Source organism: Dendrobates tinctorius, unplaced genomic scaffold (genome assembly GCF_039654945.1).
Source record: "Dendrobates tinctorius isolate UK_male_01 unplaced genomic scaffold, ASM3965494v1 ptg000116l, whole genome shotgun sequence".
In the NCBI taxonomy this organism is placed as follows: Eukaryota; Metazoa; Chordata; class Amphibia; order Anura; family Dendrobatidae; genus Dendrobates; species Dendrobates tinctorius.
The window spans coordinates 37,140,518-37,284,696 of NW_027361784.1; the positions used below are offsets into that span (position 1 = coordinate 37,140,518).

The 144,179-nt window shown below is 46.2% G+C and overlaps 1 long non-coding RNA gene across 1 annotated transcript; it reads left to right on the forward strand.

Moving 5' to 3' along the window:
- Positions 1-30,716: 30,716 nt before the first annotated feature.
- On the forward strand, positions 30,717-109,522 carry LOC141101337 (uncharacterized). Its single transcript, XR_012234941.1, has 2 exons — positions 30,717-30,825; positions 104,217-109,522. It is a non-coding gene; the product is annotated as an uncharacterized lncRNA (long non-coding RNA).
- The last annotated feature ends 34,657 nt before the right edge of the window (positions 109,523-144,179 follow it).

Here is a 144,179-nt window from a genome sequence, read left to right on the forward strand (position 1 = left end):
CCGCCGTGCAGTAGGTGTAAACACTGCTGCTAAGTAGTGACAGACGAGCAATAAGGCAGAAATGCGCACGCGGGTTGCACGTCACCCAAGAGTCAGCAGAGGTAAACACAAAAGGCTAAGCCTGTTATTGTCACAGGCCTCAGGTAAATGCACACACGGTATCTGGTCACATGATTAGGACCCAAGACAGATGAGCTGTGTCCGTCTAGACCTACTGTGCGTGCGGCGTCGCTACTGCGGACGCCAAAGAGGGCTGCAACTGCAGCGCGGTGTAGGACACTGCTGCTAGTCGACAAAGCAAGGAAGCAGGCGCTATGTTGGATGCTAGCGCTGTGGATGATGCTGTAGTGGCTTGAGGCTTGCCACGCGCTGGTGCTGACTCTAATACTAAGTCCCTGTACACATTCGTAATATCAGAGGGAGGGGATCTTAATGAGTCATTTGCAGGTTCATACATCCATCATCATTCACACAGTAGTAACTAGAGACTATACTAGCACATGGCGGAACGGCCATGCACGCTTTTTATAGCCGGGAACTTCCGGAAGCTTCCAGATCTCAACGATGGACCAATGAGATCTGAAGCAGGACCTGGGCACATGACTCCCGATCTCCAATGGGAGATCGTCTCGTGGGCATGCCCAGTAGGAGGATAGAGAGACAGTCTCTGGAGAGATTTGCTGCAGAGCAATCTCCTCTGCTGTAGATAAACAGTAGGAGACCGCAGAATGTGAGGCTCTGGATTCCTGCAGAGCAGATGCAGAAACCCGACGCCTAACATTACCCCCCCTCCTAAGGCCCACTCCCCCCTGAGCCTTCCAATCCACCACCTTGTGCCCATCAGAGGCGTAGGCTTCAGACTCGTCCGAAGGCAAGTCTGATGTCCCAGCAGGTGACACAGATAACCGGGACATGTGGAAGGCACCAGAGGCGGCAAGATCGCCAGGGTTAAGACGGAACACATGGGAGACAACGGGAGTGGCAAAACCGCCTGGAGCAGAAGTTGAAGTGGAACGCCGCGGTGTGTCGGCGGACGTCTCCACTCTCTGTTTAAGGAGGCTATTCCGAGCACAAGAGGTGCATGCCTGAATATATTTTTTATGTCCCGAGCCCTGTGCGGCTACCAGTAAGACCCTGCCAGGAGTTTTGTGGTCTGCATGTAGCCACAGTGACCACCCGCCCTGGACGCGTGTGCCCAAGTGAGAATCTTCGGCCGAAGGCGAGGGGGGACAAAGGTCTTGCCTGGTGGCACAGAGTTTGGCCATTGCGGGGCCCCATTATCCTGGGGAACAGAGTGTTGACAGTGGTAACCGCAAGTGGAGCTTAGCCCCGGACGCGCCTCGAGACTGGCGCGCGACACCTACATGGGATCTGGGAGTGAACACTCTGGCTCGGGTGATTCCAGAGGTTCAAAGAGGTTGGGAGCCGGAGTAACCTTCTGTCTGGATTGAGCATGCTCAAGTCCGCGCTCCAAAAAACGAAGATCAATGCGGGTGGAAATGGCAATCAGCTCCACCAGACTTGCAGGAACCTCTCTGGTAGATAGAGCATCCTTAACATGCTCAGCTAAACCTCTCCAAAACACAGGGATGAGGGCTTTATCAGACCACTCCAGCTCGGAAGCCAGTGTCCGAAAACGAACAGCATACTGGTTGACCAAGAGGGATCCCTGAGTTAATGCAAGGAGCTGAAGAGAGGTGTCGTGCGTGACCTGTGGTCCCAGGAAGACCTGCTTGATAGATGTTAAGAACTGAGCAGCGGTCCGAACCTCTGGGTCACCACGCTCCCATAGTGGCGTGGCCCACTCCAATGCCCTGCCCGACAGAAGGGAAACAATAAACCCCACCTTAGCACCTTCCGTAGGGAATCGCGCAGCCAGTAACTCCAGCTGGATAGCGCACTGGCTCATGAAACCCCTGCAGGAGGCACCATCGCCAGAAAATTTATCGGGCAACGGGAGGCGGGAAACTGTCGGCTCAGGGGAGGACGTGAACATACATGAAACTGCCTCTGCGATTGCCTGTACAGCAGCTTCAATAGACTTCGCAGCTGAGATAGCACTCTCAAGAGTAGCCAACCGGCTCTCTAGCTGGCGAATGTACTGTAGGAGTTGCTGCTGATCTGCCATTACTAGCCAGACCCTGGCGCTAGTATAATTTTAGGAACGGGGGAATGCACTAAATAAAGATAAATAATAAAGTGCGTTCGCCGCTCGGGGTCCACCATGTAGTAGGTGTAAACACTGCTGCTAAGTAGTAACAGACGAGCAATAAGGCGGAAATGCGCATGCGGGTTGCACGTCACCCAAGTGCGCTAAGCAATCTGTTTGCTCACAGAGATGTCAGCAGAGGTAAACACAAAAGGCTGAGCTTGTTAGTGTCACAGGTCTCAGGTAAATGTACACACGGTATCTGGTCACAGGAGCAGGACTCAAGACAGAGGAGCTGCGTCCATCTAGACCTACCGTGCATGCGGCGTCGCTACTGCGGACGCCAAAGAGGTCTGCAACTGCAGCGCGGCATAGGACACTGCCACTAGTCGACAAAGCAAGGAAGCAGGCGCTATGTCGGACGCTAGCACTGTGAATGATGCTGTAGTGGCTTGAGGCTTGCCATGTGCTGGCGCTGACTCTAATACTAAGTACCTGTACACATTCGTAATATCAGAGGGAGGGGATCTTAATGAGTCATTCGCAGGTTCATACATCCATCATCTTTCACACAGTAGCAACTAGAGACTATACTAGCACATGGTGGAACGGCCATGCACGCTTTTTATAGCTGGAACCTTCCAGAAGCTTCCAGATCTCAACGATGGACCAATGAGATCTGGAGCAGGACATGGGCACATGACTCCCGATCTCCAATGGGAGATTGTCTCGTGAGCATGCCCAGTAGGAGGATAGAGAGACTTAGTTTCTGGAGAGATTTGCTGTAGAGCAATCTCCTCTGCTGTAGATAAACAGTAGTAGACCGCAGTATGTGAGGCTCTGGATTCCTGCAGAGCAGATGCAGAAACCCGACGCCTAACAGATATAGGGGATGAAAGAAAGATCTGAAATAAATATAAACCCAAAACACCGAGTGTGCTGCTTGGGAATTACGGTAGAACACCACATGGAAATGGCAATATTGGGTGTATGTTGATTAGTAGAGGGAAGGAACACAAGGGCCTTGATTCATCAAAATGTTTATGTCACAATTCTGGCATAAAACACTTTGAAAGTCTAAAAAATTTAGCACAATGTAGAGTTACTCAAAAATGTTGGGACTTTTGTCATTTTTATAGCAGTTTAGTTCAGCTCCTCCAAATTTGGCACAGCTGGGGAGAGACGGGGGTGAGACTGGGCTTGAAAAACTCCAGCCTTGATGAGTTCAGTTTTGGAAAGTTCCAGTTTTAGATAACGGGACAGGACACGTTGTTAGAGACAACGGACAGACAACTGAAGGGGGGGCAGGGCCGGTTGCTGTGCGCCGGAAGTGAGTTCTCTTCACGCTGAAACCCCTCTTCTAAACAGGAGTCTGATTGTGTGTGTTGTGCTGTAGGATGCATTCTGTACTCGCTGGTCATTTGGGAGTCCTTGTTTCCTTCCCGTCCTTGGGACCGGATTCAGTTGCACACGTAACAGGAGACCTTGGGTTCAGTTCAACAGGTTTGGCTATACTGTACAGTTCTGGTACATTCTGGCTACAGCATGCAATATGAGACATAGTCCCCAGTTGATGTTCCCTTTGCCATGTATGCTATCAGTTCTTGCCTCCATTCTGCCCGACTTGCCTCAACAGCTTCTGTTGGTTCCAGGATCATCCTATCTGGTGTTGCAGCATCCCTGAGGACCACCATATTTCCCTTTTGCTGTGACCCAAATGGCCTATTCCACCAAGGGAAGAAAGAGTCATGGATTCTGATGCCTCTGCTGAGTCTTATTCTCTGGACCGATTAGGAGTCTGAGCGAAACTTCAGATGTATCCTCACTGACAGGACACTTTGCCGCTTCTTCACCCTCTGAACTTGAACCAGTAGGTCCTCACACTGTCAGAGACTTCCTACTCTCTCACTCTGCTCCTCCCTCTTCAACTAGGAAGTGATTCCCCTTTTTATCAAACCTAACCCCTCCCAATATGTGGGTTATTCCCAAATGTTAACTACACCTTACCCAAACTGCTTCAAGTACATCGCTATACCTTGTAATGGTTCCCCTATGGACAGAACTCCCCAAACCCTGGGGACAGCCCTGAGGTAAAACCTCTAGGGAAAACCAAGACACAAACTGGCCATAAGGATAAAATGCAAATTCTGTAATAAAACGTTCAACTATAAAATATTCATATTATAACATTTAGCTTTTTCTTAATGAATAAGTATCAGAAGCGGTCTCACGGGAGCGCTGACAGTGGCCACACGGGTTTTGGATAGGAGAAGTGCCAAGTCCAAGGAAGGCAGCACCAGCCGCAAGCCCTCGTTGAGGGATAGTGAATAGGATGCAAGAAAACCGCGGTCAGAGGAGCGCCAAGGACGAGGAAGAGTATCTTTTGAACCATTTTATTCCACAACGTGTTTCGACAGCAGAACGCCATCTTCATCAGGCAGGGACATCCTGATGAAGATGGCGTTCTGCTGTCGAAACACGTTATGGAATAAAGAAAAGATACTCTTCCTCGGCGCTCCTCTGACCGCAGTTTTCTTGCATCCTATTTAGCTTTTTCTTGACTCAGCGTCTTCTACCGCCACAATCACTGGTATTTTGTGGTAATGAGTTGGTGATGTCAGGAGAAGTTTTGTATAATTGGGTGTTAGTCAGGTATGAGAAGCATTTTTTTAGGTGATTGTTTTCTCACATTTGGGGCTCATTCATATTTTGCGTCCATTTAGTGTTTTTTTCCCCCCCACGTCCATAACTTTTTGGAATCCATGGCTAAACAGCAGGGTTTTGTTTCTCGTTTAGGAAACATTTACTGTAAAACCATAAGACATAGCGTGATGTGTGAATACATTTCCACTGAGCAAGTGTTGTATACGGCACCTCGTGTTGTGCCGTCAGCCTTAGGTGAGGTACATCTTATATTCAGCGCAAGGAAGCAGCAGATTTTGATCAGTTGTGGAGTTTCTTTGGCAGAGCACTCATCGGTACTGCATGAATAGGCTCGAGGGAAATTAAAGAGTGAAGCAGTGTGAACCTGAGACGCCGCTCTCATGTAACACACAAAATAAATCTGGTGCAAGAAGAGAGAGAAACAAAATGTAATTTAAGCAGAAGGGAAGGAGAGGAGTCAGTGAGAAGCCTCATCTCCTAACATGACTCAGACCTGAATTTCACAGAATTCTCGTAAATGGAAACTTTAGCCACGAACAGATAGTTGTACAATTCTGAGATGTTAAGGAAATATTCACTTTTGGGAATCTCCTGAAAATACATACAAGATACAGTTTGTCAGAGAGAAAAATTAAAATCCATAAAGATATCTCCAGAGAAGGTAGATGAGCTTACACTTTAACCCTTTAGCGTCGGAGCCAATTTGCAACTTAATGCCCGGGCCAATTTTTTACAATTCTGACCACTGTCCCTTTATGAGGTCATTACTGTGGGACGCTTCCATGGACCCGGGTGATTCTGACATTATTTTCTCGTGACATATTGTACTTTATATTAGTGGTAACATTTATTCGATATAACTTGCGTTTATTTATGAAAAAAATGGAAATTTGGAAAATATAGCAATTCTCAAACTTTTAATTTTTGTGCTTTTTTCGGTTTTGCGTTTTTATTTCTCCCTCCCCTTCTTCCCGGAGCCATAACTGTTATATTTTTCCGTCGATATGGCCATGTGAGGGCTTGTTCTTTGCGGGACGAGTTGTACTTTTGAACGACACCATTGATTTTACCGTATCGTGTACTAGAAAAAAAGGAAAAAAAATTGCAATTCTACCATTATTTTGTGGCTTTTTTATTTTTATTTTACTTTTTTTATTTCTCATGTTCGCTATATGATTAAAATGAGCTGGCAATCCCATTCCCCAGGTCAGTGTGAGTTTGCAGATACCAAACATGTAGAAGTTCTTTTTTTATTTAAGTGGTGAAAAAAAAGATCCAAAATTTGTATGAAAAAACATTTTTGCATTTGTCGCCATTTCCCGAGACCCGCAGCGTCTCCATTTTTCGTGATCTTGGGTCGGGTGAGGGCTTATGTTTTGCGCCCTGAGCTGATGTTTTTATCAATACCATTTTAGGGTAGATCTGATCTTTTGATCGCCTCTTATTGCATTTTATTGCAATACTAGCTGAAGAGCCCGGCGCTGCCCGGGCATAGTAACTAACTGTGGTTAGTATTAGCAAATTATAATTATCCTCCATCCCATAGTCCCGTGCCCATATACCCATCATACATATCCACCATCCCATAGTCCCATGCCCATATACCCATCACACATCCTCCATCCAATAGTCCCATGGCCATATACCCATCATACATATCTGCCATCCTATAGTCCCATGCCCATATACCCGTCATACATATCCTCCATCCCATAGTCCAGTGCCCATATACCCATCACACATCCTCCATCCCATGGTCAACCATTGTGACATCATAATGAGCGGCGGGGCTTGCAACCTATGATGACATTAGCGTCGCCATGGCAACCATTATGACATCATAATGAGGGGCGGGGCTTGATACACACACACACACACACACACACTTTTTCCCCATTATATAGATGGGGCAAAATTGTTTGGTGAATTGAAACACGTGGGGTTAAAATTTCGCCTCGCAACATAGCCTAGGACGCTCTCGGGGTCCAGACGTGTGACTGTGCCAAATTTTGTGGCTGTAGCTGCGACGGTGCGGATGCCAATCCCGGACATACACACATATATACACACACACACACATTTGAGCTTTATATATTAGATAGCAGCAGCCAAAAAAACGTAATTTTGGTGTTTCGATTTTATTTCTCGTTATGCCGTTTACAGATCAGAATAATTTATTATATATTTTATTAGATCGGGAGATTCTGAACGCAGCGATACCAAATATGTGCATTTTGCATTTCTTGCAATTGTTTTCTTTATAATGGGGCAAAAGGGGGAGTGATTTCAACTTGATTTTTTTTTTTTAACTTTTTACTGTGTTTAATAGTTTGCTTAGGAGACTTGAAGCTGTGATCCTCCAAACACCTGTGCTACACATAGCAGGTCATCAGCATTGCTGTGTATAGCGAAAATCACGATCTCCTAACACGCCGGAGTTCACAGGAGGATCATGGTAACAAGCACGGGAGTCTTCTGCAGACCCACGGCTTTCAAAACAAACGACCAGCGCCCCTTGTGACACACTTCCCGTCAGTGCGTGTTACATGCTGCTGTCAGTGATTCACAGCGGGATTGAACTGGATTACAGCCTTAGGTGGATCTGGGATCCACTCGCGGCTGTTGGAGGCATTTGGTGGCTGATTAAATAGGCCATCAAGTGCGGGGAAAGATGCTGGTTAAGTGTTGGAGCCAGCATCAAAGGCAGGGACATGACCAATGACGTAAATATACGTCATCCATTAGAATAGGACTCCACATTGAACATATTATTTATAGATGGGGGACAGAGAACCTAAATATTACTTCGGAAGTGAAAGAGAGCTAACACTTCAACCATTGAAGTAGGAGCCTCCTGTAGTGACCAGGTAATTACACTCTGGGAAAAAGACACAAAGCCTGAGATCCGTATATTCAAGAGGCAGAGAAGTAAAAGATCTAACACTTTCAGAGGTAAATCTTGTACTCTTCAAATTAAAACTGGACACTCTGTCTCTTGAGTTCAGATATGTACATTGGGGTTTGCATCGATACGATATTTATAGGAGATATATTTACTGTAGCGAACAGAACGTTTTCACTTCCCCAAATTAATATTGGCCCATTGAATGTTGCTATCCATGCCATGTTTCATCCCTATAATAACATACAACTGCAATAGGAAACCTGATGACAATATCTACCTCCTGGGACCTCCAGAGCAAAGATATCCTGTAAGTTGGGGATCTAAAAAAAATCTGAAGGACCTAGCACATTCCAAAACCAGCCCTATATACGCTCATCAAGGGAAGGTATGAGGGCGTAACTTTGATCTAATAAAGAGCAGAATTTAGGTTTGTCTCTTGTCACTTCTGAAAGGTACAGCTTGCTGTGTTTTTTTTCTGTCCATTTTCCTAATGGGTACCTCCCTTAGTTAAGCTCTGAACCATTTCCGTGTCATTGAGTTTAGTCATTTTGGTTCATTATTCCTTTTTATGCTATGTATTTGTAAATACTGTAATATTTTATTCCCAATTTGTATCATCTTTGTATATTTTTTACAAACACTGCCTACCTTTGTGGATTAATTATATAAAATGTAATAGCTCCGATCCTCTTGCTCTGTAAACCGCACCCTTGAAGCCATATGATGCCTGTAATAGGTGTTCAATTGGTCTGCATAAACAATTGGTGTTGAGTGGTGACAGCTAGTAGATCATTTGATAATGTGGAGTTGTCAGTGACCTACCTAGGTGTGTGTGTATATATATATATATATATATTCCATGCATTAACTTGTAATCAAAGTTGCATATATTATACGCTCAATGTGAGTTCCTCAATAACCAGCCTGGAAATGGAAGCAGCTGCAGCCTCATTCATCATTCATCAGTCAATTACGTAATTGTACTGAGGATTTGAAACAGCGGACTTACGTCTCCCTCACAAACTGGTATCAGAGGTGAGAACTGTATACATACATACCCTTCCTGTGTATATAATTTAGTATATCCTGTATCATACTCCAGAGCTGCGCTCACTATTCTGCTGGTGCAGTCACTGTGTACATACATTACATTACTGATCCTGAGTTACATCCTTTATTATACTCCAGAGCTGCACTCACTATTCTGCTGGTGCAGTCACTGTGCACATACATTACATTACTGATCCTGAGTTACATCCTGTATTATACTCCAGAGCTGCACTCACTATTCTGCTGGTGCAGTCACTGTGCACATACATTACATTACTGATCCTGAGTTACATCCTGTATTATACTACAGAGCTGCAGTCACTATTCTGCTGGTGCAGTCACTGTGTACATACATTACATTACTGATCCTGAGTTACATCCTGTATTATACTCCAGAGCTGCACTCACTATTCTGCTGGTGCAGTCACTGTGTACATACATTACTGATCCTGAGTTACATCCTGTTTTATACTTCAGAGCTGCTCCCACTATACCGCAGGTGCAGTTGTAAGGAGATGGCTGGGACCCTCATTTGCCTCCCCTCTCTCCAATACGTTGTGTGGTACCTGGGTGGTTTGCCTGTAATGTTTTATGTCATCTAAATACTAATGTGCAATGTTTAAAGTGATATGTCTCTTGAATTCATATGCTGTGTTTGTATTGTCATAATATGTTCTCTTAATGTATAACCTGTGTTGTGTTTTTAGGATAGGAATAGAAAGAGCTAATAAAAGGGCCGGTCCAGCCAGTGGGTAAGGAGCAGGAAGTTCCTGCTTCTAGTCAGAGCCCGGGCAAGATTGCCTGAGGCAGGACGTGTGTCCCCATCTGGGACAAGAAGGACCCCCCAACTGGGGAATAAAGGCTGCCGCAGACTGCTGCCGCCATCTGCCGGGAAGTGTAGATGACCCTGGGACCATGGGACCATCATCAGAAAGATTTACTGACTGGCCTCAAGCAGATACAGGGACAGAACAGGAAACCCTATGCATGAGGTTCTTTATTTTTTCAGATGGTAAAGCTACCAACTCTTCTTGGCAAAAAAACTCCAGTTCCTGTAAATTCCTGGGCTGTCTAGTATGAACTATGAGCTAGAGATCGCCCCAGAGTGGCTCAATGATATTGAGGTCAGGAGACTGAGATGGCCACTCCAGAACCTTCACTTAGTTCTGCTGTAACCAATGACAGGTCGACTTGGCCTTATGTTTTGGATCGTTGTCATGTTGGAACGTCCAAGTACATCCCATGCGCAGCTTCTGGGCTGATGATTGCAATTTTGCCTCTAGTATTTACTGATAACGTGCTGCATTTGTCTTTCCTTCAACTTTGACCCAGTTTCCCGTGCCTTTGTAACTCACACATCCACAAAACATCAGCAACCCACCTCTGTGCTTCACAGTAGGAATGGTGGTCCTTTCATCATAGGCCTTGTTGATCTCTTGCTAAATGTAACGTTTATGGTTGTTGCCAAAAAGTTGTTGTTTTCTCATCACTCCGAATTACCTTGTTCCAGAAGTTTTGAGGATTGTCTCTGTGCTGTTTTGCGTATTGTAGGTGAGATACTTTGTGCCATTTGCGCAGTAATGGCTTTCTTTAGGCGACTCAACCATGCAGCCCATTTTTATTCAAGTGCCTCCTTATTGTTCATCTTGAAACAGCCACACCGCTAGTTTTCAGAAAGTCCAATATTTCAGCTGATGTTTTTTGTGGGTTTTTCTTTGCATCCCGAACTATTTTCCTGGCATTTGTCACAGGTCACACTTGAGGTTGTTACATTTAGTAGCCATTCAAACCCATTTGTGTCAACTTCTGTTCATATTATCAGGCCAAAATCACCAGGGTATGTAAACTTTTGATCAGGGTCATTTGGATGTTTTGGGTTGTCATTATGATATTAAAAGAGAAAACACAGTAGTCTGACATTAAATGGCGTCACCCAACCACTAACCATGAGTGGAGAAAAAGTTTTGGTGTTATCATTCATATTCTCTGAAAAATGACCAAGAAAGCAAAAATTCTACCAGGGTATGTAAACATTTGAGAACAACTGTATACTGTATACTAATGTGTAAAGTAATATGTCCCTGTATTGAATTCATGTGCTGTGTTTGTATTGTCATAATATGTTCTCTTAATGTATAACCTGTGTTGTGTTGTTAGGGTAGGGATAGAAAGAGTTAATAAAAGGGGCCTGTCCAGCCAGTGGTTAAGGAGCAGGAAGTAGGATTGCCCGAGGCAGGGCGTGTGTCCCCGTCTGGGACAGGAAGGACCCCCTGCCTGGGGAATAAAGGCTGCCGCAGACTGCTGCCACCATCTGTTGGCAGTGTAGATGGACCCCTCGACCGTCATCAGAAAGACTCATACTGATTGGCCTCAAGCAGATACAGGGACAGAACAGGAAACCCTATTTTATGTACAGTAAAGTTTTCTCTGTTGGATCAGACCTGTGCCTAATGTGTTTTGTTCCTGGATCCTCAGCCTCAGTGGCTGCAGCGAGTGTGGAAGAGAAGGTAACTGACTGTGCTGTGGGACTGCGACCACATCTGTCTTTTTCATGTACAAGGGGCTGGAGTGCGTCTGGACTGTTGCTTTTAAGAGACACTGTCATGGCTACCACTCTGTGCCACCTTGTTAAACAGTCACTGTGTACATACATTATACAGTATTACTGATCCTGTACTGATCCTGAGTTACATCCTGTATTATACTCCAGAGCTGCACTCACTGTTCTGCTGGTGCAGTTGTGGAAACTGCAGGAACTTGATGTCATGATCCAGTGTTGGATCTGGCGGTATTAAAAGCACAAAGTGAACTTTTTTTACTTTGGTTAAGTTCAAAGGTGTTTTGACTGTCCCCGGTGGTGGTTAGTGGTATTGCACCTTAGGTTAGGTTGCACTTAATTGGTTCAGGTGTGGGGCTCTATAAATGGGTCTCAGGGTGTTCACTCACTTTGGTGATATTCCTTGCTGAGTTGTTGGAGAGCCTGGTGGAAGGATGGAGCTGGATAGGAGTCCTGCGCAGTCAGCCAGAGAGAACGAGTGCCAGCTAATGGTGTCTGCAGGAAGGACTGGCATGGCCTGGTGGAGTCGCAGTTTATGGTGTCGGCGGGAAGTGCGGGCATGGCTTAGAGGAGTGACGACTTGGAAGAGAGTTGCACTCAGCATGTTCGACTTGGTTGCTGAGAACTGGACTCGAGCATGCTTGGATTCTTGGCAGAGGCTGGACTCATCTTGGGACTCTGTGTACTGGACTGCTGCAAGTGGTGATGGACTCTGCTCCCAGGCTGCACGATGGTGACGGATCCAGTTATGGTGATGGATCAGGGTGGAGGAGAAGATGCACACAGGTGGTGGGCTCTGTTGCTAGGAGCGTACGCAACAGAGCAAAGCTAAGTGGTGTCCCCCTGTATTGTCTCTTTCCTCATGTGTGTTGTTAGTGCAGTGGTGGGATTAGTCTCCGCACTGACCTATTCCCTAGTGAGGGTTTAGGCGCAGGGCGAGCCAGGGTTTTAAGGTTCGCGTGCGGCGACAGGCACGGAGCCTGTATAGGGAATGTTAGGAGTGCAGGGACACTGGCTCAGGGGAGCTTAGGAGGTCTCCATGTCCCCATTCCCTATCGCAGGGCCCACCATTGTTAAAGTTTCCCAGGTTCCCCCCTTATTATTTAAATTCGCCGTACTGGAGGCGGTGTTTCCAGAAATGCATGTTAACGTGTAATTCCTAAATTCGCCAGGTGGAGGCGGCGTATCCACCTGCACGTTCTATTATTTAAATTCGCCCCACTGGAGGCGGTGTATCCAGGGTCACGTGTGTTATGGGTTCGCCTTGCGGCATCATCTGCGTCCTGACACACGTGACCATGACATTTGAGATGTCATCACGGACAGGAGACAGATCAAGAGTTAACAGGATTTTATTGACAACAGATACACTCCACGCAGGGAGTAGCAGGGCAGGGAGAGGTATAGTAGGACAAAGAACGGGAAAGGGAGTTTGGAATGGGATAGGACAGGGATGAATAATAGTTCAGAAGAAAAAGGAGAAAACTTATCAGTCTGTAGTCCTCTTGTTTGTGGCGCCTTGGTGCTCCATCGGTGGCAACGGTAACAGCGGCACGTGAAGTCCAGGAGGTGTATGAAGAGGACCAGGCTCCAATCCATGGGGCAGGACAGCAGTCTCTGAAGGGAGCAGGAAGCTCTCATCCACAGAAACTTCACACGCTATGCTTTTCCAGAAGATGTTACCATCGAAGTGAGGCCTCACTCCGCGATGTATTGGGTACTCGGCTAAAGGGCTCTGGCCTAGTCACTTGCGGCTTAGAGTGGAGCGAGAGCGTCACGGTATCTGGTCTGGTTTGAGAGTCACCTCCCGGCATGGAGGATAGCGAGGAACAGTCTGTCAGTCGATCACTTGCGGCGGACCTGTATGCAGTTGTACCATCACATTGGCCTGCGCTCATGTCATCTTCTGCCTTTACAATTGGCACTGTGCCCGACTGCCTAGTTCGGTTTCCCGCCTGCTCTCTGTCTCTTTTCCCTTTTTAACCTTCCCCACCTACCTCAGTCACATGTAAGGGACGGTCCTTCTCAGGAAGTCTTCCCCTATGCAACGTGGGTGACAGTTCTGGCAGTTCCCAAACTGGAATGATAGAGATACCCCTGATCTTGTTCTTCCTCTTACATTCTCCCGCTCTTTTAACTCGCCATTCCACGGGCGAGAGTTCTCTTAGCTCACACTGACACTCTTCCAGTCCCTGAACTATTTGCCGCCAAACAAACTGATCTTGACTGTATCGGTTCCGGGGTGCACCTGCTGTAGATCGCTCAGAACACCGTAGAGTAGAAGGAGTAGTAGAGTCCATAGGGGTAGCTGAAACAGGTAGTGGAGGGCGCATTTTCTTCAACTGTGCCATCGACATCGGATTCTTCATCGTCGTATTCAACCGGAACTGATGGAACTAGACCTGGAGCACCCGGTATTTCCTGTACTTGGTCGGGATATCTGGACAAGCAGGGGCGCAACATGTTTCAATTAACTATGCGAGTGGGAGCATCTTCTTTTCCTTTCGGCTGAATCTCATAAACAGGCCCATTAGCGTCGACGCTATGCTTCACCTGATACGGGTTCTTCTCCCACCGGGACTCCAGCTTATCTCGAGGGCACCTTTCCTGCACTAGGACATGGTCCCCAGCTTGGAGAGTTGTCCCGCGCAGAGGAGCGGGCCCGGGATGTTCCAATTCTTGAAACTTTGTCCGTACAAGATAATGCACAAGATAATACAAAGTCTGCAGCCGATGTCGATGTTCTCGAACCCAAGTTGACACCCCCTTCTGTGGGTAGTCCTCCTCGGGCTCTAGCTCCAGCTCAGTGGTTTCTTTTCCTGGTCGACCAAACAGGAGGGTATAAGGCGTGTAACCTGTGGTGCTGTGAATACAATTGTTATACACCCATACCAACTCGGCCATGTATTCAGGCCACCGAGCCTACCTATCTTCTTCCAAGGTCCTCAGCATTTGAATCAGAGTATGGTTGAACCGCTCGCAGGCCCCGTTCCCCTGGGGGTGATAAGGTGTCGTTCTTGACCTCTCAATCTGATACAACCGGTGAATCCATCACTTTTCCCATAAAGCAGGCACCTTAATCTGAATGTATGCGCTTCGTGCACCCGTAACCTGAATTAAATTCTTACAGATGGCATATGCTGCGGACTCAGCTGTCCGGTCTCACGTTGGGGTCACAACAGCAAACTTTGTGAAGTGGTCTATCATCACTAAGCAATGCTCATAACCCTGATGCGCTGGGCCAATGGTCAGATAATCTATTATCAGAAGCTCCAGGGGAGAAGACATCCTTATGGCCTGTATGGGGGCCCTTTGTTCAGGGGACTTGGCCAACTCGCAGTTCCGACATAGTTGACAGATTTCCTCCATTATGGTTTTTAGCTGGGGATGGTGAATTAGTCGTTACAACCACTGGAAGATTTTTTCCGGTCCGAAGTGAGCCCCCCTTTCATAGGTCTCTGTAGCCACCTGGGACAGCAACGCTACAGGGATCACCATTTGCCAGGTGACGCCCAGTTCCCGTGGTAGTAGAGCTTTTTGGTACAGTACTTCATGCAACTGCAGTCTCTCCCACTGCCGCAGTATCTGCAGAGTACCAGGGGACAGAGCATCTCTTTCCTGCTGGCTGGGCAGTTGTTTGGATGACACCCACCGTCTTAGTTGAGACAGTTCTTTGTCTACCGGCTGTATCCTGACCCACTCAATGCGGGGTTGCCCCAGTAGACACACACGGGACGCCTTCTGTACTTGCTCCAGCATGGCTGCCACCATCCTGGCAGAGTCTCGGAATCTAGGTACCTCTTCAGCCTCCAGTTCCTCGTCACGATTTGACCCTGACACCCCGTAGTTCACTCGAGACAAAGCATTGGCATGGGTATTCTCGGCTCCTCTCTTATAGCTGATCTTATAGCGAAACTTCACCATCCAAGCTGCCCAGCGTTGTCCCAGTGCTCCAAGTTTCGCTCTTTCCAAATGCACCAACGGATTTATATCCATGCATACGTGAACCTCAGAACCGGACAGATATTCTGCAAATTTCTCTGTCATAGCCCACACCAACGCCAACATCTCCAGCTTGGAAGAACTGTAGTTATCAGTGTCCTTTTCTGAGTCATGAAGAGATCTACTGGCGTAAGCATTTACTCGCTCTTCTCCATTCTGAATCTGAGACAGCACTGCTCCAAGTCCATGCAAACTTCCATCCGTACGTAGAATGAACGGCTGCATAAAGTCGGCATAGGCCAACATTGGTGCCTCCGTCAAGGCCAATTTCAGGGCTTGAAATGCTTCTTGTCGCTCATCCCATTGTACAATTCTGTTTTGGGCACTAGACGGTACCCCTTTCAACAGCTCCAGCAGCGGGTTTACGATGTGGGTAAAGTTCTTTACAAAACGTCGCAAATATCCCGTGAGTCCCAGGAAAGCCAGCACATCTTGCACAGTTTTCAGAGTGGACCAATCTTGCACTGCAGCAATCTTTTCATGAGATGGTCTCACTCCTTCTGTTGAAACATGTCCCAGGTACTCAATTTGGGTACGAAACAGATGACACTTCTGCAACTTCACTTTCAGTCCATGCTGATGAAGAAGACTCATCGCCTGCTCCAGCCTCCAGAGATGTTTTTCATACGAGGGAGCAAAGACAATAATGTTGTCCAAATACAGTAGATGAGGGTGGCCTCGAAGTTCAAATCCTCCAAACACCTTTCCATGAGTAGCTGAAACGTACCTGGGGCGTTGGCTAGGCCGAATGGCATCTGATCAAATTCGAATAACTGCATGGGGAATATGAAGGCGGTTTTGCTCGGACATCGGCACTTGCCAGTAGCCACTGGCAAGGTCCAACTTATTTAGCATTTCCCAGGGTGGACAGGGACTCCTCAATCCTTGGTAGCGGATAAGAGTCCCGAACCGTACAGGCGTTGAGTTTGCGGTAGTCTACACAAAAACGTAACATCCCATCCTTCTTCCACACCAGCACAATGGGAGAAGCCCAGGGGCTTTGACAAATTATCTCCTTCTGTAACATTTGGACCAGCATGCCTTTCACCTCCTGGTACATTTGGGGAGAGATTTGACGGTAACTTTCCCTTATGGGCGCAGCACTACCAGTCGGGATCTCGTGTGTGATTGCTGACGTGCACCCAAAATCATCCTCGTGTCTTGCAAACACCTCCTGATATCTTCCCAACAACACCTCCACCTGCTGTACCTGCTGTGGTGTAAGATCAGTCAGCTCAGCCCTCATCTGTTCTAGTATACGGCGTCCTTCCTTCAAATGTTGAGGGTCAGGCGACATAGCAATGTCCACAGTCGCCATCCAGGGATCTCCCTGTTTGACAGTCAGTTGCACGACCTAAGGTGTTACCAACTTTTCTGGCATACCGAGAATGTGGGCCACCTCACTTCTGGGGGGTATTGTGACATAATTTTCCCCCAAGTTCACACAGGGCACAAGAACTGTTCCATCACACACTGACGCTAACGCCCGTGCCACAAGTATGCCCGGCGGTAACTGGTCAGCATTCCAGGGGAGTACAGGCTCTGATGGGTAGGGAAAGCATTGTTTGACCTGGCGGTAAGACCCTATTGATTGCAGTTGGGGCAATTACCTCTTGGGCATGGGCTGCTGGAAGACCCTCCGCTGGGGTGCATGGGTACTCCATTGCTTGAGGAACCGGTCTGGGGATCCATTTATTGAAGACTTCCAAACTCTTTCAACACATTCATGCCCAGTGTCACAGTGTGTTCATTAATTGCCTCTCCAGCTGTCAGCCCCACTCCTTTTCATACTAGGTCCCTCCCACAGACCACTATATTCATCCCAACCACCCCTGCGACTGGGATGGGCAATTGATTGGCGGCTGTGTGCTTGATCACCGACCCCATTCAGGCTGCATTACTTCAGTAAAGTGCTGGTGAAAGTACACTTCGGGCATTGTGATCACCTGTGAGCCCGTATCGACCACACAGCGTACAACTCGGCTGTTCATCTCTGCCCAAATGAGGGGACACATGGAAACGAGATTTACGGGAGTTCTAGTACTCCTTCTTAACGGTACAGGTTCTGAGCGGCGGCCCCCAGACTCGGAGCCCCTTAGTTTAACGTGCAGCGTTTGAGAGGCCTACCCCGTTGGGTACACCACCGGGCTACATGTCCTACTTCTCCACAGTTTTTAACACGTGGGGGGTCCCTCTCTGCGGGACATTCTCGTCTCACTGCGGGGTGCAGGCTCACGTTGATTTACAGGTTGGCTGGTGGCTACCACGGGTACTTTCTTTGAATCACCTAACTCTTCACGTATCCGCTGTATCTCCTTCCACAATTCTTCCACCCATTGGGGTGCAGTAACCGTGTTGACGAGTGCCTCCCCACTCCAGACCTTCCCCACCGGAACTGTCACCCGCTGCTCTTGATCGCTTGTGCGTGCTTCACTCCCTACCTCAGAGAAAGTCATGCTGGGTTTTACTCTCAAGCGCTCCCGTAGAGCGCAGCTCATAGGCCCGTCACTAATTGGTCTCGCAGCACTACGTCAATAGAAACTATGCCTACGCTGTCTTTGCGAGCAGTGGCAGTATGAAGTTCATGCACATTCAAAAACTGGGTCACCGTGTCCCCCTCTCTTTGAACCTGGCCAAACAGTCGCATGCGCAGTTCCCCTACGTCTGTGGGGTCCCCATTCGTCTCTTCTAGTATAAACAACACTTTTTCCAGGTTGACTCTCGAAGCATAGCAGAATCCCTGGCCTGGTCTAAGAGTCACCTCCCGGCACGGAGGATAGCGGGGAACAGGCTGTCAGTCGACCACTTGCTGCTGACCTGTACGCAGTTGTACATTCATGTCGGCCTGCGCTCACGTGGTCTTCTGCCTTTACAGCTGTCACTGTGCCCGACTGCCTGCTTCGGTTTCCCGCTTGTGCTCTGTCTCTTTTCCCGCGCGCAGCCCCGCCTACCTCAGTCACATGTAAGGGACGGTCCTCTCAGGAAATTTTACCCCCTGCAAAATAGGTGACACTCCCGGCAGTTCCGGAACCAGAATGACAGAGGTACCCCGATCTTGTTCTTCCTCTTACACAGTCACTGTGTACATAAATTACATTACTGATCCTGTACTGATCCTGAGTTACACCCTGTATTATACCCCAGAGCTGCACTCACTATTCTGCTGGTGAAGTCACTGTGTACATACATTGGTTGATACCTTTTAAAAGGTATCAACCACTGAGGACTCTCAATTCTGAATATTTTTCTATCTACTGGCCAACACGGTACAAAGATATACATCTTTCCTGTGTACATACATTACATTACTGATCTTGTACTGATCCTGAGTTACACCCTGTATTATACTCCAGAGCTGCAATCACTATTCTGCTGGTGCAGTCACTGTGTACATACGTTACAATACTGATCCCGAGTTACATCCTGTATTATACTCCAGAGCTGCAATCACTATTCTGCTGGTGCAGTCACTGTGTACACACATTACAATACTGATCCTGAGTTACATCCTGTATTATACTCCAGATCTGCACTCACTATTCTGCTGGTGCAGTCACTGTGTACATACATTACATTACTGATCCTGAGTTACATCCTGTATTATACTCCAGAGCTGCAATCACTATTCTGCTGGTGCAGTCACTGTGTACATACGTTACAATACCGATCCTGAGTTACATCCTGTATTATACTCCAGAGCTGCAATCACTATTCTGCTGGTGCAGTCACTGTGTACATACATTACATTACTGATCCTGAGTTACATCCTGTATTATACTCCAGAGCTGCAATCACTATTCTGCTGGTGCACTCACTGTGTACATACATTACATTACTGATCCTGAGTTACATCCTGTATTATACTCCAGAGCTGCACTCACTATTCTGCTGGTGCAGTCACTGTGTACATACATTACATTACTGATCCTGAGTTACATCCTGTATTATACTCCAGAGCTGCACTCACTATTCTGCTGGTGCAGTCACTGTGTACATACATTACATTACTGATCCTGAGTTACATCCTGTATTATACTCCAGAGCTGCACTCACTATTCTGCTGGTGCAGTCACTGTGTACATACATTACATTACTGATCCTGAGTTACATCCTGTATTATACTACAGAGCTGCACTCACTATTCTGCTGGTGCAGTCACTGTGTACATACATTACATTACTGATCCTGAGTTACATCCTGTATTATACTCCAGAGCTGCACTCACTATTTAACTTAATGGCAAATGGTTGAGATTAGAAGGAAATGAACATTTGTTTTCTTTGCAAACATTTAGAACATTATTTGTGTCCGGATCTGGATGGAAATTCTGGAGACTGACAAATATATCAGGTAATTGTTTCCTTCTTCATTAGCTTCTCCTTTATTCCCAGGTTTAGCGTCCTTCTAATTGAGCCCTAGACAGATACGTACAGTCAGATTTATCCAAATTATGGGCTGATTGGTTCCAAGAAACATTTTTTTACATTCTTCTGCCTTACAGCTAATGGCGTGCAGGGAATATCTAGTAGCGCAATCACTTTGCTGGAATTGCCGGTGATCAATCACCTGTTTTGAAAACCCTGGATTGTTCTCAGGATTGTGGAAAATAGATAAACAGAGCAGTGTGTAATGTAAGATCTGTACAGCGGGCGGTGTCAGCCTCCGGATAAATAATTGCACCCATTACTAGACTGAGCAATGATCCCTAAATTGTGTGAGATGAAACCATCTCTTATCCTGCTTCATTTGGACAACAAGAAATCAAACCAATTCTCCCGTGCTTAAAGGGATTGAACTATTATGTAACTTTCTTTATATTAGTTTATTTGCTTTGCTGTTTTTATTTTGATAAATATTCCAGGTTAAGAAAAAAATTGTGTATTTTTGCGTTCACTTATTTAATGCAGAATTATGTATCTCCGTGGTTACAGACTACAGATAAAACTTGTGTAGTCTGATCCTCCCTTTCCTGGTGGTACTTAAAGTGGATGTCCAAGCTTGACACAAAATTCTGCAGTGACTCCGCTTGGCTTGCACGCTGTCATGTTTCATCGGCGTTGTGGGTGGTCACATGACCACAAGTATTTGATTTGCACGCTTCTGAACACATTATCACAAGACATGCTCAACTCAAGTGAATAGAGAGTGGCCGTGCACGTCTAGTCGACACGTGACCGCATGTACAGTATGTAAATCGCATATTTACGGTCGTGTGACTGGCGGCTCACACTGGCAATACTAGTGAATCTTGATAGCATGCATACCACACACTGTCAGGATTCAAATACATATGTATAAAGCGACTGCTGACTTTCATAAGAAGACTGGACAACAACTTCCACCTACGAGACAATGTACAGTAGGTGGAAGAGGAAGGGGAGGAGCAATCCTACACTGTTTTTGTTTTTTTTTGTTTTGGGGGGGTTGTTCTTTGTTTTTGTATTTTTTTATGGAACTGATTTAAATCAATATAGAATTAATAAAACAAAAAGTAACAATCTAGAACCAGGAGGCGTAGGTCCAAGTGGAGGAAAAGGTGGACATGGCGATGTAGGTGGAAGAGTTAAGGGAGAAGTAATCTAGTACTTTATTTTGTTTTTTTTTTGTGTTTTTCTTGTTTTTGTTGCATTTTTTAGGGAGCTCACTTAAAAGAATATAGTAGGCGGTTGCCATCATTGTTTTTTTTTTATTTGGGGAGGCACCCAAATTAAACAAATGTTAGATAGAGTTGAACACTGGCTGGGTGCAGCTGTTATAGTTGCCTGGGTAATTTTAATGAATGTGAGCTTCTCCACGCTGGCAGTGGACAGGCGGACTGTAGCGGACAGGGAATGGACAATGTCCGAGAGTGGACCCTCTGGGTCACGGATCTGGAGCCCCTGGGTCGAGCGCCAGGTGATGACCGACCCCTATACAGGGATCGTTAGGGGCAAAACTGCAGAGGACAGAACCACGACAGCTGGTACCAGGAGGGATGGCTCAGGGACACGGAGCAACAGCGTGACCAAGAACACTGGAAAGAGGTGTAGAGAACCCGAGCAGGGTTGTAGGATGAGGAGACGGCAGGCAGCCGCTACTAGTAGGGACACAGGAGGAGGCACCGGAGCAGAGGGAGTGCACACTAGGAGGACACAGATGGAAGTACAGGGACGGGTTACATACGAGACCTAGGGAGCGGGAAGAGGGAGAGACAAGGAGAAGGCGAGACAGAACGGAGACCAGCAGGGAGACGGGAAGAGGACCTAAACTAGATCCCTGTAAAGACAGAGGGGGCCAGAACAGAGCGTAAGGTAACACACTATCCTCAGGCGTCCTCTCTACAGAGAGAACGCCTGAAATATCATAGGACCCGGAAGTGGGCGGTACGCACCGCCCTCAGCGCCGCCCACCGCCGACAGAAGAGAGAGCACTGGAGCGCGCCCGCGACCTAAGGAGGGGGCGCAGGGACGTCGGAGGACAGAGAGCTGGGTGAGAGATCGCGCTGTGGCGAGGGTGCCGGTGGGAGGTGGTAACAGCTGGCGCCGCCGGAGCGGAGGCGAGGCCGGGCACGGCCGAGAGCGTTACATGGACGCGCTTGATTGTGATCACACCTCCTGCCATGTCAAACACCCATTCCCACAGTACACTTGCACCAGGGCAGGCCAGCACAGAGGGCAAGCTCAAGCCATGTGTCCTATTTGGAGAGCCAGAAGTTAGATGGAGTAGACCCATCATTGAGTACGTGGAGACGTGTGGACACATACTTTTCCACCGTGTTGTTGTAACACTGCCTTTTGCTAATACGTAGAGTATCAGATGGTGGAGCCTGAAGTTTTGGCATGCTGCTGAGTACATTTGTCCATATTTCGGCAATGATAACACTGCCTTCCCAGGTAGTAGTGGAGCCCCAGCTGTGTTGGTGACTTCTTCCTCTGCCTTGTTCTTCCCATTAGCATCCTCTGTCATGTGGGAAAGCAGTCAGTAGTAGAGTTGAGCGACTTTTGGTTTTTTAGGGTCGCGTTTCGTTTCGTGAAACCCGACTTTTCCAAAAGTCGGGTCGAGCAAGATCGTCCGATTATAGGGAAAAGTCGGGGTCGTCCCGAAACACGAAACCCAATGTAAGTCAATGGGGAATAAAAGTCGGCAGTGAGAGGAGGACAGGAAACACACCTACAGTGCCCATTTGAATGCCAAAAGCATCAATTCTTCTTACTTAAGCTTGTCAACCTTAATTAACTTCATAATACAAGTTACGCACTGAAAAATGGGGGTTATTTGGCTAAAGTTGTGGGGGGGGGAGGGCTGGCTGCAGGTTTTCATGTGCCATGGGCGAAAGAGCGCCCCTTTAACACATACCACAACTCATCATGCTCCGATACGGCAGATAAATAGCGGTATAGTACAATGAAAAATACCTCACTTTTTACATCTCATGACGAGGCCCATCTATTTCTCCATACAGAATCATTGGTCCCATATAATGTTTGAAACAGTATATGATGAGCTCCACATAATGCTACAGTATATGTTGGTCCCCATGGATGAAGCTCCACTGTCTTATGGGCCCAAATAATGCTCCAAACATAATGGGCCCCATTTCTAATGCTCTAGTGTATAATGGGCCCTGTAAATGCTGCTCCAGTGTCTGATGTCCACCTTTGGAATGTTCCAGTGTATGGTGGGCCCCATCTATCATTCTCCAGAGTATAGTGCTCCCCAAAAATTGCTGTCCCAACATTGAAAACAATCAAATAAGTCTCCTCGCTAGGGAATCCCTGTACTTGTCTGGACAGGTGCTGTAGCTTGCTTGACAGCTCGCCAGCCGTTCTCACGCCCAGTATGGATTGCACGTGATTGCACAAAGGTTAGAAAGGGTACCGTATCCCTGGATAACATGTATGGATAGCGTACACATTCAAAATATATGTCTCAGGAGGCAGGCTCAGACGGTGTTAGGCCCAGTATGGATTGCACGTGATTGCACAAAGGTTAGAAAGGGTACCGTATCCCTGGATAACATGTATGGATAGCGTACACATTCAAAATATATGTCTATACAGCATGAGGCAGGCTCAGACGGTGTTAGGCCCAGTATGGATTGCACGTGATTGCACAAAGGTTAGAAAGGGTACCGTATCCCTGGATAACATGTATGGATAGCGTACACATTCAAAATATATGTCTCAGGAGGCAGGCTCAGACGGTGTTAGGCCCAGTATGGATTGCACGTGATTGCAGAAAGGTTAGAAAGGGTATCGTATCCCTGGATAACATGTATGGATAGCGTACACATTCAAAATATATGTCTATACAGCATGAGGCAGGCTCAGATGGTGTTAGGCCCAGTATGGATTGCACGTGATTGCACAAAGGTTAGAAAGGGTACCGTATCCCTGGATAACATGTATGGATAGCGTACACATTCAAAATATATGTCTCAGGAGGCAGGCTCAGACGGTGTTAGGCCCAGTATGGATTGCACGTGATTGCACAAAGGTTAGAAAGGGTACCGTATCCCTGGATAACATGTATGGATAGCGTACACATTCAAAATATATGTCTCAGGAGGCAGGCTCAGACGGTGTTAGGCCCAGTATGGATTGCACGTGATTGCACAAAGGTTAGAAAGGGTACCGTATCCCTGGATAACATGTATGGATAGCGTACACATTCAAAATATATGTCTATACAGCATGAGGCAGGCTCAGACGGTGTTAGGCCCAGTATGGATTGCACGTGATTGCACAAAGGTTAGAAAGGGTACCGTATCCCTGGATAACATGTATGGATAGCGTACACATTCAAAATATATGTCTCAGGAGGCAGGCTCAGACGGTGTTAGGCCCAGTATGGATTGCACGTGATTGCAGAAAGGTTAGAAAGGGTATCGTATCCCTGGATAACATGTATGGATAGCGTACACATTCAAAATATATGTCTATACAGCATGAGGCAGGCTCAGATGGTGTTAGGCCCAGTATGGATTGCACGTGATTGCACAAAGGTTAGAAAGGGTACCGTATCCCTGGATAACATGTATGGATAGCGTACACATTCAAAATATATGTCTCAGGAGGCAGGCTCAGACGGTGTTAGGCCCAGTATGGATTGCACGTGATTGCACGAAGGTTAGAAAGGGTACCGTATCCCTGGATAACATGTATGGATAGCGTACACATTCAAAATATATGTCTCAGGAGGCAGGCTCAGACGGTGTTAGGCCCAGCATGGATTGCACGTGATTGCACAAAGGTTAGAAAGGGTACCGTATCCCTGGATAACATGTATGGATAGCGTACACATTCAAAATATATGTCTATACAGCATGAGGCAGGCTCAGATGGTGTTAGGCCCAGTATGGATTGCACGTGATTGCACAAAGGTTAGAAAGGGTACCGTATCCCTGGATAACATGTATGGATAGCGTACACATTCAAAATGTATGTCTCAGGAGGCAGGCTCAGACGGTGTTAGGCCCAGTATGGATTGCACGTGATTGCACAAAGGTTAGAAAGGGTACCGTATCCCTGGATAACATGTATGGATAGCGTACACATTCAAAATATATGTCTCAGGAGGCAGGCTCAGACGGTGTTAGGCCCAGTATGGATTTGACGGCCCAGATTACACAGCGGAGGAGCAGGGAGAGGTAAAGATTGCAAATGCTGGGGCCCTGCCCAAGCAAGGGGGGCCCACTCGTGGGCGTCGGTACTGGCACTGGGCCCCTCATAGTACAGCGGTGTGTCTGACGGCGGGTGTGCACCACCACCGTCAGAGACACTTGATTGCACTATGAGGGACCCTGTGCCAGTGCCCGCGCCCAAGAGTCGGCCTACCCACCTGTCCAGGGCAATGGCACTCGCACGGTGTCGTGCGCTAGGTGTTGACCCCAGCCATGGGGGGGGAGGCAGCACAGTTAGGGAGTTTTAGAAAGTGGCATATGTTGATGTTGGACCTTCAGCTGATGCAAAAGGCGAAATAAGTGAAGTACCAGGAAGAGGTGGACCAAAGCAAGCCATTTTTCTGTCACCCTATGTGTCATCAGGGGAAGGTGGGACAAAATCCTTGGAAACCCATGCGTGGTTCATTTTAATGAAGGTTAGATCATCCACATTTTGGGTTGACAGACGGGTCCTTTTTTCTGTCAGGATTGATCCAGCTGCACTGAAGACTCTTTCCGATAGCACACTTGCAGCTGGGCAAGCGAGCTCCTGTAAGGCATATTGGGCCAATTCAGGCCAGGTGTCCAGTTTAGCGGCCCAATAGTCAAAGGGGAATGACCTGTGTGGGAGAACATTGATATGGGAGGAAAAGTAGTTTGTAACCATAGTTGACAACTGCTGTCTCCTGTCACTTTCCATCAATGCAGTATTACCAGTTGTGTGAGCGGTATTTGAAAAATCAGTCCACAACATTGTCATGAAACCCCTGTCTCCAACGCCACTTCTGCTGTGTGCACCACGAACACCTCTGCCAAGCTGCCCCCGGCCCATACGGCTCGTGTGAGAACCATCACCGCTGCTGTGTGCTGGGAATGCCTCAAGCAACCGATTTACCAGAGTTGCTTGTTTATTAGCCAATATTAGGTCAAGGTTCTCCTGTGGCATGATGTTTTGTAATTTGCCTTTATAGCGTGGATCCAGGATGCTGGCCAACCAGTAGTCGTCATCGTTCATCATTTTGGCAATGCGGGGGTCCCTTTTTAGGATCCGCAAGGCATAATCTGACATGTGGGCCAATGTTCCCGGTGTCAATGATGCACTGCGAGTGCTGGGTGGAGGAGCACTTTCTGGCAAATCCACATCCCTCCAGTCACGCACAAACCCTGTACCAGACCTTGCCACGCCAACATTTTCACTTGCCCCACGAGATGCATCCTCCTCCCCTAAGTAATCATCCCCATCATCCTCCTCCTCTTCTTCCTCCACCTCGTCCAGGAGAGGTCCCTGAGCAGACAATGGCTGAATGTCATCAAGGATTCCCTCCTCCTCTTCCTCCTCATCAACATTGGCTGCAGACGCCTGCTCCTTAAGGTGCGTCAAAATTTGCATGAGCAGACGCATAAGTGGGATGCTCATGCTTAGGATGGCGTCGTCTGCGCTTACCAGCCGTGTGCATTCCTCAAAACACTGAAGGACTTTACAAAGGTCTTTCAGCTTCGACCACTGCACACCTGTCAACTCCATGTCTGCTCTCAAAGTGCCTGGCCGTGTATCCTCCCACAAATGCATTATGGCCTGCCTCTGCTCGCACAGCCGCTCCACCATGTGCAGGGTGGAGTTCCACCTTGTTGCAATGTCGATAATGAGACGGTGGTTGGGAAGGTGGAGCAATCGCTGCAGCTTCTGCATACGAACGGAGTGTACAGGCGACCGGCGGATGTGCGCGCACAGTCTTCGCACCTTCTGGAGCAGGGCTGTTAACTCCGGATAATTTTTGAGGAAGCACTGCACCACCAGGTTCAAGGTGTGAGCCAAGCAAGGTATGTGGCTGCGTTTTGAAAGGGCTATGGCTGCCACAAAATTACGGCCGTTATCACTAACTACCTTGCCTGCCTCAAGATGTACACTGCCCAGCCATGACTCAGTTTGTCGCTTCAAGTACTCGGCCAGCACCTCGGCGGTGTGTCTGTCGCCCAAACACATCATCTGCAACACAGCCTGCTGACACTTTCCACTAGCTGCTCGATAGGGGGACACATCGTGTGCAACAGTGGCAACTGCAGATGGAGTGCTCGTACGACTGCGCTCTGTGGACGAGCTTTCGCTTCTGGAGGAGGAGGAGGAGGAGGAGGAGGGTCGAACGCCTACAGCCAACTGTTTCCTATACCGTGGGCTAGGCAGCACTGTCCCACCACCGCTGTCCCCTGTGGACCCTGCATCCACCACATTAACCCAGTGCGCAGTGATGGACATGTAACGGCCCTGGCCATGCCGACTGGACCATGCATCAGTTGTGAGGTGCACCTTTCCGCTCACTGACTGCTTGAGTGCATGGACAATGCGGTCTTTCACATGATGGTGGAGGGCTGGGATGGCTTTGCGAGAGAAGAAGTGGCGACTGGGTAGGTCATAGCGTGGTACTGCATAGGCCATGAGTTCGCGGAAAGCTGTGCTTTCCACCAACCGAAAGGGCATCATCTCAAACGAGATTAGTTTGGCAATGTGGGCGTTCAAACCCAGTGTACGCGGATGAGAGACTGAGTACTTTCTTGACCTACTCATAGTGTCTGGGAGGGTGAGCTGGACTTGAGAGCTGCATATGGTGGAAGTAGCGGTGGACAGGGCGGACTGAGAGAGGGTTGATGATGGTGATGGAGTTGGTGTTCTTTCTGATGGCCTAGAATCAGTCTTTCGTTGATATAACAGTGGGATTCCCTGACTGCTGTGGTCTTGCAACGACACCGAAACATTTGCTGCTGTGCTAACTGGTGGGCTTACAGTGGGGGAAACAATGTAGCGTTGCTGACTACCTTCGTTGTGATCAGTTGCACATGTGGCACTTGAGGTTTGGTGTTGTGTCCACGCTTGCAAGTGCATGCTGGTTAAATGTCTAAGCATGCAACTGGTATTCAAATTTTTCAGATTTTTCCCTCGGCTAAAGGTCTTTGCGCACTTCTTACAGATAACCTTGGCCTGATCATGAGGATTTTGTTCAAAAAAGTGCCACACTGCACTCTTCCTACTTTGGCAGACATTTTGCGGCCTAGCACGCTGTGATCTTTTGACCCTCTGGACAAGCTGTCCAGCAACTCTTTTGATGTTTGGAACCTGTCTTTGGAGTGCTCCGGGCCTGCCAGATAACAGCTGTTGCGATGTCGATGTCTGCTGTGGATGCTCCTCATCTGAGCTATTGGAAGCAGCACCCTCTTCCCCCAATGGATGCCAATCTGGGTCAACAACTGGGTCATCCATCACCTCCTCTTCTATGTCATGTGCACCTTCCTCTGTGTCACCGTGTATGGTGGTATAGTGTGCGGGAAGGGGCACCTGAGTCTCATCAGGGTCAGAATCTGGCTCTGTACACTGCGAGGACAATGTAGTGCTCTGAGTGAATGTACCAGCAGAATCATCCATCAGCGGCTGTGCATCAGTGCACTCCATGTCAGATTCATCTTGGCCTGGGTAATTCACCATTTCACTTGATAATCCAGGCATGGTATGTGAAAACAGCTCCATGGAGTAATCAGTAGTATGGCCTGCGTCATCCTTCAATCTTGGTTGGGGTGAAGGACACAAGGTGTGGTTCATGAACATGAGCCTCCAATGACAACTCAGTGCTTTTACTTTTTACAACTGAAGAAGAGGAGGCGATAGAGCTGGAGGCTGAGTCAGCAATGTAAGACAAAACTTTTTCCTGATGCTCTGGCTTTAAAAGCGGTTTGCCAACTCCTAGAAAACTAAGCATTCGAGGCCTTATGTAGCCAGACGATGACGCAGGGTCAGCACCTCCTGCATTCGGTCCTATTTTGCTCTTGCCACTACCATCAGATCCACCACCAACACCATCATTACCAGCTGCCAACCCCCGCCCAATTCCACGGCCTCTTCCACCAGCCTTCCTCATTTTTGGTAGAAATGTAGACAAAATCCAACAAACTATATAGTAATGTAAAACAAGGTACAAGGTGTCTATAGGACAGGGGAGATTTAGAATTTCTGCACACACTTGTGGACAGTGGACACTTTTGGATTGTGTGAGGCCCACTGATATCTGAGCGCTATGTGACAGGCTCGATGGCACAGCTGCCTGTGACAAAAGTGACGAGAGGATAATGGAGATTTTGAATCTCTGCGCACACTTTTGGACACTGGACACTTGTGGATTGTGTGAGGCCCACTGATATCTGAGCGCTATGTGACAGGCTCGATGGCACAGCTGCCTGTGACAAAAGTGACGAGAGGATAATGGAGATTTTGAATCTCTGCGCACACTTTTGGACACTGGACACTTGTGGATTGTGTGAGGCCCACTGATATCTGAGCGCTATGTGACAGGCTCGATGGCACAGCTGTGACAAAAGTGACTAGAGGATAAGGGAGATTGGATTGCTTTTAAAAAAGCAGTTTGCGGAGCAGTGGGTAAACAGCAATGCCAGCGTGTCAGGAAGCCTTAAAAGGCAGCCCAACAACCAACACCACTGATACACCACTATATAGCCTCCCCTTGCACTGCACACACAGTGACTTGTGTGTTGTGCAGGCCAAATCGCTAGCAGCAGAAGCAGTTTTTTTGTCTTTTTCCCTGCCTAACGCTCTCCCTACAGAATCAGCAGCAACCTCTCCCTATACTAAGATCGGCAGAAGATGGCGGTCGGCGTGCACGCCCTTTTATACCCCCTGTGACGCCCACCAAAGCAAGCCAATCACTTGCATGCCCTTCTGAAAGATGGTGGTGACCCGTGCCTAGGTCATCACGTTGCCCACAGTGTCCGTGGATCCTGATTGGCTGAAAAAGAGCGCAAAACAAACTTTTGAAACTCGACTTTGGCGCGTAAGTCGCCGACCTCGTGGCCGACCTCATCCTAGGGTCGGGTTTCGTTTCATGAAACCCGACTTTGCCAAAAGTCGGAGACTTTTGAATTTTTTCGACCCGTTTCGCTCAACTCTAGTCAGTAGTTTTTCTACCAGGGTTCACTTGTATTCACGCATTTTGCAATCCCACTCCTGTGATGGAACTAATAATGGTACGTTGTCCTTGTAGCAAGAATCCAGCAGGGTGGCCACCCAGTAATCTGCACTGGTAACAATACGTGCAACCCGTCTCTCACAGTCAGTGTGTGCATAGGCTGGGGAACTACAGCGTGGGTTTGGGCTATCATGTCGCTCCAAGGAGAGTGAGTCAACCTTCTCCTGCTGTGCATTCTGTCTTCCCGCCAAGTCTCCCGCTTTCCCGCGCACCGTCCCTTTTATCCCTGACATGCCCCCTACTCCTGAGTGCAAAGGCCTGTCCAGGTCAGAAAGCTTTCCTCCCAGCAACAATGGTGATAGCCTTGATAGTTACGGAACTGATGCGAGACAGGTACCGCCGGCCCGGTCCATCTTCTTACAAGTGGACTAATGCCCCACCACTTGTTAGGTTGGAGGATGAGTATTTGGGAGGGCTAGTGCCACTGGTGTAGCTACCGGGGTAGCAGCCGAAGCGGTTGCTTTGGGGCCCGGCCCATATAGGGGCCCGGGGCCCCGGCTCCGATCGGCGCTACCCGGTAGTGCAATTGGGGGCCCGCGACGGCCACTACGGTGTGGCAGCTGTGCTGTGCTGACACAGTAGTACCTCTGCTTCATCATTATCCACCCAACCTGCCTGCTGGGCCCCCCGTGCACCATGGTCCAGCGCTGCCCCCTGATGTGATCTCACACGTTGTTCTGCTCCACTTCCTGGTTCCTGAGCAGAGCGGTGTGCACGTGGGATGCAGGGAAGACGGTGGAGGCTGGAAGGCGGCTGCTCTGTGCCTGTATTAATCTCTATGGAATCTGCTTTGAGTTCCTGCCTTTCATCTTCCCCTTCATCAGGATCTGAGTGAGTCCAGACATGGAGCATCTGTAACTGTATAGGGCAGTCCCAGTCCCAGTGATGTACCCCAGTGTCTGCCCGTGATGTGTATATACCCCAGTGTCTACCCGTGATGTGTATATACCCTGGTGTCTGCCTCAGTGATGTGTATATACTCCAGTGTCTTCCCGTGATGTGTATATACCCCAGTGTCTTCCCGTGATGTGTATATACCCCAGTGTCTGCCCGTGATGTGTATATACCCTGGTGTCTGCCTCAGTGATGTGTATATACCCCGGTGTCTTCCCATGATGTGTATATACCCCAGTGTCTTCCCGTGATGTGTATATACCCCAGTGTCTGCCCGTGATGTGTATATACCCCAGTGTCTGCCCGTGATGTGTATATACCCCAGTGTCTGCCCGTGATGTGTATATACCCCAGTGTCTTCCCATGATGTGTATATACCCCAGTGTCTGCCCGTGATGTGTATATACCCCAGTGTCTTCCCGTGATGTGTATATACCCCAGTGTCTGCCCGTGATATGTATATATACCCCAGTGTCTGCCCGTGATGTGTATATACCCTGGTGTCTGCCTCAGTGATGTGTATATACTCCAGTGTCTGCCCGTGATATGTATATATACCCCAGTGTCTGCCCGTGATGTGTATATATACCCCAGTGTCTGCCCGTGATGTGTATATACCCCAGTGTCTGCCTCAGTGATGTGTATATACTCCAGTGTCTGCCCCAGTGATGTGTATATACCCCAGTGTCTTCCCGTGATGTGTATATACCCCAGTGTCTGCCCGTGATATGTATATATACCCCAGTGTCTGCCCGTGATGTGTATATATACCCCAGTGTCTGCCCGTGATGTGTATATACCCTGGTGTCTGCCTCAGTGATGTGTATATACTCCAGTGTCTGCCCCAGTGATGTGTATATACCCCAGTGTCTGCCCGTGATGTGTATATACCCCAGTGTCTGCCCGTGATGTGTATATACCCTGGTGTCTGCCTCAGTGATGTGTATATACCCCGGTGTCTGCCCCAGTGATGTGTATATACCCCAGTGTCTGCCCGTGATGTGTATATACCCTGGTGTCTGCCTCAGTGATGTGTATATACCCCAGTGTCTGCCCCAGTGATGTGTATATACCCCAGTGTCTGCCCGTGATGTGTATATATACCCCAGTGTCTGCCCGTGATGTGTATATATACCCCAGTGTCTGCCCGTGATGTGTATATACCCCGGTGTCTGCCCCAAGGATGTGTATATACCCCGGTGTCTGCCCCAAGGATGTGTATATACCCTAGTGTCTGCCCCAGTGATGTGTATATACCCTAGTGTCTGCCCGTGATGTGTATATATACCCCAGTGTCTGCCCGTGATGTGTATATATACCCCAGTGTCTGCCCGTGATGTGTATATACCCCAGTGTCTGCCCGTGATGTGTATATACCCCGGTGTCTGCCCCAGTGATGTGTATATACCCTAGTGTCTGCCCCAGTGATGTGTATATACCCTAGTGTCTGCCCCAGTGATTTGTATATACTCCAGTGTCTGCCCCAGTGATGTGTATATACCCTGGTGTCTGCCTCAGTGATGTATATACCCCAGTGTCTGCCCCAGTGATTTTGGGAGAGTTTGCTGATGTCACTTGTCATGTCCTAGTTGGTGGGGGGGGTGAGTGATGTAATGGCACAGGAAAGGTGTGTGTGTATGTATGTATATATATATATATTTTTTTCAAGGAATATATCAAATTGGATGTAAGTGTTTTACTTTTTCTTTTACTCAAATGAGAAAAAAATCAAAGACTAGCTATAAAATCAATTGTTTGACCTATAACATGCATGCCTGGAGTTAAGAGCACCTGTTGATTTTTTATTTTATTTTATTTTTTTTGGGGGGTGGGGCCCCATTCAGACTTTTGCTATGGGGCCCCATGATTTCTAGGTAAGCCCCTGGCTAGTGCACATGGTCAATGGACAACTGCAGCACATCTCATAGCATAACGAAAAACAGTTGCCTACTGCAGCACCTTTCTGCTGTGTGCAGGCCGGCAAGGACGGCAGGAGTGACAATTGTTGGGAAGATGATGCAGGGGATGATGAGGTCCTAGACCTCACATGGAGTAAAGGCTGTCCTAGTAGCGTGTGCAGTTCAGAGGAAGAGGAGGTAGTCACTTTGCCCCAGCAGCACTGCATAAAAGGGTGCAGGGTGCAAAGGCGCAACCCATAGAATGTATGCTGGCTGATACTGCCCACCAAGAAGCTGAAATGAGCATACCAAAGCCAGCGCTCAAAAGAGCTCCCTGGTGTGGCATTTCTTCAGGCAATGTGCTGAAGACAAGTGACAGGTGATTTTCATGTTGTGCCATCAGAGTCTGAAGTGAGACATAAATGTTCTGAATCTGAGCACCACTTGCATGATCAGGCATCTGAATTCCAAGCATCAGCTGCAGTGTAGTACACACGTTAAAAACCATGACAGATCTGAGCCTCCTCCTGCTCCCTCTTCTACTGCAGTCTCGGCCTCTTCCTTCCACTCATGAGCAACAGGGCCACCCGCCTCCCCGCAGAGCAAGGATGAGTCCGCTCACCTCTGTCACTGAGAATCCGTCCCGCACTGTTCCGCTGACTGCCTCGGGCGTGCGGCCTAAGTCTGATCAGGTGAATCATAAGAGCCGGATAGGTTCACCCCCGCCTCAGCTGCTGCACTTTATTTTAGATTATTTGTAGATTATTTTATTAGAAGACTGGAGGGTAATAAGAATGTCAGATATTAAAAGTGGAATGTAGATGCTTCACCCTTAGGCTATAGATTATTTTATTACAAGTCAGGAAGATAATAAGAATGTCAGATATTAAAAGTGGAACGGGATTGGGAGTTTGTGTGGTAACCTGCATAACCTAAAAAAAAAAAAAAAATATTCTAGCATGGGATTTGAACCCAGAAAAAGCTGTACTTTAGAGACGGCAGCCAACAGCATTACCATTGTACAACAAGCTCAAGCGATACCAAGCACTAGTTTTTTTGGAAATGAAATCTGCTTTTCAAACTCTCATTGCGTTGAAAAATCATTTGGATTTTCATTTTGACATACGATATGTGACTTTCTTCACTTATCAAAGTGAAACATCTCTGGAGTTTGTGTGCATAAGTTAAAAAATGCAAATTGCCTCTTCAGAGAGAAAGAGGACTTTTACTCTACAGCGCCACCTATTGGTAGTAGCGATCCTACAAGTCACAATCAACCCTTTAACGAGTCTTGTAATATGACTTAGGATAAAAGCCAAATCAGAATCTCAATTTGCAGACACGGTGTTTCAAGCTATTGGCTCTCATCAGTGCAAAGTATGAGATCTGATTTGGCTAGGTGAGAGGCTCTGGACTGAGGTCTAAGGGGTAAGGTTTCTCCTTGTGGAGAGTGACATACCAGCTCTGGCTTGTCAAGGTAAGGAGGCTTATTCGCAGTTCAATGCTCCTCTGGGAAATTTTATATGCAGTCATATTACAAGACTCGTTAAAGGGTTGATTGTGACTTGTAGGATCGCTACTACCAATAGGTGGCGCTGTAGAGTAAAAGTCCTCTTTCTCTCTGAAGAGGCAATTTGCATATAAAATTTCCCAGAGGAGCATTGCACGGCGAATAAGCCTCCTTACCTTGACAAGTCAGAGCTGGTATGTCACTCTCCACAAGGAGAAACCTTACCCCTTAGACCTCAGTCCAGAGCCTCTCACCTAGCCAAATCAGATCTCATACTTTGCACTGACGAGAGCCAATAGCTCGAAACACCGTGTCTGCAAATTGAGATTCTGATTTGGCTTTTATCCTAAGTCATATTACAAGACTCGTTAAAGGGTTGATTGTGACTTGTAGGATCGCTACTACCAATAGGTGGCGCTGTAGAGTAAAAGTCCTCTTTCTCTCTGAAGAGGCAATTTGCATATAAAATTTCCCAGAGGAGCATTGGGCGAATAAGCCTCCTTACCTTGACAAGCCAGAGCTGGTATGTCACTCTCCACAAGGAGAAACCTTACCCCTTAGACCTAAGTTAAAAAAAACACACTTTACTTTCAACTGGGTTTGAACTCACATTTGCTATTCCATAAGCCAAGCATTTAACCACTCAACTAGAAGTGAACACATATCTTTTCTTTGTTTATGAGATGATCCATTCAAGTAATGTATTAAGAGTATCAGAAAAACCTTTTGAATTTGATGTTTGAATGTTTCATGTATCAGAATCATGTATCAGACTCAAGTATCAGAGTCAGGTATCAGACAATGTATTTTTGATGTTTGACTTTGATATATGATCATGTCCTAAAATGGACACTGTATGCTGCAAGTATTATACACATGGACACTGACATCTCCGGTACCAGAGATATCAATATGTGTGAAAGGAGTCTTATAGCGGGTTTTTATGTTTGGCAGCCATCAAACACTAAAAGATGTTTTTTATTGCAAAAAATAGTTTTTGCATCACCACATTTTGAGACCTATAATTTTTCCATATTTTGGCCCACAGAGTCATGTGAAATATTGTTTTTTGCGGGAAGAGTTGATATTTTTAATGGTACCATTTTCAAGCTCATAACATGTTTTTATCACTTTTTATTCTGATTTTTGGGAGGCAGAATGAACAAAAATCAGCAATTCATCAATTTTTTTTTTTTTTTTTATACCATTCCGCGTGTGGTAAAATTTATAAAGCAGTTTTATTCTTCGGGTTTGTACGATTAAAATGATGCCGCAATCTATATAATTTTTTATGTTTTGGCGCTTTTATACAATGAAAACTATTTTATATAAATAAATAATTATTTTTTCTTCGCTTTATTCTGAAAGCTATAACTTTTTTATTTTTCCGGTAATGGAGTGATATGGGGGCTTGTTTTTGGGGGACAAGATGATGTTTTCAGCGGTACCATGTTTATTTATATCCGTCTTTTTGATCGCGTGTTATTCCACTTTTTGTTCAGTGGTATAATGATAAAGCATTGTTTTTTGCCTTGTTTTTAATTTTTTTCATGGTGTTCACTAAAGGGGTTATCTAGTGGGATGATTGTTTAGATTTTTTTTCCATTCAAATATTTATTTAGTGATAGAATAAATATAGATTTTTTTATTATTATTATTTTTTTAATATTTTTACAATTTATTTAAAATGTCTTTTTACTTTATTATAACTTTTACACTTTGTCCCACAATGGGATAATCATTTTTTGCAGGCTGATCGCTACAATAGCATGCAGATGAAGCAGCATCTGCATGCTATAGAAGCTGTCATTGCTGCACGTACTGCACACTGACCTGAGAGACTTTCTGATCATGCACTGCGCATGACAGGAAGTTTCTTAGCTCTGGTAACCCGGATGTCGTCATGACAACTTTACATGGCAGCGATCTTTACATGGCAGTGATCCAAAGGCAGAGGGCCTGTCAGCCCTCTGCCTATTCTTGGAATGCTGCGATCGTATTCGATCGCAGCATTTCGGGGGTTAAAGTGATGGGAACGGTCACCCGGCCAGCTGACACCCGGCCGTGATTGGCCGCACACCACCTGTCTGCGCGGCTGATCGGTGAGACATACTATTCCGTCTATGGTCAAATTGGCCCAGGGCACATGGACCGAATAGTACGTCTGATGTCAGAAAGGGGTTAAAGGGACCGCCCGCATCAACCTAAGGTAATCCCAACCTATAGCTGGGTGACACCTTCTATTTAAGACTTCTTCAATATGGAGGTGCCTGAGCTTCGTTGTTAGTTTGCCTTGCATGCTTGCTAGTTGTCAGGTTCCCCAGGTCCGCCTGTGTGCTTGTCTACCCTGTATCCTTCTGCTCTTACCTGTCTGTGCCAGTCTGCTTTTACCTGTCTTTGCTCTTCTGTCCATCAGCCCACACCTGCCAGTGCTTTTCTGTTCCTCAGCCAGTCCTATCTGCACCCATGGTTCCAGAGTCTCCACAGTGCCTGCCTTCATTTTTCATCCCTCCTTTGGGCCTTAGCAGCTTACCCGCTGTAAAGGGTCAGCTGCCAGATTCTGTAGGTCAGCCATGGAGTAGCACGCGGTGCCACCTCTTTGTATCTCCTTGGGTCGCAGTTTTCGCCTACTGCCACTTGTCCGAGTAGGGATTTGGTAGGCCACCTAGTTTCGTCTCTTTCAGGCTTTCAGAGGGATACGAAACAGTAATTCCACCACCTTGCCTGTTACAGTCTCCATCTGGTGGATTGGCTTTAGTGGAAGAGATGTTGGTCCCCGCTATACTAATTCTAGTTTATTGCAATTGATGACACTTTGTTGGTGTCTGCCACTAATTTTTGTAAATGTGTAGACTCCTGGTTAGGTTTCCTTCATGTGTGTTGCTTGTAGCAGTAGTTATCTGAGACCGACAGGCTTCCACCCCCCTTGGAGTGAACTACCCGTGTTACTATCCTTAAATTTTTCTGACAATGGTAGTCTACGAAACTGACATTTGTGCCACCTGAGTGTGGCTCAGCATGAAATCAGGTAGAGGTTTTGCATGTGGCATCAGGGCTTCCAGCAAAAGGGCCTTACACCGATCTGTCACCCACCTCGTCTTACCAAGGCGTCAACTGAAAGCTGTAAATGCTGTCCCAGACCCTGATACCTCATGCCTGGCTGATTGCTGCAGTGCCATGCTAAAATCTGTACTGTGGGTGAATCGAGACCACATTTCCGGTGTCTGTCCCTCATTTGATGTGTTTTAGCAGTATTTGGGGCCGTTATAAGTGTGGCACCCCTGAGGAATCAGTTGCCACAGAGGTACTGCACCTCCTCCTGAGGTGTGGTACCCCACCATCCAGGTGAGTTGGAGTCTCCTAACCACGCTCCAACACTCGCATCCCACACAACATGGTAGCTCAGCAAAGCCACATTGCGGCTCCCTGCTTGGAGTGTAGCAGAGCACCTTTGGTGGCTCCCTGCTTGGAACACGAAACGTGCTGGGAGGCGGGTGGAGTTTAGAATACATAAAGAGCGGGAGGGTTTAGGTTTTCAGTCAGTCAGTCAGTCAGTCGGAGAGAGCCACTCAGAGAGGAGTGAGGATCCCTGGAAGAGGTATGGAGGAAGGAGTGCCGCAGCTGCCTCAGTGATCTGAGCCAGCTGGCACAGGAAAGAAAAGAAGGAGAAAGACATTGGACTGAAACCTGATCTTCTATGAGAGAGAGGGATTAGTACGGAACGAAGGAGTAAAAGGGAACAGAAAGGACGTGGGTTAGAGGAGAACCCTGCCTAGAAGTTCTAAGCGCAAGGCCGGGGCCCGGTCCCCGAGGTTGTATGGATACTGAAGGTCCTGCAGCAGACACCGGTGGAGTAGTGGGCTGTAAATGCACTACTCCCATCTAAGACTTGGGGTACAACAGCAATGTGAATAGTGAGCCGGGACTCAGGAGAGAGGAGTCCCCGAAGCAGGCTACAGCTATCTGCCGTACAAGTAGAGTTCTTGGGAACATCTGTCAGGAGGAACTCCAGTGTAACTCAGTACTAGGAGTACTTCACACTTAAAAGGCGCTATAAGAGGAAACGTTCAGAAAGGCACATGTTGGTGGAGTGTTGGAAGGGAGCATTCCATCTGATCTGGAGGTTGAGTCCCTGACCCGGAGGACACAGCACGGAGGCAAGCATCTGTTTGTGCTACAGACTGTGAGTAAAGCTTTGGAACTGCAAGCCCTGGTGTCCTCCAATTATTCCTGCGCCAACACACTCTGTACCACCACATCTGGGTATCAGCTTCTACACCACCTGCACCTCTCCTCTGCCCCTACATCTACACTGCCCTGGGGCTACAGCTCCACCTGTGGGGAGCTTCACCATCTTGGCTGCAACACACCACCAGCCCCAGAGGATCTGCATGCAGCATCGTCCCAACATCGCACTTGCCGAACACCACAGGTGGCATCACAAACTATTCCATTAACTACAAACCACCATTCAACACCCCTGATTACTTGGGCGCCCAGGGCCATGGACCGGGACACCGCTGCTGTGACACATCCCGCTGACACCGGCCCGGTACCGAGTACCCTACGGCCCTGGGAGGGTGACCCATAAGGTGTTGTGCATGCATTTGTTTTTGCCTCCCATTGACGTGAATGGCGTTGTTATGTTCGGCGAATATTCAACAAATTAATTGGCAAATATTGCAAATTCGGGGGAACGGAGTCCGAACCGAACATTGAAATATTCGCTCATCTCTAGTTAGCTGCTCTACTCACACAGACAGGGGTGCAGAGTATTAAAAATTGGTTAGGCACACTACTTGACAAGAAACTGGTGCAGAGTATTAAAGATTGGTTACGCTTACTAGTCACACAGACTCGGGTGCAGAGCAGAAAAAAAATTTGTTACAAACACCACTCGCACAGGCACAGGTGCAGAGTAGAAAAATTGAAAGCGCACACTACTCGCACAGACACAGTTGCAGAGAAAAAAAAATTGCATGCGCACACTACTCTCACACACACATGCAGAGTAGAAAAAATTGTTTAGGCACACTATTCACACAGACAAGCATGCAATGTACACACAGAGTCTTTTTGGCAAACTGGGAACACCCAAATCCTAATACTGTCCCTCACTTCAGCTGTGTCTTGTCCACACACTAAACAGAGCAGAATAGTGGTGGCACGTATCTGGCATTTACACAATTTTTTAATAACTGTCAAAGTTGGCCCGTGACTTTGCTCAAGTTTTTTTATTTTTGCCCTGTGTGTATTTGAGTTTTACATCCATGCTCTAAAAGAACATTAAACACAGAAAATGGACAAAAAATTAAAAATATCCAGGCAATTTCTCCTTGCCTTTTCTCCTTTTCTTTTCTCCTATTTTGTCACACATTACAGCTGAAGCTGATAAATATATGTATACATTTTCTCTGTGTGTCTCATGAGACCAGACATGTCCCCCTCTTCCTCCTCTTCACTAGCTTTAAGGCAACCGGCTGTAGCAGGAGCCTCTCCCCTTCACCCTGTCTGGAGAAGGACAAAGATAGGCTCCCCCTCCTTGACTTGGGGCTTTAAGCAACTACCAGCTAAAAATGTAACTGATAAGATTAGCCCAGATTCTCTGCAGGATTTCTTCAAGATTGACTTAAAAAAATAGGATTTTGGCTCAGTTTGGGCTTGGTTAAACCTTTTGAATACTTTTATAGTACAGAGAGGGAAACATGTACTTCCTTATGGCATTGGGATGACTGACCCCTGCACTTCCAGTTTAAAATGTTACAGTTTCATCATTCACTGTAGCCTAGGGACGCTGTGAGTGACAGTCAGCTGCCCCATAGGACAGGAGTGTGTTGGACTGTCAATATTGTGAGTGACAGCCCAGTCATCCCATCAGATACATGGCATGCTGGACTCTCAGTATTTTGATTGACAGCCCTGCTGCTCATTCTGCCTAGCCTCTGGGAATTCCTCTAGGTCCTCACATTGGTGATTATTTTCTAGCTATTTAACTGGCTAGCTATTAGCAAACATTGTCAGCTGTAGATTTGCTCTGTTAGGTGTGTGCTTTGCTCTGTGTCTGGTTCCCTGATCTTGTTGCTGGAACCTGTATTTGTCATGAATGTTTGTGCTTGTTTTCCCTTTTGTCCTTGACACTCTCTGACCTCAGGTACCTGACCCCTGACTTGGCCTCTGACTATCAATTTGTCTTATCCCCTTATCTTGATGTACCCTCTTGGCATTGGGCCTCAAACTGTTACTTAACCGCACCTTTGTATTGTCCCCCAGTACTATGAGCTCTACTGGTATCTCACCTCCTGACTAACCTGTCTCACAGCTTGTCCTTGAGTAGTGCCTCACATATAAGCGCTAGATACTACATTGCTTCTTTGAAGCAGTGCCTGATGCTCCTATTATTTACCATGTTATTTCCAGTTACTACCTTCCTCTGCACCCCACTCTCTGTATTGTTCCTTGCCCGCTATATACATGCAAAAGACGGTTTTGCGATCCCCGAGTGTTGGAAATTGACAGTGCAATATGCAGACGTTACACATTGATCTATTGAAATATTCCTTTTACTCTCTAGCACCAACAGAGCTTCAGAATTCATAAACTTTGCATCCAGATTCTGGATGCCAAAAGTACTTAAATCACCATTAAAAGATATGAAATAAATACATCAAATCTATTTCTGTGAACGCCAAGCCGCTAAGAAGCACAATAAAGTCACATTGTAAACCTTCATAATACCGCACAATGCCTACATTCAGCTTGGGTACGGGGTTGTATAAAATAAATTCAGCAAGTACAATGGCAATTAAGTGCTATTGACTGATAAGAGAACACAGGATAATAGGGATCTATAGGAGGCAGCATATGACGAATGTCCAGTTATTTGCTTTAAGTACCATAGCAGTGACTTTTCATTTTCCTTTTTACTTGCATCTTCAATGTTTGTTACTTTTTAAATATTCTTTTATTAGGAAAGTAATATAATCAGTGACTCCAGCTTAACTGCATTGCTTATCGAAGTCCACGGTAGTCTGAAATCTACCCATGTATATGTCCAAATAAAAGCCAACACATCCACTTTGCAAGGGCAGAGTAATGACTACAGCCTATATTCCTGAAGGAATCTGAAAATGACAACCATTTATCATAGGCTCATCTTCGTAGTTTGACCATAGGGGCATGTGAAACTAAGGTGTGTCCTGTAATTAGCATCTCAGGTGTCTACAAACTAGTAATTAGTCAGTTTAATTAATTTACTATTAATTACTTTTATTGATTCATTTACTATTAATTTAAGTTACTATTTAAAAGGGTTAAAAGTAGTCATTGTGCTGTTTGTTTTTTCTTGCAGTCTGTGATTGGGTACTACGTTAATATGGCTGGACCACACAGGAAGACTCTGTACCTCATCCTATACTATCTAGGATGGTGGTCTGCAGCAGGGATTTTACAAGTACCATCAAAGAAGAGATCCCAATAGTGATAAAAAAAAACATTTTATTCAAAAATTCTAAAATAGCAAAAGCATAATGCTGTTATAGAGGACGACAGAAAAACACTCAAAAAATCGTGTGGAGATACAACGTATGAAATCCAACGAGACTGAAACATGTATGGAACAGTCACATTATAATGCATAAAACATGTCAAAACTGATATCCAGTGATATAATTGCACACTTCTAAATCTATGCTGTCAAAAAACCAAATGCAATGTCTGAAATGAGCATAATCAAATTGTATCCCTCCCCCAAATGGGGTGAAACAGAATCCATACTGCGAACTAATGGCATATGAACTATTAAGCCGTGTGAAATGACACGGACACTTTGTAAAGGCCAAACATCATAATCATAAATATGTCAATATACTCAGAACCAGGTTTAACTGAATGTAATTACCTGTATGCAATGTGAGTCTAGTCCAGCGCCCCCCACACCCCGACGCGCGTTTCGCCGCCTGCTTCTTCCGGGGGCGTGTCCAGGGTGAGGGGCAGTATGGTTTAAATGTGAATAGTAATCAAAAAGTGACCAATTAAAATGGTCGGCGCATAGCGGTGTAAGACACGCCTTCATAGCCAATCAGATGAAGCGGCGCATCCAAGCGTTGCAACGTATTGATCTGATGCAATTGGAGGATAATCAGATTTTGGTGACTGCTGATGTGTAGGCTTTATATACCTCAATTAAACACAGTGATGGTCTGGCAGCCACAGCATGGTTTTAACGAGCAAGTAATATCGAATGTTCCATGGTGGATCTTCTCCTGATTCTTCTGGAATTCATCTTGAATCATAATGTATTTACCTTTGATAACAAGACTTTTCTCCAATGCCAAGGTACAGCAATGAATTTGTCCAAGCTATAGGTAAAACAAGAGAGCATTAGGGTCTTATCCGGGTGACTTATAGGGTTTAAAAAAGAAATATACTCACCCTTTCCAGGAGAGAGCAAAGCATATAAGATTGGTTTGTCAGCCTGCTGCATATCCAACGGTCCGCCAGTGACCGACACATAAAACTCTTAGGAATAAAATCTTTGGATTTAAGTGCGCTGCCAGACAAATATTCAGATTCCAATCATGTAGATGAATTAATCTCTTTATTCCCAACGCGTTTTGAAGTCCATGCTTCTTCCTCAGGGGATGACATATACACATACACAGAGCTGTCTCCAGCTTTATACACTCACATGTGATGCACCGCAAAGGTCAAAGTTCAGAGAAGATCAAATGTCATGAAGATGTCACATTAATTCATCTATATTTGATAAAACCAATTGTTGTTATTTTTATTTTACAGAAAAAATGACTTTTATTAAAACCATAATAGAAAAAAAGGGGAGAGAGAAGATAAAAAAAGAGCGAACTCCCGTCGCATAAAAACCCAAGTCCAGCGCTCACACCATTACACCAGACAAGATTATCTCTGGATGAAAAGAAAGAACAAATCAAGATGAAATGTTTCCGTGGGATCTTGAATAATGAATTTATATATATATAAATATAGATAAAATCATAAAATGTAATAAAGATATATATATTTTATTAATAAAAACGTGTAAAAATGTATTGATAACAATAAAATTATTTTTTTAAAAATGTCTAACGGATTAATTTTATCAAAAAAATCAAAAGGACAAGTGGCTCTCATTTAAGAGAGCAGAACCCAGAAGGAGTTGGTTCAACAGGAGAGACCTGGATCGACTCCCATAAAATAAATTGAAAGGGAGTGAGGAACAATTAGTATTCTCAATAAAAATGCAACGTAAAATTTATTTGTTTAAATTTGTCTCAAAATTCACTTATCAATGGACAGAAAATGGTTAAATCTGAAAATAAAAAATATATGACCAATTTTATAACACAATATTGTGCTGAAAATATGAAAATAAGAAAAATTCTATGTAATAACTGGCATATTTTACTTAATGACCCCATTTTACAAAAAATTCTTCCCAGCAGTCCGGGGGTTACTTTTAGGAGAGCACCTACTATAAAAAAACTTGATAGCTCCCAGTCGTTTAAGAACTGAGAATAAGTCTGCTATAATATCCACTAATTCTATAAAGGGGATTTTTAAATGTGGAAAAAGAAACTGTCCATGCTGTAATGTTATAACCCATAGAGAGAAATTCTTCAGGTCAACTACCACTAATGAATCTTTCCCTATCAAAGATTTCCTCTACTGCATTACAGAATTTGTAATTTATTTGATTGAGTGTGAGTGTAAGAAACAGTATATTGGTAGGACCACACAGCCATTACATCTTAGCATGAATTCACATAGATACAATATCAAAAGAGGTTTCTTGCAACATGGGTTGTCCAGACATTTTTCTTTAAAACATAATAAAAATCCATGTGAATTAAAGATTAGCCCAATTGAGCATATTCCCAGTAATCATCCAGATAGAATAGGGCAATTAAACAGAAAGGAGATTTTCTGGATCTATAGATTGAACACCTTAAAACCTAATGGGTTAAATGAAATCTCAGAAGTTTTCCTTTGAGATATTTTTCGTTTTAAACAATTTATTACTATCACCTTGTATTATGTTCATGTAGTTTCTTTATATAGTTTCTCTTTGTACTGTATTAAATGCATATAATTTTAACCTTAATTTTATTAATAGTTTTGTGTATACTAATTGTATGATCAATATGTGTAAATTTTATGCTGCATTTTTATTGAGAATACTAATTGTTTCCTCACTCCCTTTCAATTTATTTTATGGGAGTCAATCCAGGTCTCTTCTGTTGAACCAACTCCTTGTGGGATCTGCTACTTAAATGAGAGCCACTTGTCCTTTTGATTTTTTTGATAAAATTAATCCGTTAGACATTTTTTAAAAAATAATTTTATTGTCATCAATACATTTTTACACGTTTTTATTAATAAAATATATATATCTTTATTACATTTTATGATTTTATTTATATTTATATATATATAAATTCATTATTCCAGATCCCACGGAAACATTTCATCTTGATTTGTTCTTTCTCTGCATCCGGAGATAATCTTGTCTGGTGTAATGGTGTGAGCGCTGGACTTTGGTTTTTATGCAACGGGAGTTGGCTCTTTTTTTATCTTCTCTCTCCCCTTTTTTCTATTATGGTTTTAATAAAAGTCATTTTTTCTGTAAAATAAAAATAAGAACAATTGGTTTTATCAAATATAGATGAATTAATGTGACATCTTCATGACATTTGATCTTCTCTGAACTTTGACCTTTGCGGTGCATCACATGTTATCATTGGCGCCAATTTTTGAAAATGTGAGTGTATAAAGCTGGAGACAGCTATGTGTATGTGTATATGTCATCCGGTGAGGAAGAAGTATAGACTTCGAAACGCGTTGGGAATAAAGAGATTAATTCATCTACATGATTGGAATCTGAATATTTGTCTGGCAGCGCACTTAAATCCAAAGATTTTATTCCTAAGAGTTTTAAGGTACAGCAATGGGGGCTTCCTGCGCCCCCTCTTGCGCTAACCTTTTTTTAGGGGTGTGGGAGTGTGATATTTTCATGGGAGATAAAAATCGTTGATATTGATAAGGTAAATAATTGGATGAGATACATCGACGATGTGCTCTTCATTTGGGAGGGCAATGATGCAGAATTAGGATTGTTCATGAAAGAACTCAACAATAACGATATTAATGTTAAACTCACCTTTAAATCTGGCAGATGTGTGGAGTGTTTGATATTTGGATTGACGCTTCGGATGGTATAATACATACGGACGTTTTCAGGAAACCTACAGCTGTGAATTCATATCTGCAGGCGGATTCATCCCATCCTGTTAGTACTATTCGTGGAATCCCCATAGGTCAGTTTCTACGGGTTAAGAAAATCTGTTCTGATCTATCCTCATTTGAAAAACAAAGCCTAGAATTGACTAGGAGATTCGAAGATAGAGGCTATAGCAGTAGGATGATCAGGAGGGGTTACAACAGAGCGGCACGTATTTCTCGAAATGAGTTACTGTATAATAATATGAAAAAGAAAGAAGTGGACAGTAACTCAATAAGATTCATTTCCACATTTAATGGGCAGTGGCAAAATTTGTGAGTAATCATCAATCAACATTGGAGGGTTTTAATGACGGATCCTGTTCTTAAAAAAGTTTTACCTGCAGTTCCACAATACGTAGCTCGAAGATAGACCAATTTTAAGGATCTCCTTGTACATAGCCATTATGAGAAAGGGCTTAATTCAGACAGGACACCATTGACACCTGGTTTCTTTCCGCGTGGTCTTTGTAAGGCCTGTCTCAATTTGGTCAAATCTAAAATATTTGGTCATTTTGATGGGTCACGTCAGTATGAAATATGGAAACATCTTACATGCTCTTCTAAAGGGGTGGTATACCATGCTGAATGCCCCTGTGAAAAAGTTTACATCGGGTTAACCACTAGGGAGTTGAGGTTTCGTGTTAGAGAGCATGTTTTGGACATAAGGCCCTTTTACATTTAGCGATTCACCAGCGATCCGACCAGCGATATGACCCGGTCAGGATCGCTGGTGCATCGCTAAATGATCGCTAGTGGGCTTCCACACAGGAAGATCTCACAGCGATGCAGCAGCGACAAAATCAGTGACGTTTTAGCGATATTGCTAGCGATATCGCTATGTGTAAAACCCCCTATAAAAAAGGCCCAAAAGATTGAGGACTGTACTTCTTTGAAAACTCTCCCTAGGCATTTCAAGAAGTATCATGGCTGTAATCCCCGGGGTTTACGCATTAAAGCTATTGACCAGGTGGATTTAGGTACCAGAGGTGGTGATGTCTTTAGGATTCTTTCTCAATTTGTAAGTCGTTGGATCTATAGATTGGGTACCCTCACCCCTTCTGGTTTAAATGAGAACATGGGTTTTGCTGCTTTTCTGTGATCTGACATCTTTTTTATGGGTTCAGGGGTTTTTGTGTTATTATTTTTTACATGGTTTTTAACATTTGTTTTTTTGATTACAGCATATGAGTAGTCGTCAATTTATATATGTGTCCAGAATTTTTCATCCGAGAAAATGGATTCTGTTGGTGATGTGTCTACTATCAAGGCTCAAGAATTTACATATATATTATTGTATATTTTATTTTCATTTTTTTATTAATTAGTATTTTTTCATTATTATTTTATTATTATTTATTTATTCAATTATTATTATTTATTTATTTTTTATTTTTCATCCTTTATTATATTATTTATTTATTATTATTCATTTATTATTGTAATTCTTGATCTTTATAATATTGATTTTCACGGTATATGTATTCGTAGTAATGCACTGATATATTTAACACTGATAACACTGTTATTAGACACTTCTATACATTTTTAAGTATAGTAAAATTATTAATAGTTAATTTGATATTGTGGGGATATTGATCCTTTAATCCCCTTTCTGTGTCATTATAGCTGTAAGCACTTTATTATTAATGTGATTATTGGTATATTTTGTCTTATATTGTACTACACAGTCACTGTAAAGTATATCGTGTATGATAATGTCATGTACACTTAGATTTATTAGGAATGTTATTCATCTTGGGCACGAGTCACTTTAATTGTATATTGTAATAGGCATGTGTCACTTTAATTGTATATTGCAATGATATGAGCATTATCATAAGGTATTCTTTATTAGTCCCGGTTTGTTATTCTGCCTTCAGGTTGTGCGCATGCGCTGTTTATCACAGCCTCTGACACGTCCCTGCGACGCTCTGATATTGACACGCATAGCTTAATGCTTGCGGTTCATTGAGCGCACTGGGGAAGTATGTCATGGGGGCGTGTTCAACGGCGTCATGCGCCGCTTCATCTGAGTGGCTATGGAGGCGTGTCTTACACCGCTATGCGCTGGCCATTTTAATTGGTCACTTTTTGATTACTATTCACATTTAAACCATGCCGTCCCTCACCCTGGACACGCCCCCGGAAGAAGCAGGCGGCGAAACGCGCGTCAGGGTGTGGGGATGCTGGACTACACTCACATTGCATACAGGTAATTACATTCAGTTAAACCTGGTTCTGAGTATATTGGCATATTTATGATTATGATGTTTGGCCTTTATAAAGTGTCCGTGTCATTTCACACGGCTTAATAGTTCATATACCATTAGTTCGCAGTGTGGATTCTGTTACACCCCATTTGGGGGTGGGATACAATTTGATTATGCTCATTTCAGACATTGCATGTGGTTTTTTGACAGCATAGATTTAGAAGTGTGCAATTATATCACTGGATATGAGTTTTGACATGTTTTATGCATTATAATGTGACTGTTCCATACATGTTTCAGTCTCGTTGGATTTCATACGTTGTATCTCCGCACATGATTTTTCAAGTGTTTTTCTGTCGTCCTCTATAACGGCATTATGCTTTTGCTGTTTTAGAGTTTTTGAATAAATTTTTTTTTATCACTATTGGGATCTCTTCTTTGTTCCATAACACATTTATGGGATTTGTGTTATACATTTGAGTGAAGTGCCCCCTTGATTAGGTTTTGGGATTTTGTTTTGAAGATACCATCAAAGGACAAGAAGTAGAGATAAGTATTTCAATTTTGCAATAATAGACTTTAGTACAAATGTTTTGAAATTTGTCAAATTTTGTAAATCTAAAAAAAAAATATCTTGATTTATTTTGGAAAATCTGCGTAAAATGGCTGCTGCTATCAAAATATATATATTTTAACAGCCTTTGGCTTGATCTCGAGCCATGGAGACTTGATGAATGAAGGATTTGTAGGAAGTTCGATCTTGTGCAAGCCTAGGTAGGTCCACATGAGTCTTCTCCACCATTATCTTGGGTTGCTGGTCTTCCTCATTGCCTTGTCTCTTCTGTTCTTACAACCATGATGTCCTTCTCCAGTGATTGCTCTCTTCGTTTGATTTGTCCAAAGTAGGCAAGTTGTATCTTGGTGATCCTTTCTTTGAGTGATATGTTTGGCTTAATTTTTTCCAAAATTGATTTGTGCATTCTTCTTGCCATCCATGATATTGAAAACATCCTTCTTCAGATCTGCAATTCAAAGGAGTTGATTCTTCTTCTGTTTTGCTTCTCCATCATCCAGGTATCGCTCCATATATTACTATAGAAAAGACTGGACTATGTACGAGCTGTGTCTTCATCATCAGCAAAATGTTTCTTGATTTGAAGATCTTGTCCAGTGACAGTTGATTTGTCATTGCTTTTCTCCTATTGACTTCCGATGTCGTCATTGCATGTTGAGTGATTATTGATCTGAGTAGGTTGAAGTCTTTTACAACTTCCAGTTTGTCACCGGCAATCTCAAATGTGTCCCAGTTGTACCTGGAAGTAGTCAATGTCTTTCTTCATTGTGTTGAGTAACAGTCCCATGTTCGATCTTTCCTTCTTGACACTCTGTATTAAGTTCGTCATTCCAACTAGGCTTCTTGCTATCAATGTTGTATCATCTGCGTATTTACAATTGCTGATGATTCATCCAGCAATTTTGATTCCTTCTTTTTTAGCAAGTCCAGCTGTCATGCTCGCCATGTCTGTTATGTCCGCCATGTCTGTTTTGCCTCATGACCCCAGGAGCGGTGTGTACGCGCATCTCATGTCTGCTATCCTGCATGTTCCCTATAGCAGTGTGCACACTCACCTCCTGACTGTTGGGCTGCAAGTTGCCTGCGTTTCTGCTCTGCCTGATCATGTGACCCTTCCTAGGTTCCAGCATTGTCTGGTTCTGCAATCATCTCTGCATGTCTGAAACCCCTGATCATGTGACTGCGCGCTATGATCCTGGAGGACCTGAACTGGAAGTTCTCCCCTGGTCTGACCCGGAAGTGGAGGTGCTAATGCCCTATATCAGACCGCCCCTCCCTATGCTCAGGGCCTGAGGATTGTGTTGCTTCCCTGCATGGCTGCTTTGTCTGCTGGGTCGCTCCCTCTATTCTGTGCCCCTGCACTTTGCTCTGTCACGCGTCTCTGCACACGCTCTGTGCTTGTACTCCGTCTCTTGTCCCGTGCCTTGTCTAATGTTTGTCCTTCGTGTCATGTTTTATCTCTGCTCTGCTTTGCCTTGTAGTCCTTCCTCGCTCTGATTCCGTTCTGTGCTTCGGTCTAGCTTCAGTTCCTTGTTCCGTACCTTGCCTTTGCTCTGCCTTGTTCCTCCCTATGGTCTCTGTCTTTGCTTGCTCTGCCTCGCTCTCTCCTATGGTGCTCTGTAGTGCTCTCTGGCACACGCACCATTCCTCCTCTCTTACTTTTGGTGCTCTTTTCCATGTCTAGTCCCAAGGCTCTGCCTTGGCCCGGCTCTGGGCTTCGGCCTACGCTCCGCTGCTAGACTCTTTCCTATTCTGCTGTCTTGCACGTTTCTAGGCTAGTCCCAAGGCTCTGCCTTGGCCCGGCTCTGGGCTTCGGCCTACGCTCCGCTGCTAGCTCTGTTCTTTCTCTGACCTGATTCCGTGTTTCTGCTTATGCTTCCGTTCCTGGTTCCGTACTCTGCCTAAGCTCTGTCTTGTTTCTCGTCTCGCCTTGCCATGTTGCTTAGTGTGCTCTTTGCATGCGCCTGGCCTTCCTAGCCTCCTGTTTGTGCCTCAGCCGTGCCCGCCCTAGCCATGCCCGCCTGCTTGTGCCTCTGCCGTGCTCGTCGGTCAGTGACAGCTGTGTCGCCTGCCATGCCTCAGCCGAGTTTGCTGGAGTCTTGCCCGTCTGTTAGTGCCGCAGCCCGATCAGCTAGCCAGTGCCCCAGCCGTGCTCTCTGTGCACCCTTGCACCTCACGCTGTTTCTGCACTGCATTCTACGTGCTCTGTAAAGCACGCGCAGGCCCTCGCCTGCTCCTTTGCAAACCTCCCTGTGCTTCTATTAAAGTACGCGCAGGTCTTGTCATTTACCCTGTCGTGCCCTCTTACACGCATAGGTCCTAACCCTGTCCTTGAACCCTGACCCTGGCGTGCCTCTCTGCATGTGCAGGACCCTGCCTCACCTGACCCTGGCGTGCCTCTCTGCACGCGCAGGACTCTTCCTCACCTGACCCTGTCGTGCCTCTCTACACGCGCAGGACTCTGCCTCGCCTGACCCTGGCGTGCCTCTCTGCATGCGCAGGACTCTGCCTCATCTGACCCTGGTGTGCCTCTCTGCACGCACAGGACTCTGTCTTGCCTGACCCTTGAGTCTGACCTTGGCGCGTTCCTTAACATGCATCGTGTTGCTAATTTGTCTTGTCTCCTTGCATGGAACACTGGTTTGCCTGCCAGATGCCCGGAACCTGCCGATCGCTGCCAGAGATCGTAAGCCTGATGACTGTGGCCTGATGTCCGGAGCTGATGTCCGCAGCCTGATGCCCTGATCATGTCGATCGTTGCCAGATGTCCGGAGTCCGATGCCAGCGTGCCTTTGCATACCATCTTGCACGTACTATGTCTTGGACCTTGGCGTGTCTCCTTGCAAGCACTCTGCCTTGGACTCTGGCGTGTCATCTAGCACGCACCTTGTCTTGGACTCTAGCGTGTCCTAGCACGCATCCTTCCTAGGAACTCTGGTGTGAACCCTAACACGTACCCTGCCCTGGACCTTGGTATGTTTTCTGCACGTGTTAGGTCTGGAACATTTGGCGTGCCCTTACACGCACCTTGCCGTGTTTCACCGTTTGTGCCCTGCACCTGATTCCCTGTTTATGCTTTGCACCTGAATAAAGTGTGTAACCACGTTTTACAGAAGAAACCCTGTGACTTCGCTTTGTGTTTCGTATCCTGTCCGTCCCGTTGCAAGACACTCAATAGTGTCTTCCTGAGCCGGCCGTCTGGTCCAGCTGCTGTGGTGGCTCACCCCCTTGGTCTTGCCCCTGACACTCCCTGTATAGGGGGTGGATTCTCACTAGGTCAGCTCGCCCTAGGTGGGTGGGTGCCACAGCCCAGGGGGTCCACTCTAAAAAGGAAAACGACTCAGCTCGCCACACCAGCCTTCCTGAAAATTGCTTCTGCATATGAAATGAAGAGAAATGGTGACAGGATGCAGCCTCACTCTACTTTGAATCATGCAGTGTCGCCATGTTCCATTCAGACTGTGGCTTCTTGGTTGATGTAAAGGTTCCTAATGAGGCTGATCAGATTGTTCGGCACACACACTTCGGTTCGGGACTTCATGGTATTCCAAAGTTTCTGGTGATCAACACAGTTGAAGGCTTTGCTTTGGTCAATAAATCAAATTGCAGTGTGACAGGGTTACTGGTGTCGTACATGAGGGGAGATATGTGTCACAAAGATTGCTTTCCTGTGTGATGTGAAAGCCATAAGTGTTTTCCAGCATGGTATGTGCTGAGGGCAATTCAGTTGCTATATGGGTCTGGCTTTTCTTTGTGGGTAGGTCAGAGATGGGCTGGACACCTACCCACCATATCTCCACCTTCAAGGTGTGGCTGGATGGTGTGTAGGATACAGCAGGAATGTGGGGTGCAGTAACGGACTGGAGGCAGAGCAAGGGTTAAAGTGGGTTTAATAATACAGTGGATACTCCACGCAGGGAGAAGTGGGGGGGAGGGCTTACTTCAACGAGGGTATTATAACTAGGAGAGAACAGGTTTAGGCAAATAAGGCAAGTAGTTCAGAAATAATAAACTTATCAAACCAGCGACTTCAGTAGTTGGAGTCCTGGGTGTAAACATTGGCGCCATGGCCGTGGCACGTATGGTGTCCGGCGTAGTCCTGGAGAAGATGGTGTCCTGGATCCAGGTGACGGCGGTGATTCCTCATGGTCCTGGTGATGGTCCTAGGTCCGGAAGATGAGGGGACGGAGAGGATAAAGTCTCTATCCTGGGCAGAGTTTATCACTGCACCACGACTATATGCGGACTTATCAGCGCACAGTTCAAAACGGGTCATTCGACTTTCCTATCAATACGGACGCGTGTCTACATTCCTCTCATGGGCCTTATGACTCACTGTCAGAGGTGTCCGCAACGTCGGTGGTGTCAGGGGTAACAGCAGTAACAGCGGAGTCGGTGATGTCAGTGGTAGCAGCAAAGTCGGTGGACATGAGGCAAGTGTCCATTGACAGTCTCTGGTAGTCGCGCTGTGGCCCTACAGGCTTGGGCCTGCTTCGACGCGATGCTCCGAGGTCGGAGCACTCACACTGTCCACCTGTGTGCTGCGCGTTCCTGCCAAGTCTGACCTGTTTCCCTCACGCTGCGTCCTTTTTAGCTTAGCCACGCCCCCTGTCACTGGGTGCAAAAGTCGGTCCGGGGCCTTAAGGTTTCCCCCGTGCAACAAAGGTGACAGCTGTGAGAATCATGTGGGAATAGTGGATGAGGGCTGGTATATCTCGCCTAGATTCCTTTCCTATGTGGCCTAGTCTGGTCAGTATCGCACCTGCTTACTAATGGATAATGGGAGGTGGATATAAAAGGATGCAAGGTGGTTGTGTGAGTGTCTCAGCCTGGGAACACGGAGAGCCTGTCTGTGTGAGAGACACACACGTGGGTGAAAGCAGTGCCCACTGCAACTGTGGTTTGGCTGGACGGGAGAAGCCCGCCAGTTGGTAGTTAGGTTGTCCATTGTTTAGTTAGTGCCGGACAGGCAAGAATTTGTTTTATGGTTTATTTCCTTTTGCATTGCTTTCACCGTTAATAAACCTGACCCAGTGTCAGTTACACCCAAATCCCAGCTCTGCGCCTGAGTATCATGCGGAACGCACGTGACCTTTGACCCCAGCAAAGGCGATCCCGGAGTGTTTTATCACATTGTGGTGGAGAACGCGGGCATCACGTTGCAAGCATGAGCATGGAGGACGTGGTGAAAGCGCTGGTACAGTCCACCGCCATCCAGCAAGAAGCTAATCGGGTGATGATGGCCCACCTGAAGGAGTTGGTGGACATGACAGCTACCGATCGTTCACTTCTCCAGCAGGTGGCGCAGCGCCTGGCAAGCCTACATGAGGTTAACCTGGAAGCTGAGTCGAGACTGATTCATGTGAGTCGGTACTGGCAGAAGATGACGACCGAAGATGACGTCGAGGCATACCTGACCACGTTTGAAAGGATGGCGGTGCGAGAAAAATGGCCGAAGGCACGATGGGCCGGCCTGATTGCCCCGTTTCTTTCCGGTTAGGCCCAAAAGGCGTATTATGACTTGGAACCTGAAGCTGCGCAGGACTTTGACAAATTGAAATCCGAGATCTTGGCCCGGCTGGGAGTGACGACCGCTGTCCGTGCACAGAGAGTGCATCAATGGACTTATCAGCCGGATAAACCACCGCGGTCACAGATGTTCGACCTGATCCACGTGACGAAGAAGTGGCTACAACCCGAGGTGTTGACAGCGCCAGAGATAATTCAGAGAGTCGTCATGGACAAGTACCGGAGAGCTCTACCGCCAGCCCTGAGGAAGTGGGTAAGCCATGGAAATCCTACCACGGCAGATCAACTGGTGGATCTGGTTGAACGTTACTCCATGGCGGAAGGACTCCGAGACGACGTTACCCCACCTCGTTCTTCATCATCTCCACGGGGAACCGGTAAGACTGTTCCAGGGAGTAGGGGAGATGGAAAAATCCCTAAGACAGTGGGGGAGGAAAACGGGACTGCCCGCACTGCGAGGCCAAGAGTAACGAACTATGGTCTAAGCAAGGGGCCCGTTAGGTGTTTCCGCTGCCAAGAGATGGGACATATTGCTGCGAACTGTCCGGTCACTACTGAACCCATGCAGTGCGACGTCACAGACTCTAAAAACCGCATGTCTATGGTTGCACGGGTAGTGAGTAGAGTTGAGCGATACCGTCCGATACTTCAAAGTATCGTATCGGATGGTATCGGCCGATCTTTAAAAAAAGTATCGGTATCGCCGATTCCGATACCGGAAGTCCCATTCAAGTCTATGGGACTTCCGGTATCGGAATAAGAAAAACCCTTTCCTGCCCTTGTACAGCCTCTCTGGGGTCTGTACGGGCCTTTCGGGGGGCTGTGCCGGCCTGCCAGGGGGTCTGTGCAGGCTCCGGTGGTCTGTGCCGGCCTGCCGGTGGTCTGTGCAGGCTCCGGGGGGCTGTGCCGGCCTGCCGGGGGGCTGTGCAGGCTCCGGGGGTCTGTGCAGGCATCGTCCGATGGGACTACAAGTCCCATCGGGCGATGCCTGCTACCATGACAGTGATTGACACATTAGCCAATGATGGGACAGTAGTAGTCCCATCATCCGGCTAATGTGTTAAATGTAAAAAAAAAAAAATTACATGCTACATACATACAACATGCATACTACATACATGCTACATTCATACTACATACTACATACATGCTACATTCATACTACATGCAACATACATACTACATATATACTACATGCATGCTACATACATACTGCATGCTACATACATACCACATATATACTACATGCATGCTACATGCATGCTACATGCTACATACATAACACATATATACTACATGCATGCTACATACATACTACATGCTACATACTACATATATACTACATGCATGCTACATACTACATGCTACATACATACTACATATATACTACATGCATGCTACATACATACTGCATGCTACATGCATGCTACATACATACTACATACATACTACATGCTACATACATACTACATATATACTACATACATACTACATACATACTACATGCATGCTACATGCATGCTACATACATACCACATACATAACACATATATACTACATGCATGCTACATACATACTACATGCTACATACATACCATATACATACTACATGCATGCTACATACATACTACATGCATGCTACATACATACTACATGCTACATACATACTACATATATACTACATGCATGCTACATACATACTACATGCTACATACATACTACATATATACTACATGCATGCTACATACATACTGCATGCTACATGCATGCTACATACATACTACATGCTACATACATACCACATATATACTACATACATACAATACATTCATACAATACATACATAGACATACAGTACATATAACATAGAGTAACATACTTACCAATACTTGTCACATTGTTCCCCGAAGCCATTGTCTTTCCGGAATAAATATTAACATAACAAACCACAAAAATACTCATCCACGATCCGAAGCAGTCCACGAGTGTGTCCCACGACGATCTTGGGTAGAGAACGGCAGCATCAGATGATGCTGCCGTTCTCTACGGGCTGCAGGAATCCAATGACGGAAGGTAGGTATTGTAGTGGAAATTCCCACGCAGCAATGGCATAAAGTGAGACTAGGGACTTTTTTTTTTTTTTAAGTGGCGGAGGAATACAGTGCGGAAGGATACCTACCTTCCGTCATTGGATTCCTGCAGCCCGTAGAGAACGGCAGCATCATCTGATGCTGCAGTTCTCTACCCAAGATCGTCGTGGGACACACTCGTGGACTGCTTCGGATCGTGGGTGAGTATTTTTGTGGTTTGTTATGTTAATATTTATTCCGGAAAGACAATGGCTTCGGGGAACAATGTGACAAGTATTGGTAAGTATGTTACTCTATGTTATATGTACTGTATGTCTATGTATGTATTGTATGAATGTATTGTATGTATGTAGTATATATGTGGTATGTATGTAGCATGTAGTATGTATGTAGTATGTATGTAGCATGCATGTAGCATGTAGTATGTATGTAGCATGCATGTAGTATATATGTAGTATGTATGTAGCATGCATGTAGTATATATGTAGCATGTATGTAGTATGTATGTGGTATGTATGTAGCATGTAGTATGTATGTAGCATGCATGTAGTATATATGTAGTATGTATGTAGCATGTAGTATGTATTTAGTATGTATGTGGTATGTATGTAGCATGTAGTATGTATGTAGCATGCATGTAGTATATATGTAGTATGTAGTATGTATGTAGTATGTATGTGGTATGTATGTAGCATGTAGTATGTATGTAGCATGCATGTAGTATATATGTAGTATGTAGTATGTATGTAGTATGTATGTGGTATGTATGTAGCATGTAGTATGTATGTAGCATGCATGTAGCATGCATGTAGTATGTATGTAGCATGCATGTAGTATGTATGTAGCATGCATGTAGTATATATGTAGTATGTATGTAGCATGCATGTAGTATGTATGTAGTATGTATGTAGTATGTATGTAGCATGCAGTATGTATGTAGCATGTATGTAGTATGTATGTAGTATATATGTAGTATGTATGTAGCATGCATGTAGTATGTATGTAGCATGTAGTATGTATGTAGCATGCATGTAGTATGTATGTAGCATGTAGTATGTATGTAGTATATATGTAGTATGTATGTAGCATGTAGTATGTATGTAGCATGCATGTAGTATGTATGTAGTATTTTTTTTTTTTTTTTTAACATTTAACACATTAGCCGGATGATGAGACTACTACTGTCCCATCATTGGCTAATGTGTCAATCACTGTCATGGTAGCAGGCATCGCCCGATGGGACTTGTAGTCCCATCGGACGATGCTTGCACAGACCCCCGGACATCAGCACAGCCCCCCGGCAGGCCGGCACAGCCCCCCGGCAGGCCGGTACAGACCCCCACAGGGTGCACAGACCACCGGCAGGCCGGCACAGCCCCCCGGCAGGCCGGCAGAGACCCCGGGCGGTCCACACAGCCCCCCGGCAGGCCGGCACAGCCCCCCGGCAGGCCGGCAGAGACCCCCGGAAGGCCCGAAATGACGGCGCATCATGATGCGCACACACCGCGCATCATGATGACGTCAGGCCGTCAATCAACTGAACTTCCGATTCCGATGCCGAATTCCGATATTGAAAAAATATCGGAAGTCGGTATCGGAATTCCGATACAGCAAGTATCGGCCGATACCCGATACTTGCGGTATCGGAATGCTCAACACTAGTAGTGAGTGTGAATGCCGGTCAAAAGGATGTCGAAAAACACTTGTGTGATTTAACTGTTGATGGCAAAAATGTGGTGGCATTGTTAGACTCGGGAAGTGTGGTGACTCTGGTGAAGGCCAGTCTGGTGTCAGCCCCAACTGGACCATCAGACAAATTTTCTGTAACGTGTGTGCATGGAGACACCTGTTCGTACCTGACCACGGTCATATGCATTACTACTTCCTATGGGTCTGTGCAACATAAAGTGGGACTCGTCCCGGCGTTATTGCATGATGTTATCCTGGGCCGGGATTTTCCCCACTTCTGGCAATTGTGGGAGAATTAGTTGATACCCCAGGGTAATAGTGTACATGATTCTTCTCCCAGGGCGCGTGTGGGTCCCGAACCCCTGGAAGAGGTCTCCCCGGAAGACTCGGGGGAAGAGTCTGCTGGAAATGACCTACAGTTCCCGTTTTCAGTCATGGCGGGTGATATGGAGGAGACCGGGGAAGAGGAGGAGGCCGACCGCCGTCCACCTCCCCGTTTGCCGGATTTGGAAGTTCAGAAAGATGACTTCCAAAGCGAGCAAATAAATGATCCTACCCTTTCTCAGGCTAGGACAAATGTAAAAGTGATAAATGGGGTACCCGTAGAACCTGGCTCTAGGCTGGCATATCCTTACATGGTCCTGGAGAATGATTTACTCTATCAGGTAGAGAAAAAGGGGGAAGATACGGTGCAACTATTAGTCGTGCCAAAACCCTACCGGCGGCAGGTGCTGGACCTGGCCCACGGACATGTGATGGGAGGTCACCTGGGAGTCCAGAAAACCACCGAAAGGATATTACACTGTTTTGTTTGGCCAGGCATGCATCACGATATTCGTGTATATTGTGAGTCTTGTCCTGACTGCCAAGCCTCTGCACCTAAGCCCCGGTTCTGTAGCCCTTTGGTACCCCTACCTATTATTGAAGTCCCGTTTGAGAGGATTGGGATGGATTTAGTTGGGCCCCTTCCACGGTCTGCACGTGGACACAAACATATCCTGGTCATCTTGGATTATGCCACTCGTTACCCGGAGGCCATCCCTTAGCGTAACACGGCCACCAAGACGATTGCCAAGGAACTGGTGCATGTGTTTAGTCGGGTCGGTATACCAAAACAGATACTCACCGACCAGGGGACCCCCTTTATGTCCAGGGTAATGAAGGAGCTCTGCCAATTGTTACAAATTGAACCGTTACGCACATCCGTGTATCACCCTCAAACAGACGGGTTGGTCGAACGGTTCAATAAAACTCTGAAGCAGATGCTGAGAAAGGTGATAGACAAGGATGGGAAGAACTGGGACTATTTACTTCCGTATTTGCTTTTTGCAATCAGGGAAGTACCCCAGTCTTCCACGGGATTCTCGCCTTTCGAGTTATTGTACGCCCGATGTCCTCGCGGACTGTTAGACGTTGCAAAAGAAACCTGGGAGGGTCAGGTCACTCCGTTTAAAACAGTGATAGATCACGTCACACAAATGCAGGACCGTATTGCGGCTGTTATGCCTATCGTCAAAGAACACATGATACAGGCTCAAGGAGCCCAAAAAAGAATCTATGATAGGGGCGCCAAGATCCGTACGTTTGCACCCGGAGATAGGGTGTTGATCCTGGTTCCCACGGTGGACAGTAAGTTCCTGGCAAAGTGGCAGGGCCCCTTTGAGATCAAGGAAAGAGTTGGTGAAGTAAACTACAAAGTATACCAGGCAGGTAAACGGAAACCTGAACAGATTTATCATGTAAATCTGATAAAGCCCTGGAAGGATCGTTCTGCCTTGTCAGCGGAGCTGGCCCGTCCTGTCTGCTTGCATACCGTACCGGAGGTACGGGTTGCAGAGACTCTCTCGGAGCGGCAAAAGACGGAAGTCAGGCAGTTTCTACTTCACAACCAAAAGTTTTTCTCAGAAAAACCCGGGCAGACTATGCTAATGAAACATGACATCGTAACAGAACCTGGTGTCACAGTTCACGTAAAGCCCTACCGAATCCCGGAAGCGCGCCGTGAAGCCGTTTCCCGAGAAGTGAAGGCAATGTTAGAGTTAGGAGTCATTGAGGAATCGCACAGTGCGTGGTCCAGCCCGATTGTGCTAATTCCTAAACCAGACGGCACCATCCGGTTCTGCAATGACTTCAGGAAACTGAATGTGGTCTCAAAATTTGATGCCTACCCCCGGGTCGACGAGTTAATAGATCGGTTAGGAAAAGCCCGGTATATTACGACCCTAGACCTAACAAAGGGGTATTGGCAGATCCCTCTGGTGGAGGCTGCCAGAGAAAAGACAGCATTTGCTACGCCGGAAGGTTTATTTCAGTATGTGTATATGCCGTTTGGACTGCACGGGGCACCGGCGACCTTCCAGAGACTGATGGATCGAGTCTTGAGGCCACATAGGTGGTATGCTTCGGCCTATTTGGATGACATTGTCATTTACAGCTTGGACTGGGAGACTCATCTCCAGAAAGTACAAGCTGTGATTGACGACCTGTGGGAGGCAGGTCTAACCGCGAACCCCAAGAAATGTCACATCGGGCTAGAAGAAGCCCGGTATTTGGGGTATGTAATTGGGAGGGGTGTTGTTAAACCCCAGGTTGATAAGATTCAGGCGGTTCAGGACTGGCCACAACCTGTCAACAAGAAGCAGGTGCAAGCCTTCCTGGGGATCGCCGGTTATTATCGCCGGTTCATACCCAATTTTGCAGCCATCGCTACCCCCCTGACGGATCTTACAAAAGGGAAAGACTCCGTCATGATTAAATGGAGTTTAGCGGCTGAAGAAGCCTTCCATAGCCTAAAACGGGCACTTTGCTCTCAGCCCGTACTGGTGACTCCGGACTTCCGCAGTGAGTTTGTGGTACAAACGGATGCCTCTCATACCGGTATCGGGGCTGTACTCTCACAAGTGAGGGACGGAGTGGAACACCCAGTCCTCTATCTCAGCAGGAAGCTGAATAAACACAAGCAAAGGTATGCAGTCGTAGAAAAAGAGTGCCTCGCCATTAAGTGGGCTCTAGAGGCCCTCAAATATTACCTGGTGGGCCGAAAGTTCAGGCTGATCACTGACCATGCCCCTCTCAAGTGGATGCTCTTGAACAAGGAACGGAATAGCCGGGTGACCCGGTGGTTCCTTGCCCTGCAGGCCTACACTTTTACGGTGGAGCACCGCCCAGGGGTACAGATGGGAAATGCAGATGCCCTGTCCCGAGTGCACTGTTTGGCGGGTGTCATTGCTCGACCGGAGTGGTCTGAGCAGAAGGGGGGGATATGTGAGAATCATGTGGGAATAGTGGATGAGGGCAGGTATATCTCGCCCAGATTCCTTTCCTATGTGGCCTAGTCTGGTCAGTATCGCACCTGCTTACTAATGGATAATGGGAGGTGGATATAAAAGGATGCCAGGTGGTTGTGTGAGTGTCTCAGCCTGGGAACACAGAGAGCCTGTCTGTGTGAGAGACACACACGTGAGTGAAAGCAGTGCCCACTGCAACTGTGGTTTGGCTGGACGGGAGAAGCCCGCCAGTTGGTAGTTAGGTTGTCCATTGTTTAGTTAGTGCCGGACAGGCAAGGATTTGTTTTATGGTTTATTTCCTTTTGCACTGCTTTCACCGTTAATAAACCTGACCCAGTGTCAGTTACACCCAAATCCCAGCTCTGCGCCTGAGTATCATGCGGAACGCACGTGACCTTTGACCCCAGCAAAGGCGACCCCGGAGTGTTTTATCACACAGCCTTGACAGTTCTGTATCCATCACGGAAAAGGTACGCCTGCCTTGGTTCTTCTCCTTACAGGTATATGGACTATTTATTTTCATTTGAGCCAGACAGGCTGTTTTCCCTTACTATTTTTTTTTTGTGGTCTATGAGGCCATAAACCATTGAGACACTTTAACCACCCATGTGCCTGTGTCTACCTCGAGAAGCAGCTAAGCGTGTCAACCCCTCACAACAGTATAACACAGAGAAGAACGAACGATTATATAACTCATGGCATTGCCTAGTGGGCTTCTCTATAATACTTTGCAGGCACCAGTTTCTATAGCAAAGCCCATAATGAGGGACTATAGGTGTGAGGTCAGTAATGATCTCACACCTATAGGTCCGCAGGAGATGCTTGTAATTATTCATATATTTGTGAGGAATAAGGAAAGTAGAGAAGACATTAGCGCTCCATGAGAGAGGCACACTACAAAAAAAGAATAATTAGCCAAAAATACAAAAAATTGATAGAGAGGGAGAAATAGCAGTCACTGACACTGTGTTAGGCAATGGGGACAGTCAGACAGGTGTAGGAAGATGGACCGGGTCGGTGGTGCCTCTCTTGTGCCGGTCCCGGAACCAAAGGGACTGTCAACATTGTTGCAGGGGGGAAAGCATTTAGACCTGGACCATCCTTTGCACTTTACTGAAGGGGGCATGACAAATAAAAGGGGCTGTGCGCGGTAACAGGAGAGACTTGGCGGGACGACAGAGCCCGCATCAGGAGACAGTTAACTCTCGCTCCGTCAGATGACCCCTCAACACCATCCCGCACAGCAGGCACCTGATCCCACAAAGAGATTTTAGGAACTTTTTAAAGTTTTAAACAGCATAAATAGTCTGTCAGTGCAGAGTGTTATTAAAAAAAATCTGTTAGAAAGTTTGAGCCCCCAGTGAAAGGATGAACTTATATTGTTAATCTGTCCTTGAGAAATCCATGTTTTTAGCAGTATGCAAATGAGGTGTTAAGTCCACTGGGTGGGGGAATGCTCTTAACAAAACTCTGCCTCCTCAGGTTGTTAACATTTTTGGTGCCTCCCTCTCTCTGTTGATTGGTAGCTGATGCACCTTTGATGTCATGCTCCAGCAAGGAAATTGTGTGCCTGTGTAGATCAGTGGTCTCTTCGTTTCTGTGCACTAACTTGTCTTCCTGAGGGCACAAGATTCAGTACTCTAATGCGCATGTGACCTAGAACATGTGGCATGCAGCTGTCACAACTCCTAGTGCCAGGGACTCCTTCCCTGTCCCTGATGCTAGGGGTGCCCTAGCTGCACTTGCTCCCCAAATTACTTATGATGGTGAGCACACTGGGGGCACATACCTTGCTGAACTACTAAATCAGCCCTATGTCTGTCCCCCTCTCCCACTCAAGGAAGAGGGGAGTAAAAGTGTATATATATATATACTAAACACAGACTGACAAGAGAGGACATACAGGGATAAATGAAAATACCAAACATAAAAATATGCACTCACAGACAACAGAGATGAACACTGGGATAAAAGGAAGGAAAACCAGATAGAAGAGGATGAGGATTTTTCACACAGCTGAAACACCAAGCAACAGTCTCAGATCAACAATCCAACGCCTCTACCAACAACTGACACCTCGACTCCACACCAGGCAGTACAAGACTAACAATGGCAATTCAGATTGCCAGAGGAGAGTATATATAGGAGAAGAGAGTGGCCAATACTGAACAGCTGACAGCATCAAAGCAGGAAAGCTTCAGAAACTCTAAGCTGAACAGATTAATCCCTGCACTGCAAACAGAAACCTGCACCGTTTAATCTAATTAGAAATAGACATGAGCCCAATACTTTCAACAAAACACAATGCTGCAATCCATGGAAATAAGCCGCCATAATAATATTATGTTCCGCTCCATAAACATACAAATTTAGGAGAAAAAAGGGAGCAAACGAATCCAAGTAGTATAAAAATATCAAAATCCTTTATTAAATGCGAGCACAGACAATATATATTAATAACCAGCAAAATTGCAGATGACAAATAGACACCAATATTAAGAAGGCAGGTGGGGGGGGTGAAAAAAAAAAGACTGCACCTGTATATAACATTAGCCAGGATAGTTTGTAAAATATGCCGACACAAGGGCTGTTACAAATGCCAAATAATCGATAAGAACCAAAGGATGGAGAGCACCACTAAAAGGGATCACCTGTACATGCTAATAGTAACATTTAGCAAAAGGGGAGAAAAGATGCATGTACACAATAGGGATCACCAGACTCTGATAAAGCATAAAATTCACCTTTATTGGAACACTACAAAAGACACACTAGATTTAAAAACATTTAAAAATGCAAAAAAGCAGTCAAAAAAATCCCAGTACCCACAATAGGGTTACAAAAGGACCCCTGTTGTCCCCCACCACAAGAGCAATCCATAAAAAATGCCACAGTAAATACTCCCACAATTATATTATATAGATATATCCTTATTAGTGGAATGAAAACCTGCAAAATCACAAACACATCAAATGCCCATACTTAGCCATACCATATAGCTGCGGGAAAAAAGTGGCATGTTAGTACAATGCACAAATAGACAAAAATAGATAACAAGTGCAGAAGAGAGTCGGCTGCCCAATATAACCTGAGCCCAAGAGGATGAAAGCATGCGCCTGAGAAGTTAGCACATAACAACGGGCTGAGATGAGAGTAAGTCAGGTAGTGAGGAGAACAGGGGCCCCACAAGGTGCCCAACGCGTTACGCCAGGAAACCTTGCTTCATCAGGGGCAGTGGACTATAAAAGACTATAAAACTATAAAAAAAGAGGCAAAACTGAGGGACTCATTGAGACCTTTCGGAGTCACCGTACCCAAGGTGACAATCCATTTAGTCTCTCTTTTTTATAGTTTTATAGTCTTATTTTCTGTGCCTCTCCTGCATCCACCATTTCGCACATTTCCCCCATGTCCGTGGTTATTTTATTTGTTTTTAACCCTTTCTGTGTTTTTTTCACTCTAGTGTCACTTTTTAATTGTGGCTGTTTTGGATTAATGGGATCCTCCTGGGACCTATATTGTGGATGTTTCCGCTGGGCTGACATGTCATACTAGTGAAGATGATATACCGGATATGAACTTATTTCTGTGTCCCCTGTAGGTGTATGGACAATTTCCATATATACCATCTACTCATTGGGGATTTTTGAAGATATGCTTATTAACCCCTTTCTGCCATTAGACGTACTATCCCGTCCATGTGCCCTGGGACTTAATTCTCAAGGACGGGATAGTACGTCTAATGCGATAAGCGGCGCCCACGTGGTGAGCGCCGCTGATCACGGCCGGGTGTCACCTGATTATCACAGCTGACACCCGGCACAATGTGTCAGTGGCGGTCACGGACTACCCCCGACACGTTAACCCCTTGTACACTGCAATCAAACACAATCGCGGTGTAGCGGGGGTTAAAGGAAAGCATCGGCAGGGAGGGGGCTCCGTGCTTCCCTGAGCCCCCCACGGCAGCGCAATGTGCAGCGCTGCTGCAGGGGGCTCCTTCCCTACAGGCCTCCGGATCCAAGATGGCAACGGGGACCTTCGGGGGCCTGTAGGGAGCTGGCTTCCTCATGCCTGCAAAGCACAGGCATGAGGAAGCCTTCGGCACTGCCTGTGACAGATCGCTGATCTGTCACAGTGATCTGTGATGTGACAGATCAGCGATCTGTCACATGACAGCTAAGTCCCCCCTGGGACAATGCAATAAACTAAAAAAAAAAAAAAAAAAAAAGTGTAAAAATAATTTTAAAAAAATCGCTAAATAAATTAGAAAAACAAAAAAAAATATTCCCCAATAAATTCATTTTTTGAAAATAAAAAAAAAAACAATAAAAGTACACATATTTGGTATCGCCGCGTCCGTAGTGACCCACCCTATAAAACTGTCCCATTAGTTAACCCCTTTAGCGAGCCCCTTAAAAAATAAAAATAAAAAACGAAGCAAAAATAATGATTTATTATCATAACACCGAACAAAAAGTGCAATAACGCGCGATCAAAAAAACGCATATAAATATCCATGGTACCGCTGAAAACGTCATCTTGTCCCGCAAAAAACGAGCTGCCATAAAGCGTCATCTGCAAAAAAAAAAAGCGATGCAAAAATAATTATTTTTTATATAAAATTGTTTTCATTGCAAAAAACCGACAAAACATAAAAAAAGACCTAAATGAGGTATTGCTGTAACCGTACCGACCCGAAGAATAAAACCGCTTTATCAATTTTACCGCACGCCGAACGGTGTAAACGCACCCCCCCAAAAGAAATTAATGAAACGCTGTTTTTTGTTCATTCTGCGTCCCAAAAATCGGAATAAAAAGCGATCAAAAATGTCACGTGCCCGAAAATGGTACCAATAAAAGCGTCAACTCGTCCCACAAAAAATAAGACCTCACATGACTCGGTGGGTCAAAATACGGAAAAATTATAGCTCTCAATATGTGGTGATGCAAAAACTATTTTTACAATAAAAAGCGTCTTTTAGCGTGTGACAGCTGCCAAACATAAAAACCGCCATAAATAGTAAATCAAACCCCCCGTTATCACCCCCTTAGTTGGGGAAAAATAATAAAACTAAAAGAAAATGTATTTATTTCCATTTTCCCATTAGGGTTAGGGTTAGGGCTAGGGTTAGGGCTCAGATTAGGGTTAGGGGTGTGTTGGGGTTAGGGTTGGAGTTATAATTGGGGGTTTCCACTGTTTGGGCACATCAGGTGCTCTCCAAATGCAACATGGCTTCTGATCTCAATTCCAGCCAATTCTGCGTTGAAAAAGTCAAATGGTGCTTCTTCCCTTCCAAGCTCTGCCATGCGCCCAAACAGTGTTTTACCCCCACATATAGGGTATCAGCCTACTCAGGACAAATTGAAAAACAACTTTTGGGGTCCAATTTCTCCTGTTACCCTTAGGAAAATAAAAAAAATTGGGGGCAAAAATATCATTTTTGTGGAAAAAAATGATTTTTTTATTTTCACGCCCGGGCGTTATAAACTTCTGTGAAGCACTTGGGGGTTCAAAGTGCTCACCACAAATCTAGATAAGTTCCGTGGGGGGTCTAGTTTCCAAAATGGGGTCACTTGTGGGGAGTTTCAATAGTTTAGGTACATCAGGGGCTCTCCAAACGCACATGACACCCGCACACCAATCCATTAAAGTCTGCATTCCAAAACATCACTACTTCCCTTCCGAGCCCCGACGTGTGCACATACAGTAGTTTTCTCCCACATATGGGGTGTCAGTGTACTCAGGACAAATTGGACAACAACTTTTGGGGTCCAATTTCTCCTGTTACCCTTGGGAAAATAAAAAAAATAGGGACTAAAAGATGATGTTTGTTGAAAAAATACGATATTTTTATTTTCGCGCCCGGTCGTTATAAACTTCTGCGAAGCACTGGGGGGTTCAAAGTGCTCACCACACATCTATATAAGTTCCTTAGGGGGTCTAGTTTCCAAAATGGGGTCACTTGTGGGGGGTTTCCACTGTTTAGGTACATCAGGGGCTCTCCAAAAGCAACATGACACCCGCAGACCATTCCATCAAAGTCTGCATTCCAAAACGTCACTATTTCCCTTCCGAGCCCCGACGTGTGCCCATACAGTAGTTTTCTCCCACATATGGGGTGTTAGCGTACTCAGGACAAATTGGACAACAACTTTTGGGGTCCAATTTCTCCTTGTACCCTTGGGAAAATGAAAAAATTGGTGACTAAAAGATCATGTTTGTGGAAAAAATACGATTTTTTTATTTTCACGCCCGGGCGTTATAAACTTCTGTGAAGCACTGGGGGGTTCAAAGTGCTCACCACACATCTAGATAAGTACCTTGGGGGTCTAGCTTCCAAAATGGTGTCATTTGTGGGGTGTTTCTACTGTTTTGGTACATCAGGGGCTTTCCAAACGCGACATGGTGTCCGATCTCAATTCCAGCCAAAAACGTCAAATGGCGCTGCTTCCCTTCCGAGCTCTCCCATGCGCCCAAATAGTCATTTACACCCACATATGGGGTATCAGCGCACTCAGGACAAATTGCACAATAACTTTTAGGGTCCTGTTACCCTTGGAAAGATAAAAATTGGGGGTGAAAAGATAATTTTTGTGGAAAAAATATGATTTTTTAATTGTACCGCTGTACGTTATAAACTTCTGTGAAGCCCTTGTGGGTTCAAAGTTCTCACCACATATCTAGATAAGTTCCTTGGGGGGTCTAGTTTCCAAAATGGGGTCACTTGGGGGGTTTCCACTGTTTAGGTACATCAGGGGCTCTCCAAATGCGACATGGCGTCCGATCTGAATTCCAGCCAATTTTGCATTGAAAAAGTCAAACGGCGCTCCTTCCCTTCTGAGCTCTGCCATGCACCGAAACAGTGGTTCCCCCCCACATATCAGGTATCAGCGTACTCAGGACAAATTGCACAATAACTTTTGCAGTCCAATTTCTCCTGTTACCCTTGGTAAAATAAAAAAAAATGAACCTGAAATATTTTTTTAGTGAAAAAAAGTTAAATGTTCATTTTTTTTTAAATATTAAAAAAATTCCTGTGACGCACCTCAAGGATTAACAAACTTCTTGAATGTGGTTTTGAGCACCTTAAGGGGTGCAGTTTTTAGAATGGTGTCACTTTTGGGTATTTTCTATCATATAGACCCCTCAAAGTGGCTTCAAATGTGATGTGGTCCGTAAAAATAAAATGGTGTTGCAAAAATGAGAAATCGCTGGTCAATTTTTAACCCTTATAACTTCCTAACAAAAAAAATTTTGGTTCCAAAATTGTGCTGATGTAAAGTAAACATGTGGGAAATGTTACTTATCAAGTTTTTTGTGTGCCGTATCTCTGTGATTTAAGGGCATAAAAATTCAAATTTGGAAAATTGCGAAATTTTCAAAATTTTTGCCAAATTTCCGTTTTTTTCACAAATAAATGCAAGTTATTTGAATTAAATTTTACCACTAACATGAAGTACAATATGTCACGAGAAAACATTGTCAGAATCACCGGGATCCATGGAAGCGTTTCAGAGTTATTACCTCATAAAGGGACAGTGGTCAGAATTGTAAAAATTGGCCTGGTCATTAACGTGCAAACCATCCTTGGGGCTTAAGGGGTTAACATCCATTGTCTCCGTTTTTGAATCTTATCTGAATATACCTGTGCCATCTGTCATATTACGTGGTCTCAGTGTTACACCTGTTATATGATTATAATTGTGCGTGTTTATATATGTTTTTAAAAATTATGTTTATTATATTTATGTTGCCATACATGCACCAGTATATCTTTTGTCAGAAGTGTGAGGTGTGCCCTTAGATTTCGGCTGTGCGCATGCGGTTCGTGCTCCCCAGTTGCCCTCTTCATGCGACCGGTGTCCGTTTGCCTCGGACGCTCGCGCGGGGGTTAATCCTCTGCACGTGCGCTCTGACGCTGGACGCCTGTTTCATGGTGGACGACCTGATGGCAGCACGGCACATGCGCCACTATGGCCACTCTCATTGGTGGATACGGGTCACGTGACTCTGCATGTGACCGTTACTAGGACTGCATAAGGTCCTGCAGTTCATTATAGCCTCATCTCCTTGAGAAAGTGCCTCCTGAGCGCGAAACGTACGTTGGAGGTTTGTTCCACGGCTGGGGGTAACTGTGAACCACCTGGTAAGCTTTTTCCTTATGACTGTCGCTGATATATGATGTGACTTATGATGAATGTTATGGATTCTGCTTGCCGTCATTAGCCCTATTGCCTGATTACACATCGGCATCGGATATTTTGTCCAGCCTATATGGCGATTATTTGGCATTTGTAACAACCCTTGTGTCGGCATATTTTACAAACTATCCTGGCTAATGTTATATACAGGTGCAGTTGGGTTGCCCTCCCAGGGCTGTGGGGTACTCGGTACCGGGCCCGATGAGCTTCAATGGGAGATATCACGGCAGCTGGGACCCGGCTCGTAGCCCTGGGCGCCCATTGTAAAAAGGGAAATGTTCAGTGTGCTTATGATGAGTGATTCGTGACGCCACCTGTGGCAATAGAGATGTAAGCCGACGCTGCAGACAGATCCTCTGGGACAGATGGTGTGGTGCAGCAGTGATGTTATAGCCCTCCACAGACAGGGCTGTAGTCCCAGGGCAGTGTAGGTGAAGTGACACTTAGATGGTGTAGTGTCAGGCGCAAGGGATGTAACAGTGCTGGGCAGGTTGGCGCTGGAATAAGTGGAGGACACCAGGGCATGTAGTTCCAAAGCTTTACTCACAGTCTGTTGCCGGTACAGGTGGCCGCATCCGTGCCGTGTCCTCCGGTCCATGACGTTGGTATTGTCAAGTGTTTACCTCATGGGGAGATCAAGCATCTTGACTTTCCCCCGATACCCCTGCGTGACCATAAAAACCCACCACCTCCCCGGCGCCAACTAATACACAGACACTGGTATTTTCTTTAGAATTTTTATGGCCACTGCAGCCTTTTATTATATCAACAAAACAAACAGTAAACACTGTATCATAAATGACATAAGTACAATGACTTTAACACTGGAAGGAGAAGTCCTTGAAGCCACAAGATCATGGTGAAGTAGCCCAAAATATTGTGAACAAACCCCGTCCATTTGCTCCCAGCCGTTACCCCACAGGCTCGGGAGCACCAGCACACCAATAGATATTGTCCACAAACTACTTGGAGATCCGCCCTCTTCCGACTGAAAACTCCGCATCCACCTTTCACCAGATCACGACCAGTTTACCTTTTAACGAAGGAGGCCCATACACACCGAGTCTCCAAAATCAATTTCCACCGACTTCAAGGACTCCCCCAAATCCGCCACAACGAGGGGGCCTTGAACACCTCAATGACCGGAGACCCCCACAACCCGCCATGCGACGGCCTTCTCTATACCCTCCTGAAGGGCGAGGGCCCAAATATCGGAACCCACTGCATTTAAATGGATCCTGTCCGCCAACCAATAATCGCCCTCGCCCTTTTCCAAATCGAAATGCCGCACGGCAACGCCCCCATTTCTAACTATAAAAGCAGACACCGCTCTGTTAACCTTAATCCTGGCCCGATTGACCTTCTCCAACGATCTCATAGACCGCCAATGCCTGCGTGGCACAATCTCAGACCACACAATCGTGATCCCCCGATACATCAACCACAACAGTAAGCAATCTTGCTTAATGTCCTTGATCAACTCCTAAAAGGGCCGGACAGCCAGATTGTTACCCCCAGCATGAATAACGAGAATATCTGGTGCCCGGTCCAACCGGACGCACTCGTGGATCTCCAGCAACACCCGACGCCACACCAGGCCCCTAAAACCGAGCCACCGCACCACCGCCACAGTCCTGGGAATCCCCAACTGTCTGCCTTCGTTGCTGACATTGGCTCGCAATGCTCCCCAATAAATGAAGGAGTGACCAAAAATCCAGACCAGCAGCGGTTCCGTACCTGAAACACAAAGCGACACTAACAGGAAAAACATACTTACAGCATAAATTTAACGCCAACCCCCTTGAACATTTATTCGACCCCATGTACACCACCAACCAAACCCCCCCCTCAACTTAAGGCCGAACATAACTGCGATACCGATTAGACCTCCACCCGCCAATGCGCTGTATGAAAGAGGGACCCAAACCACGCTCTGCCGCCTCGGTCGCCGCTCCTATCCTAAATGAATGAGGCAAATCGGGAATCAGCTATCCCCAAACACCGAATGGATTATTTAAAAACTGCACCAAACTGATACCGAGACAAACTACCCCCGTCTGCGTGGCACAACAAGGATCCGCTCAAACTGGGATGAAGCTCCCAAAAATTACGCAAACACTGAACCGGGCACATTCCAGAACCAGACACGCCACCCAACAACTCGACGAGCTTTACCAGACTGGTCCGTTTTAGACCGACGCAGCCAGAATTCAACCCCTTGGGAGGTCAATACCACATCCCTGGCTAACAAGCCACCCATCGACTCTTTATTGGGAGACACAAACTCCCCAATCCGCAAAGCACCAAAAAATGCAAACGAAAAGGCCAGGCGAAACAAAACAACCTCATATCGATCCGCACAGACCTATCCCAGAACCAGCCCCAATTGCTCCAGCATATTAAATGACACAGGCCATCTTAAATCACCCCCCCCTCGGAAACGGCGGAAACCTTTTGCCGCCTGTCTTACCAGAAATGTTTTCGTCAAATCCCTGCACCCACGCAACCGAAAACCAAAAGACAAACCTGCCAACAATCGCGTCACCTTCGCACGGGACCAACCTTCGCTCGCACCCCGCCCCAACCAAGACAACAACATTCCCTCTTGCTCGAGCCCAACCCCACTGGTGGGGCCGGCCGTAAGGACCTCTTCCCACATGCGCCACACAGCCCGGTAGGCCTCCCAAGTTTTCGGAGCCAATGACGATTCGATCAGTTACTCTGCGGCTCGTAAGCCACCCTCCACAGCTCCTCTGGACAAATTAGTCCCTCGAACTCTGCTTCTGGAGACAAGGAACGAAAACGATCCCACTGCGAACGAGAGAGAGAGTCAGCTATCTCGTTCTTCACGCCGGGCACGTGCGTCGCGGTCACATGTGCATTCAAAGACAAACACACTAGCACCAACTGCTGCAAAACCCGAACAACTGAAGGGGACGATGCAGTAAGACCAATAGTTGCGCTCACAACACCCATGTTGTCGAAATTAAAATGAACACGCCGATTCCGAAAATCCTGCCCCCACAAATGTACCGCCACCAGAATCGGAAAAATCTCCAACAACATGATGTTACGCACCAAGCCGGCCGAAATTCACGTGTCGGGCCATTGAGCTGCGCACCATTGCCCTCTGAAATAGGCACCAAAACCGAATCCGCCAGCTGCGTCTGTAAACAAATCCAATGCATCGTTACCAACCACATCTGCCATTACCAACGAGCGACCGTTGTACTCCTCCAAAAAGGACACCCAGACCGCCAAATCAGCCCCGAGCTCCGCCGACAACCTAACAAAATGATGGGGAGCCCGAATCCCCGAAGTAGCGCTAGCCAGCCTACGTGAAAAAACTCAACCCATCGGCATCACCCGACAAGCGAAGTTAAACTTCCCCAACAGAGACTGAAGATCCCGCAACGATATTTTCCGCAACCGACACGGACTACTTCAGACCTCAAATCTTCTAGCTTGCCCTCAGGCAACCTAAATTCCCATTCAACTGTATCGATGACGATCCCCAAAAAACGCAAGCACGTGCTGGGGCCCTCAGTTTTTTCGGGCGCCAACGGGACCCCGAACTGATCCGCCACCCACTCAATGGCTTTCAAAATCCTGAAACAACGTGAAGAATCCACTGGGCCAACACACAAGAAGTCGTCTAAATAATGAATAACCGAGTCGAAACCAGAAATGTCGCACACGACCCACTCAAGAAAGGAACTAAACGCCTCGAAATACGTGCAGGACAACGAACAACCCATAGGTAAACACCTATCCACAAAAAACCTGCCTTCCCAAAAACAGCCCAGCAGCTTCACACTTTCAGGGTGAACCGGAAGTAGACGAAAAGCGGATTCAACATCGGTTTTAGCCATAAGGGCACCACGACCACATTTGCGCACCCAACTCGCCGCCTCGTCAAACGAAGAGTATACCACCAAACAAATCTCTGGATCAATACCATCGTTAACCGACCTCCCACGTGGGTAATACAAATGTTGAATGAGCCGAAACTCCTTCTTCGGAACCACCCCCAACAGGGTAACCACCAAATCTGGAAAAGGAGGAGACACGAAAGGGCCCACCATGCGACCCAACGAAACTTCTTTCCAGAGTTTCTCCAAAACAACTGAAGAATGCTCCAAGGCTGAGTGCAAATTTTTCAAAACAAACGGGATTTCAAATGCGAAAACCCTCCTTAAAACCTTAATACAACAGCCCCGCTCTTTCCCTATCCGGGAACCTATTTAGATAGGGAACCACCTTCCCAGATTCACCGGAGTCTCCCCCTTGCGAATTACCGCCCCCAGCTCTGGACTTCCCTTTCTTGAAATACTTTGACGCCCCGTGTGAGGCGCCATTGCAATTTGAGCAGAGGTGTTTAAATTTACAGTTGGCCCCGAACTTACACTGGCCGTCATTAAACTGCCAGCACACCCCCGCCTTGTGCTTTCCTGACTGCCCTTGACCCCCGCCACCCGTAGAGCTGGAGGTGCCGCTACTCTGGCTGATGCTTCCAGCCCCCCCATGAAAGGAACTCTCAAACTTATTTTGCGCTATCTCACGCATCCACAGACCAATATCTTTTTGGTCCCAGCGAATAGCCGGACGCACAGCTTTCCTCTGACGAAATTGCTTGTCATACCTCAGCCACGCCTGACCGCCATATACTCTGTAAGCCTCCCCAATAGCGTCCAAATAACAAAATAGTGCGGAGCAATTGTCAGGGGCCTTTTCCCCAATACCACTTGCTAAAATGGCAAAAGCTTGCTGCCAAGTTACAAATGTCTGAGTAATCAAGCGCCACCTCCGCTTTTCTTCCTCTTCTTTTTTGCTATCCTCTTTCTTACTTTTATCCAAATTAAACTTCTCAAGAGGCAATAATGAAAATATTTCCACATATTCATCCTTCCAAATCCGCTCTTTCACCTCCTTTTTTAAATGAGCCCCCAACGAACCTTCGAAGCACACGTACACCTCTCCATGTGCCCGATCATCCAGATGCACACGACACTCCTTTTCTCTGTCGATTTGCACAGACACTGACACTGGCTCGCCAGCGCCAGGGCCCGGCACTGCCATGCACTGTCCAGACAACCCTCCACCCTGCGGCCCGACCCACGCTGCTACCGGTGACGACCCAACAAAACCCCGCTCCAAGCGTGACAGCAAGCTATGCACATCCGCCAGCATATCACACACGCCTCCGGCCGACCCTGAACTGCTCAACCCAGCCTCAAACCCGACGCCACTGGATTCTGCTGAGGGCCCCCCTACCACCACTGACGAAGATAAAAGCGGGTGACAAAACAGGGGACATACACACATACTCACCGGGCTGCGAGGGGGCTGTGTGCCCTCCAGTCGGAAAGCCTGGATCTCCCGACGCCTCGTGGACCTCGCGACTCCCGGTGGCGGACTCGCTGCCGCGTTGTTGTACCCCTAACACCCCCCTGCAGCAAGGGCCGGAGTGGGAGGCCTGAACCCCTGGACTGAACCAGGCGGCGGTACCCCAAGTCGAAAGCCTCCTGGCACCCCCCGCCGAGAGTTCCTGCCGATGTGCCATCACGTTGCACCTGGGCGTCTAGGGCCCCCCACGACAGCTGGGAGCCTGAAACCGTCCTCCTTCGCCCGAATCTTCCTGCAGCCGGCGCCGACCCCGCCAGGCTGCCCACCGGTCCCGCTGCAGCCACAGGGCTGTAAGGCATTGTCACCTCGTCTGAAGCAGGCGCAGCTGCGGGGCCAGTGCAGCGGCGCCCCCCCTGCCACGGCCGGTTCCCCCACACCGCTGGGGGACGAAGAAGAACCCGGCCCTGCCACTCTGAAGGCCGCCACTCTGCCGGCGGCCGAAATACGTGTGGCTAAAGAGGCAGGCCGAGCGGCACGTCCATAACCGCCGCGGCCCCCCGAAGGAGCTGGTGCAGCCTGAAGCCGGGCGCGCGCCGGCTCCGCCCCCCTCCTGCCCCGGGGCAAAGGTCTGGACACTGCCGCAGGGCCTCGCTGCACCTGAGGATTCCTCCCAGGCCGCGACACCCTGGACGGGGGGGTGAGCGTCGCGCGGCCTGGTGGGTTCCGGGAGGGGCTCCGGCGGCAACGCGAGGCTCGGGGAGCGGTGTCGGGCGAGAGCTGTTCCGGAGGCCTCGCCCGCTTGGATCTCCGCTCTTTCACCTTGTCCTGCGCTGGTTCCCCCTGAAGCAGGCCAGCCACTTGAGCCTCCAACCATCCTGGAGGCTGCCCCGCCGCTGCCACCCGCAGTCTGTCCAGGGCCTGATCCACTCCAGACATCCCGGTAAGCGTGTGGGACTGTTCTGGAGCTGGGAAAGTGGGAACAGAGGGCGGGAACCCCCCAGCCCCTGGCTTAAATACCCCCTAGCTCCCCCTCCCCATTAACCCTTCCCTCCACTAAACCTTCCAACCCCCCCATCATGATGGCCTCCGCCCACGCCTCCTACAGGGGGCCGGGAGGCTCACTCTGGCCATTTCTGGAGCTCAGCCAACTTCCAGGCAAGATGAAGTACTCCTTTGCAACACTCCGCCAACATATGTGCCTTTTCTGAACGTCTCCTCTTATAGCGCCTTTGAGTGAAGTACTCCTAGTACTGAGTTACACTGGAGTTCCTCCTGTCAGATGTTCCTATGAACTCTACTTGTACGGCAGACAGCTGTAGCCTGCTTCGGGGACTCCTTGCTACTAGTCCCGGCTCACTAATATGTTGCTGTTGTGCCCCCAAGTCTTGTGTGGGAATAAAGTGGTCACTACTTCTATTCCTCCGGTGTCTGCTGCAGGACCATTACTATCCGTACAACCTCAGGGACCGGACCCCGGCCTTGTGCTTAGAACTTGAAAAGGGTTCTCCTCTAACCCTGGTCCTTGTTCTCTTAATATCCTCACTTTCCGTACTAATCCTTCTTCCCAATGGAGAATCAAGCTTCCTTTCTCTGTCTCTTTCCTGTGCCAGCAGACCCAGATCACTGTGGCCTGCTGCAGCACTTCCTTCTTCCATCCCTCTCCCGGGGATCTTCTCTGTCTCACACTCTGTCCTTCTACATCCTCACTCAATGACTGAATGAAAGACTGACTGACTCAACTCTTCCCGCTCTTTTATGTGAACTAACTCCACCCGCCTCCCAGCACGTTTCGTGTTCCAATCAGGGAGCCACCAATGGGTGCTTTGCTATACTCCAGGCAGGGAGCCGCCGAAGGTGCTTTGCTACACTATGTGGTGTGGGGTTGTAGGTGTTGGAGTGTGGTCAGGTGTCTCCACCTTACCTGGATGGTGGGGTACGACACCTCAGGAGGAGGTGCAGTACCTCTGTGGCGACTGAACCCTCAGTGGCGCCACAGTCTTTTTTTTTTTTTTCACCCCACCTGCCTTCTTAATATTGGTGTCTATTTGTCATCTGTAACTTTGCTGGTTATTTATATATATATTGTCTGTGCTCACATTTAATAAAGGATTTTGGTATTTTTATACTACTTGGATTCGTTTGCTCCCTTTTTTCTCCTAAATTTGACCGTTTAATCTAATTAGCGCAGGAGTACGTGAAATAAGATGCTGCGGTCATCTGGCTCCTCTCTGTCATAGTAAACCGGTGAAAGCAGCTGACTGGAAAAGTTATATTTTCTGCTGTTGTGCTGCATAGGCACCAACAGAGATAGTGTATCACAGGCTGTACAGCTCTTAGTCACTAAAGATGAAACGACTCCATACACATTAGACTAATGTTGGCTGGACCTGTCTATATCAATCCGTTTTGCCGACACGCTAATGTGTTTGCAGGGAACTGGAAAACATATCATCAGGGGAAATGTTGATTTGACATGTCCAATTTTGGACTGCTGATTGCATTGTTCTCTCAGAGATAAGCCGCCGGCAGAGATGTCTGAGGATGGCTTTTTCATAGAGCGCTCCTGTATTTAGCAAAAATGTCTTTAGGATGGTAGGCGGCCGAAGGATCGGCCCAAGCATTGTTCAGCCAACTGCCATCTACTGGGTATGACCAGCTTTAGAGTGAAGAGAGCAAACAATATTGACTAAGACAGTAATTAATGGAGAGAATATACTCAACACCCCCTGAGCAATCATATGCAGAGCAGCCCATGATTTCTGTACTCTCCCTATAAATCTATGCCAGCAGTATGGAGGGCAGGAGGATTGAGATGGCTGGAAATGTAGGTGAGGAGGTGATGTGCCGGAGAAGGGTACAATATTCCATTTATGATCATAAAGGATACGTTGCGTTAATGATGCAAATATAAGCAAAGGAGCCCCAGCGTGGTCCGTCCATTCCTCATGCAGAGCTTTTTCTTCCATTCTAAAAACTGGCACAAAACTAAGCACAAATGGCCCAATAATAATCAATGAGGCCCCTCTGCTTCCATTTGCAGAATTGTCTGAAATGGATACTTTTGCACATGAATTCCGGAATAGACAAATGGAATGTTAGTAAAAATGGAACTTTGCTTTATATCATTACATCAATATTTTTTTTAAACAATGCCGTATTTTTCAGACTACAAGGCGCACTTTTTCCCAAAAATTTTTTGGGGAAAATGGGGGAATGTCTTATAGTCGGAATATACTTATTTAGATTGTGAGCCCCATCGGGGACAGTGATGATAATGTGTGCAAACTGTAAAGCGCTGCGGAATATGTTAGCGCTATATAAAAATAAAGATTATTATTATTATACTTACAAAATACTGTGGCGGCGGTCCTGGTCCAATGCTGCAGGGCGATGCAGCCTCCCTTCCCAAGCTGGTGCGGCGGTCATGCTCTGTGGTACGGCAGTGATGCTCTGTGGTGCGGGGGGGGTTCTGCCATCATTTGGTGAAAGCCTGGAGGCCCCCCGCAGATCCATTGCTGCGATGCGGTGGCCTCTGGGAAAATGGCCGCCGGGGGCGGTGCATGCTCAGATTCAGATCTCCGCACCAAGATCTCGTCCCGAGATCTCAGTAGACAAAATCTCGGGACGAGATCTCGTTGCCGAGATCTGAATCTGAACATGCGTCGCCCCCAGCGGCCATATTCCCGGAGGTCACTGCATCGCAGCAATGGATCTGTGGGGGCCTCTGGGCTTTCACCAAATGATTGTGGAACCCACTGCACTACAGAGCATTACCGCCGCACCTGTCGCATAATGTCAGCGGAGCCCCGCCGCACCACAGCCGAACCTGTCGCAAAATACCGGTGGAACCACCGGGAACCCTAGAGCACCACCGCCGCACCAACCTGGGATGGGATTTACCGGAGGCCACCTCACCAGCCTGGACCACTGAACAACCCCTGCAACCACGCTCCCCTGTGACCACTCCTCCACCTGTGCCAATCCCCCCCCTCGGTAAGCTGAATTCGGACTGTAAGTTTTTTTCCCTATTTTCCTTCTGAAAACTTGGGGTGCGTCTTATGGTCTGGTGTGTCTTATAGTCCGAAAAATATGGTAATTGTTCAGGTGATGAGAGGTCCAGTACTGGACTAGTGGAAGAGAACACGGATTTGGGGGCACAAAATACTTGCTTTCTTGCTTTGGACTGGGAGCCCACGGTACACCACTGCCATTAGCTTCTGTCTTTTGCTGAGAATGACTACAAAGCGCGTATCCGGCCGCTGGAGAGCCCTTGTGTCCTCTGCTGCTATGAGCTGTAGTAATCCCTGCCATTGTACCACCACGGTGATGCTCATTAAATCCGCCGACTGAAGAGATTGGCGATGTTATCAGACGGTAATGCTGGCTCAGTAAACTATTCTCCTCTTCTATTCACGACCCATAATGGAATCATTTTTCTATGTTACTGCCTGTACTCCGCATTATACGAGTGCTTCCTACGTGCGCTGATAATGTGATAGTTACAATAGGTTCCTATCCTGGATTCTCAATATCACAAAGACTTGTGTACATCTTTTATCTGGATATAACGAGCATTTCATGCCCCAAATCGAGAGGAAAAATACTTATAAATATGTTTCTGAATTCTCCTCTCGTTTCTAGTGATTTCATAGTGCATTTACCATCTCCTGAGATGAGACATAATGAGGATTATGAAATGTATAGTGCCCTGCCATTTATATAGGGCACATACCTAACATTTCCAGTGTATATAACCCCTTTATTCCACCTCAAAATAAATACAGGCCCCTAAACTAACACTGACCCTAAACCAGACCCAATAAAGAAAAATAGAAACCCATGCAAAACCTTCTAAACAAATGCAGAACCCAAACCAGACCTCATAAACCCCTCACCAGGACATTTCAATAAATATAGACCTAAAGTCAAATTTTTCAAGAACTACAAACCCTTCGTATAACCATCAAAAAACACAGGACCTCAGCCAGATCTCTAAAAAAATACAAATCCCAGCCTCTCTGAATTGATAAGGACCCAAGACCAGACTGTTTGATAGACAGCAAAAATTATAATAAAATGCTTGATGTAATAGACAGATTATGTGCAAAATTCACAATGAAAAAAGTGCTACATGCAAGGAGGTGCCAATAATTGCCTGCTTCAAATAAATGCTAGCCACCGGATTGAAAACGCACAGTCCTATATTCACAGTGCACCTACCAAGTCACAACTGAGGGGGGAAAAAGTGATTCAGATTCATTAGCAGGGCCGGCACGAACGTATAGGCGAACTAGGCAGCTGCCTAGGGCGCCGACCCAAAGGGGGCGCCAGAGAAAAAATAGAAAAAAGTATAAAAAATCTTTTCAAAAGGCAAAAAGTTTTAGGGATGGAAAGAAAAGTGTACATATTTAAGGGCAAATATGACGCACGAGAGGTTGGTTGGGTTGGCAACAATTTCGATAGAATCTGAAATTAATCTCGGTGACTTAGTGTCATCCTTTTAAAAAAAAAAGGCAAGGAAACAAAAATTTTAATTACCTATGGTCGTTTTTGTTTTGTGTTATTGATTACTTTGTATATATTTGTCCTATACAACTTCTCAGAAGATTAAAGAGTTAGGAGAGAGTTAATTAATCATTGTTGTTGTGGTTTATTTTGCTCCTAAATTTATATCCCAAGTTTTCATCTACTGCCAAGAATAGTAGGGGCGCAACAAAATAGTTTCGCCTAGGGCGCCGTCATCTCTCGGGCCGGCCCTGTTCATTAGGAATGTTCATTCACTTGCTGCATGAAAAGCTGCAAGCCACTTAAATCTCATTATGTTGATATGATATGTCAACCGAACCACCTATTTTTTTTTCTCACAGTTGTGACTTGTTAGGTGCACTGAATATAGGACTGTGCTTTTTCAATACGGTGGCTAGCATTTATTTGCAGCAGGCAACTATTAGTACCTTTTTTATGCACTTTCCTTGCATATTTTGCACACAAAATCAATTTTATTGCATTAAGCACTTTCTTTTTCTGAGGTAGAGGTGACTGGAATTTATATGAGATAAGTGAATGCTCATTCTGAGTGGCGTTATCCACCATATTCTCAACGTGCATTTTTGTGCATTTAATAAAAGGCTGTGCTTTTTTCAATAGGGTGGCTAACATTGTACATGCAGCAGACAATTATTGGCACCTCCTTGCATGTAGCACTTTTTTCATTGTGAATTTTGCACATAATCTGTCTATTACATCAAGCATTTTATTATAATTTTTGCTATCTATCAAACAATAAGTTTTTGATTACATGAGTTTCGAGGACTGTCAGCTGGTCCTCACTAGTTCCATTTGCTCTTGCAGCTTCTGCTACCCATCTGGGTTCCAGCACCGTCAGCTGGTTCTCAGCAGTGCCTTTGGCTTAGGTGCCTCCTTCTCGGTATCCGAGTTCCAGCAACGTCTGCTGGTCCGTGGTAGTGCTTTCTAGCACAGGTACCTCCTGCTTAGTAACCGTGTTCCAGCACCGTCAGGAAGAGGGTGAAGAAGAAGAAGATGAATAAGGTGAAGAAGAAGTTGATGAAAAAGATGCCGCTGCTGAGAATGATGAAGGAGAAAGTGTGGGAGAAGTACAAAAGCAGGTGAAGAGCATGGAAGTAGTGAAACATACATATCTGTCAAAATATAAAAAAGGTTAACATAGTCAATATCTTTGTAACTCCGAACGTCTTTAAAAACAAAAATTTATTCCTGCTATTCCATTTGATTGGGCTAAACCTCTATGGCTTTAATGTCTCCTCCACCTCCCCCAATACATTCTACATTATTCTTAATTGTTTTTCTTCATGTAGAATTAACCTACAAGGAAAGAAAGGTTTTTTTTTTAATTTCGATATATCTGTCCCATTGACTTGAATGGGGCTTCCGGGATCGGAATCAGCGATACCCGATACTTTTTGGGTATCGGTCCGATCCAATCCGATCCGATATTTCACAATATCGGATGGTATCACTCAACACTACCCACGGCCTCTGGGGATGAGTCAGGGGCAATCGGGACGTCAGGTGCAACCTCTGTGGTAAGATGGGTCACCTTCACAGGGACTGTCCAGACGCCTGGCACAATATCTGCAGAGTCTTCCCTGATGAGTTTGTGATGGCAGGGGCAAAGGCTCAGGAGGATGAGGATGTAATGGCAGGGACGCATGAGGAGGAGGATTTAATGTCAGGAGAGATGCTGACCAGCTCAGATGCCCACCAGGAGTCCACTCATGTAGCATTGGAGAAGCAGGGTGCAGAGGGGAACATGGAGGACGTCCATCAGGTCCAGCAGCCTCAGAGAGCCCCCCTTTCAGCATCACTGTCTGTATCTAATGACTGGAGCATGAATTATAATAAAAGGAAGAAAAAGAACACATCCTCCCGTAATCCTGAGGCAGAATATGACCCTGGTCAGAGTGCTAGTAAGAAGGTTCAGAATTCTGCAGGAATGTTGGTCGTGTCCAATAAGTATGGAGTTTTATCTGAGTCTAATGATGACGATTATGAGAAAGAGTTGAGGAAAGTTGATGCTGAGTGTGACAGGGACATAGAGGACCATCCCCCACCAAAGTGGAAGCCCTTATCTGTAGACCCTCAGGAAGAGTCTGACATGTGTTGTGATGGCGGGGTTCTCACTGACAGTGACCTCGAGTAATGTGAATAGCATTAAGCTGAGGCGAACGAGACACGCAGTTTATGAACATTTCACATATCTGGACACAGATGTCATCTTCCTGCAGGAGACACGACTGACATCTCTGGGGCTTATGAGAGAGGCTGAGAGGGAATGGCGGACCGGTCCTTCTTTCTGGTCACTGGCTGTGGAGCCTTACGCCGGGGTCGCTGTCCTGTTTAACACCAATGATGTGACTGTGCATAGGATGACGGAAGTGTTCATGGGAAGATGTCTGGTCCTGGAAGTCACTATCCATGGCGGCTTATTAACATCTATGGGCCACAGACGGTGACTGACAGGATCCAGCTGTTTAATGACGTCAAGACTTACCTTTTCACTTCTCTTCCAGTGGTGATAGCGGGGGACTTTAATGCCATACCGACATCAGGTGACAGCTCCTCAGGCAGGACAATGACCACGGACAGTAAGGTCCTACATAACATCATAATACAGGCAGGACTGACTGACGTTTTCACACAGGGTGGTCGACAGCCAAAATTCACGTATTCATGTTCCAACAGGAGCAGTAGGATATATTTTGCTTTTGTGAGTCCTACTGAGGCTGTCAGCGCCCTGAGTGAGAAGGTTGTCCCTTACTCCGATCACCTCGCCTTGTGCTTCTCTCTGGGGACCCCTAACCGTCCAAATATTGGTAGAGGGTTGTGGAAGCTCAATTCCAGTCTACTGGATGATGCCTATGTTCAGAGTCGTGTTCATTCCCTTATCCAGCTTCATCTAGACAGGGTTGACTTCTATGACAACATGACCGACTGGTGGGAGGACATCAAGGAGGATATCAGATCCCTCTTAAAGAGACTGTCAGTTAATAAAGGGAGGAATAAGTACCGCCAGTACCTAAAGCTGCGTAAAGAATTGGAGTCACTGTATTCGGCGGGCGGGGATGACAAAGTGAAGATCGACCGTCTGAAAATTGAGATAAGGCAGTATCAGTATAGCAGGTATACCTCCCTGGTTCTTGAACGGGATTATGGGTCCTTAGGGGCCCCTGATCCCTTTGAGAATTGCAGCGAGAGGGTAGCCAAAAAAATGGTCACAGGTCTCATTGACTCCCAGGGTGTATTGCAGGATTCACGGGAGGGTATCCTGGAGGTGGTGAGATCATACTATGCTGACTTGATTCAGAGGAAAGTTTTGGATAAAAATAAGATGGCTCAATTCTTTGAGGTAACTGCAGTGCCTGATGCTAATGATCTGGACTTTTCTCCTTTGACAGCAGAATTAACGGTGGAGGAAGTTAGGCTACTTTCACACATCAGGTTTTCGGCGTCAGGCGCGATCCGGCGTCGTGCCGGAATGCCGGATCCGGCAAATGTTTTGTAAAACCTGATGTGCCGGATCCGGTTTTCTGCCGGATCCGTCTTGTTCTTGACAGACAAAACCGGATCCGTCTCATCCGGTTCATCCGTTTTTCGACGGATTACGCCGGATCCGGTTTTTAAAATTGACCCTTTTGGCCTTCCGAACGGGATTGGCTACTGGAAAACTATATATAGCATGTTCCTACAGCCCTTCTTTGACAGGTTGTAGAGGAGAAAGTGCAGGTTGGAGAGAAGAGCAAGTTACTGGCGAAGATGGATGTTGTCATTGGAAATATTTTGAAGAATTTGGCGGATTTTATAGCGGAGGCGAATCGTTTGAGGGTGATTGTTCTGGAGAAGGAGAGAGCGAGACAGCAGCGCATCAGGCATCGTAGACGTTTGTGGATCCACCCCATCACAGCCAAGAGAATGACGCGTGGGGTCTATTCTACACTCTGCATGGACCTTCGACGAAACACGGATAAATTTTTTGGATATGTTCGGATGAAAATGGAGAATTTTGATTACTTGGTGGAGCGCATTGCAAACCGCATAAGAAAAGCGGACACCTATTGCCGCTTCTCTGTTTCACCCGCAGAGTGTCTGATGGTGACTTTAAGGTAAGCCACATTTATTGAATGTGATCGCATCAGAGCACACTTTCACTGCAACCTTGTTGGTGGTAGTTTGTATCTCCAAGTGTTATAGCTCAGTTTTGGTATGTAATGCTGTGATTTAAAACTAATTTATTGTTTTTTAATTCCCCACATATTTCTTGCAACTGGAGAATCCCTTTCGTCACTGCATTTCCAGTACAGACTCAGGATTTCCACCATATCTAGAATTGTGAAGTACACATGCCGTGCACTGTGGGACTCCTTAGCTGAAGAGTTTTTACCAGAGCCCACAACAGAGAGGTGGATTGAAATTGCTGACAAGTTTCAACATATATGTCAGTTTCCCAACTGCTTGGGCGCTGTGGACGGGAAACATATCCGCATTGTAAAGCCAGCTGGATCGGGATCGGAATATTTCAATTACAAGAAATATTTTTCAATTGTCCTCATGGCCATCGCTGACGCGGAATACAAATTTATTGCGGTTGATATTGGGGCCTATGGCCGCTCCAATGACTCTCAAGTTTTCAAACTGTCTGCCATGGGGCGTAAACTGTATGGAAACACCTTCCAGTTCCCACCACCTAGACCGCTGCCGCAAACATCTGGTCCACCTATGCCATTTGTCTGTGTAGGGGATGAAGCCTTCCAGCTGTCAGAACACCTTTTGAAACCGTACTCTAGCAGAGGATTGACAAGACCAAAACGCATTTTTAATTACCGCCTCACAAGAGCAAGAAGAATGGTTGAATGTACCTTTGGTATTCTGACAGCCAAATGGCGGGTCCTATTGATTGCGATCAACCTCAAGACAGAAACTGTGGACGAGGTGATCAAAGCTTGCGTGGTACTCCACAATTTTGTTATCTGCAAGGAACCCATTTCCATTGAGGACACCTCTGAAGAAACCACCTTGCAAGATTACCATGACATTACCACTAGAAGTTCTGTGACGGTTTCAGTAATGAGGGACAATTTTGCACTATACTTTATGTCACCTCAAGGCAGAGTACACTGGCAGGATGACAGAGTGTGAAAGATTTGTGCCCTAAACTTGTGTACCTTCTGTACCAACAGTATATACCTTTGCCAACCAAAGTTGGCTATCTTGTCATGGTCTCTATTTTTAGCTTTAGGCCACAGGTGTGTACCTGGTTGTGTTTTATGCAAAGTATTTCACCTTTTAACAAAAGTTGTGTACATTGTTAGGAAATCACCAACAATAAACACAACTTTTCAGGTGAAATACTTTGCTTCAAACACAACCAGGAACACAACTGTGGCAAAAAGCTAAAATTTACCCACAGTTATATACCTGGTTTTGAATACCTTTTTACCTTTTAAATACCCTGTATTTAACCTTTTTTTTAAACATATTTCGCCGCAGAAAGAAATGACAGACAACCAGTGTAAACAATAATTTAACTTTTATTTAAAATATTTTTTTTTGTGTGAACTGTTTTTAAAGTTAAAAAAACTTTTTTAATAAAGGTTTGAAACCAACCAAATGGGCATTTTTATTACAAAAAAAACATAACTCGGTGTAGTGTGGGGTGGAAATACTGCTGGAGGGGCTGCGGGACACTTCGACAATGGGAGTGTGGAGAGAGGACTGGGATCGTGGTGGGGAAGGAACAGTTAGAGGTGATGGTGTGGAAAAAGCTACAGAATGGGTGGACATGTGGGAGGCAGAAGAGGTGGTGGAGTGGAGGGTTGGGCAGGGACTGTAGGAGCAGATGATGTTGATGGCAAGTTGTATGGGGAAGGAGTTTGGTACGGGGAAGGAGTTTGGTACGGGGAAGGAGTTTGGTACGGGGCAGGTTGCTGGAAGTGGGGAGATGTCTGGTACTGGGGAGGTTGCTGGTACTGGGGAGGTTGCTGGTATGTAATAGGAGGGGGAGGATGGAAAGTGGCTGGAGGGGGTGCAGATGTAATAGGAAGGGGAGGATGAAAGTGGCTGGAGGGGGTGCAGGTGGAGGAACTACAGTGGTGGGAGGTGGAGGTTGGGAGGTAACCTGCTGTAGAGCACCGTGGCACGAATGCATTACATGCATCTGCTGGGTAGGAGATAGTGTTGCCATGCGCTCCACAACAGACCTGAAAAAGGTGTGGTTTGGCGAAGATCTTGCTTCTGAATGCATGGTTTGCAGAAGTGTCTTCACCTTCAGAATGCTGGAGTTGATCTGCTGAAAGCCTGCGGAGATTTGCTCTGACAAGACTTTTAGACAGTTCTGGAAAGATGCATTCAGATGCTAGAACTCTGGCGCATAACTCTTTTCCTGACCCCTCTGCCGCTGCCGCCCAGTACCCGCAGGTGTACTAGAGGTGGCAGGGGCAGAAGGGTGGGGTAAAGGGAAAGCGATCTCCTCACCAGCAGCTTCTTGTAATGTAGGCGGCCACGATGCTCCTGTGCTGGTGGATGGGACAGATGGGTCGAATGTGTGGGAAGGCTGGGAAGGTGCAGATGTACCGGGGCGGTCGAAGTGTCCCTTGGTGCCGGTCTCCTCAGGGATCGCCTCAGAAGGGTCCAATTGTGCAGGCTCCCGAGTGCTGCTCACCGTGCTGTGGAATAAAGAGAAAAAAAAACAATTAAAATACTGACATGGTATGGCCCTGGCTGAAAAAAAAAAGTTACATCTAAACATTTTTTTGTCACATGTGGTGTGTAATATTTACCTTCTGGTGAGCATTGTTTCCCGGAGGAACGACAGGGCTCGTGCGTACTTGTACTTGCTCCTGCGTCCTCCAGATCCACTCGGGGCACGCATCTCTTTATTGAACTCCTTCTTGAAACGATCCCTCACAAACCGCCACCGCTTCACAATTCTCTCCCCTGAAACGAGAAAGGACAAAGTGGTTAGTATACAACAGCAGTGTTTCCCAAACTCCAGTCCTCATGGTCCCCAGGAGTCATGTTTTCAGGATTTCCAAAGTAAATAGAAATCCTGAACACATGATCCGTGGGGACCACGAGGACTGGAGTTCGGGAAACACTGGTTTAAATCAAGCAACCGGTACTGTATATACTTACGCTCTTTAATCTGGGCCCGAGCTTCGAGGTCCTCCCAGCGGTCCACAAGGAGCGAACAGATTTCCTCCCAGAGTCGTCGGGTAAAGATAAGGTCAGCATGGCGGCGGTCAGCCATATTCCAGAGCGGCTCCCTTTCTCTGATGAGATGGATGAGGTGGTCCACATCGAGTCCTCCATCCTCACCGTCAGAGTCGGGAGCACGCTGTGAAGGCTGTTAAAGAAAAAGACAAAAATAACATAATTAGCCTCCACAAAAGAAATGAAATAAAAAGTGCAAAAAAACAAAGCAAAAATATTTATACTTACACGCTGGTGACCGCCGCGTTGCTGTCGCCGACGACCCTGGGAGGCACTGCGAGGACCTCTTGGCCGAGCACCAGATTGGGAAGACTAGAGAAGAAAACAAAAAATGTTATGTCTTTGGATGTAGGCATTTGTTTGCTGTGTGTAGTCTGCAGAACATTGTTTTCTATGTGTTGTGTGTAGTGTGATGTTGTGTTTCTGCGTTTGATGCAAAAAACTTACCAATTGTGAGCCCACTCCAAGTGTCTGTCCACCCCTTCCTTCTTCTTCTGGGAGCTCCTCTTCATCTTGTGAATCCTGTTTTGAAATAAAAGGCAATGAATAGACATATATTACAGAGAAGATGGATTTTGGAAATAAAAACTTACCGTCAAACGCTGACGATGCGAGGGAGGGCTCCCAGAAGATGATGTGCTGTCTTCCTGGTGGCCACACTCCATGCCTGTGGGTGGTGTTCCAGCTGCTGCCATTGCTGCTGCTGCTGCATCTATTGGGCGGCTGTTGAATAAAGAGAAACAAAGGGCCAATGAATATCTTGATATTCAATAGCCCTAGTTTGGAGGAATGGGGGATTTGATAATTACCGTCTCTCATCTGCTGCTGGACTCCCCTCCCGTTCCTCAGCATGTTCCCTTTGCTGCTCCATTTGGGGTGGTGGTGGTGCTGATGGTGCTGCAGATGTCTGCTGCCTTCTCCTGCTCCTGGTTCTTGGCTTGGGTGGCATGTTGGGTGTGGCTGAGGGTCCCACTGTCTTGCTTTTATATATGTCTTGTGGGCAGAGCTACTGAGCATGCTCAGACCAAAAAAACCGGATCCGGCCACCGGATCCGGCTCTCGCCGGATCAGGCGCATTGCGGCGCTCATAGGCTTTCATTGTATGAAAAAGCCGGACACGCCGGATGCGGCGTGTCCAGCTTTTTCGCCGGAGACAAAAAACGTTACAGTAGCCGTTTTTTCCAGACACCGGATCGCGTCACATTGCCGGATCCGGCGAAAATCGGATGAAACGCATGGCCATCCGGCTCGATCCGGCTCTAATGCAAGTCAATGGGGGGGAAACCGGATCCGGCATTGCATTTCGCCGGATCCGGTTTCTGTCAAAAGCGCCGGATCGCGCCTGACGGCGAAAACCTGATGTGTGAAAGAGGCCTTAAAGAGGCTATTGATAACTTATATCTGAAGAAGGCACCAGGTCCAGATGGTATAACAGCAGAATTTTATAAGAAATTCAGAGACCTCATGGCTCATGGCTCCAATCCTCGTGGATATGTATAGAAATTGTCTAGAAAATCAACTGATGCCTCCATATATGAGTGTCCTCGCTAATTCTGCTGTTTAAAGGTAAAGAGCCGAGTGACATCAAGAACTGGAGGCTGATTGCCCTCTTGAATGTGGACAGGAAGATTCTAGCAAAGATCCTATTTTCTAGATTAGTTTGTTTGTCCCTGGCACTATTGGCAGGCTCTCAGTTTGGCACAGTAAAAGGGCGGAACACCTCTGGAGCAGTCATCCCGATATGGGAGATGTTTGAGAGATGTAAAGCTCTGCGGTGTGGGAGATATGTTGTTAGTCTGGACCAGGCTAAAGCCTTTGACAGGGTTGATCATGACTATCTGTGGGCCACTTTGTCAAAGTACGGTATTCCGGGACAATTTGTGGATTGGCTAAAGACGTTGTACAGAGAGGTGGTGAGTAGAGTTGAGCGAAACGGGTCGAAAAATTTCAAAAGTCGCCGACTTTTGGCAAAGTCGGGTTTCATGAAACGAAACCCGACCCTAGGATGAGGTCGGCCACGAGGTCGGCGACTTACGCGCCAAAGTCGCATTTCAAAAGTTTGTTTTGCGCTCTTTTTCAGCTAATCAGGATCCACGGACACTGTGGGCAACGTGATGACATAGGCACGGGTCACCACCATCTTTCAGAAGGGCATGCAAGTGATTGGCTTGCTTTGGTGGGCGTCACAGGGGGTATAAAAGGGCGTGCACGCCGACCGCCATCTTACTTCTGCCGATCTTAGCATAGGGAGAGGTTGCTGCTGATTCTGTAGGGAGAGTGTTAGGCAGGGAAGAAGAAAAAAAAACTGCTTCTGCTGCTAGCGATTGCGCCTGTACAACACACCAGTCGCTGTGTGTGCAGTGCAAGGGGAGGCTATATTGTGATGTATCAGTGGTGTTGGTTGTTGGGCTGCCTTCTAAGGCTTCCTGACAGCTGCATTGCTGTTTACCCACTGCTCTGCAAACTGCTTTTTTAAAAGCAATCCCAATTTCTTTTTTTTGTCCTGCTGAGGTACTGAGCTGCAAACTGCTTTTTTAAAAGCAATCCCAATTTTTTTTTTTGTCCTGCTGAGGTACTGAGCGTGCATTTTTTCACACCATACAGCGGTGTACGCTCCTCACACAGTACCGTGTAACGGCTGTTATCACAGCCACAGTGAAGCTATCTGTGTCACTCTGTGAGAATAAGTCGAGGACATGTTCCGTTCTTACAGACCTGCACTCTAGGGAGATTCCTACTCTGCCCAATTCTACATACACCTTGTAGTTTGTGATACACTAGCCAATTTCTGCCTGTGACATAGCGCTGTGATATTCAGTGGGCCTCACACAATCCAAAAGTGTCCAGTGTCCACAAGTGTCTGCAGAAATTCAAAATCTCCCTTATCCTCTAGTCACTTTGGTCACAGCTGTGCCATCGAGCCTGTGACATAGCGCTCAGATATTCAGTGGGCCTCACACAATCGAAAAGTGTCCAGTGTCTGCAGAAATTCAAAATCTCACTTATCCTCTAGTCACTTTGGTCACAGCTGTGCCATCGAGCCTGTGACATAGCGCTCAGATATTCAGTGGGCCTCACACAATCCAAAAGTGTCCAGTGTCCACAAGTGTCTGCAGAAATTCAAAATCTCACTTATCCTCTAGTCACTTTGGTCACAGCTGTGCCATTGAGCCTGTGACATAGTGCTCAGATATTCAGTGGGCCTCACACAATCCAAAAGTGTCCAGTGTCCACAAGTGTCTGCAGAAATTCAAAATCTCACTTATCCTCTAGTCACTTTGGTCACAGCTGTGCCATCGAGCCTGTGACATAGCGCTCAGATATTTAGTGGGCCTCACACAATCCAAAAGTGTCCAGTGTCCACTAGTGTGAGCAGAAATTCAAAATCTCACTTATCCTCTAGTCACTTTGGTCACAGCTGTGCCATCGAGCCTGTGACATAGCGCTCAGATATTCAGTGGGCCTCACACAATCCAAAAGTGTCCAGTGTCCACAAGTGTCTGCAGAAATTCAAAATCTCACTTATCCTCTAGTCACTTTGGTCACAGCTGTGCCATCGAGCCTGTGACATAGCGCTCAGATATTCAGTGGGCCTCACACAATCCAAAAGTGTCCAGTGTCCACAAGTGTCTGCAGAAATTCAAAATCTCACTTATCCTCTAGTCACTTTGGTCACAGCTGTGCCATCGAGCCTGTGACATAGTGCTCAGATATTCAGTGGGCCTCACACAATCCAAAAGTGTCCACTGTCCACAAGCGTGTGCAGAAATTCAAAATCTCACTTATCCTCTAGTCACATTGGTCACAGCTGTGCCATCGAGCCTGTGACATAGCGCTCAGATATTCAGTGGGCCTCACACAATCCAAAAGTGTCCAGTGTCCACTAGTGTGAGCAGAAATTCAAAATCTCCCCTGTCCTATAGACACCTTGTACCTTGTTTTACATTACTATATAGTTTGTTGGATTTTGTCTACATTTCTACCAAAAATGAGGAAGGCTGGTGGAAGAGGCCGTGGAATTGGGCGGGGGTTGGCAGCTGGTAATGATGGTGTTGGTGGTGGATCTGATGGTTGTGGCAAGAGCAAAATAGGACCGAATGCAGGAGGTGTTGAGCCTGCGTCATCGTCTGGCTCCATAAGGCTTCGAAGGCTTAGTTTTCTAGGAGTTGGCAAACCGCTTTTAAAGCCAGAGCATCAGGAAAAAGTTTTGTCTTACATTGCTGACTCAGCCTCCAGCTCTATCGCCTCCTCTTCTTCAGTTGTAAAAAGTAAAAGCACTGAGTCGTCATTGGAGGCTCATGTTTATGAACCACACCTTTCCTTGTGTGCTTCACCCCAACCAAGATTGAAGGATGACGCAGGCCATACTACTGATTACTCCATGGAGCTGTTTTCACATACCATGCCTGGATTATCAAGTCAAATGGTGAATTACCCAGGCCAAGATGAATCTGACATGGAGTGCACTGATGCACAGCCGCTGATGGATGATTCTGCTGGTACATTCACTCAGAGCACTACATTGTCCTCGCAGTGTACAGAGCCAGATTCTGACGCTGATGAGACTCAGGTGCCCCTTCCCGCACACTATACCACCATACACGGTGACACAGAGGAAGGTGCACATGACATTGAAGAGGAGGTGATGGATGACCCAGTTGTTGACCCAGATTGGCATCCATTGGGGGAAGAGGGTGCTGCTTCCAATAGCTCAGATGAGGAGCATCCACAGCAGACATCGACATCGCAACAGCTGTTATCTGGCAGGCCCGGAGCACTCCAAAGACAGGTTCCAAAAATCAAAAGAGTTGCTGGACAGCTTGTCCAGAGGGTCAAAAGATCACAGCGTGCTAGGCCGCAAAATGTCTGCCAAAGTAGGAAGAGTGCAGTGTGGCACTTTTTTGAACAAAATCCTCATGATCAGGCCAAGGTTATCTGTAAGAAGTGTGGAAAGACCTTTAGCCGAGGGAAAAATCTGAAAAATTTGAATACCAGTTGCATGCTTAGACATTTAAACACCATGCACTTGCAAGCGTGGACACAACACCAAACCTCAAGTGCCACATGTGCAACTGATCACAACGAAGGTAGTCAGCAACGCTACATTGTTTCCCCCACTGTAAGCCCACCGGTTAGCACAGCAGCAAATGTTGAGGTGTCGTTGCAAGGCCACAGCAGTCAGGGAATCCCACTGTTATATCAACGAAAGACTGATTCTAGGCCATCAGAAAGAACACCAACCCCATCACCATCATCAACCCTCTCTCAGTCCGCCCTGTCCACCGCTACTTCCACCATATGCAGCTCTCAAGTCCAGCTCACCCTCCCAGACGCTATGAGTAGGTCAAGAAAGTACTCAGTCTCTCATCCGCGTACACTGGGTTTGAACGCCCACATTGCCAAACTAATCTCGTTTGAGATGATGCCCTTTCGGTTGGTGGAAAGCGCAGCTTTCCGCGAACTCATGGCCTATGCAGTACCACACTATGACCTACCCAGTCGCCACTACTTCTCTCGCAAAGCCATCCCAGCCCTCCACCATCATGTGAAAGACGGCATTGTCCATGCACTCAAGCAGTCAGTGAGCGGAAAGGTGCACCTCACAACTGATGCATGGTCCAGTCGGCATGGCCAGGGCCGTTACGTGTCCATCACTGCGCACTGGGTTAATGTGGTGGATGCAGGGTCCACAGGGGACAGCGGTGGTGGGACAGTGCTGCCTAGCCCACGGTATAGGAAACAGTTGGCTGTAGGCGTTCGACCCTCCTCCTCCTCCTCCAACAGAAGCGAAAGCTCGTCCACAGAGCGCAGTCGTACGAGCACTCCATCTGCAGCTGCCACTGTTGCACACGAGGTGTCCCCCTATCGAGCAGCTAGTGGAAAGCGTCAGCAGGCTGTGTTGCAGATGATGTGTTTGGGCGACAGACACACCGCCGAGGTGCTGGCCGAGTACTTGAAGCGACAAACTGAGTCATGGCTGGGCAGTGTACATCTTGAGGCAGGCAAGTTAGTTAGTGATAACGGCCGTAATTTTGTGGCAGCCATAGCCCTTTCAAAACTCAGCCACATACCTTGCTTGGCTCACACCTTGAACCTGGTGGTGCAGTGCTTCCTCAAAAATTATCCGGAGTTAACAGCCCTGCTCCAGAAGGTGCGAAGACTGTGCGCGCACATCCGCCGGTCGCCTGTACACTCCGTTCGTATGCAGAAGCTGCAGCGATTGCTCCACCTTCCCAACCACCGCCTCATTATCGACATTGCAACAAGGTGGAACTCCACCCTGCACATGGTGGAGCGGCTGTGCGAGCAGCGGCAGGCCATAATGCATTTGTGGGAGGATACACGGCCAGGCACTTTGAGAGCAGACATGGAGTTGACAGGTGTGCAGTGGTCGAAGCTGAAAGACCTCTGTAAAGTCCTTCAGTGTTTTGAGGAATGCACACGGCTGGTAAGCGCAGACGACGCCATCCTAAGCATGAGCATCCCACTTATGCGTCTGCTCATGCAAACTTTGACGCACCTTAAGGAGCAGGCTTCTGCAGCCAATGTTGATGAGGAGGAAGAGGAGGAGGGAATCCTTGATGACATTCAGCCATTGTCTGCTCAGGGACCTCTCCTGGAGGAGGTGGAGGAAGAAGAGGAGGAGGAGGAGGAGGATGATGGGGATGATTACTTAGGGGAGGAGGATGCATCTCGTGGGGCAAGTGAAAATGTTGGCATGGCAAGGTCTGGTACAGGGTTTGAGCGTGACTGGAGGGATGTGGATTTGCCGGAAAGTGCTCCTCCAACCAGCACTCGCAGTGCATCATTGACACCGGGAACATTGGCCCACATGTCAGATTATGCCTTGCAGATCCTAAAAAGGGACCCCCGCATTGCCAAAATGATGAACGATGATGACTACTGGTTGGCCAACATCCTGGATCCACGCTATAAAGGCAAATTACAAAATATCATGCCACAGGAGAACCTTGACCTAATATTGGCTAATAAACAAGCAACTCTGGTAAATCGGTTGCTTGAGGCATTCCCAGCACACAGCAGCGGTGATGGTTCTCACACGAGCCGTACGGGCCGGGGTCAGCTTGGCAGAGGTGTTCGTGGTGCACACAGCAGAAGTGGCGTTGGAGACAGGGGTTTCATGACAATGTTGTGGACTGATTTTTCAAGTACCGCTCACACAACTGGTAATACTGCATCGATGGAAAGTGACAGGAGACAGCAGTTGTCAACTATGGTTACAAACTACTTTTCCTCCCATATCGATGTTCTCTCACACAGGTCATTCCCCTTTGACTATTGGGCCGCTAAACTGGACACCTGGCCTGAATTGGCACAATATGCCTTACAGGAGCTCGCTTGCCCAGCTGCAAGTGTGCTATCGGAAAGAGTCTTCAGTGCAGCTGGATCAATCCTGACAGAAAAAAGGACCCGTCTGTCAACCCAAAATGTGGATGATCTAACCTTCATTAAAATGAAACACGCATGGGTTTCCAAGAATTTTGTCCCACCTTCCCCTGATGACACATAGGGTGACAGAAAAATGGCTTGCTTTGGTCCACCTCTTCCTGGGACTTGACCTATTTCACCTTTTGCATCAGCTGAATGTCCAACATCAACATATGCCACTTTCTAAAACTCCCTAACTGTGCTGCCTCCCCCCCCCCATGGCCGGGGTCACCACCTAGCGCAGGACACCGTGCGAGTGCCGTTGCCCTGGACAGGTGGGTAGGCCGACTCTTGGGTGCGAGCACTGGCACAGGGTCCCTCATAGTGCAATCAAGTGTCTCTGACGGTGGTGGTGCACACCCGCCGTCAGACACACCGCCGTACTATGAGGGGCCCAGTGCCAGTACCGACGCCCACGAGTGGGCCCCCCTTGCTTGGGCAGGGCCCCAGCATTTGCAATCTTTACCTCTCCCTGCTCCTCCGCTGTGTAGTCTGGGCCGTCAAATCCATACTGTGCCTGACACCGTTTGAGCCTGCCTCCTGATGTATAGACATATATTTTGAATGTGTACGCTATCCATACATGTTATCCGGGGATACGGTACCCTTTCTCACCTTTGTGCAATCACGTGCAAGCCATACTGGGCCTATACCGTCTGAGCCTGCCTCCTGATGTATAGACATATATTTTGAATGTGTACGCTATCCATACATGTTATCTGGGGATACGGTACCCTTTCTCACCTTTGTGCAATCACGTGCAATCCATACTGGGCCTAACACCGTCTGAGCCTGCCTCCTGATGTATAGACATATATTTTGAATGTGTACGCTATCCATACATGTTATCTGGGGATACGGTACCCTTTCTAACCTTTGTGCAATCACGTGCAATCCATACTGGGCCTAACACCGTCTGAGCCTGCCTCCTGATGTATAGACATATATTTTGAATGTGTACGCTATCCATACATGTTATCTGGGGATACGGTACCCTTTCTAACCTTTGTGCAATCACGTGCAATCCATACTGGGCCTAACACCGTCTGAGCCTGCCTCCTGATGTATAGACATATATTTTGAATGTGTACGCTATCCATACATGTTATCTGGGGATACGGTACCCTTTCTAACCTTTGTGCAATCACGTGCAATCCATACTGGGCCTAACACCGTCTGAGCCTGCCTCCTGATGTATAGACATATATTTTGAATGTGTACGCTATCCATACATGTTATCTGGGGATACGGTACCCTTTCTAACCTTTGTGCAATCACGTGCAATCCATAATGGGCCTAACACCATCTGAGCCTGCCTCCTGATGTATAGACATATATTTTGAATGTGTACGCTATCCATACATGTTATCTGGGGATACGGTACCCTTTCTCACCTTTGTGCAATCACGTGTAATCCATACTGGGCGTGAGAACGGCTGGCGAGCTGTTAAGCAAGCTACAGCACCTGTGGTTTGCACACGTAAGTTTTTCATTTTTTCAGGTATGATGGTTAGGCCTAATTCCGGAACTGCGGTTGACCTGCACTTACTGGGAAATCATTGTTCGCGGGTAATAATTGTAATCAGTGATCCCCATCACTAACGTTGTTCAGCGGGTTATCTGCACCTGTAAGCGACAAACGCTGGCCTTTTCAGTGTAGTGCACATGCAGCCACGGACATGTAAGGGAATGACACACCAGTTATTGGCCAATCTCATGTGCCAGAGCCTCACGTGTCCCTCTAGTAAGCCGGACTCGGACCGCGGGGCATGACGGAGTCTCGTTCGTTAACGGAATTAAGCTTGCAATGTGTGCATCTGTTCTGTAGCTGGCATGGTTGAGGTTTCCCAGGTGGAGTCGAATTTAACCGTAGGCTCCACTCCTGGTGGTGCCCTTCTGGACATTCCTTTAAGGTTCAGCTTTGCAACCATACTGCCCACGTAAAACAAACACTTTGCCTTCATTTACGCTGTTTGGAGGGTCATGACTCGTGGGAATAACGCCGCCCAATCAGTTAACCTGCTAGAGAGATCGTTCGTTGCTCCCAAGCATGACATCACACTCCCTAGGAAGAAGGTAATGCCACTGTGGCGACCGTACTCCTGGGGGCGACACAAGTGCACTGATGCCCAGCCACTGCTCGATGAATCTGCTGGTACATTGACCCAGACCACTACATTCCCCTCGCACGCTACACGGCCTGAATCTGACCCTGATGAAACTCAGGTTACCCTTCCCATATACAGTTCCATCTTACACGGTGACAAAGAGGAAGCTGCAGATGAAAGTGCAGGTTCAGCCTACCCGCCATCAGACACACCACCGTACTATCAGGGGCCCTGTGCCAGTGCCGTCGCCAACGAGTGGGCCCCCCCTGCCTGCTCAGAATCACAGCACTTGCAAAGTTGAAATACTGTGCAGTGAGATGGAAGATGGGGACGACGAGGAGTCCAGACAAGTACAGGGATTCCCTAGCGAGGAGACTTATTTGATTGTTTTCAATGTTGGGACAGCAATTTTTGGGGAGCACTATACTCTGGAGAATGATAGATGGGACCCACCATACACTGGAACATTCCAAAGGTGGACATCAGACACTGGAGCAGCATTTACAGGGCCCATTATACACTAGAGCATTAGAAATGGGGCCCATTATGTTTGGAGCATTATTTGGGCCCATAAGACAGTGGAGCTTCATCCATGGGGACCAACATATACTGTAGCATTATGTTGAGCTCATCATATACTGTTTCAAACATTATATGGGACCAATGATTCTGTATGGAGAAATAGATGGGCCTCGTCATGAGATGTAAAAAGTGAGGTATTTTTCATTGTACTATACTGCTATTTCTCTGCCGTATCGGAGCATGATGAGTTGTGGTATGTGTTAAAGGGGCGCTCTTTCGCCCAGGGCACATGAAAACCTGTAGCCAGCCCTCCCCCCCACAACTGTAGCCAAATAACCCCCATTTTTCAGTGCGTAACTTGTATTATGAAGTTAATTAAGGTTGACAAGCTTAAGTAAGAAGAATTGATGCTTTTGGCATTCAAATGGGCACTGTAGGTGTGTTTCCTGTCCTCCTCTCACTGCCGACTTTTATTCCCCATTGACTTACATTGGGTTTCGTGTTTCGGGACGACCCCGACTTTTCCCTATAATCGGACGATCTTGCTTGACCCGACTTTTGGAAAAGTCGGGTTTCACGAAACGAAACGCGACCCTAAAAAACCAAAAGTCGCTCGACTCTAGTGGTGAGCTTTCCTCTGATTAATGGTTGGCAGGGTGACACTTTTGGAGTTGGGGCGGGGGTGAGGCAGGGCTGCCCACTGAGTCCGCTCCTGTATGTTTTTGCCCTAGACCCGTTTCTAAGGTTCACTGCAAGAGTATGATTTTCTGGGGGTGCGGCTCCCCCACTGCCTGCCTCTGAATGTTGTTGCCTATGCAGATGATGTGACGCCGGTGATCTCTAATCCTCGAGAGGTGCGTCCGGGTCTCTGGTCACCCTTGAAAAGAGTCAAGCTCTGTGGACATTAGATACTGAGCCCAGCTTTGATCTGCCACAGTTTGCCAAAGCCTCCACCCATATTAAGATCCTAGGGGTTAAATTTGGGAGGGATGATAATGCCACGCTAAATTGGGAGGAGAAATTGGAAACCGGAAATGCAAAGGTTCAGCGATGGAAGAACTGGAGGCTGACCTACAGAGAAAGAAAGGGTCAAAATGTTGAAGACTTACCTGGTCCCCATTTTCTTGTATGTCTCTGTCATTTTCCCTTTGCCAGAATCTTTCTAAGTGAGGCTTTTCAACATGTTCTTCCAGCTCTTGTGGGGGAATAGGTTGAACATAATAAAGAGGGGAATAACGTAACTACGGCGGAGAGAGGGTGGGCTGGATATGTTGAATCCAAGGGTTTTCTTTGACTCCTTACACTGAGAGAAGTACGAGAAGAGACCTGTATGCCCGTGTATGTAGGACTTTCTTCTACTCTCCATTGGCCCTGAGAGATTGTGTCACCACCACCCTGCAGGAAAGCCTTAGGTTCCTAAACGGGAAACGACTTCCTCCTAAACTGTTTGATGTCACTTGGCTTTCACTGCATTGTCGGCTCTTTGTCAGAGGGAACCTGAAACATCTGTGTGTCTCTGATCGGAAGTGTCCCCTTGGTTGCCAGCAGGAGGAGACTATGGAGCACTTTCTATGTGATTGCTGGGGAGGGAGGAAGATCTGGGAGGAAGTGTCAGTTAATCTAAAAATCCCCAGACTGCGGACCCTAAAGTATCCTGACATAATCTATGGTGTCCCCTCCACTGTTAGTAACATCGACAGAGAGAGACGATGTACATTATAATCAGTGTCATCAAATATTATCACTGGCACATGAGAACCCGGGTGTCACTGCACAATGAGCTGTACTATCACACCGCTGCTACCAATCAGGTTATGTCAGAACTCCGGTGGATAAAATCACTGGAAGTTGGAAGGAGTCCGAGAAACACAACGTTATGGAGAAACGTAAAATTCAGTTAGGAAATATGATTTTTTATTTATTTTTTTTTTACTTTCCTTTTTCCTCCCTAGGTGTGGACAATTTAATTTATTTATGAATATGATCTGACTATTTAGTGTTTGTGTATATATAACCTAAGTGATTTGTGTTTTGTAACGCTGGATGATTTTTCTTCTATTATAATTGTATTTATGCTTGGTTTTTATAATAAAAATTGCCCCTATGTACAAGAATATGACAACAATAATACTGCTCATATGTACAAGAATATAACTACTATAATACTGCTCCTATGTACAAGAATATAACTACTATAACACTGCCCTTATGTACAAGAATATAACTACTATAATACTGCCCCCTATGTACAAGAATATAACTACTATAATACTGCCCCTATGTACAAGAATATAACTACTATGCTACTGCCCCTATGTACAAGAATATAACTACTATAATACTGCTCCTATGTACAAGAATATAACTACTATAATACTGCCCCTATGTACAAGAATATGACTACTATAATACTGCCCCTATGTACAAGAATATAACTGCTATAATACTGCCCCTATGTACAAGAATATAACTACTATAATACTGTCCCTATGTTCAAGATTATAACTACTATAATACTGTCCCCTATGTACAAGAATATAACTGCTATAATACTGCCCCTATGTACAAGAATATAACTACTATAATACTGTCCCTATGTACAAGATTATAACTACTATAATACTGTCCCCTATGTACAAGAATATAACTACTATAATACTGCCCCTATGTACTAGAATATAACTACTATAATACTGCTCCTATGTACAAGAATATAACCACTATAATACTATAATACTGCCCCATGTACAAAACTATAACTACTATAACACTGCCCCGATGTACTAGAATATAACAACTATAATACTGCTCCTATGTACCAGAATATAACTACTATAATACTGCTCCAATGTACAAGAATATAACCACTATAATACTGCCCCTATGTACAAGAATATAACCACTATAATACTGCCCCTATGTACAAGAATATAACTATTATAATACTGCCCCTATGTACAAGAATATAACTACTATAATACTGCTCCTATGTACAAGAATATAACTAATATAATACTGCCCCTATGTACAGGAATATAACTATTATAATACTGCCACTATGTACAAGAATATAACTACTATAATACTGCCCCGATCTACAAGAATATAACTACTATAATCCAGCCCTTTGTACAAGAATATATCTACTATAATACTGCTCCTATGTAGAAGAATATAACTACTATAATACTGCTCCTATGTACAAGACTATAACTACCATAATACTGCCCCTGTGTACAAGAATATAACTACTATAATCCAGCCTTTGTACAAGAATATAACTACTATAATACTGCCCCATGAACAATAATATAACTACTATAACACTTCTCCTATGTACAAGGATACAACTACTATAATACTGCCCCCATGTACAAGAATATAACTACTATAATACTGCCCCTATGTACAAGAATATAACTACAATAATACTGCCCCTATGTACAAGAATATAACTACTATAATACTGCTCCTATGTAGAAGAATATAGCTACTATAATACTGCTCCTATGTACAAGACTATAACTACTATAATACTGCCCCTATGTACAAGAATATAACTACTATAATCCAGCCCTTTGTACGAGAATAAAACTACTATAATCCAGCCCTTTGTACGAGAATATAACTACTATAATACTGATCCTTTGTACAAGAGTATAACTACTGTAATCCAGCCCTTTCTACAAGAATATAACTACTATAATACTGCCCTTATGTACAAGAATATAACTACTATAATCCAGCCCTTTGTACAAGAATATAACTACTATAATTCAGCCCTTTGTACGAGAATATAACTACTATAATCCAGCCCTTTGTACGAGAATATAACTACTATAATACTGATCCTTTGTACAAGAGTATAACTACTGTAATCCAGCCCTTTCTACAAGAATATAACTACTATAATACTGCCCTTATGTACAAGAATATAACTACTATAATCCAGCCCTTTGTACAAGAATATAACTACTATAATTCAGCCCTTTGTACGAGAATATAACTACTATAATCCAGCCCTTTCTACAAGAATATAACTACTATAATACTGCCCCCTATGTACAAGAATATAACTACTATAATACTGCCCCTATGTACAAGAATATAACTACTATAATACTGCTCCTATGTACTAGAATATAACTACTATAATACTGCCCCTATGTACAAGAATGTAACTACTATAATCCAGCCCTTTGTACGAGAATATAACTACTATAATCCAGCCCTTTGTACAAAAATATAACTACTATAATACTGCCCCCATGTACAAGAATATAACTACTATAATACTGCTCCTATGTACAAGAATATAACTACTATAATACTGCCCCCTATGTACAAGAATATAACTACTATAATACTGCCCCTATGTACAAGAATATAACTACTATAATACTGCCCCCTATGTACAGGAATATAACTACTATAATACTGCTCCTATGTATAAGAATATAACTACTATAATACATTATGTGGAAGAACAATATATGGGCCTATTGCAGCCCAAGACCTTCTAATAATGCAAAATTGTGCATTGTGCCATTGTGGGATAGCTCAGGTTTCACCAATGATATGTCCTCCCCTGCCTATAATACTGAACCATAAGAAAGAAAATACCTAGTATATTACTGAACAGTGAACACTATATATACAATATGTCTTCTTTAACACATATATATTGTCCTATGACCATGACTTATCCTGTGACTAAGGGCACTTGGACCCCAGAAACGCATCAGCTTTTAACTATATTTTTTTGGATTCCATGTTTATAATGAATCTTAAATAAAGCATTGGACTACATTTTCACATATTGTGGACCTTATTGTACCTAGTATATCACTCAGTCCACACGGTGCATAGCAATCCGCACTGCTGTCACACCTAAGCCAAAATGCCCAAATGTGGGGACTACATCACTGCAGGCATATGTACCGGGACACTCGGGTGCCAACCCAGAATAGGAACAATGCCAAAAGTCCATGCAAAGAAGGAAGAAAGGGTGGCCCTCACCGTTCCATAAAATCCAGTGTTTATTGCAAAAATTTAAAACATCTTCGTCAAGGAGTAACAAGTGCAATGGAAGGACAAAGGCCGTTTCACACGATTGCGCTTTCACTCTCGTCGTCCTTCCAGTCCACTTGTTACTCCCCTGACGAAGATGTTTTAAATTTTTGCAATAAAAATTGGATTTAAGGAACGGTGAGGGCCACCCTTTCTTCCTTCTTTGCACGGACTCCTAGTATATTACGGAACACTGTATATATAATATGTCTTCTTTAACACATATATATATATATTGTCTTCTAGGATATTTCACTCCCTGGTGCGGCACTTTTGTTGATACAGTAAATGGACTCGTGGCAGCTAATCTGTTAATTCTTTGCATTTGAGGCTTAAACGAGTTGTATCATTCATCTTCTATGATTAGCAGCTTCCTTATAGTTGGCGGGTGATGCCCTCCTGATTGACGGTTCTGACCAACCGACATATTGTGCCACTGGCCTGAGCTATGTGCGCTCTGATGCAGCATGCACAGTAATCTGGCCACTTTCAGAGCAGCACTTACAAGCTCTATTTGAAAAAGCTTGTAAGCATCATGTTCCTAGAGTGCAGTGTTGGCATTGTGCAGTAAATTATAATATTAAATACCACTTCATTGAGAATGAAGAGGAAATTAAATAGCAAGTAAAACTTTTTACAAGTATTCTGCAAATTTACCCATTTATTATAGAATAGCCCTTTAGGTAACATCCATATCACCATGATGAGACCTCTAAGAATTTTAGTCCTGTCCATTATATAACTAACTTTTAATTCACTGACCTGATATAAAATGGAAGCACCTTAAAGGTTGTGAATGGTGGGTGACGCCACAGGATCTTGGCAATTGCTTTAGTCGGTGTAGGTTTTGCACAGGAAGACGTATCATTTTTTTTCTGACGGTTAAATTAGTATCTGTCTGAATACACTGTAGGGGACAAGAGTAGCAGGAACCTGGCAGGATAACTCCTGGAGCTTCAAATCACTAAATCTTTTATTCTTCTATTGTAGAGGTCAGCCAGTGCCGTAGACGTGGCTGAGTTCATCGGGCCTTGTGTGCCCTGGCCTTCCAATATTTAAAAATCACGCTCCACGGTCAGCTTACTTGCTTCTCCGTCCCCTGCGCCGTCAGGGTCTGTTCTCCACTCTTTAAGGTCACCTCTGGCCGTTTCTGAAAAAACAGACACCGTCCAGGTGCAACTCAAAATGTAAAACTTTACTTTCATGACTTCGCAGCACATCCAGATTCATTACAACATTTTCGACAACTTGTACGTTACACGTTACTTCGTCTTTCCCTGTTCTCTTCTCCTTGGCACACTGCACGAGCCTGGGTCAGACTATTTCCAACGGCTCTTCAGCGCCCTCCCTGGCCAGCCTCACTGCATATGGGTGTAACCTCAGCTGTTTCGCCCCGGATCTGAGGGCATCAGTCCAAGCAATGACCTGCCACATGGAGAGTGACCTACTGTGCTGTTGTGACTTCTGTGGCCCAAGCTCCTGTAGCTGCTGCTGCTGTATCTGTAGCTAAGTTTGTCCACTGATTCTGGATGGCTGGGTTCCTCCTTTAACTTTGTGGGGTGCTGAGTAGCTCAGGCATTTAGCCCACCCGAGCACTTTGGGCTACCTAGCCCTGAGTGACTCTAACCAGGAATTATTCCTGCTTTACACCTCAGCTAACCCCTCCTATGTTAACTATTTAATTTCTATGATACTCTTATCCTACACTATATAGACTATACGAGGGGCGATCCAATAGTAATGATAATTGGTTATTTCTACTGCACACAGAAATTAAAATAAAATGTTTTCTTCTCTCTCAGGTACCCACTAGTCCAGGAAAAAAAATCACTTAAATAGGCCACGATTCCCGGGAGCTACATTCATTTGAATATGAACTGCCAAGGAGTGAACATCAAAATGGAAAAAACGAGCTCAGAGCTGTCATCAAATACCTCTGCTTGAAAAAAATGTCTACCAAAGACATACACAGTGACTTGGTGGAAACATTGGGGGACTCTTCTCCTCCATATTCCACAGTTGCACGCTGGGCCAAGGAATTTAAGCTGGGAAGAACATCGACGGAAGATGAACATCGCGAAGAACACCCATCCACGTCCCTCAATGAAGAAAACGTGAAAAAAGTTGAAGAGGTTGTGTTGGCAGATCGAAGAGTGACTATCAGGCATGTAGCTGAGGTCACCGGGATCTCATATGGCAGTATTCAAATAATCCTTGCAAAAGAATTGCATATGAGAAAGGTCTCCGCGCCTTGGGTGCCAAAAATGTTAACCGACGTGCAAAAGAAGAAACGAGTTGACATTTCAATAGCAAATCTCGAAAAGTTCTAAGCAGACAAGGAGAATTTTTTGTCACGTGTTTTGACCATGGATGAGACCTGGATCCACCACTTTGATCCCAAAACTAAACAACAATCGATGACATGGAAACGAGCCGACGAACCGACGCCAAAGAAATTCAAAGTGTCAAGCTCAGCAGGAAAGGTTATGGCGCCCGTTTTTTGGGACGCTGAAGGAATTATTATGGTGGACTATTTGGAGAAGGGAGCCACTAATACGGGCTCCTACTACGCAGAACAAATAAGAAGATTGCGGGAGGCTATCTAGGAGAAAAAGCGCAGCAAACTGCGGGCTGGAGTGCTGTTTCACCAAGATAACGCACCGGCTCACAAAGCTGCAGTTGCCATGGCTACCATTCAAGAAGCGGGGTATGAACTGGTGGAACACCCCCCCTATTCGTCAGATCTAGCCCCCAGTGACTTCTTTCTCTTTCCTCGGCTCAAGGAACACCTCCGGGGCAAGAAATTTGACGACAATAGCGATGTGATAACCGCTGTTGGGGAGTTTTTTGAGGGTCAAGATCAGAAATTTTTTCGAAGGGAATTCTAAGTTTAGAAAAGAGATGGACTAAATGTATAGACTTGTTAGGAGACTATGTAAAAAAATAATTTTTTTTTGACTATATTCATTGTGTTTATTATTGATTATCATTACTTTTGGATTTCCCCTCGTATTTTCTGCATACCATTGCACTGCATGGTTGGCTGTTGTGAGCTCATTTTCTCATTCACCTTTGATGTCCCATGAACTCCCTCTGCTGGTGAAAGGAGGTGGTGAAACTGATTTGGATGGGAGAGACCTGTCACCTGAACAGGTGGATTGTGATTGGACATCAGGAATCTCTGAGTGGATATAAGGTAGCCGACGCCCTGTAGGGTTGCTGGTGATTTCTCTGCTCTGAGCTCTGGCCTCCAGTTCAGTTTCTGTCTTCTAAAGCTAAGTTTTGCTCTGTTATTGTTCCTTGAGATTTTGTCTGATTTGCTTAGTTTTGTGTTCAGCCAGCCCCGGCTGGGGCTTTGCTGATTTTCCATTTTGTCCCTGATCGGTTTAATCTCTTTTGCTCTGTCTTCAGAATATATCGGAGAGCTGATATAGAGATTTTGAAGTCTAGTGACTTCAGGGCTGTTTTTCCTATCAGACGTGTTGGGACATTTCTGGTAGGGTTTTTGCGGATTGCAGCCAGCATCTTTTCTGTCCTGTTCTATCCAGTTAGTTGGGCCCCATCATTTGCTCTGCCTGTCTTTCTGTCTGTGTTTGTTTTTTCATCTGTTTTCACCGACAATACATGTTGGGGGCTGTCTATTGCTTTGGGGTCTGCTCTGGGGCAGTTTAGATTTCCCCTTTCTTTCTTTAGGCTTATTTAGCTCTCCGGCTGTGACAAGGCGTCTTGGACCACCGTAGGAACGCTCCACGGCTACTGTTAGTTGTTGTGAATAGGATCAGGGGTCTGCAATCCGCTAGCTACCAACCTCTCCGGTTTTCTGGACTTAGCTTGCATTTTTGTTTTTTCCTCCTCCGGTGACTCATTCATAACAGTTGGCTATATGAGCCACTTGATACTGAGTGAATCAGCTGCCTGATGTTTACATTAACACTTTCTATCACCATTGGTTTGACATATGTTATTTTTTGCTCTGTCCTGCTATTATGTTCTGCTCATAGTCTGTGGCCATCAGTCTTGTGGATCATGTGTATCCATACATACTAATATGATATATTTTATTGCATATTATTATTATTTATTGTTAAAGCGCCATTTATTCCATGGCGCTTTACATGTAAGGAGGGGTATACATAATAAAAACAAGTACAATAATGTTAAACAATACAAGTCATAACTGGTACAGGAGGAGAGAGGACCCTGCCCGCGAAGGCTCACAATCTACAAGGGATGGGTGAGAATACAGTAGGCGAGGGTAGAGCTGGTCATGCAGCGGTTTGGTCGATCGGTGGTTACTGCAAGTTATAGGCTTGTCGGAAGAGGTGTTTCTTCAGGCTCTTTTTGAAGGTTTTGATGGTAGGTGAGAGTCTGATATGTTGTGGTAGAGAGTTCCAGAGTAGGGGTGATGCGCGAGAGAAATCTTGTATGCGATTGTGGGAAGAGGAGATAAGAGGGGAGTAGAGAGGAGATCTTGTGAGGATCGGAGGTTGCGTGCAGGAAAGTACCGGGAGACGAGGTCACGGATGTATGGAGGAGACAGGTTGTGGATGGCTTTGTATGTCATGGTTAGGGTTTTGTACTGGAGTCTCTGGGCAATGGGGAGCCAGTGAAGGGATGGACAGAGGGGAGAAGCTGAGGAATAGCGGGGGGACAGGTGGATTAGTCGGGCAGCAGAGTTTAGAATAGATCGGAGGGGTGCGAGAGTGGTCGAGGGGAGGCCACTGAGCAGGAGGTTGCAGTAGTCAAGGCGAGAGATGATGAGGGCATGGACTAGGGTTTTTGCAGATTTTTGGTTGAGGAATAAACGGATTCGTGAAATATTTTTGAGTTGAAGTCGGCAGGAAGTGGACAGGGCTTGGATATGTGGTTTGAAGGAGAGATCAGCGTCAAGGATTACCCCGAGGCAGCGAGCTTGTGGGACTGGGGAGAGTGGGCAGCCATTTACTGTAATGGATAGGTTCGTTGGGGGGGTCACGTGAGATGGGGGAAAGATGATGAATTCTGTTTTGTCCATGTTAAGTTTCAGAAATCTAGCGGAGAAGAAGGATGAAATAGTGGACAGACACTGAGGGATTCTGGTTAGTAGAGAGGTGATATCTGGTCCAGAGATGTAGATCTGTGTGTCATCAGCATAGAGATGATACTGAAAGCCATGAGATTCTATGAGCTGTCCCAGGCCAAAGGTGTAAATGGAGAAGAGCAGGGGTCCTAGGACTGAACCTTGTGGGACTCCGACAGATAGGGGGCGAGGTGAGGAGGTGGTGTGTGAGTGGGAGATGCTGAATGTCCGGGCTGTTAGGTATGATGAGATCCAGGATAGGGCCAAGTCTGTGATGCCAAGGGATGAGAGGGTCCACTGTGTCAAAGGCAGCCGACAGGTCCAGGAGGAGGAGGACAGAGTAGTGTCGCTAGCTCTTGGCGGTTAAGAGATCATTGGTGACCTTAGTAAGGGCAGTTTCAGTGGAGTGGTGTGACCGGAAGCCAGATTGTAAGCGGTCGAAGAGGGAGCAAGAAGAGAGATGGGAGGACAGTTCAAGGTAGACGTGTTGTTCCAGTAGCTTGGAGGCATAGGGGAGAAGTGATATAGGGCGATAGCTAGATACAGAGGATGGGTCAAGAGAGGGCTTTTTGAGGATCGGTGTAATAGAGGCATGTTTCAAGCTTGAGGGGAAAACACCAGTTGTTAGTGATAGGTTGAAGAGATGGGTTAGGGTTGGGATGAAGACTGTGGTGAGGTTTGGGATGAAGTGGGATGGGATCGGGTCAAGTGCACAGGTGGTGAGATGTGATCTTGAGATTAGAGTGGAGAGTCGATCTTCTGTAATGGTGGAGAAGTTGGTTTTTGGAGGTGGAGGTGGAGGGCTGGGAAGTCGGGACGAAGGGCTCTGGGGGTTGTTGACCAAAACTGTCTCTGATGTTATCAATCTTTTGCTTGAAAAATGAGGCAAAGTCTTCAGCTGAGATGAGTGGGGAGGGAGGAGGTGCTGGGGGACGGAGGAGAGAATTGAAGGTGTTGAATAACTGTTTAGGGTTGTGAGACAGGGAGGATATGAGAGATGAGAAGTAGGTTTGTTTAGCTGTGGCGAGTGTGGTCTTGAAAGTAGTGAGGGACTGTTTGAATGCAATGAAGTGCTCGTTGGAGTGGGATCTTTTCCTTCTGCGCTCAGCAGCCCTGGAAGGCCGTCTCAGTTCTTTGGTCAGGCTGGTGTGCCAGGGCTGTCTGTTGATTTTGCGAGCTTTGGTATGTGTAAGTGGGGCAGCAGATTCCAAAGCTACAGCTATTGTGGTGTTATATAGAGCATCATTGTCATCCACATTGTGTAAGGAACTTACATATGTGAGAGGGAGGAGGGATTCCGAGAATGAGTGTAGGTCAAGGTGTTTTAGATTTCTGCGAGGGTGTGAAAGTTTGCGGGGTGGGGATTGTAGACATGGAGTGGAGAGGGAAGAGAATGTGAGAAGGTTGTGGTCAGAGAGAGGAAGAGGTGAGTTAGAGAGGTTACATAGGGAGCAGAGGCGGGTGAAGATGAGGTCCAGTGTGTGGCCATCTTTGTGGGTGGCTGTAGAAGACCATTGAGTGAGGCCGAAGGAGGAAGTGAGAGATAGAAGTTTAGTGGCAGCTGAGAGGGAAGTGTCAATGGGGATGTTGAAGTTGCCCATGATGATAGTAGGGATGTCCGCGGAAAGGAACTGAAGTAGCCAGGTGGTGAAGTGGTCAAAGAAGGTGGTGGCTGGCCCTGGGGGGCGGTAGATGACAGCCAGTTGGAGGTTGGAGGGGGAGTAGATGCGCACAGAGTGCACCTCAAAGGAAGGGAGGGTAACAGAGGGTGGCAGTGGGATTGGGGTGAAGGAGCAGGTATCTGACAGGAGAAAACCAACTCCTCTGCCATGTTTGCTGCTGGGGCGCGGGGGGGGGTGAGAAAGGTGGAAGCCACCATATGAAAGTGCAGCAGGAGAGGCTGTGTCAGAAGGGGTGAGCCAGGTTTCGGTGATGGCGAGGAAGGAAAGTTTGGTAGTACCAAAAAGATCAAGGATGTAGGATGTAATATTTTACTATTTATGTAATTGATGAACTTTTTTTATTAATAAATACTTATTTTTCATTGTATATGGTAGACTCATTTTTTCTCCGTATTTTTTATTATATTTCCATCTAGTGGCCTAAAACAAAACTATAAAAAAATGGTGAAAGTCAGCTTACCGGTCTGAAGAAACTCCCCTGGTCAACTCATGTCCAGCATGGATCGTGGTGAGCAGCCATAACAAACATCAAGAGAAGAAAGGAAGAATCCAGCTCAGGACAGAGTAGGCAAAAATAGGTCAAACTTTATTGGACAAACTTAAAATATCCAAAACATAGCACACACCTGGCACACCAGTGGAGGTGATCAACGCGTTTTAACTAAAAAGTCTTACTCATGATCTGAGATCAGAGATCATGAGTAAGACTTTTTAGTTGAAACGCGTAACGCATAGCAATACTATGCTTTCTCTATACAACACCTTAAGAATATATACATAGCAAACTCTGTACAAGCCAACTATATATATATATATATATATATATATATATATAATTATACACACTAAATAGGGACATGTTTGGAGGTTCAGGACAGCTTCTGTGACCCCCTTGCCCTATCATCACAAGTTCTCTGATGTTCAGATCTTCAGAGGTCTCCTCCAGACGCAGGTCCTCCTTGTTACGCCCACAGGGCGTGAAGATGTATAGTGGACTCACTAGATTGCTGATGGTGCAGTGGTAGCTGTATACCCGATACACAAGAGACAGGAGAATGAGCCTCAAAAAACTAAGGATGTTTATTAAAGAAAGCAAACAAATGGAAAAGGTGCCTGAGGGAAGAACCCTCTGGACCACGACACAGAACCTCGTAGTGGAGCATCGGGCAAGGTGTACTCCTATACAGGGGCTCCCCCCGTCGCAACACCAGGTGACCTTAATGCCGCGATACCTAGACCAGAGTCAGTCTGGGGTAGAAACCGGAGTGTCCAGAAGGATCTAGGAGAGGGAACTGCCATCAGAGGATTCTGAGGAGACAGAGATATTAGAATATTGCAACAGCCTTCAGAACGCAGAGCAAAGCAGAGTGTGGCCTGAGTGGGAGGCAGAGATCCCACAGAATGAACACGTTGTTCAGGCACCTCCCTCAAGGGGAGGATACCTTTTATGCACAGAACATCACAGCACAGACAGCCCTTATAGAGAACAGGTTCCCTGCTGTTTTAAGTATGTGCAGGAAGCTGGGCGCGCCTCCTAGGAGCATTACCAGGAGACCTGCCAAGAGGATGCAGGTTCTTAGCAGAGAAAGGAGCCGCTGATTGTCTGGAGCCATGGACAGGGTGAGTAGTAGCAGTGGAGCTGTGAGATAGGCGCTGGTCTCCCTGCACAGTGGAGACCGGGCCTGCGGCTGAGGGCATGACAGTACCCTCCCCCTTACGTCCCCCCTTCTTCCAGCCTGCCGGGAACTTTCTAAGAACTGGGGCATGAATGTTCTCCTCAGGCTCCCAGGATCTCTCCTCAGGACCATATCCCTTCAAGTCAACCAGAAAGAGCGACCTGCCCCCTCTTCTCTTCATGGCCAGGATGTCCTTCACTTCATAGACATCTTTGGAACTGACAGGAGAAGCAAATTTACCTGGATCCTGGGTGAAGTGACTGAGAACAACTGGTTTCAGCAGGGAGACATGAAAGGAGTTATGGATCCATAAGGAAACTGGCAACTTCAAACAATAGCACACATCGTTGATCCTGTGTTGCACTTCAAAGGGACCGATGAAGCGAGGAGCCAGCTTATAAGAAGGGACCTTATGACGGATGTGCCTGGAAGACAGCCATACCTTATCTCCAGGCTGGTAAGGTGGCGGATCCAGACGTCTCTTATCCTCATGCTCAATGGTTCGAACCGATGCCTGCTCCAATGAGGTCCTAGTCTCTGTCCAGACCTTTGAAAAGTCCTTGGCCATGGACTCTGCTGCAGGATTGCCGGAAGCAAGAGGCAGTAGAGTCGGGATCCTAGGATGCTGTCCATATGCAATGAAAAATGGGGAGTTAGAGGAGGACTCACTGACATGATTGTTGTATGAAAACTCCGCCTATGGCAGCAGGTTGGCCCAGTCACTGTGGTGACCATTCACAAAGTGTCGCAGATAGTTTGTGAGGACTTGATTCACTCTCTCCACTTGGCCGTTAGATTGTGGGTGATAGGCCAAGGAGAAGTCCAGGGTGACATCCAACAACTTACAGAGGGACCCCCAGAAGCGGGAAATGAACTGAACTCCTCTGTCAGAGACAATGTGGAGTGGAAGTCCGTGAAGCCGAAGGACATGCTGAATGAAGAGCTCTGCAAGTTTAGGAGCGTAAGGAAGACCGGAGAGCGGAATGAAGTGTCCCATCTTGGAGAACCGGTCAGCTACAACCTAGATTACTCTACAACCGGACAATGCTGGCAGATCCACGGTGAAGTCCATGGCAATGTGTTGCCAGGGAGCAGACAGAATCGGGAGCGGGAGGAGGCGACCGGCTGGCAGTTTCTTGGGTGTTTTATTACAAGCAAAGGAGGGACAGGCTGCAACGAAGTCCAGAACATTTTGGCGCAAGGTAGACCACCAGTAGTGTCGAGATATTAGTTGTAACGTCTTCATTTGACTGGCGTGTCCGGCATGCTTAGAGGCAGTGGAGTCGGGATCCTAGGATGCTGTCCATATGCAATGAAAAATGGGGAGTTAGAGCAGGACTCACCGACATGATTGTTGTATGAAAACTCCGCCTATGGCAGCAGGTTGGCCCAGTCACTGTGGTGACCATTCACAAAGTGTCGCAGATAGTTTGTGAGGACTTGATTCACTCTCTCCACTTGGCCGTTAGATTGTGGGTGATAGGCCAAGGAGAAGTCCAGGGTGACATCCAACAACTTACAGAGGGACCCCCAGAAGCGGGAAATGAACTGAACTCCTCTGTCAGAGACAATGTGGAGTGGAAGTCCGTGAAGCCGAAGGACATGCTGAATGAAGAGCTCTGCAAGTTTAGGAGCGTAAGGAAGACCGGAGAGCGGAATGAAGTGTCCCATCTTGGAGAACCGGTCAGCTACAACCTAGATTACTCTACAACCGGACAATGCTGGCAGATCCACGATGAAGTCCATGGCAATGTGTTGCCAGGGAGCAGACAGAATTGGGAGCGGGAGGAGGCGACCGGCTGGCAGTTTCTTGGGTGTTTTATTACAAGCAAAGGAGGGTCAGGCTGCAACGAAGTCCAGAACATCTTGGCGCAAGGTAGACCACCAGTAGTGTCGAGATATTAGTTGCAACGTCTTCATTTGACTGGCATGTCCGGCATGCTTAGAAGAATGACCCCAGCATAGAACTCGCCTCTTGTCTCTTTCAGTTACAAGAGTTTTAGCGGGAGGGATCTGCAACAGTCTGACTGGAGCCACCATGATCATCTTGGACGGTTCAATGATATGCTGAGGCACCTCTTCAAGGTCGTCTGACAGGAAGGACCTGGAAAGCGCATCTGCCTTGATATTCTTCTCTGCAGGACGGAAATGGAGAGAGAAATTGAAACGAGCAAAAAATAAAGATCAACGAGCCTGGCGAGGGTTGAGTCTTTGAGCTGACTGGAGGTAGGACAGGTTTTTATGATCTGTGTAAATGATGACTGGATGAACTGCGCCTTCAAGCAGATATCGCCATTCTACTAAGGCTCTCTTAAATGCCAGTAACTCTCTATCCCCAATTGAGTAGTTACGTTCGCAGGGCGAGAATGCCTTGGAAAAGAAACCACAGGTCACCATCTTACCGGTAGACAGTTTCTGTGTGAGGACTGTTCCGGCTCCGGATGACGAAGCGTCCACCTCCAGGAAAAACTGCTTATTGATCATTGGTCTGTGAAGAGCCGGGGTGGCAGAGAAGGCTTGTTTGAAGGAGGTAAAAGCTGACTCAGCCTCAGGAGTCCAGTCCCTTGGTTTGGCCCCTTTACAAGTCAAGGCGGTGAGTGGTCTTACCAGGGAGGAGAAGTGAGGAATGAATTGACGATAGTAATTGGCGAATCCTAGGAACTGCTGTATGGCCTTGACTCCCTCTGGTCGGGGCCACTTAAGCACGGTGGAGACCTTCTCTGGATCCATCTCGAGACCTGTATCGGAAATGATAAAGCCAAGAAAGGGTAAAGATCTCTGTTCAAACAGACATTTCTCAAACTTCGCGTATAGGCGATTCTCTCTTATTCGTTGAAGAACGAGACGAACATTCCTCCTGTGGGATGGTAAGTCAGGAGAAAATACCAGGATGTCGTCCAGATACACCACCACACAAACATAGAGCAGGTCACAGAATACGTCATTGACAAACTCCTGGAAGACGGCGGGCGCATTGCTTAATCCGAAGGGCATCACCCCATATTCATAGTGAGCATCTCGCGTGTTGAAGGCGGTTTTCCACTCGTCCCCAGATCGTATCCTGATGAGGTTGTAAGCCCCACGGAGATCCAACTTGGCAAAAATCCTTGAACCTCAAAGACGATCAAAAAGCTCAGGAATTAAGGGAAGAGGGTATCTGTTCTTTACAGTTATTAGATTGATACCATGTTAGTCTATACACGGACGAAGAGATCCATCTTTTTTCTTGACGAAGAAGAATCCAGCTCCAGCCGGAGAGGAGGACTTCTGGATAAACCCTCAAGCCAAATTTATCTTGATGTAATCAGACATGGCTTGAGTCTCAATGGGAGAAAGAGGGTAGATCCTACCTCGAGGCGGAGTGGATCCGGGGATTAGGTCCTTCTTGTCGAATACATCTGCGAAGGACCAGTAGGCAGTGAGTAACCCGGGTAAGGCTACAGGAGGACGCGGAGTTGAACAGGCCGTACAGGTATGAGGCAGTGATTGTGACCAGACTGACCCCATCGAAGGACATCTCCTGACTGCCAATCCAGGACAGGTTTATGATGGCGCAGCCACGTAAGACCTAGTAGAAATGGTATAGAAAGATTCGGTAACACAAAGAAGGCAATGCTCTTCTTGGGGGCGTGAAGATATATAGTGGACTCACTTAGACCACTGATGGTGCAGTGGTAGCTTTATACCCGATAAACAAGAGACAGGAGAATGAGCTACAAAAAACTAAGGATGTTTATTAAGGAAAGCAAACAAATGGAAAAGGTGCCTGAGGGAAGAACCCTCTGGACCACGACACAGAACCACGTAGTGGAGCACCAGGCAAGGTGTACCCCTATACAGGTGCTCCCCCGTCGCAACACCAGATGACCATAATGCCGCGATACCCGGACCAGAGGGACGACCCATACAGATTTTTGTTAACACTATATATATAAAAAAAAATTTTTGTTAACACTGTGTTATAACGTCGGCCAATTTTGTCAAAAAATGTTGTATCTTTGTGTCTCAATAGCTGCAGAGATAATGGTGTGGTCATCTTTTCGTTGCCCAGGTGAGTCATATGACCTGAAGAAGGATGTGTGGTGCACAGGGGTTGCTAATGGATACCTGGAGACAGCCTGCATAAGGCGTCGTCCGGGGTTCCAAGGCGGACAAGATGCCATTAAAATCCCCCAATATATGTAATATAGAAACAAAAAAGCAGCTGCATTAAGAGACTGGAATGCATATTTTATAATAGTGTGTGCAAAGTAGATGAAAAACGCTTGGTTACATGTTTGTAGTCGCAATGGAATGTTATGTGCGGTTGCACAGTAAGAGAATTGATTTTTTGCCACACACAAGATGGCGCTTGAGGCAATAATGTTCTTGTGCGCCAGCGCCTGAAGGAAATGCCACACAATGTTTGTTATTGGCCGGTGGACTGTGACCACAGTAATGACGCATTGAGACATGCACAGTAGAACTACAAGGAGGCTAGAAGCAGCGTTCATGGCGTCCTCCATGTGGCGGTATGTAAAATGAAGGGGCGATATTAGACACTGTATTATTACACAATGAATGTACAGTTGTGGCCAAAAGTATTCACACCCCTGCAATTCTGTCAGATAATATTCAGTTTCTTCCTGAAAATGATTGCAAACACAAATTCTTGGGTATTATCATCTTCATTTAATTTGTCTTAAATGAAAAAACACAAAAGAGAATGAAGCAAAAAGCAAAACATTAATCATTTCACACAAAACTCCAAAAATGGGCCAGACAAAAGTATTAGCACCCTCAGCCTAATACTTGGTTGCACAACCTTTAGCCAAAATAAATGCGACCAACCGCTTCCGGTAACCATCAATGAGTTTCTTACAATGCTCTGCTGGAATTTTAGACCATTCTTCTTTGGCAAACGGCTCCAGGTCCCTGATATTTGAAGGGTGCCTTCTCCAAACTGCCATTTTTAGATCTCTCCACAGGTGTTCTATGGGATTCAGGTCTGGACTCATTGCTGGCCACCTTAGAAGTCTCCAGTGCTTTCTCGCAAACCATTTTCTAGTGCTTTTTGAAGTGTGTTTTGGGTCATTGTCCTGCTGGAAGACCCATGACCTCTGAGGTAGACCCAGCTTTCTCACACTGGGCCCTACATTATGCTGCAAAATTTGTTGGTAGTCTTCAGACTTCATAATGCTCTGCACACGGTCAAGCAGTCCAAGTTCTTTGAATGCCTCTTTTTTTCTCCTGTAAACTCTATGTTGATGCCTTTGCCCAAAAAGCTCTACTTTTGTCTCATCTGACCAGAGAACATTCTTCCAAAACGTTTTAGGCTTTTTCAGGTAAGTTTTGGCAATCTCCAGCCTGGCTTTTTTATGTCTCGGGGTAAGAAGTGGGGTCTTCCTGGGTCTCCTACCACACAGTCCCTTTTCATTCAGTCGCCTACGGATAGTACAGGTTGACAATGCTGTACCCTCGGACTGCAGGGCAGCTTGAACTTGTTTGGATGTTAGTCAAGGTTCTTTATCCAACATCCGCACAATCTTGCGTTGAAATCTGTCAATTTTTCTTTTCCGTCCACATCTAGGGAGGTTAGCCACAGTGCCATGGGCTTTAAACTTCTTGATGACACTGCGCATGGTAGACACAGGAACATTCAGGTCTTTGGAGATGGACTTGTAGCCTTGAGATTGCTCATGCTTCCTCACAATTTGGTTTCTCAAGTCCTCAGACAGTTCTTTGGTCTTCTTTCTTTTCTCCATGCTCAATGTGGTACACACAAGGACACAGGACAGAGGTTGAGTCAACTTTAATCCATGTCAACTGGCTGCAAGTGTGATTTAGTTATTGCCAACACCTGTTAGGTGCCACAGGTAAGTTATAGGTGCTGTTAATTACACAAATTAGAGAAGCATCACATGATTTTTTGAACAGTGCCAATACTTTTGTCCACCCTCTTTTTTATGTTTGGTGTGGAATTATATCCAATTTGGCTTTAGGACAATTCCTTTTGTGTTTTTTCATTTAAGACACATTAAATGAAGATAATACCAAAGAATTTGTGTTTGCAATCATTTTCAGGAAGAAACTGAGTATTATCTGACAAAATTGCAGGGGTGTCAATACTTTTGGCCACATCTGTAAATGCTGAGCGATAATATTATAAATGATATGAAGCAATAATATTTTATATAAAGCACGGAGCACTTTGCCACTATTTGCACAGAAGATTTGCTATATGGATTATATGGGGTATAAGAAAAATGAAAGAAATACTATGTACTTTATGTGTATACTGTACTGTATTATGTAAAATGATTGGCACTAATTGGAGATTGTTAATTGGGTCTATAAATAGACACCATTTTGTAATGCTCACTGCTTGAGGAAGGCTCATTCTGAGCCGAAACGTTGCCCTGATATGTTGGTCTAATAAATTCACTATCGTTTGAAAGACTAACCATGGAGTGCTGCCTTTATTTGGAATTAATATTGGACATTGTGGCTAATACTGGACTATTTGCCTGGGGGCCGTGCACCCAAAACTAAGTACTGTGCTGTTTCTCTTTTTTTCTATCTATATCTATCTATCTATAAAAAAAAGTAAATCTCTCTATGTATAAAAAAAGCACAGCAGCGCTCTGTGAATACCAAGACATATAGTGTCAATGGAAATAACAACTTACAACTGCATTGTCCCTCAGCAAGATGTACTTACAAAAAAAGCAAAGGTTCTTAGCGCACAAATAAAGGTTAGTAATGGGGGTGTCTTATAGATGCCGCTACATTACTAACCCCGGGGCATGGTGTCAGCAGTCATAAAACAGCTGATATCAACCCCAAACCTATTACCCAACTTGACACTGCACCACGGTAAGTGGAAAGAGCTGGGCAAAGTGCCAGAATTGAGTGGGCTGTAGGCTGCAACTTTTAGGCTGGAAAGGGCCAATATCCATGGCCCTTCCCATTCTGAGAATACCAGTTCCCAGCTGTCTGCTTTAGCTTGGCTGGCTGTCCAAAGTGGGAGGACTCCTTGCTGTTTTTTAAAATTATTTAGTTAAATAAATTTAAAATAAATGGCGTGGGACCTCTCTATTCTTGTTAACCAGCCACAATAAAGCTGACAGCTGAGGGTTGCACCCCGTAACTCTCTGTTTTGCCTGTGCTGGTTACCAAGAACAGAAGAGATCCCATGCCATTTTTTGTTATTTATTTATAGCGCAGGTGCCAGCTTATGAATACTCTCATCAGCCTTGCCTGCTCTCTCTGCTATCAGCAACAGCAGGCATACGCTGATGAGAGTAGTACTCCCTTATCGGATGACTCTTGTAACAGGCGGTCATTTTTTTTACTGCTGGTCACAGTTGCTTGTTCACACTTTGTCATTTGACAGCGTGGGAACCACAGCTCTCTGACCGGAACTAACTTACCCCCGATCTGATCCGCCGGTGTTTCTCACAATGTCACACAGATGAGAGCATTCGAAACAGCCTATGTTCGGAGTGCTGAACCAAATAGAACATGGACTTCCTGGAGAAGTCCGTGTTCAGGGTCTGTGCACGGACACTAGATGTTCGAATTTGCCCATGACTACTCGTTGGCCTTTTACGCAATTTAGGCCAGAGTTGCCATCTCCTAGTTTGTGGTGAGGTCTATCTCCCCGACCGCAGGTACCACAAGGAACTGTGGAATAAGGATATCTAGTCAGTACAGGAACCTGCAGCGTCAGTTGCAGTTTTTGGTGTGTAACCTATTTTCCCAAGTAAGTTGCGCCACAGTCATAGCTATACTAGAAGCTGATATGAACATTCATGGTGAGCCTCCGTCGAGTGGTGGCGCTATTGCGTTATCTTATGGTCAGTTAGGGACAGACCAAGATCAGAGTAGGGCTTTTACCAGTCTGCACAGGGATCTGTCATGTTCAGGCATTTGTCCCCTGGTTTGTACACTACTTGTTTGCATGTATTTGTGCAGTTATAACATTAGTAAAGTATATGACAGATAAAGGACTCACTGTAAATTTCCAAGGTGAAAAAATGTGCTATTCTGGAAGGAAAGCAGGTGTTAGGATTGGAATAGCTAAGGTACATGTAGCAAATTGACAGGCACAACCCACATATAATCTCTAGGTGCTGCATACTCACATTGCAAAACACATGTACCAAAAGAATAGACAAAGGGTTTTATATGAACAATAACACTGCACACTATTGACTAATATGAAAAATACCAGAAGTACCCCCTACCTCCTATAAACAAAGGCCTGCCTCCAATAAAATAGAGAAATCAGTACCCCACAACATAAAGAGCAATTATGTAGTATAAGTAAGCATATGCATGTATTAAAACTGAGATACCAAAATCAGAAATAATACAGCGTCCAACATCAAGCAATAAGGTGTGATAATTAAAATACTATGTAAGGTCACAGAGGGCCAAGAGGAAATAAGGGGTAGTTATATCTTTGATATATAGATATATGCATGTAGATATAGACTAAGCACATTCCTTTGAGAAAGCTGATTGTGATCAGACAATTTCTAAACAAGTGAGCAGACACAACTGATTCCACATACAGAACCAAGACATTCAACAAGACAAAGCAAGGGTGAGCCACTTGTGTGTCTCTTATACAAGGCTCTAAAACTAGACACACACAGGAAATGTATAAAAACCCAAATATTGGTAAAACATTTCTCAGCTATCAGAAGGGGAAGCAAACAGGCTGAGGAGTAAAAAAATGACCACTTTATAAAATATAGCAGACCAACTATCAAAAAATCCTTTGAAGCCTGCACAGCGTTAGCTAAAAAACACATGAAGGACTCCCAGACTATGAGAAATAAGATTCTCTGGTCTGATGAGACTTAGATAGAACTTTTTGATGATAATTCTAAGCGGTATGTGTGGAAAAAAACAGGCACTGCTCATTACCTGCCCAGTACAATCCCAACAGTGAAACACGGTGGTGGCAGCATCATGCTATGGGGGCGTTATTCAGCTGCAGGGACATGACGACTGGTTGCAATTGAAGGAAACATGAATGCGGCCTAGTGCAGAGATATCCTGGATGAAAATCTCTTCCAGAATGCTCTGGTCCGCAGAATTGGCCAAAGGTTCACCTTCCAACAAGACAATGACCCTAAACACACAGCTAAAATAACAAAGGAGTGGCTTCAGAACAACTCTGTGACCATTCTTGACTGGCCCAGCCAGAGCCCTGACCTAAACCCAATTGAGCATCTCTGGAGAGACCTGAAAATGGCTGTCCACCAACGTTCACCATCCAACCTGACGGAACTAGAGAGGATCTGCAAGGAAGAATGGCAGAGGATCCCCAAATCCAGGTGTGAAAAACTTGTTGCATCATTCCCAAGAAGACTCATGTCTGTACAAGCTCAAAAGGTGCTTCTACTCAATACTGAGCAAAGGGTCTGAATACTTATGAACATGTGACATTTCAGTTTTTCTTTTTAATAAATTTGCAAAAATTTCAAAATTTCTACATTTTTTTTTTTTTGTCAGTCAAGATGGGGTGCAGAGTGTACATTAATGAAAAAAAAATTAACTTTTTTTAATTTACCAAATGGCTGCAATGAAACAGAGTGAAAAATTTAAAGGGGCTTGAATACTTCCCATACCCACTGTAGGTGCTGTTGGCCATCATGCTGTATCTGAAGGTTTCAAGCCATAATATTGTGGTGGTGGCACTGTGAAAATCTTCATACTCAGTGGGGGCATTTTTTGGAGGTGCATCATACCCTATGGTGGCCATGGGAGGGATATCATAGTAAGTGAGAATAAGTAAGGGGCTTCGATGTAAAATCCACCTTGCATATCCCTCTCCTGGACTTTAACAGTTGGAAGGTGAGTCTTTGTTACTCCCAGTGATTGTGGATATATGCTGAGATAGAACTTTGTGCCTTCTCAGGAACATTATTTCAATAAAGAGGCACTTAGGGTTAGTTTATATTTATTTTACTCATTTATATAGCGCCATTAACTCCACAGCGCTTTACAGATATTATTGGCACTGTCCCTGATGGGCCTCACAATCTAAATTTCCTATCAGTATGTCTTTGGAATGTGGGAGTGTGATGGTGTGATAGGCTATGTGGATATCATTTTGTGTATATTTCTATTTCACTTATTTTCATAGTGTTTTTCTTGTATGTCTATAGCCTGACTGTATCTGTCTCTTGATGACCCCCTGTAGTTCTTTAATCCCCAAGACTCCTTTGTTCTCCTCTGGGAGGCCTGGAAACCGCCCCAACCTGTTTGACTACCCCTGGACACAAGGAAGGGGGTGGGGAGGACAGGGGCTGGTCAAGTCAGTTCCTGTGTGTAGAGGATCGTGTAAAGACTGCACTTCAGAGAGAAGGACCCATTTTATCCTCTAGTGCTAGAGTTTTGGAATCTCCCTGGACATTTTATCCTGTTACTGGACTATTGTATCCTCAGTGTGGTGGATTGTTTATGGACCTTCTAATTTTGCCTGTATTAAAGGTCTTGGGACTGTTCACCCTTCCCTCGCTTTGTTGATTGTATGGCATCGGAGAAGGACCCCGTGACAATTGGTGGCAGCAGAGGGATCAACAGAGCGTAACCCAATGGAGAACCACCCACAGAGTGAGTACAGAAATTGGACAACAATAGTCAGTCAAAGAAAAAAGAAACATCCGGCACTGTCCCTGAGGAAGAAATACCCGCAAAGTCACTTATAACCGCTGTCAGTGTGACACCTGTAACCCTTGCTGAACAGGTGCTCTATCCATGTGAAGAAAAAACATGAACTATCATAGTAGAAAAAGACAGCAGGATGGCACTCACCGTTCTCTTGAAATGATTCACTTTATTTCATGTTAATAAAGCACAGGCAATGGCACGGGGGAAATGCAAAAAGATGGTCTTTTTGCATTTCTCCCGTGCCATTGCCTGTGCTTTATTAACATGAAATAAAGTGAATCATTTCAAGAGAACGGTGAGTGCCATCCTGCTGTCTTTTTCTACTATGACAGAAATTGGACTGTATCCAGTTTACAGGAGAGAGCCAGAGACCTGGGCCTGAACTGCCAGGGACTTACTAAAGAGGCCTTAATCAATCTACTGGTGGGCGCTAGACCAGCAACCTCCTCCCAGATGTCTGAAGGATGAGCACTGGAGACAGGGATCCCCATCCAGAAAAGCCAGTGGTTGGTGTGGTACAAAGAAGAGATGGCGGTTCTGGGCCCCGGCGTCTCTCAGGAGTACAAGGAGGAGGCTGCCCACCGGGCACAGCGGAGACAGGAAGCAATGGAGCTTGAAAGAGGGAGTAACGCAATGTGGAGTGTAACCCCAACGATCCGGGAGCCTGTACGGATCACCCGGACAGAGTTTAAGCCATTTGATGAGGCTTCCGGAGATGTGGAGGGGTTCGTCAAAGACTTTGAGCAGCAGTGTGCTGTGATGGAGGTGCCCCACTCTAGCTGGATGTGTTTGTTAGTGGGGCTCCTGAACAGAAGCATGGCAGAGGCTTACCGAACCATTGACGCACCTCGGAATCGGGATTATACCATTGTAAAGCGGACTATCCTGGATTACCATGCTATCACCCCAGACTCATATAGGGACAAGTTCCGAGACCTCCCATGCACCACGGGGGGATCGTTTAGGATGTATGCACATAAGATGTCCCAGGCATGTCGGACATGGCTGGAAGCAGAAGACGCCTTTACTGTGGAAGATGTTATACAGGCGTTCCTTATAGAACAATTTCTTGCCAAGTGCCCTGCAGAGGTACGGGAATGGGTCCGGGAGTGCACGCCGTGTACCGTGGATAGAGCTGCAGCCCTGGCCGACGAAGCCCTTACTATCCGGCCGCAATGGAGGAGGCTTCTGGACAATGAACCAAGGCCTGCTCCCGCGCCACTGTCCCCCTCCAATTATATCTGCCTTTCCACCTAGTCGCAAGCCGATGACAATCACGCCTCACAATCCTAGGCCCCAACAGTTCTGACCACGACCAGGGGGTATCACAGAGAGGAGGTGTTATGGGTGTGGACAATCTGGACATTTGCAGTCTGGCTGTCCCTCCAGGATTCGGAGGGAGCCCCACACAGCCCCACCTCGTCCAGTGCATCTTGTGCACTCCACCCCGCCTGAGGAAGCGCTAACACCACCCCCACCAGAGTGGACCACCGACTACGGCACCATAGATACTCCTCCTGGAGTGTACGGACTCCGGCCTCTTTCCTTTAGCTACTCAGAGCAACGGCAATGCCACCTGCAGGATGTCTTAATTGATGGATACAAAGTGTCAGGATTTAGAGACACGGGGGCATTCTTGACTATCGCTGACCCCCATGTGGTTCGACCCGAGGCAATTTACCAGGGTCCGGGAATTCCCATTGTCCTGGTGGGGAGTGCCTGCAAATATATACAGCGAGCTTCTGTGCGTTTGGATTATGGTTGTGGAGAAAAACTGTGTTGGATTGGAGTTATGGGTGGACTTCCTGCAGATATCCTCCATGGTAGTGACATTGGGGAGTTACAGTGCCAATTTGTGGGAGCAATCACCCGACTACAGGCCCTTCAAGCACTACATCATCCGGACCTCACCGGGGAGCAACCACCACGAACCGCATCAGAGTCAGTAAGCAATACGTCCGCTGCTACTACATTGGGAGAGTCTTGGGACAGAGAGGAGTTTTGGAGAGAAATAGAGGGTGACACTACCTTAGCAGCCCTTAGGCGAAAGGCAGAAACTGGGCACATGGGAGATAATGGGGATGGCTTCACTCGAGAAAATGGACTGTATTATCGCGTAACAAAGGGCAGTAACCAGGGCAACCCTGACGCAACGACCAGGCAACTCATTGTCCCTCAGAAGTATAGGGCACAGCTACTTCAACTGGCCCATGACATCCCCTTGGCTGGGCATCAAGGAAGAAAAAGGACTGAAAAGAGACTCACCCAAAGTTTTTAATGGCCTGGCGTCTCGCAGTCGGTAGTCCATTGTTGCCGCACCTGTGATGTGTGCCAGCGAATGCGGCATCCAGGAGCTCGACAAAAGGTACCCCTGCAATCCCTGCTAATAATTGAGGAACCATTTCAACGTGTAGCTGTTGACATCATAGGTCCTCTGGCCCACCCCAGCCAGTCGGGAAAAAAATATATCCTGACCGTGGTGGACTATGCCACTAGGTATCCTGAAGCTGTGGCCCTGTACAGTATTACAGCAGTAAAGGTAGCCGAGGCCCTTGTTACCATCTTTACCCGGGTAGGGTTTCCAAGTGAAATATTATCGGATCAAAGCATTCAGTTCATGTCAGATCTGGTCCAGTCCCTATGGCATACCTGTGGTGTTCGAGCCATTCGCACCACCCCATACCACCCGCAGACCAACAGACTATGTGAACGCTTTAATGGAACCCTAAAAAATATGCTGAGGGCTTTTGTTGACGTTGAAAAAGACTGGGAAAAGTACCTGCCACATCTCCTCTTCGCCTATCGGGAGGTTCCCCAAGAGTCCACAGGGTTCTCTCCCTTCGAACTACTGTTTAGCCGGAAGGTCCGTGGGCCTCTCACTCTTCTGAAAGAACATTTGGGGGGAGACATCTCAGATACCGGAATGCCCATCGTTCCCTATGTTCTAGAACTCAGAGACCGTCTCGCCCAGCTAGCTACCTTCGCTAAAGAACATCAGCGAATGGCCCAGTCCAGACAAAAAACCTGGTATGACCGTAATGCCAGGAACTGGGAATTTATGGAAGGACAGCAAGTGCTCATGATTACTGCTTCCCCTGCCAACAAGCTTCAAGCAGTGCGGGAAGGCCCTTATCAGGTTGTCAAGAAAATTAATGACACTAACTATGTTATTGCCCTGGACTCTAGTGGTCGACGACAGAAAACCGTTCACATTAACATGCTTAAAGACTACCACGATCGATCTCTGCCTGTTCTAGCTGTCTGCCACCCCCCTAGTGATACCGCCGCTGATGAGTATCTCCCCGATCTCCAGGTTGCCCAAGCGGGATGATCACTGGAACAAGTGCCCTTGGGCTCCTATTTATCAGATATACAAAAGGACGATATTGTCGCCGTACTAAGGCCAAGGGCTGCTGCTTTCTCCTCAAAGCCGGGGCAGACTACTCTCACCAGCCACCATGTGGAAACCCCCGGACAACGCCCCATCCAGCAGGCTGCCTACCGGGTTCCAGAGGCTGTTCAAGGCATGATAAAGAACGAACTGGAGGAGATGAAACAACTGGGAGTTATTCAGCCATCTCACAGTTCTTGGGCCTCTCCTGTCGTCCTGGTCCCCAAGAAGGATGGTACAACACGATTCTGCGTTGATTACAGACGATTAAATGATGCCACCAAGAGTGATGCTTATCCCATGCCCAGGATTGATGATCTATTGGATCGTCTAGCCAGTGCCCAATTTGTGACCACGTTAGACTTGAGCAAGGGGTATCCTAATGGAGGACGCTCGGGAGCGCTCGGCCTTCATTACTCCATTTGGGCTTTTTGAGTTCCTGGGTATGCCCTTTGGGATGAAAACTGCCCCTGCTACTTTCCAGAGACTGGTAGATTGACTGTTACAACAATGTCAGGACTTTGCCTGTGCTTACTTAGACGACATTGCCATTTTTAGCACAACCTGGGAGGAACATCTTAAACACTTGGGCATAGTGCTAAACTGTATCCTTAATGCAGGACTGACCATTCGCCCTGATAAGTGCCAAATAGGGATGGCTGAGGTGCAGTACCTCGGGCATAGAGGAGGGGGTGGGACCTTAAGGCCTGAGCCTGCCAAGGTGGAAGCCATTAGCAACTGGTGTAGACCCCAGACTAAAAATCAGGTACTTGCATTTTTAGGAACTGCTGGTTACTATCGCAAATTTGTTTCTAACTTCAGCACCTTGGCCAAGCCCCTAACTGACCTGACCCGCAAGAACATGCCTAGGAATGTGACGTGGATGACTGCATGCGAGAATGCCTTTTCAGCGTTAAAGACTGCCCTCATCACTTCTCCTGTCTTGGCTGCCCTGGATTATAAGCGCAGGTTCCTCGTGCAGACAGATGCATCCATCCTGTTGCTTTTGCCAGTCAGAAACTACTGGATCGGGAAGTTGCTTACGCCACTATTGAAAAGGAGTGCCTTGCCATCGTATGGGTGCTAAAAAAATTGCAGCCATACTTGCATGGCAGAGACTTTACAATTGTTATAGACCACAACCTGTTGTGAGTTCATTTTCCCCTTCACTACTGAGGCCCGAGGAACTCCCTCTATTGGTGAAGAAAGGTAGTGAGCCTGATTGTCAAACACCTGGGGCTGATGATGATGACTGGCTGAGTGGAGTTAATGACTGGATATAAGGCTGCCGACGCCCTTCTGGTCTGCGGGTGATTTCTCTGTGGACTTCTAGTAAACCAGTCGGATTCCTGCTCATCTAAAGCTAAGATTTCTGCTTTGCCTTTTTGCATTAGTGTTTTGTTTTCCTTGCTTTTCTGGATTCTGCCATTCCCTGCTGGGGTGAGCTGAATCTCCTTTTGCCTGTTGCTCTGTCTTCAGAATATTCCTGAGTACTGACATAGCTTTTTTGAAGCCTAGCGTCTTCAGGGCCTTTTTTACTGTAAGTTTGTTGGCTCTTATTTTCATAGGGTTTTTCACAGATTGCAGACAGCAGCCTTCCTGTCCTTTCCTATCTAAGCTAGCGTGGGCCCCATCTTTGCTCAGTCTATCTTTCTGTCTGTGTTTTGTTCTTTCTTCTTGCTTCACCATCATTATATGTGGGGGGCTGCCTTTTGCTTTGGGGTCTGCTCTGGGGCAGTTTAGATTTCCCTTTCTGTCTTTAGGCTATGTAGTCCTCCGGCTGTGATCGAGGGGCCTAGGGCATCGTAGGAGCCCCCCACGGCTACTGCTAGTTGTGTTGATAGGTTCAGGGGTCTGCAATCCGATAGCTGCCAACTTCTCTGGTTTTCTGGACTTAGCTAGCATTTCTATTTTTGCCTCCCACGGTGACTCAATCATAACAGAATCACCCGCCATACCGCAGATTCTAGGGTACTCAATAGCAGGAAAGAATTGTATAAAAAAAAAAAAAAAAAAAAAAAAAAAAAAAAAAAAGTGTGTATATTTTTTCCTCTATATCTCTGAGGCCGTAGGGGGAATATTTTTTTTTCTCTCAATGGAGATAAAGCAATTGTCTGATCGTGTGGAGCAGCTCGCTGCGGAAGTGCAGGGAATTTCCGCCTACCTTGCTCATTCACATGCTGCTGAACCAAAGATTCCTACACCTGATGTATTTTTTGGGGATCGGTCTAAATTTTTGAATTTCAAAAATAATTGTAAATTATTTTTTGCCTTGAAGCCTAACTCGTCAGGGAGCTCCGCGCAGCAGGTTAAAATTGTCATCTCTTTGCTGAGTGGCGATCCCCAGGATTGGGCGTTTTCTTTGAAACCAGATGATCCTATTCTGACTAATGTGAACACATTTTTTCAGGCCTTGGGGTTGTTGTATGACGAACCTAATGCCATTGATCAGGCTGAAAAGACCCTGCTGGCATTGAACCAGGGTCGTGATTCTGCAGAATTGTACTGTCAAAAATTCCGAAAGTGGGCAGTACTTACTACCTGGAATGATAATGCCTTGGCTGCTCTCTTTCGGAAGGGGTTGTCAGAAGCCATAAAAGATACTATGGTGGGATTTCCTGTTCCCTCTGGTCTTGACGATTCTATGTCTTTAGCCATTCAGGTTGATCGGCGTTTACGCGAACGCAGAGCTGCACGAGAGGTGTTGCCACCTGTTGAACAGATGTCTGAACCTATGCAATGTGATAGAGTTTTTTCCAGAGAGCAGCGTCAGGAGTTCAGAAGGCGTAATAAGTTGTGTTTTTTTCTGTGGAGATGCCTCGCATAATATTTCTGTCTGTCCTAAACGCGAGAAACGCTTTGCACACACGTTTTCTGTTGGTGGTGTTCAACCTAAGTTTCTTCTGGCTATTACTCTGATCTGCTCCCTGTCCACATTTTCCGCCAAGGCTTTTGTGGATTCGGGAGCAGCTCTAAACCTAATGGACTTGGATTTTGCTAAACGTTGTGGATTTCCGATGACACCTCTGCAGACGCCTATCCCTTTGAGGGGGATTGATGCTACTCCTTTGGCTAAAAATAAACCTCAGTTTTGGACCCAGGTGGTAATGCGGGTCGCCCCAGACCATCAAGAAAATTGCAGGTTTTTGGTGTTACATAATCTGCATGATACTATTGTTCTGGGGTTTCCCTGGTTACAAATTCATAATCCAGTTTTGGATTGGAAATCTGTGTCTGTGGTGAGTTGGGGTTGTCAGTGTGCCTTTAGTGAGGCTCCGGTGTTTTCCACCTCTCCTCAGTCGCATGATGTTCCTGATTATTTGGCGGACTTTTATGATGTATTTAGTGAGAATGAGTCTGCGTCTCTGCCTCCTCATAGGAGTTATGACTGTGCTATTGAACTGAGCCCGGGGTGTAAATTTCCCAAGGGTCGGCTCTTCAATTTATCTGTACCCGAGCATGAGGCTATGCGATCCTATATTAAGGAGGCGTTGGAGAAGGGTCATATTAGACCATCCTCGTCACCCTTAGGTGCCGGTTTTTTTTTTTGTAGCCAAAAAGGATGGATCATTAAGACCTTGTATTGATTATCGTTCCCTCAACAAAATTACTGTTAAATATCAGTATCCGTTACCCCTGATTTCTGATCTATTCTCCAGAGTTAAAGGTGCTTGCTGGTTTACCAAGCTTGACCTCAGGGGGGCGTATAATCTTATTCGCATTAAGCATGGGGATGAATGGAAGACGGCGTTTAATACTCCGGAGGGACATTTTGAGTACCTGGTGATGCCTTTTGGGCTCACTAATGCCCCTTCTGTCTTCCAGTGCTTCATGAACGATATTTTCCGAGATTTTGTCAATAAATTTTTGATTATCTATCTGGATGATATTTTGATCTTCTCCAAGGATTGGGATTCTCATGTGGAACATATTCGGACTGTGTTCCGGATCTTGAGGGAGAATTCCCTGTATGTCAAAGGATCTAAATGCCTTTTTGGAGTACAGAGGATTTCTTTTTTGGGATTTATTTTGTCCCCGTCAACTATTGAAATGGACCCGGCCAAGGTACAGGCCATTTACGATTGGGTTCAGCCAACTTCTTTGAAGGCCCTCCAGAAGTTTTTGGGTTTTGCTAATTTTTATCGGAAATTTATAGCAAAATTTTCTAGTATTGCCAAGCCATTGACTGATTTGACTAAGAAGGGTGCTGATGTGTTAAATTGGTCTCCTGAGGCTGTTTCTTCCTTTCAGGAGCTGAAGCGAAGATTCACTTCTGCTCCGGTTTTGCGGCAACCTGATGTCTCACTTCCGTTCCAGGTAGAGGTGGATGCTTCTGAGATTGGTGCAGGAGCTGTTTTGTCCCAAAAGGATCCTGTAACATCTAAAATGAATCCCTGTGCTTTCTTTTCCCGAAAGTTCTCTCCATCTGAACGTAATTATGATGTGGGGAATCGGGAACTGTTAGCCATGAAATGGGCATTTGAGGAGTGGAGACATTGGTTGGAGGGAGCTAAGCATCAAGTCGTGGTCCTCACTGACCACAAGAATTTGATTTACCTAGAGTCGGCGAAGCGCTTGAACCCTAGACAGGCTAGGTGGGCCTTGTTTTTTACACGTTTTGATTTTGTGGTTTCTTTTCTTCCTGGAACTAAGAATGTCAAGGCTGACGCCCTCTCTAGGAGCTTCTTTGCTGATTCTCCTGTGGTGACCAAGCCTGCTACCATCTTAGGCGAAGGGGTAGTTCTTTCTGCCATCTCGTCCGATTTGAGACGTGCTCTGGAAGAGTTCCAGGAGGACAAACCTGAGCGTTGTCCCAGTGGAAAGTTGTATGTTCCTGACCAGTGGAAGAAGAGAGTGATGTCTGAAGGTAATTGCTCTGCTTTGGCTGGTCATCCAGCTATTTTTGGTACTAGAGATCTGGTGAGTCGGTCTTTTTGGTGGCCCTCCTTGTCTCGTGATGTCAGGAATTTTGTGCAGTCCTGTGGGACGTGCTCCCGGTCTAAATCGTGTTCTCGCTCTAGTGGGTTGTTGATGCCTTTGCCTGTCCCCAAGAGGCCATGGACCCATATTTCAATGGATTTCATCTCTGATATGCCTGTCTCTCAAAGGATGACTGTTATTTGGGTGATTTGTGATAGGTTCTCTAAGATGGTTCATCTTGTACCACTCCCTAAGTTGCCGTCTTCCTCTGAATTGGTGCCCCTGTTTTTACAACAGGTGGTTCGCTTGCACGGGACTCCTGAGAACATTGTATCTGACAGAGGAGTCCAGTTTGTGTCTAGATTTTGGAGAACTTTCTGTTCCAAGCTAGGAATTCAGTTGTCCTTCTCCTCTGCTTTTCACCCTCAGACCAATGGGCAGACAAAGAGAACAAACCAGACCTTGGAGTCATATTTGAGATGTTTTATTTCTGCTGATCAGGATGATTGGGTTTCATTTTTGCCCTTGGCCGAATTTGCTTTAAATAATAGAGCTAGTTCTGCCACTTTGATGTCTCCTTTTTTTTGTAACTTTGGGTTTCATCCTCGATTTTCTTCAGGGCAGGTGGAGCCCTCTGCCTGCCCAGGGGTTGACACTGTGGTGGAGAGAATGCACCAGATCTGGGACCAAGTGGTGGATAAGTTATCTCTCTCCCAGGAAAAGGCCCAGCGGTTTTTCAACCGACATAGGACCATTGGTCCCCAATTTAAGGTTGGTGATATGGTGTGGTTATCATCAAAAGATATTGCTATGAAGGTGGCTTCTCCTAAGTTTAAGCCTAGATTTATTGGACCTTACAAGATTTTGGAGATTATTAATCCAGTCTCCTTTCGTTTGGCTCTTCCTGTCACATTTAAAATCCATAATGTGTTCCATAAATCTTTGTTGAAGAGGTTTGTTGAACCTGTTGTTCCGGGGGTTGCACCTCCAGACCCTGTATTGGTTGAAGGTAACATGGAATATGAGGTAGAGAAAGTACTGGATTCCCGTCTGGTTAGATGGAGACTCCAGTATTTGGTTAAGTGGAAGGGTTATGGTCAGGAGGATAATTCCTGGGTCTCTGCCTCTGATATTCATGCCAAAAGATTGGTGTGTGCCTTTCATCGGGCTCACCCTGATCGCCCTGGTGGCGTGGTTGAGGGTTCGGTGACCCCTCCTCAAGGGGGAGGTACTGTTGTGAGTTCATTTTCCCCTTCACTACTGAGGCCCGAGGAACTCCCTCTATTGGTGAAGAAAGGTAGTGAGCCTGATTGTCAAACACCTGGGGCTGATGATGATGACTGGCTGAGTGGAGTTAATGACTGGATATAAGGCTGCCGACGCCCTTCTGGCCTGCGGGTGATTTCTCTGTGGACTTCTAGGAAACCAGTCGGATTCCTGCTCATCTAAAGCTAAGATTTCTGCTTTGCCTTTTTGCATTAGTGTTTTGTTTTCCTTGCTTTTCTGGATTCTGCCATTCCTTGCTGGGGTGAGCTGAATCTCCTTTTGCCTGTTGCTCTGTCTTCAGAATATTCCTGAGTACTGACATAGCTTTTTTGAAGCCTAGCGTCTTCAGGGCCTTTTTTACTGTCAGTTTGTTGGCTCTTATTTTCATAGGGTTTTTCACGGATTGCAGACAGCAGCCTTCCTGTCCTTTCCTATCTAAGCTAGCGTGGGCCCCATCTTTGCTCAGTCTATCTTTCTGTCTGTGTTTTGTTCTTTCTTCTTGCTTCACCATCATTATATGTGGGGGGCTGCCTTTTGCTTTGGGGTCTGCTCTGGGGCAGTTTAGATTTCCCTTTCTGTCTTTAGGCTATGTAGTCCTCCTGCTGTGATCGAGGGGCCTAGGGCATCGTAGGAGCCCCCCACGGCCACTGCTAGTTGTGTTGATAGGTTCAGGGGTCTGCAATCCGATAGCTGCCAACTTCTCTGGTTTTCTGGACTTAGCTAGCATTTCTATTTTTGCCTCCTACGGTAACTCAATCATAACAACAACCCCCTCACATGGCTGAACCGCGTATCAGGGGACAATGGAAGATTGCTGCGGTGGAGCTTCTCCTTACAACCCTACAGCTTCTCCATCTAATACAAGCGGGGAAGCCAACACCAAAACGCCGATGGTCTGTCTCGACAAGAAGAACCATAGGCTCCCCTGGCCGACCTACCCCTGCCACTGTACAAGGAACTATAAATGGTTGAGCAATGTGGACTAAAGTGATCAGGCCAGAGGTCTGTGTAGACCTCATAGCGTGCTCACTTATTATTGGGGGGAGAGGTTGTGATGGTGTGATAGGCTATGTGGATATAATTTTGTGTATATTTCTATTTCACTTATTTTCATAGTGTTTTTCTTGTATGTCTATAGCCTGACTGTATTTGTCTCTTGATGACCCCCTGTAGTTCTTTAATCCCCAAGGCTCCTTTGTTCTCCTTTCAGAGGCCTGGAAACCGCCCCAACCTGTTTGACTACTCCTGCACACAAGGAAGGGGGTGGGGAGGACAGGGGCTGGTCAAGTCAGTTCCTGTGTGGAGAGGATCGTGTAAAGACTGCACTTCAGAGAGAAGGACCCATTTTATCCTCTGGTGCTAAAGTTTTGGAATCTCCCTGGACATTTCATCCTGTTACTGGACTACATTCTCGTTTTGGACTATTGTATCCTCAGTGTGGTGGATTGCTTATGGACCTTCTAATATTGCCTGTAATAAAGGTCTTGGAATTGTTCACCCTACCCTCGCTCTGTTGATTGTGTGGTATCGGAGAAGGACCCCGTGACAGAGAGGAAACCAGAGTACCCAGTGGAAACACATGAGAACATACAAACTCCTTGCAAAAAGTTTACCTCCGGTCACAGGCGTCGACTGATGGGAGTACTACCACCGCAGGTCACCGTAAGAAATTTTTTCACTGTTCAACCGAACCCACTGGACCCAAACACCCAGGGGTTCGCCTATCACTATTCACAACCAGTATGGCAGTATTATTATTACTATTTATTTATATAGCACCATGGATTCCATGGTGCTGTACATGAGAAGGGGTTACATGCAAATGACAGATATCACTTACAGTAAACAAACTAACAATGACAGACTGATACAGAGGGGAGAGGACCCTGCCCTTTTGGGCTTACATTCTACAAGATGGTGGGGAAGGAGACAGTAGGTTGGGGTTTGCGGCAGCTCCGGTGTTGGTTGAGGCGGTAGCTCCGGTAGTGGTGAGGAGGCAGCGGGGTCATTGCAGGCTGTAAGCTTTCCTGAAGAGGTGGGTTTTCAGGTTCCGTCTGAAGGATCCAAATGTGGTTTTTAGTCGGATGTGTTGGGGCAAAGAATTCCAGAGGATGGGGGATATTCGGGAGAAATCTTGGAGGCGGTTGGAAGAGGAGCGAATAAGTGTGGAGGAGAGAATGAGGTCTTGGGAGGACAGGAGATTAAGTGAGGGAAAATATCGGGAGATTAGTTCAGAGACATATGGAGGAGACAGGTTATAGACGGCATTGTGGGTCAGTATTAGTAATTTGAGCTGCATACGCTGAGGGATTGGGAGCCAGTGAAGAGATTTTCAGAGGGGAGAAGCAGTAGGAGTAGCGAGGAGAGAGATTAATTAGTAAGGCAGCAGAGTTAAGGATGGACTGGAGAGGTGCGAGGGTGTTAGCAGGAAGGTCACAGAAAAGGATGTTGCAGTAGTCGAGATGATGAGGGCATGCACAAGCATTTTAGTAGATTAAGGGTTGAGGAAGGGACGGATTCTGGAAATATTTTTGAGCTGGAGGCGACTGGAGGTAGAAACAGCTTGGATGTGCGGTTTGAAGGACAAAGCAGAGGCATTACTCCGAGGCAGTGGACTTCTGGTACTGGGGAAAGTGTGATGTCGTTAATTGCGATAAATAGGTCAGGTAAGGAAGATCTGTGAGATGGGGGAAAGATGATAAGTTCAGATTTGACCACATTGAGTTTGAGGAAGCGAGTGGAAAAGGAGGATATGGCTGATAGACACTCTGGACAGCAGAGAGGTGATGTCTGGGCCAGAGAGGTAGATCTGAGTGTCAACAGCATAAAGGTGGTACTGGAGTCCATGGGATTTTATGAGTTACTCCAGACCAAGTGTATAGATTGAGAAGAGTAGGGGTCCTAGAACAGAGCCTTGGGGGACTCCAACAGAGGGAGGGTGGGATGAGGAGGTAGTGTGGGAGTGGGAGATGCTGAATGTGCGGTTGTAAGGGTATGAGGAGATCCAGGATAGGGCGAGGTTTTTGATGCCAAAGGAGGAGAGGATCTGTAGTAGCAGGCAGTGGTCAACCTTGTCAAAAGCAGAGGACAGGTCTCGAATGAGTAGTATAAAGTATTGTCGGTTAGCTTTGGCTGTAAGTAGGTCGTTGGTAATTTTGGTCAGGGCTGCCTCAGTGGATTGATGGGGGCGGAAACCAGATTGTAGATTGTCAAAGATCAAGTTAGATGAGAGGTGGGAGGAAAGTTCAGCGTGGACATGCTGCTCCAGGTGTTTGGAAGCGAATGGGAGCAGCAATATAGGGCGATAGCTGGACATAGCGGTTGGGTCGAGGGTTGGCTTTTTAAGGATAGGCGTGATTGTGGCATGTTTGAAAGCAGAAGGGAAGGTGCCGGAAGTTAGTGATAAAAAAAGAGAAATTAATCCAGCTCACCGCACTGCCTTGCTGGTAGGATTCAGATCCTGCGCACGGATTTGACTAGGCAGTCAATCAATAATAGGAAAGAAAAAAGAAGTTCCAGCGCCAGGAATGGAAAATTAAAAATCCATTTTATTGTGCCATTGCATATTAAAATTCCAGCAGGTACAGCATATCTGTCGGATGACTACAGAACAACGCGTTTCGACGCCTCAGGTCTTAATCATGTTCTGGTTGTGAGGTGCAATTTGGAGAGGAGACAATTAAGCTTCCCTTCAGTGATGTTACATAGGGAGGTTATGGGGTTTGGGCATTGGTCTGGTATACAAAGGGGTACTGTAGGATGATAATATATGGTTATGATCTAGTGGTAATTGTCTGCTATTATTGTGATATTATTATTGTTTACTCCTGCATAGTGGTATTATTGAAATTATAGGTCTTGAAGTTAATCTTGATTTCCTCCATTCATGGTAATATTAGTAATAGAGACCCCCATTTGGGGAAGGTGAGGGGACAGCAAAGGTCTGTGTGCTTTCAAATACCATGGCTTAATTTAAGTCCCTGATAATGAGTAGTGCAATTAAGAAATACATTATAATATTCAGAACCTTAACCGTATGGTTACTCTGAATGTCACCTTGAGATGTCACCTGCTTACTTTAACTCATTATCATTATTATGTGCACATAAAGGAAATCATTTAATTAAAACATGATTCAAGTAAAGCAAACACTAAAGTGCACTTCCGAAAATTAACTCCAGAGTTTTTTTCATCCGAGTGGATGTGCAGGTAGAAGATGACCTAGTATGGTGGAATGTGCTGAAATCAGCGATGGGTGGATTGTGCTGAAATCAGCGATGGAGGATAATCTAAAGCAGCCTGTACCCATTAGGTAAATGTTGGCCGAACTGTAAGATTTCAAAGGAGAAAAACAACAAGCAGCTGGAATTTCAAGAGTCAATACTTTTTAATTTCCGGAGGAGATAAGGAGGGTTTTTCCAGCTCGGACTTCTATGAAGCACTAGCAGGGTGGAAAGAATCTTCAGCCCTATTCATCATGATAGCCATGTTTCAGGGTAGCCCATAGGGTTGTCGGAGCTGTGCCAAGCTTTTTGGTCCACCAGTCCACACCTATAATCACTGTTGCCATTCTGAATAGAGGTGACACATGCTGAAAGAGTATTCCAGGGAAAAAATAAGTAATATTCACCTTTACCATTCTGACAAGTAACCAATCTCTCCTGATCTATACTTCTTGGTGTGACCGAAAGTGGATGGAAATGCATTTCCAGTGTTTCAAAACAGAAGCAGGAAAAAGGGTAAGTCTTAAAATGGGATCCGTGGTTATTCGATGAGGGTAAAAATTAGTTTGTACTTTGAGGGATTTTTTAATATGAGGTTAAGCCTTTTTTTTTTATAAATAATTTGTTTTCCCTGGAAAACTCCTTTAATGGTGGAAAATCTCCTACAGCCTTATATTTGCCATACCCAGGACCCTACAAAAACCTGACCAGTACCGCCAAGCTGCAATTACTGCACAATATGCAGAAAAAGAGAACACAGCAGCACTATAAGGACCAAAGTATATGCAAACACTGAATACATGAGATCTGAAATATATTACTTAATGAAATGTACTTACAAAATTTTACTTTGAAAAATAAAGGTTCTCATGTGTTCCCATCAACCACGGCAAGGTGACACTTCTCTGATGGATACCTACTCTAATACTTACCTCTCCTCAACTTACATTTTAAATGGGCAGTTAGGAAACATTAGTCCAAGGATGTTTTTAATTAGTGCTGGTTCCTTTCTAAGTAGATACTCATCAGAAAAGTGTCACCTTGCCATGGTTGATGGGCATACATTAATTGGCCAATTTATGTGCTAAGAACCTTCATTTTTGTAAGTTCAGTTTTGTAAGTGCATTTTATTTAGTAATACATTTTAGATCTCATGTATTCAGTGTTTGCATATACTTTCGTCCTTATAGAGTGCTGCTGTGCTCTCTTTTTTTACATATTGTTCAGTCATTACAGCTTGTACCTATTAGTAGTATGGAGGTGCTGTTCAGGTTTTTGCTTTTTTGTAATTTACAATTGGAGATTGTGACTGCCTCCTTTCCGATTTTGCACTCCTCTCATCAGCCTAAGGGTATTTTAAATTAATGCTGGTTCCTATCTACCCATGAAAAATGTAGGCTTATAGCCCAAGATAGGCATGCTTCCTAAGTATTAGTGTAGGTACCCATCAGAGAAGTGTTATCTTGCCATGGTTGATGAGCACACATGAACTGGCCAATTTATTTGCCAAGAACCTTCATTTTTGTAAGTTCATTTTTGTAAGTACATTTTATTTAATAATACATTTCGGATCTCATATATTCAGGGTTTGCATATACTTTGACCCTGCTCTCTTTTTTGCATACCCTGGACCTTGTTATATGTAGTAGTATCTATATTTCAAAATTAGAACCATTTGTAAAATACCTAAATTTTCCCAATAGAAATGGCTGTTACTAGAGATGGGCATATAGATTTGTGGGACTCGGGTGCATGGATCAGGTGAAGAGTCTCTTGTTGCTGGACTGGAGGCTCTCGAATCTTGTACCTACCAGGATCCCCGGCACAACTTTTGATTAGCCGAGCTAGTGCAACGTTATCATTGGCCAATCAAGAGCCACGCAGGTGCTCTCGAAAGATTATAGATTTTCTAGCCTCCCCATCTAATGGACAGAGACTACTCACCTGGATGATGGATCGGAGTCCAAGAATTGATCCATCCAACTCTAATTGTAACTCTTTCAAATATTGCTCAGAACTATTAGTGATAGATTTTCTTTTAATTGAAGGAAATTTAAATAAAAAAATGATTCCTTAAATGTAATTGTTCTATCTGGATTGTTAGTCTGGGTCATTTTCTGCAGGATCCTGAAGCAATCAATCTTATAGAAATCCTTCCGCGAACACAAGGCAGAGGTGGGAGGCTTCTCTTGAAGCTCCTGGTCTTACAGCCAAACACAGGACAGTGAGAAGGAGGACGAATATGGCTGAGATCTTGGGACATACAGACCTTTCTTCACGTGTTTCTCAGTTTTAATTGCAATGTGAGGAAAACAGAATCAAAGAAAAGAAGTCGGGAACACCAAGATCGTTTTAATTAGTGATAAGCGAGTATACTCGTTGCTCGGGTTTTCCCGAGTGTTTTAGCGTGCTCGGAGATTTCATTTTCGTAGTCTCAGCTGCATGATTTGCGACTTGTAGACAGGCTGAATACATGTGGGAATTCCCTAACAAACAAGCATTCCACACATGTGTCAGAGACACCGCACTACACTTGCTCATAGAGCCAGTGCGCGTGTCCTGAGTACAGAAGCAGTGCTAAGAGTTACCTGGGGAGCAGGGCAGCAGAGGTGACAATGCGTGCTACAAGCTAATAGTGTCAGGGTCCAGTCAGCGCTGGAAAGTAAGGAGGCACGGGACCTGTGGACACTGACAATGAACAAGCTTGCACGGGACCTATGGTCATGTGACTGCAAGGGGGCGTGGCTTAGCGTCCTGCTTTCAGATATGACAGTACAACTCAGAGTCAGGCAAAACAGGTCACAACAGCACGGGCAAACGGAGTACAGGAGGGACAAACAGACGGGATGTCAGACAAAGCCAAAGGTCATACACAGGATCACAGTACAGTACCAGGGATCAGACAGAGCGGATAATCAGGGCCAAGCAGAGATCAAAACCAAACAGACATAGGAGGTTCCAGGCAGAATCCAAAGCGATATCCAGGGAACAGACCGAGTCATACACAGAGAATCAAGCAACCAGAACACAGCACTAACACACTCAGGGGTCACCACACAATGCCAAGGGCAAGAGTATAACTGACAGGGATGGGAGCGTCCTGAAGCTATAAGAAGCCTCCCCAGAACCAGGGAGAGGCCACAATCATAGCCCCAGGTGTGCAGGATCACAACCTTTAACCCCAGAAATGCCAGTCATCAGCACTGGTTCCAAACATTAACCCCACGTGTGCGAGTCAAACCCGCACTGAGATCATGACAGTACCCCCCTCTCAACGGGGGGCCTCTGGACCCCCAGGCTTGCCCGGGTACTTAGCATGGAAAGCCCGTACCAGGCGATCAGCATGCATCAACCGGGCCGGTACCCAGGACCTGTCCTCCGGTCCATACCCCTTCCAATGAACCAGGTACTGTACCGACCGCCGTACCAACCTGGAATCTACGATATGACCAACCTCGTACTCCACCTGCCCCTCGACCAAAACAGGAGAAGCAGCAGACTCGGAGTCTCCCCGGACTGCTTCAAAAGGTTTCAGTAGAGATTTGTGGAAGACGTTAGGGATCTTGAAAGAGGGTGGAAGGCACAGCCTATACGCCACTGGATTGATTTTTTCCACAATCTTGTACGGGCCAATGAATTTGGGTCCTAACTTGGCTGACGGAATCTTTAACTTAATGTTTCGCGTGGAGAGCCAAACTTTCTCTCCAACTTGAAACGTGAGACCAGGTGTTCGTTTGCTGTCCGCGAAAAACTTATACCTGCCTTGAGACCTGGATATACGCCGCTGGACTTCTGCCCATGTATCTTTTAACCGCTGAACAGAGTCCTCAGCCCCGGGGCACCCCAAATCCAGACGAGAAAACTCACCAAAATGAGGACTGAACCCATAGTTAATCAAGAAAGGGGACCTACCAGTGGATTGACTCACCCGACTATTGAAGGCAAATTCAGCCAACGGCAGTGCATCGCACCAGTCACTCTGTCTAGCAGAGGTTAGGCACCTGAGGATCTGTTCCAGGGACTGGTTAGTGCGCTCCGTCTGCCCATTGCTCTCAGGATGGTATGCAGACGAAAAGGACAGAGACATACCTAATTTTTTGCAGAAAGCACGCCAAAACTTAGCCACAAACTGCACACCACGATCAGACACCACATTCAGGGGTACCCCATGCAACCGGATCACATGCTGCACAAACAACCTGGACAAAGTCTCAGCTGACGGTAGTGCGGACAGGGGTACGAAATGAGCCTGCTTAGAAAACCTGTCCACCACTACCCATACCACTGTATTACCCTTAGATGGAGGGAGATTGGTAACAAAATCCATGGACAAGTGAGTCCATGGCCTCTCGGGCACTGCCAAGGGTATCAGCTCCCCTGCCGGCCGGCTATGAGAGCTTTTAGAACGAGCGCAGACCCCACAACCAGCAATGAATTTTTTTATGTCCGAACCAAGGGTAGGCCACCAAAAGATCCTAGCCACCGCCAGACGTGTGGCTGAAATACCAGGGTGAGCACTCAGCTTGGATTCATGGAACTCCTGCAAGAGTTTCAGGCGAAGTTGCTCTGGGACAAACAACTTCCCCTCTGGCTTGGCCGCCGAGGCCTGCGACTGGGCCCCCTGAATCTCCCGTTCCAATTCAGATGAGACCTCTGCTATCACAACCCCAGGGTGAAGAATGGAGGACGGTGGCTCAGGGGGCGACACCGGCTGAAAACTGCGTGATAAGGCGTCAGCCTTGACATTCTTAGACCCTGGACGAAATGTAATCGTAAACTGAAAACGGGAAAAAAAAAGTGACCAACGGGCTTGTCTGGGCGTTAGTCTTTTAGCAGATTCAATGTACAACAAATTTTTGTGATCCGTGATCACCGTAACCGGGTGACTGGCCCCCTCCAAAAAGTGCCTCCATTCTTCAAACGCCAGTTTGACCGCAAGAAGCTCTCTATTGCCTACGTCGTAATTTCTTTCCGCAGCAGAGAACTTCTTGGAAAAGAAAGCACATGGCCTGAGGTTGGTTAGAGTGGCAGGCCCTTGGGACAACACCGCCCCCACCCCCACCTCAGAGGCGTCCACTTCCACGACGAATGGTTTGGACGGATCTGGCTGCACTAACACAGGAGCAGACATAAAACATTTTTTCAGCGTCGTAAAGGCCTCTTTTGCGAGCGAGGACCAATTTCTCACATCCGCACCTTTGCATGTTAGATCCTTGAGAGGTTTGACCACTTGCGAAAACCCCCGGATAAATTTGCGGTAATAATTGGCGAACCCCAAGAAGCGCTGAAGACCCTTAAGATCTCGGGGTTGCACCCAATCCGCAATGGCCTGCACCTTCTTGGGGTCCATGCGAAAACCCTCACCGGATACAATTAACCCCAAAAAGGACAACTCTTGTACACAGAATACACATTTTTCCAATTTGGCATACAAATGATTTTCTCTCAGCATTTGGAGCACAGTTCGTACATGTTCCAAATGAGAATACTTGTCGGGGGAATATATCAAAATATCATCTAAGTAGATAATGACAAAACGACCAATGAGATCCGAGAATACCACGTTGATGAAATTCTGAAATATGGCAGGGGCGTTGGTAAGACCAAACGGCATGACTAAATTTTCAAATAGTCCCTCGGTCGTGAGGAACGCGGTTTTCCATTCATCCCCCTCACGGACCCTTATCAAATTATATGCCCCCCGAAGGTCCAGTTTAGAAAACCACTTTGCCCCGATAGTTGGTTACATAAATCGGGAATCAACGGAAGGGGGTACGTATTCCGTACAGTAATTTGATTAAGCTCCCGGAAGTCGAGACAGGGACGTAACCCGCCATCTTTTTTCTTTACAAAAAAGAAACCTGCCGCCACAGGTGAGACTGAAGGACGTATGTGTCCTTTGCGCAGACTTTCAGTAATGTACTCCTTCATAGCCAAGCGCTCAGGACCGGACAAACTAAACAGACAGGCTTTGGGTAATTTAGCCCCCGGGACCAGCTCAATAGCGCAGTCAAAGGGTCTATGTGGCGGTAACGTCTCGGCCTCGCTTTCGGAGAATACATCTTCGAAGTCCTTCAGGCATTCCGGAATACCTTCCAGCTCGACAGATGATACAGACACAGATTTAACAGGTTCAACCAGCATTGCGGATTTATCATACAACTCAAAATCATTAAACCCCCATTGTACAATCTCCCCCATTTTCCAGTTAATAACTGGGTTATGGTGTTGTAACCAGGGCATGCCCAACACCAACCCTGCAGGTAGATTGTCCAGCACAAAACAACTTAAGTTTTCCACATGAGTAGCGCCCACTCTGAGCGAAAACACATCAGACATAAAGCGAATTCCCTCCTTAGTGAGGGGAGATGAGTTAATGGCCATCACCTTGATCGGAACCTTGAGCCTAACTGTCCCTATCTTGCAGTGTGTGACCAATTGGGAGTCAATAAGATTAATAGATGATCCGCAGTCCACGAAGGCTGTAGAGGAAAAAGAACTACCATCCACAAACAGTTCCACAGGCAGTACTACTTTAGAAAACGAGGAAAATGGTACCTGAGGGTCTGAGCAGCCTCCCCGTTGACTACCCAGACCTAGTCGTTTCCCGCCGACCGGGTTTGAAGACTGGCAATTCGGGCACTCCCTTTTCCAATGTCCCGTTTTACCGCAGTAAAAGCATAACTGCATGTCCTTCCGGCGTTTTCTCTCCGTATCCTTCAGGGAGAGGGCGCCTACATCCATGGGCTCAGGGGCAGTCTCTTTTCCACTTGGGAATAATGGAGTATCCACCTGCATCACCCCTCTGGCCCGCGGTCCATCCGGACGGCCTGGGTCATGGCGTCCTTGAGAGAGTTAGGTGGGGGATGTAACGCCAAGGCATCCTGCAGCCGCTCGGACAAGCCTCTGCGAAAGAGTCCTCGGAGTGCGGCATCGCTCCAAGAGACCTCTGCCGCCCAGCGGCGGAACTCAGAACAAAACCACTCAGCTGAGTGTTTCCCCTGACAGACACTCATCAACATGTCCTCTGCCAATCGCACTCGGTCAGGTTCATCATAAATGTGCCCGAGGGCCTCAAAGAATGCGTTCACTGACATACGTTCAGGAGCAGAGGAAGACAGAGAGAAAGCCCATGCTTGCGGAGCCCCCGAAGTAGGGAAATAATGACCCCCACCCTCTGGAACTCATCCCCGGAGGAGCGGGGCCTTAGAGAAAAAAAAAGCTTGCATCCTTCTCTGAAAGACCTGAACTCCTTTTTATCCCCTGAGAAAAGGTCTGGTAATTTGACCAGAGATTCGGGGGACGCTAATGACACATCCCTACCCCCAGAACCAGAAGCCCCTGCATCGACAGCCCCCTGCACAGTAACCACCAACTGTTGCTGGGTCTGGGCCATCGTGCGTTGTTCCACATTGAGCTCATGGAACATTTGGGTCAGGTGCTTGACCTGATCAGCCAAGGCTTGTATGGGATCCATGAGGATAACACACATTTTTTTTTTTTTTTTTCTTCAGAAAAAAAACAAAAAAACTGAAACGGTCAGTTATAATGTCAGGGACACCGCACTACACTTGCTCATAGAGCCAGTGCGCGTGTCCTGAGTACAGAAGCAGTGCTAAGAGTTACCTGGGGAGCAGGGCAGCAGAGGTGACCAGGCGTGCTTCAACTATTAGTGTCAGGGTCCAGTCAGTGCTGGAAAGTAAAGAGGCACGGGACCTGCGGACACTGAAAATGAACAAGCTTGCACGGGACCTATGGTCATGTGACTGCAAGGGGGCGTGGCTTAGCGTTCTGCTTTCAGATATGACAGTACAACTCAGAGTCAGGCAAAACGGAGGTCACAACAGTACGGGCAAACGGAGTACAGGAGGGACAAACAGACGGGAGGTCAGACAAAGCCAAAGGTCATACACAGGATCACAGTACAGTACCAGGGATGAGACAGAGCGGATAATCAGGGCCAAGCAGAGATCAAAACCAAACAGACATAGAAGGTACCAAGCAGAATCCAAAGCGATATCCAGAGAACAGACCGAGTCATACACAGAGAATCAAGTAACCAGAACACAGCACTAACACACTCAGGGGTCACCACACAATGCCAAGGGCGAAAGTATAACTGACAGGGATGGGAGCGTCCTGAAGCTATAAGAAGCCTCCCCCAGAACCAGGGAGAGGCCACAGTCATAGCCCCAGGTGTGCAGGTAAGCCTGCATCGGGATCACAACCTTTAACCCCAGAAATGCCAGTCATCAGCACTGGTTCCAAACATTAACCCCACGTGTGCGAGTCAAACCCGCACTGAGATCATGACAACATGTATTCAAGCTGTCTAGCAGTCGCAAATCATGCAGATGAGACGACGAAAACTAAATCTCCGAACACGCCAAAATACTCAGAGACCACCCGAGCATGCTCGGGAAAACCCGAGCAACGAGTATACTCGCTCATCACTAGTTTTAATTTAATTTCCTTTTTGTTTATTGTTCCTTTAGATGCTATTGTTGGGAATGGAAATTATTCAGAAATCATGCCTTTAGCAGTATTTTCATGTCTTTTGTGGATCAGTTGATCATCCTCCACTAAAAACATATAATTAGTGATGAGCGAGTATACTCGTTGCTCGGGTGTCCTCCGAGGATTTTGGCGTGCTCGGAGATTTAGTTGGAGTCGAAGCAGCTGCTAGACAGCCTGAATACATGTGGGAATTCCCTAACAAACAGGCATTCCTCACATGTATTCAGGCTGTCCAGCAGCAGCAAATCATGTAGATAAGACGACGAAAACGAAATCTCCGCGCACGCCAAAATACTCGGAGGACACCCGAGAATGCTCGGGAAAACCCAAGCAACCAGTATACTCGCTCATCACTACTTCTCT